This window comes from Drosophila innubila (assembly GCF_004354385.1).
Source record: "Drosophila innubila isolate TH190305 chromosome 3L unlocalized genomic scaffold, UK_Dinn_1.0 0_D_3L, whole genome shotgun sequence".
NCBI classification, from domain to species: domain Eukaryota; kingdom Metazoa; phylum Arthropoda; class Insecta; order Diptera; family Drosophilidae; genus Drosophila; species Drosophila innubila.
This window is the reverse complement of record NW_022995376.1, coordinates 12,455,659-12,599,837: the sequence shown is the minus strand read 5'-3', so window position 1 is coordinate 12,599,837 and position 144,179 is coordinate 12,455,659. Positions and strand designations below refer to the sequence as shown.

General features: G+C 38.6%; 3 protein-coding genes, 1 long non-coding RNA gene and 7 other non-coding genes across 12 annotated transcripts; 9 read left to right on the top strand and 2 right to left on the bottom strand.

The window, feature by feature from the left end:
• The first annotated feature begins 21,764 nt into the window (after positions 1–21,764).
• Positions 21,765–23,971, top strand: LOC117787730 (protein sneaky). The gene is made up of 2 exons (XM_034626331.1): positions 21,765–23,206; positions 23,264–23,971. Exons 1-2 carry the CDS (start codon positions 21,791–21,793, stop codon positions 23,906–23,908), a joined length of 2,061 nt encoding a protein of 686 aa, XP_034482222.1. The 5' UTR covers positions 21,765–21,790; the 3' UTR covers positions 23,909–23,971.
• Positions 23,972–34,017: 10,046 nt separating this feature from the next.
• Positions 34,018–34,858, bottom strand: LOC117788044. The gene is made up of 2 exons (XR_004617717.1): positions 34,361–34,858; positions 34,018–34,300 (listed from the first exon to the last, which is right to left on the bottom strand). It is a non-coding gene; the product is annotated as an uncharacterized LOC117788044 (long non-coding RNA).
• Positions 34,859–46,121: 11,263 nt separating this feature from the next.
• LOC117788700 lies at positions 46,122–46,726 on the bottom strand. Of its 2 annotated transcripts, none has more exons than XR_004617788.1 (3): positions 46,614–46,726; positions 46,452–46,549; positions 46,122–46,388 (listed from the first exon to the last, which is right to left on the bottom strand). XR_004617788.1 is itself a non-coding variant. In XM_034627538.1 (3 exons), the coding sequence occupies exons 1-3, from the start codon at positions 46,625–46,627 to the stop codon at positions 46,175–46,177; spliced, it is 336 nt and encodes a 111-aa protein (XP_034483429.1). In that variant the 5' UTR covers positions 46,628–46,726; the 3' UTR covers positions 46,122–46,174. The 2 variants fall into 2 exon arrangements, 1 of the variants encoding a protein (XP_034483429.1); XM_034627538.1 differs by having other exon boundaries at positions 46,122–46,398.
• A 16,108-nt stretch (positions 46,727–62,834) lies between these two features.
• On the top strand, positions 62,835–62,906 carry Trnap-agg. Its single transcript has one exon. It is a non-coding gene; the product is annotated as a tRNA-Pro (tRNA).
• A 1,925-nt stretch (positions 62,907–64,831) lies between these two features.
• Trnal-caa lies at positions 64,832–64,951 on the top strand. Its single transcript has 2 exons — positions 64,832–64,869; positions 64,907–64,951. It is a non-coding gene; the product is annotated as a tRNA-Leu (tRNA).
• Positions 64,952–65,625: 674 nt separating this feature from the next.
• Trnal-caa lies at positions 65,626–65,752 on the top strand. The gene is made up of 2 exons: positions 65,626–65,663; positions 65,708–65,752. It is a non-coding gene; the product is annotated as a tRNA-Leu (tRNA).
• A 313-nt stretch (positions 65,753–66,065) lies between these two features.
• Positions 66,066–66,192, top strand: Trnal-caa. The gene is made up of 2 exons: positions 66,066–66,103; positions 66,148–66,192. It is a non-coding gene; the product is annotated as a tRNA-Leu (tRNA).
• A 343-nt stretch (positions 66,193–66,535) lies between these two features.
• Trnal-caa lies at positions 66,536–66,662 on the top strand. The gene is made up of 2 exons: positions 66,536–66,573; positions 66,618–66,662. It is a non-coding gene; the product is annotated as a tRNA-Leu (tRNA).
• Positions 66,663–80,680: 14,018 nt separating this feature from the next.
• LOC117788771 (slit homolog 3 protein) lies at positions 80,681–137,027 on the top strand. The gene is given in 4 exon segments (XM_034627635.1): positions 80,681–81,281; positions 93,733–93,793; positions 104,784–104,861; positions 133,872–137,027. A coding segment is annotated over 1 exon segment (2,391 nt). The 5' UTR covers positions 80,681–81,281; positions 93,733–93,793; positions 104,784–104,861; positions 133,872–134,197; the 3' UTR covers positions 136,589–137,027.
• Positions 103,092–103,163, top strand: Trnad-guc. Its single transcript has one exon. It is a non-coding gene; the product is annotated as a tRNA-Asp (tRNA).
• A 1,725-nt stretch (positions 137,028–138,752) lies between the features above and the next one.
• Positions 138,753–138,834, top strand: Trnal-aag. Its single transcript has one exon. It is a non-coding gene; the product is annotated as a tRNA-Leu (tRNA).
• Positions 138,835–144,179: the final 5,345 nt, after the last annotated feature.

Genomic DNA, 144,179 nt, shown 5'->3' with positions numbered 1-144,179 from the left:
CTGAGCGACCTTTTATGTAAATTTTGTCAGCCATATGCATTCGCTTGTAAATCCGCAGCTGTTGTCAGTCGCAGTGGCCATTAGTCAGAGGAATCTGCGCCAGAAGTGCCCACGACTGGTTCCATTCTCGCCACTCTTAAGGCCGTTAAATGCAACAGCAACAGCTCAAAGTTCCCTGATGCTACTTCTTCATCATCTCGTTGGCTTTCTTTCTTTTTCTTTCTCATTTTCATTTTGACTGACTCTGTGTCTGGTCTGAGTCTGAGTGTGGGGGAGGATGCGGAAATGCTTGCACAATGCCGAATGCCAAATGCCGACACGCGCACAGGATTTTCTGTCACTGACACCCTCACCCTCAGTGCCATCCTCACCCTTAGAGGGGAGGAGTCAGGGACTCAGCTGCAGCAATCCCCCTCGAGATGTTCAGCTCGTTGCATAATTATCAATGTGCGCACTAATGAAGCCGACGCCGTAAAATATGACGAAGGACATGTGCCGTGTGTCCAGCTCCCAGGATTTGTGGGCCTAAGCAAACAGGACTCTGTCCTGCCGACAATTGGGCCTGAAGTTCAATTTGCCCGGCGCCTGCCAAAATTTGACGCTTTTACGCAATTTTTCTTGGCCCATTATGTTTATGATTGTCTTAGCTTGACGCATTGTCCATTTCGGGGAGTGTTATATGTAGAAGAATCGTACATTATGCTTATTGCTTGGCCCGACTGAACTCAATCCCCCCTCACAGCTGACTAGCTCTTAAATGTTTGCACACAAGCGCGTTTATAGTCGCAGCTTCCTGCCGTTTGCATTCATAATCCTAATGGAATTGATTTCGGTCCTGATCTCTGCTCTGAATGGATGGATAATATACGAAAATTGCCACTGCTGCGGTTAGTCTGGAAGCTGTCTCCACAGTTAAGGACAGAGATACAAGAAACCCCCCCTAAACAAAAGCTGACGACCATATGCCAAAAAGTTTCTCTGGCTTTAAGGGTCGCGACTTGCTTTCACATTCACATTCAAAGTCTTTCGCAGGGCAATAAATGAGTGCTTATAAATCAAACGAATGCTTATTATATTCATGCAGTTTTAATGAGTTTTTCTTCTGCCTCCTGCTGTCTGTGTGTGTGTGTGTGTATAAGTGTGTATGAGTGTGTGTGAGTGGGTGAGTGGATGTAACCTATCGGTTGAAAGCAGCAGTCGGATAATGCGCCAGTCGACGCATAATTGTTTATCCTTTTAGAGCCATGCGTTGTTCGTTGAGGTCATTGACTGGTCATGTGCCTGTTGGCCAACTCGGTGAGGGTTACTCCTGGTTGGACTTGTTATATTACTCTGGTCGTCAAGGGGTAAGCTTTGGGAGTTATGCAGCGCCTGGGCTTTTAATATAATTATTTAGTAACATTCCCACTCTCAATCGGGTTCAATATACCTATATTTTATAGCTGACACTGCAAAATTCCCTCTTGTTATGAATCTTTGCATCGAAGCTATGATTTATTAATTTTATTTCTTCGTACGAAACACATATATGATTTAATAAAAGAACGACACTTTTAAATCAATTTAGAAATAAATTTAGAAAGATAGAAGCAAGAATTTCAAGTATCCAACAATTACTTATCAAACCATAAAACTTAGTTTCAGCCACAGAGTCAACACATTTAACGTGTATCCATACAATTACCCAATCTGTAAGCTTAGCTAACTAGTTTTAAACTAAACATAGTGTCACTTGCCTCAATCCGCAACAACAACAAAAACAACAACAGCACGAATGACAATCTTCAAGTCTTTACCGCAAACACACTTGTATAAACATTCCCAACTTTGGGCAGCTCCTTAATTAACAACTTTGCCAGTGTTATATGAAAACGAGTAAGGTAAGGTGTAAGCTCCCATCGAGTACAACAATTGCTTTAACAACCCAAAAATCAGCAACAACAACAATGGACTCCATGAAATAGTTACCAAAAAACGACAAAGTAGTAGAAGTTTAAGTAGATAAGCGTTAAGTTCAGGTCAGGACAATGCCAAACACAATAATTTGCTTTTAATTTGACATTTTGTAATTCAAACGAATGTCCGACGGGAATTCGGGACAATGTCGTCGAGCGGGCCAATAATTTCACTTGAAATATATGCAAAAGGCAAATGAAATTTGCAGCGGCGGTTCCGACATATCAGTGAAGGGTTTTCCATGTTACTCTGTTTGGCCAACACACACACAAACAAGAACGAAAACGAGGAAAACAACTCACATTTAGAGCAATCGTCATTAGCAGTAACCGAGGCCACAGGGCTTGGATACCCTCATTCCGAATGAATGAGTGCCAGTATTCAGCATTGTCCTATGTCATCCACTTGCGGTTTAGGGGTCTCCACATGCACCATCCATGCCTGGACAGACCTGTTACGGCTTTGGTTTCGGCTTCAGCTTCAGCCTCAGTTTGGGTTTCGGTTACGACACAGCCAAAAATATTTGCCGCTTTGGGGTTCGAGGTTTGCCTGTGCCTGCCTTGGTGACAATTGAAAATCAAATAAAGGTCGGTCCCTTCCCGTCCAGCATACTCCGTTTTCCCGATTCTCCAGTTCCCCTGGGCTGCTGTGTCACACTCTGGCTGTAGCTATTTTAATTTAAACGAGGTTGCCGCCTAATCACAAAACCGTCGACGTTTTGGAACCCCAAAAACAATGCCCAGACCAATACGCATCCTGTGTGGCCAAAATATTGAAGTAATGAACTTGCTTTATGTTAGCACTGGGCGGACGGTTGCTCTATGGGCTCTATCAAAATACCACTAAAGTTGAACGTAGTTTGAGGCTGTTTTGGACGGAGGTAGTGGACGTCCAGCTCGCACTTTGAGTTAATGGCACATAAATTTTGTGCTCTCTCCCATCATTTTTGATTACTTGGGCGTGGTCAAGAAGGGCGCCCAAGGCAACAGCAACATCATAATAGTTGGAGTCTAGATTTCTATTCCAATGCATGGTCAAGCGGTACAAGGATTTCCTAAGCAAGACGATTATTTTAACCAATTCTTTGGTACTGTTACAGAGTGTAGCCTGTTTAGATAAGTTTTCACCTTGAGCTAAGTGATTTCAAAACAATTTTTCTTTTATTTTTTTTGATACGTTTTTATTAATATTTTGAGCACGCTACATACTTCTTAAAGCATTTGCAGAGCAAATTCAAGAATTAACAGAACAGGTAAGTTACATGACAGGGTTCGAACCCAGTTATATTTCAAACTGTATTTCTTGTTATGTGATAGGTCGGCGACTCTAACAGCTGAGCCCCTTAAAACAATTTAAATTCAAAAATATATTATTGCTATATATGGTATTTGCATGTTGTCAGCTCAAATTCAAGCATTTATCACATTGTTTCTTCGTAGAATCAATTAAGTATCTATCACCATTTATATTTTCATAATAAAGAACGTGAAAATAATTTTAGAGTTAAGAGTTCCAACAAGTTTTAGATCATACTGATTTTGTTATTTTTTCTGAATGTGTGAGACTGCTCAAGGTAGTTTTGAACCCATATTTTAGCAAGTTGTCAGCTCCAAATAACTCTTACAATATAAGTGAAAATCATTTGATATCCGTAATTTCTAATTTTGTCTAGTGTTTGTTTATGCTTGTGCGTAGGCAAGTGGGCAGCCCCAGTCAGAGTGTGTTAACCAAAGACTTGATTGAAATGAGGAACCAGCTGCCATTCAACTCGCTTTGCCACCTGCTCTCTATCCTCGTCCCCATGGCACACATGTCACCAAGTCCTTCAACAGCTTTTTGCTTGGTCGGAGACTCAGATTGGGCAACACTGGTTGGGGACTTGTTGGGGACGAGGAGGCAAGGGTCAGTAACAAGTCTCACGACAGCAACACCTACGTGTACGCACAGGCAGAGGGAATGTCACACAATAGCAACACACCACAAAACAAGTGTCGAGCAGTTAAGTTTTTCCCTCGAAAAGGATGTGTTTGCGTTCGTGTGTATGTGTATATGTATGTGTGTGTGAGGGAGTGTGTACGGCAGTAGTTACTGTTCTAGGACGTAGTGTCAAATGCAAAACCGGATGCGGAAATGCAGGCAAGAAGAGACGAGAAAGGGCGGCAAACAGGAGACCAGCCGGCAGCTAGCCAGGACATCGAAACCAGCCAGTCAAGCGGGCAGACAAATCAGCTTTGCACACGCATGCAACACACATACACACACACACACACAAACACACAAACAGGACATGGAGACAGACGCACAGTTGAGTGATTTTTCGATTATCATTTGCACGCCTTGGGTGACAAATCAAATGCTCAGCAAGTGCATTGAAGCTTGGTAGAGGCCCACATCAGGGTCTTCTTGCTTGGCCAATCTATTATTGTTGTTGCTATTGCTGTTGTTGTAATTGTTGTGTATGTTGGCTGGTAAAATTTACAGGTGCTTAAAAGCAATGCGGTACAATGGCAGTGCGTGTGGTTGTGCGAAACAAAGAGTGTGTGAGAGTGTGTGAGAGTGTGTGAGTTTGTGTCTGAATGTTTGCAAAACACTTTTTACTGCAGTTTACAGTCTAATCTGATCATTGCTTAAGTTAATGACGATTCACAGTATATTCATTTTTGCAAAAGACGTTTAATCTTGATTTCTCTCTCACTTGAAATCAGGTAAATTTTCCGGTCTTTTCTTGTGACTAGCTGCTCTCAATCGACTTATTGAATTGTAGACTAAGCTTTTTTTATCAACGATTAGTTGACAAGTTATTGTGGCTTTTAGTTTTTTAAATTAATTTTTAGCTTGTGCAAATCAGAGTCTTTTAAGAATTAATATTGTTGCTATTGTGTTAAATAATGTTAATAATTGCTGGTCATTTTAATTTACTTATTCAAATAATATATAAGTCAATTTACAAACGCAAAGAGCCTTACTTTGGCGAAGCAGCATTGACAGTTGGTTACCATGTTTGTACATAGTTTAAGCTCGCTTGTACAACATGACGTATGCGCGTTATTAATGCCCATGCAATTTATATGCGCATTTTGTGTGTGTAACTATGTTTATTTTAATTACCAGCTCGGCATTGGTTCGTTGCCTTATGAAGGTCCTGCTGCTGCCAGGGCCAAGTCCTTCGACTGCAAGGGACAATTTTAATTGTACGATGAAGGCAAGCCAACGACAACATAGCTAGTTGATGGATTTTGTTGATTGTAGACCGAGAGTCGATTGACAAATTAAATTGCTTATTGATGAGCGGGAAACAATCTCACTTCTCTCTCTCTCTCTCTCTCGCTCTCTCGCTCTCTTTCTCTCTCTGTCTCTCTGTGTGGTGTAGAGTGGAAATTGCATACGTCGGCTGCTTTTAGGCGTCGTCATCCTCTATGAAAATGAAATAAGTGCATAATGGAAATTTGCGAAAGCCAATTTGGTAATAATTTAAATTGAATATTTATGTTGTGCTTGCCTGTGTTTGTATATACATGTGTGTGTGTGTGAGTATAAGTCGGTGGTTGGGTATTTAGAAGAGGTAGGCGGGCGGCACTTCATTTACAATCAACTGCAGGCATTGTGAAGAGCCATCGGAGTAAGCGAGATGAAGCGATTGCTATGCATAGTACATTAGTTTTGAGTGAGCTGCCTATTTGCCTATTTGCATATGTGTATTTGTCTTTTGCCAATGAATATCTAAAATATATATACACTCACTCACATATACATACATCCATTGGCAGACAGACTCCAACCCCGTCCTCTTTTGTGCCCTGTCAAAACTTCAACTGTCATAACACTGATGAGAGAGCCATTTAAATTAGAGTTTTGTTTGTATTGCATTAAGCCTAGACAAATTTGCTGAGTCTCTTCTTTGTTTGTGTATGCAATCCGAGGACATTTATTGGTTAGCCATAAAACACATAAATTTGCCTATGTCAACTGCAAAAATGCCTCAACAGATTGGTGGCACATTACTTCAAAAGCTGGAATACTTGCATAAAGTCTGACAATATAATATTGAGTATACGACACGTTGCACACAAGCGAAAGAAATAAGTTGAAAATATCTAAGAATGCATTCTCAAAGAATATTGTATCTAAATGATTTTCCATGTAGTAGTCTGGCTCATCAGTTTTTTGTTAAACTCAATAAAATTGCAATGAAATTGTACACAAAAATATATGAACGAAAGGACAAATACATTATGCTTTTCAATTGCACTACATTTATTATCTTTATATTTAAACTTAACTTTCTTCTTAGCTTTTAAGCTCTAGTTTAGTTTCTTATTTCAATGGTATTAATTATAAATGAGAATTTGTCACAGAAATGTTTCAAATCAAGCTTAGCAATTCTTTTCTATTCAATTTTTATCAGGAATATCATTAATTTTAAAACTAAAGAAAGTGTATCTAAGCTAATGAACTTTACACTAATCTTACCCAACTTTTAAAAGCTTCATCCATTACCAAAATCCATTAATCCTGTGCTGGTTTATTGAATTTCATTTGAAAAGCACAACAAGCATAAAGAGCTTACTCTATGCATTCAACTCACTCAGAAAGTAAGACTCCATTGTGCCTCAAGTGCCCATTAGGATGCTCAGTAGGGCCAAAATCAATGGCTAATCAATTGAAATATGCAAGACAGCTTACACGTGCCAAGTCTCCCCTCCCGCTAAATTGTCAACTTATTTCAATAAAAACACCTGACTCTGACCCCAGTCAATCCAGGCGAATAGAAATCTCCATCAGCAGCTTAACACCTCTGAACCAAAAGAATCTGCCATAATAACTTCTGGTCCATTTACCATTTGCCCATTAAGAATTCTAAGCAATTTCCTTATCAGCTTAGATGAAATCCTGGCCGCCAGTGATGTGCTGCGAATCTGAATCCGAGTCTCCTGTCATGCAATAATAATTAGCATAGGGACGAGCCAACCACTCGAAACTCATTGCAAAACTCGGAGCCAGAGCACGGAGTACTCGGATATTTATCGTTTCGACAATTCGCCAAAGCCGGGAACGTATTGCTTCACTCAGTTGTTCATTATCATCATCATCATCAGCATCATTGTTGCTATTGTGGTTGTGGACAGGCGAATTCATAACTTTTGTGCATATTATTAAAATATGTACGTCTGCCCACTGTCAATGACTCCATCTGTATCCTGCCCAGTCCTGTTCTGTTCTGTTCTGTCTGCGGCAATTGTTCAGCTGAAAGCAATCAAAAATGTTGATAAAATAATTTCAAATTCCATTTATATCCTTAAGGACAATTTGGCATTCACCGGTACTAATAATATTATCAACGACAACCTCATCAGCATCATCATCACCATCGCCATCGAAATCGTCGTCATCTTTGTCGTGTTGGTATTCATCGATGTTGGATCGTCCTGCCCGCTTTGGAATCTGTCCTGAGGCGGGCTTCCTTTCGCTTCCTGGCATCGCTGGCGCTTTTACAATTTGTCAGCAATTGAAATTCAGCAAACATTTTTGAATTTGTTTGCCTGGCTACACTTTGGCCGCGCTTTCAGCCAGCTTGAGTTTGAGTTTGAGTTGGAGTTTCGTGTTCGGGTTTCGGTTTCATGGTTGCCCAGCAGGCACATTTTGCATTTCCCTCTTCCATTCATCGATTGCCTTGGTTTGTTCTCTTGTTGCTGTTGCTGCTGTTGTAGCCGTTGTCATTGCATCTAGCCCGCTGCCGTTTGGCTGTAGCTGTGGCATGCCTCCTGTGTCTCTGTGGATGCCACGGCACCCACTGTTTTGATTTTTATCCACAGCGTGAATATGCAAATTGCCAGTGGAGCCAACAACGAGCCTCTAACAAGGCGAGCCACTACACAAGCTCCGATTGCCGTTCTGAATTCTCAGCTCGGTCGCTACTCCAAAACCTTTTTGGCCAGTCAGAGCCAATCAAACTTGCAGCCTCACAATGGACCAAACGATATGATTTTTGGAATGACACCAGACTCCAGCCCATGCCGAGGCATAATGTGGTCTAGGTAAATGCCCTACAGCATATTCGGTGTGCCCAAATTAGTGATGTTACCGAGTTTACCCTGAATTGAACTGAACTGAACTGTTCAATCTAAATGGAAATTTTGAGTTTTACCAGAGTAAACAATGGGATAACTTATTATTTGACAAGCCAAAAGTTTTGATAAAAAGAAGATAAAAAATAGGAATAAAAGTTATCTTTGCCACACCAATGATTTGATACTCTGCATTGAACACCATACCAAATAATTTTTAATAGCTTTTACCAGCGTTATTAAATATTTTGCATTAACAATTATCGAAGTATTTTAAAATCTTATAAATTCAGAAGTTTTTCTAACAGATTTCAATTTTTAACTTATAAAAATTCTTCACAAATACTTAAAATTTGTTTTAAAACAATTGGAACTCTATTAATTTCAGAAAAATTGTATGAAAGTTGAACTAATAAATTGTTTGTGCCACCTATGAAAACACATTTGGCTTTTAACATTTTCCACGTGCTGTCTTAAGCCAGAAAAACTGCTGCGCGCTATCAAACAATTTCCAACAGCGGGAATAAGAAAAACCCAAACTGGAAAAAGTTCATGCAAAAATTCAATTGCATATTCAAGTTTTGCACTTGAAATTTACAGATTTGTATCGGAGCGCTCATATGAATACCCAAAGAGTTTCAGTCCCGGTAGCGAAGTCAGCACGGCTTCAGCCCCAGCTCCAATCTTTGTCCCTCTGCCGGCACGAAACGGAAGCAGACTTGAAACCCGAAAGGAACCACAGGGTGTCTAGCGAACAACCGGCGAGATAAATCTTTAGCCTTTGAACAAATGTTTGTGCATATTTGAACTTGCCAGCCCAGGCAAGCCAATTTAAAATTGGCAAAAGGTTAAGCCGAAAAACTAACAACCAGCTGCTTGTATTGGGAGCGTCAAGGGTATGCGGGGCAAGGGAAATTCTTCAGTTTTTGGAGCTACTACGTTAGTGGCATACATAATTAAGCACTGTAGCATGTTTACTCGTACTGGAGCATTGTCTATGCATTGATTTCCTGAATACTTATTATAATCATCAAAAATGCTTCTCTTTTATATTTAAAAAGGATTAAGCAAACTTTTTAAACTAAAGTAAAATTACAGATATTAATATACATATTCGAAAACATGGTATATTTAATGTTGGTTATTAAGTAAATACAGTGTCCGAAACAGAGTTCTTAAAGTTCTAAGTAAATCGATTTCATAATATTGTCTGAACAAGCTTCTATTAGCCATATTCCCCTTAACTTGGCTTTTTGGTGCTCAACTCAAATGAGCCGTTAATTTGAATCCTTTTCATGGACACATGTGCACTTCTTTTGTTTATTGGTAAATGATATGCATGTGCGTGTGGCTGTGGTTGTGCGAGTGTGTGTATGTGTGTGAGTGTGTGTGTGATTGTGTGCTCGGCCAGCTCGTTAAATTTCATTCAGCTTACTACGAGGCTACACAGAAATTGGCATAAAATGAGCTTTTTGTGTCGCAGAGATGAGAAAAAATAAGAAAAGAAAGATGGGCACGTTTGGTATGCTGACATTGATGTTGTCGTTGTCGTTGTCATTGTCGTCGCTGTCAATATTCACGTCATGGTCATCATCGACTTCGTCATTGTCATCATCATCATCATCAACAGCCAACAAACAGGCAATGCCAATCGAGTGAGCTCTTTCATCCTTTGCTATTGACAGGACCAAAAGAATGAACAACATCGTTGCCATTTTTCTGAATATCTGTCCATTCGACATTGGCCAATAATTTGCAGCTTTTTGGAAAGGCCATGGCGCACATATGCAACTAATTGATATTATATGAATGATATGTTAAATCGAAATGGGTTGCACATGGCATGATAAAAACAATGACAGCACAAACCAATTGCCATTATTTATATGTGCTGAAAATAATAATAAAAAAAGTTTCTTTTTGTCATACCACCTATGGACTTTCAATTTAACAACGCCAGAACGACATTCAAATAAAATAAAACTTCTCAGTGAAAGAACTTGAAGAAATTTTTTAAAATTAAACATTTGTAAAATACTTTAAATTAGGCAGTTTTCATTTTAATACAATTTAATTTTTAGATTTGTTATTTTAATTAAATAATATTAAGCAAATTATACCAATATCGGTGTTTATTCAACACCTGTTAGTACCTGATGACTTCTGATGACTTCTTAAATGTCAAGTCTTCCTGAGTAGAGTTACAGTCTGGCCAATTTGCATATAGGCATCTACGACTGTAAATCTAGGGGAGCAACCTTAAAAGTGCACTTACAATAACTCCTTCACTTCGGCCAACTTAAATGCCAATTAGCTACCATTTAAGAGAGAAGTTGCCACTCGGACTGTGTCGACTCAAATGGCTTCTACTACGTCTCTCCCTCTTGCCGACTGGCTCGAGAAACTCATTAACAATGCCAATTCGCAAAGTCTTGCCAAATCCAAATCCAAATGCAAATGCAAATCCAATCGGGCTACAATGACGCGTCTAATTAGTCAGGTTGAGTTGCGCCCCAGCGGCAAATCCCAGGCACGTTTTTCGTCGTCGTCCAGTCATCCAGTCGCCCAGTCGCTTGTCCATCTTGTCCAGCGCCACGAACTTTCACACCCCACTGTGGGTCTCTAAGTGTCGGCGTCGACGTTATAAAATATTTCCCGTTGTGGCGTCCATGGTGAGTGGGGAATTAAACAAATTTATTTGCAAATCGAGCAGCGACTTGAAGCAACGCGACGACTACGTAACTTAATTTTGGGCAATGCCAAGTTGAGACTCTGTTCATTTCTCACTGACTTGGGCTAAAATTTATTAACACTTTTCTCGCTCGTGTTTCAATCCCCCGACGCGACGACTGCGTGACTGCTTCACTGTACTGTGCTGTGCTGTGGCTGCATTTGACCCTTCGCCTCCAGACATTAGATAACAATTCTCTTCCGTTTGTGTACAGCGAAATCCTTGTCGGCAACCGGCGCGGGGGTCATGTAATTTTGTTGCAATTTTTAGCATGCGAACGCGGCACGAATGCCGAGTTTCAACTAAAGCCAACTCGACTCTACTCGAGTTTGAGTTTCGGTTCAACTTGGTTCAACATTGCGCTCGTTTTTAATTAAAAAGGTCAGAGCGAGTTCAATTTATGCTGATGTTGCAACGGGCCAACGGCTAATCTGCAATTGGAAAGCAAGACGTTTCAGCTTGTGTCAGCAGTAGTTGGTAGCTCCACTTACTTGTTCTTCCAATTATTGCACCAGTTCAAATTGAAGCTGGAGTTAGAGAGTTGTTGTTGCTGCAGCAGTTCCATGACAGTTTATTGTTGTGACACATTGACAAATGCTTTTACACGCCACAAATCGTTAATCTCAAGTGCTGCCCCAAAACACATAATGCCCATGGCAAGTGGCATGCCAATTAAACGGCCTGGTGCGATAAACTCCAAACTAGAGATGGACTAAAGTCAGTCATTTGTAAAGCTGTTGTAACATCTGTTAAAAAGGATAAGAAATCAAAAGAATATCTTGGTTTTAAGCAAGGCTGCAAGCCGGTTCGGGTTTTTAAGCAGCCTGAACCGGATCATGAACCGAACCCTTGAAATTATTTACTTTGCGGACCCGAACCTAAACCGAACCGATTTCTAAAGTAAAAGGTTCGAGTCGAAAAAAAAATTATTACATACATTTTTTAGTTTTCTAATATTACGCAATTATTTGAAACTTCGGATTAAAATAAGTCATATTTAAACCCTTAAATGAATTTAAATTATAATCAAAATTTAATTTCTTAAAAAAAAATGTTATAAGTTCAAAATTTATTAAATTTTTATATAAAATTGAGCCAAGATTCGAACCCGATTCGCCAGCCGAACCGATGTCTTGCTTTATGGCTCGAACCGTCGAACCGAACCTTTTACAAAATTTTGTATGTTTGCAGCCTTGGTTTTAGGTTCGTTTTGTTTTCTATAAATGCATAAGTAAATAATTTAAAAAATAACTGAACAATTTACTTACATATCTGCTTGTCCAAGTTGCATCGTGGCTCAAAAGCTTTCGAGATGCTCTCATCTCTATTCCAAATTTTTGTTAGCTCCTGCAAACGGCATCTCTTTGTTCTGCGGTCGCTTTGCATTTGTTTGGTTGGTTCCGGCCTGTCGCCTGGCAATTGACATGATGATTTTGGGTACAAATTTTTGGTCCGTCGTTGTGGTCAGCAGTTGGAGCAACCGTCGTGGACTCCATTCATGCAGCGTCCGTGTGCATGTTTTGTTCACGTAATTGACAACAACAATTGACAATCGCCCCCAATGTCTATGCTTCAGTGCTTTTGCTGCTGCTCTTCCTCTGGTTGCTGTCATTGTTTGTGTAGGTGTTGTTGTTGCTGTTGTTGTTGGCCTGTCATTATCCTGCAGCACACGGTCCAAAAAAGAATTGCCGTGTGGTGTGTGCCTTTTGGCCGCCGTCTGTTGACCACCTGCGGCGCTAAAACTAAACATTTTCAGTATTCACATTTTCAGTTGTTGTTGTATTCTGCTGTGCTGTGCTGTGTTGTGTTGTGTTGTCTGCAGAATATGTTGCAGCATGTTGACTGCCGCATGCAACACACCAATTGCCAGCAATTCAATTGCATTATTTATTAATCGAATGCTGTTGACATTAGACAACACATTGCAGCGAATAAAAAACATTTGCATCATGGAAGTCTGATTTTAAAAACGTCATTAACGACAACTTAACATTGATAATTTTATAAAATCTGCGTTAACCTTCAAGCTGTCGCTCTATTTTACGAACACTTTTTAAATAAATCACTCCTAGTTTAATATTGTTTTAAATCGAATGACTTAAATTTAAAAATTATTTGTAATTCATAAATTGTATATTCAATAGTATTCATTAGGTTTGAAAAACCCTTAAGAAATTTGAATAAAAAATAAAAGTTTTCAGAGATATGTATTTGAGTAGATACACCAATTTTATTCATGGTCAAATGTATTTATTATGCGATATTTTAACTTGTCTGACACTAATTGATTGCAAATGCATTTATTAACAGAACTTTTTCATTGATATACATATGCAAAATGAACACAGAAATAATATTCTGATTGCATTCATTTAATATTTTACAAGTTATTCCATAAAACACGCCTCGACACACTACATAAAAATTGAAATAAAACGAACAACAGAATTTACAAAAAAAAAAGGGGTATCATTGTAATGAACCTGAATGGGTCATAAAAAGAAGTATCGCTTCCTGCCCTACACCCTGCTCAAAATCCCTTAGCCGTATCTGCAAAAATATGAATAACCATTCAATCAAGCAGCAGAAGCAAGAACAATATCTGACAAAAAATATGACCAATCATTAATATCGATGGATTACATGCCCTGAACATTTACGGATATGACCGCTGCTCCAAAGTCGCATCAAATAATGCGCTTTTGCAAAAAAAAACAAACCGAAATAAAAAATGGTCGGCGATTTTAAAGCCAAAAACTCTCGTTTGAACACTTTACAAATGGGCACCACGTGTAACGGGGGTGTTTGTATCTGCGACAAAAATCACCTCAATTAATTTAATTAGTCTGCGGTTGTTGCGCATTTGGCAGCCGTCGCACAACTCCAATGATTCCAAATCCCGTTCTGGCTGTTCTTTTTTTTTTTTTTTTTGGCGGTTCTGGACTCCAAAAGCTTCAATACACCGTTCAACGAGGAGTGTCGATGAGGAGGAAAGATGAGGAGACCATCCACTGCTCAGCATGACGAACCGTGGTTCTGAAAATGGCCGCTGGGAATGATTTATGCTTGTGTCGCGTTGTGCTCTCTCTATCCCCATATCGCTCTCTCTCTCTCACTCTATCGAAGTTTATGAAAATCAGCGATAAAACGTTTGATAAACGATATTGAACAGCGAGCGACATTTGACAGCTGGATATTTGAATTGAAATGCCCCCCTGAGCAGAGTTCATTTCCTCTTTAGCATCATTTTCCACACGCGCATAATTAATGCTACTCAATGGTTGAAAGCACTTTACTCAGTTTTATGGCATTTATGGTTTCCAATATTTCAGCTTAGCTTTGAATTTTTAAAGTGTTGAAATTGTATTCCAGCTGAGATTTTATGCCTTCGCTGGGCCAAACTTTAACTTTGTTTAACACATAAAAATGTAAACAAGTCCATTGATTCTCCCTGCACCGCTGAGCTTCTCTCAGTTGGCGGCTGTTGACGTTCCCCACACCCCTTGGAGCTTACAGTTACTGCATTATGTTTTCTATGGTCGATATTGAATTTCAATTTGGTATGCAGCTTCCAAAGTATTGTGATGTTGATATAGATAATGATATTATGTGGAATCGGTTTCAATAAGAATTTCTGATCAATTTAATTTCTTACTTTTTGAAAGTCTTAAGTTGTTTAAGAATGAGTAATCCTTTTAGTTTAAAATTATTTTGTTTGGGTAATTATACATTTTATGTAGCTTCGTCATTTGTGTGTTTTATATTTACTCACATTTATGACAGTCTAAGAAATGCATCCACACACATAAATCCCCCAGTCTGCAACCTGATGGTTGAAGCATCTCCCAAACCAGAGCGAATAAATCGCAGCGGCAGCGGCGCGAATAAACCGCGTGATGTTTTCCGCGCCAAAATCGCAAGTGTGTTCACACCGCGGCGAGTTTATTCGCAAAAATGTCTTCGTCAAATGACAGCCATGAAAAAAGACATTGCGCATAAACAGCTAAACGCATAAACGTCACATGTGATGATTTTTAATAAATATTTTTCAATAAAAGTGAATGATTATAAGTTAAAAACTGCTTCTCGTATTATATTACAATAAATATATTGTATTAAAAGCCAAAATATAGTAATTTAACATGTAAACAAGGCAAAAATTCAACACATGCATCACATGTGACGTCATCAGCGCATAACATGAGCAAATTTCGTTCTTGGCGGCAAGCGGAAAAAACGCTGCATGCGCGGCTCTGGAAAAAACGCTGCAAATTCGCCGTCGAAACGAATTCGCTCCGCTTTGGTGTGCATACGTTCATAAGACGTAATGTAATTATATATTCGCGCCGCTGCCGCTGCGATTTATTCGCTCTGGTTTGGGAGATGCTTGAAGCGGTTAATTCTAAAAGCTGTAATAAAGTTATTCGTGCGACTTCATCGAGATGCATCAGTAAATCGTTTTGATTTTTTCAAGATTTGATTTAAGTGGTGTGCGTGTTTAGGGCTTTGTTTTCGAGATGGCTCTTTTTATATTTGAATGGTTGGTATTTAAAGCATTTATTCCATTTAATATTATGATTGAAATACAATCGAATTGAAAACTCCAACTTGATGCCACTTCAGTTTGAAGTTGAAGCTTTCAAAAATTGAGTGAAATATTTTAATTTACATTTTAAATTTAAATTGATATAATTTAATTTGTTGTGTTTTCTCTTCCGGCACAAATGTATATACAACATAAATATATTTATTTGATATCAGCTTTCAACTTTGACAAATCATTTCCAACTACAATTTCCTCTCGAGTGGCGGATAAAAAAATTAACATTTATCATTTTTATGTTATGCGTTGCACTCAAAATGCAAATGTTATTTATCTCAAACGTACGCACATAGAGACATTATGTGATTCCGTTAATTCCAACAAATTTACAAATTTATAGAAGTGGATTTCACTTCCAGTTGGTAATCTGTAATGCGTTCTACCTAGCCATAATAAATTTGATTAAAGTGTATCATACAATTCCTAGTGTTTTGAGTGTGTATTTTGTATGGAACTGTAGTATTACTTTTTTATAAATTTATTTTTTATACATTTGATGATTCTTTTTTGCTTTTTGCTATTTCGGTTTGATTTATTTTAATTTGTAATAAATAACAACTTTCAGATGTGGTAAACAATATTTATGCCTGTGGCCCAGCATCATATGCTCCACCTATTCGACCTTAACATATTCGAGGCGGGCTTAATGGTTTTTCAATGTTAATGTGCGAAAGGGGAAAAAAGTGAGAGTCTATCGAAAATGAAATATGAAATGTGAGTCAAAAGTTGAGAGTTATTACTGAAATACGAGCACATCGAATCTGAATTGGAATTTAAATTCCCTGTTCATCTCTGAGATCACAGTCTAAATATTGATTGTCATTGAGATGCAGTATGTGAAAGCTTACATCAATGATGTGATATACGATCAGGTTATAAACTTAACTGATAATATTGTGAAGGTGTCGTGCACAGTAGCCGGATCGATTACTATTTAACTTTACCTTTGTAGTTTATCTAACGGGGTTAATGATCTGAGACTGAGGTAAATGAAATTATTATAAAGTTCATGAAAAGTCTTAAATGAGTGGTAGTTAACGCAATTAAATATAAATAGGATTGACCACACAGAATGTCTTTTGTATAATAAAGAGTATGTATGAACAATCATAAAAATCTCCATCTATTAAAATACATATAAATTTCAAACAAAATAAACAGCATTGTCAATTCCAGCGGAATCTCGCAATATTATTTTAAATTAGATATAAACTTTAAAATTTATGCTTTATAGTTTAAAACTTGTTTTCAATGTTTTATGAAAATAACTTTTGTATATTTAACATTTACAAACCATTGGCAATTCGAGTATTTTATTGATAGAGCAAGCTGGCTTCTAAATCAAAATTAGTCAATTTGAGTGTCACAATATCAAAATTTATGATTGCGTTACCAAACATAAACCATATTTTATAATGTCGCTGTCCATAGAATTTAATTTCGAATGTCAAAATGGCAAAAATCTGATTGTTGCCATTTTGTTTGGACAGCTGCATCATTAGAAATGCAAATAGAAGTGCGCAATATTTTTGAAAATTTTGAAACATTTCATAGCAAAACATTCAGAAAAGTCCAAAAGCAAAGGCACACAGACAACATTGTTTGCCACTGCCATTCACACAATTTTGTGGTTTAACTGTCTAAATTCATCAAAGGCCATCAAATGCAAGCTCAAACTCCGGTTCGGACCCACCCACAAAGACTCAACTGACATGCCAACCCAGACCAACTTGCCCCAGGCGGGTGTCAAGCGTGAATTATGACAATGCGCCCAAAAATATTTTAACAAACAAAATTTGGGAGAAAGAGTGAAAGCTAGCGATAAGGCTGTGATATGGACCCAGCTGGGGGCTCTGCATGTTAATAATTGCTGCAAAAGCACAAAAAACAAAAATTATATTAAAAATGTGTCTGCATAAATTTAGAAGGCAAGCAGCTAGAAAGCATTTTTGGGCAGCAGAACACAAATAAAATACCAAACTAAATTAGTTAATTAATGCAGCACAAACACAAAGCCGAGCAGAACTGGACGCGGGTCGTCATCAATCATGGGACGAACCTCGGTCGGTCTCGGTTCGCTCAGGTTCCGGCTCAATTGTTGTGCGTGTGTCAAAAATTATTTTGTAGGAACAGCCATGAGAAGTGTGTGTGTGTGTGCGATGCTTTCGCTTTCACTCACATTTCGATTGACGTTTTGAATTGCCCAAGGGGAAGAAATATTCACCAATTAGATGCCCACATATGCACATACGTGTGCGACAGGTTAAGTGATTAAGCGGATGGCTCTAACCCAATATTATCTATAAATACCAAAGAGGCCAAATAAATTATGCACAGGCCAAGACGACAACGTCGACAACCGCAATGTATCACATTTCGCGCTTTGTGGTTTTTTGTTTGTTTTTTTTTTTTTATAAATATATTTTTTAATACGTTCCTAAGCCGTATGCAAACAGCAATCATCCATTAGTCGGCGAGAGGTATACGCAATAGGAAGAATATCGGTCATAAAAAAAAAATTAAACTGTCGCAAATGCTATAACGAAATTGGAATGCTCTTTACACAAATTCTAGATAGCAAAAACAATACGCATCTAGTTTACAAAACACTATTCAAAATTGATAATTAAAAATTTTTATTTTCCACACACTTGTAGAAATCATTTTGAATTTTACTTTACAATCGGTAACTTTTTCTACTTTTCCACAACCAAACTTGCTGAGAATGTGGAAATGCTTATTGTACATTAGAGTAGCAACATTCTCATCTTTGATTGACATATTTAACGTCTCTTGTTCCTCGCGGGCATCGTTTCGCAACACATTCGGAAAAGCCCTTTGGGGTCCACTCATTTGTCTGGTTGACATGATGGGGGAGGGCTTTTTGTATTGGGCAAGTGTATCATGGCTTTTTCGAGCGCATTTGCATAAAACCATCAAAAATAAAACAAATGAGGGAAAAACTCGCTCTGCATTTTTAATTAATTAATTAAGGCGAGTCTTGCGTCTGTGTCGAGCTGTAACTGGTGCCAATAACGAGGCTATCAACGACGGTATTACCAGCTATTATCATTCATCCCCAATTCTAATCAACGTCATCATCATGAAGCAAAAGCAAAACGCAAATATTTGTACTTGGATTGTTTTGCTTCTGTTTTGGATTTAGTTTGCATATGCATGAACTTCATTTTAATTAATATTTTATTATCTTAATTATGCATCGCACCTTGTCCGTCCGTTAGCTGCGCCCTTTTGTCGCCAGTTTAGTTTTCGACCTTTTGCTTAACAAATTATGGCCATAAATAAAGTAAACGAGTTAAAAGTGGTTTTGCGTGTAGATGGCCAACACGGACACGGACACAGACACAGACATAGAGGCCTTCTGCTCCAGCCTTTAGACCGTTTCCTGTTTGTTGTCTCTGCGTTGTTTTCTGTCCGCAGTGTCTGCTCTCGGTCTAGCCACAGTCTGGCGCTTGGCTAATGTCATTTTCATATTGGCTGCGTTTTTTCTTACCTTCTGCCAAAAGGGTTAATTTTTTGACAAATGTGCAGAGTGCACTGCGCAACATTATTTGTACACTTTGCTTGCCTGTGGTTAATTTTGGCTGATTTATTGGTTTTTATTAGTGCCACTAATTGGCTTAAAGTTGAGCAAGCTAAAACGCGATAATTTATGCGCTAAGCAGGTGGTGAGATAGTTCTTTAAAAGGGTTAAAGGAAATACTTTACTCGAAGATAGCTTTAAATAATGTTCATTAGGAAATACTCGAAGTTATAAAAGTGTTATTCCGTTTTATTGAGGATAAATTTGTGACAAACATAAAAAGAAAAATTTTATAAATGAAGTATTGGTTAGGTCTAATGATAAGCTATACTTTTAGACACTTTGTTTTACCGACAATTCCTTTATTATTTTCATAGCTAGATTCAGATACTTTGTTCTTCATGTAAAACATTAAAGAAAATACTTATTTAAGCATTAAGGAGTTGTTTTAGCTTCTTATGGACATGTTATAAGTATGTGGTCAGCTTGTACATCACATTCCTTTTGATTTCCTGAACATTCTCGACCAAAATTCCTGTTTACAAAATACTTTTTGTTCCAATATTTTTGGCAAGAATATTTCATAATTCTGTGCCGTTGCCGCCCAATTAAATTTTGGAGTTGTGTCCAAAACACAAATACGAATATTTTGACAGAGTCAAAGGGACGACAACGGGCGATGGTTGACAATGCTGTTGCCGCCTTTTAAAAGCGAATTCCTTGGAAGCAGTCAGCATGTCAACGTGGAGCAACTGAAGTTCCCGGCCTGTTTTTGACCAGGTCCTTTGCAGTCGGCTTAGAAAAACATGAACAATTTAAACAAGGCGACAGCGCATACAACGAAGACGAGCTGTGTTTTGTCTGCTACAAAAATTGCAAGTGACAGGCAATTCATCATTCATTCGGTTTTCGAGCTGACGGACTGACTGACTGACTGGACTGGACTGGAATGGAATGGACTGGGTGACTGCACTGGACTGAGCTGGCGGGCTGACTGACCAACGAGGAGGCGGAGATGGTTGGCAACAACGACTCCTTTTTCGTCTGAGCCAATGCAATTTTATGGCCGGCAACTTTAAGCACAGCGAACGATTTGACAATTTAATGCATTTAAAGCTTACACGCGATAGTGCACACAGTGGTATGCAGCACAGTGCTCAGCAGATAAATCATTTAAAATTGTTTATAACTTTTTTATAAAATGATGACAACAATTACTTGTACTTGTACTGTTAAGTTATAAATAAAATCTTTGGTCCTTCAATAATTTTAATAATTAGTTAATCTTTCTGTCAAAATTGAATGATATGATTATACTTATTTTTACAATAAAAGATATTTAATTGCACTCTTAAACCACTGTTCAATGCCTAGTGTTGGTCTTTTGGAATTTTAAATTGTTTTAATGCATACATTGAGCAGCAGATAACCACGCCCCGCTCCACAGCCCACTGGAGATGATGTCGTCAAAGTCCCAGCTCGCCTCCCAGTCGCTGCATCAGGTTCCCCATTCGCTTGCACTTCAAGGATCAATCAATTTTTTAGCACGACTCGGACTGATGAAGTGCCGCCGTTGGGAGATGGCAGCACAGTGCCTGTTTGTGCCTGTTTAATATTCAGTGAGTGGCATTGGCAAGCGCGACGAGCAACTGCACCAATTTGGAGCTGGATAGCTGGACAAACTATCTGCCTGCCTGGCTGGCTGGCTGGCTGCATGTAACGTATTTCATCGCTCATCGGTGCAGTTCATAAATTTTTAAACGATCGCCTGCAAAACAAACAAGTTGCCAGCGTGAGGGCCACCGAAAATTTATTCATTGCGACCAAGACACACGCATGTAATCAATTTTTATTTTAGAATCTCTCAGCGAGGTGCCGTCAGAAGCATTGCAAGGCAGGTGCAAAAGTTGCTTAGTTGCTTCACTATTATAATTGGATTACACACATTTCGGTTCAGTTCGGTTCGTTGGACTTGGACTGGAATCGTCAAGGACCTTGCACACATTTCGTGCATTAAACTGAATGTACGCGCATCGTCTTCAAGTTGTTGTGTCTGCTCCGGTCTGGGAATGTGTGTGGACTTGTCTGGCCTGTTGGTCTGCTCTGGTCTGCTCCTGTCTGGCCTGCTCTGGCATTTTTAACGAGCGCATCGTCTGAGCTGCAGTCATTTACAGTCTCTACTGGGGCGGCTTCTCTTAAATGACAATGGGCGGGGCCCAAAAGGCTGAGGCAGTCTGGGGAATTGCCGCTCCTGCGTGTGGCAGTTGAACTGCGAGTGCCCCATAAAACGGTTAAAAGTGAGCCAGTTTACAAGCTTAAAACGCAGCTGCGTAAAGTGGTTCCTTTTCCTCCTTCTGCTGTCCTGCTACCCATCGTCCATTGCCTATTGTGTGTTAATCCTCACTTAACCTTGAGCTTTAACTATTTGAGTTTTCAAGTGCAATTCACTCGAGATAGTTAAGAGCGACTTATTATTATAAGCAAACAATTAAAAGTGGAAAGTGAAACCATATAATAACTTAATATGATAGAACAGTTTTAAAAGCAAATGAAAGTCTAATAAAAAATAAAGACATTTAACAAATCATAGAAAAATTGGACAACTGTTAACAACACTGTAATAAAATTGAAAAACAACAGACTTGATTTGCTTTCGTAATCATTAATTGCCTGATGGTTGAATCTATATTTTAAGCTCAGTCTTGATTTAAATTTCGTTAGTTGTAAGTTGAAAATAGTTTCGAATCGAAACAACTTTGCATTAACTGCCTTGGGTCATAATGTTTGTCTTGGCCATCAAGTATATTGAGAAATTAATCGCATGGTCATTTAAGCCGCTTTATTGTGTGCTCTATGGACGCGATAAGGATGAATCCAAATGGATTAAATCGATGCGTTATCTGTGCAGTTTCCTGCTGGGTGTCCTGTTAGCCTATTTGATGTGGCTGCTTGTGTCAAACAACTGCAATTTGAGCTTCCTTTATGGAAATGCTATGGTGGAAGTGCCGGTCCTCACGATATTCCTGCTGCTCAACGGACTCGCCTTTGTCCTCAGTCGCAATGTGCGTGCGGTGACATTGCTGATATTTGTCTCGTTGGCGGACAAGGCTGGCAGGAGATATCTGCGGGCAGTCGCCTTTGGGTTTGTGATTTCTGGCCCCATTGACAATCTGGTCACGAATGCCGGCGAGGTGGCTCGTGTGTTTGCCTGCACCACAATGCTCACCTACAATCTGACCAAGACGCGACTCGATCTGATGGCAAAGCCTTTCACCAACACGTTGCAGCACATGAAGGGTGACATCGACGAGATCCAAGACACCTTTAAGGAACTTCAAACTATTCTAAATGATCTCAAGTATGGCCTGGAGCATGCGGACAGCGAAGACCAGAGTTTCGACCTCAGCAAATACCGTCGAGCTGGCAATACAACTGTCCAACCTTATGGCAACATTACCTTTAATCCCAAGCTACCCAATGCTGCAGAAGTTCAGGAGCAGTTTGTGCGCAAAATCGGAAATCGATGTAAGCATCAGCTGAACAGTGGTCATCAAGTCTGTCAGGAGGTGTTTAGCCAAGGCTTTCGCAAGTGTGCTACCAATTTTCCCAACTGGCTGGCCAACGCGATATGTTGGCCATATCGCATCGATATTATATGCAAGGTCAACATGTTCGGCAATCCGGACAAGGTGTGCGATGCCTCCAAGGTGGTGCAATCAGACTTTGGTAAGACGTATGTCGATTTGCTGAAGACAGAACAGGAACTATATGGTAATAGCTCCAATATCGAGATTAGCTATAAGCTGCAGAACACATCGACAGCAGCGCAGTTGCGCAGTGCCCAAAGGACCTCAGAGGAGTTTATGAAGGACTTTGAGCGCAGGAAATTAATGTTTAAAACTTTAATGACAATTATCGACAAATTAATGTGCCTGTTCATCTTTTATGTGATATGGTCAGCCATGAAATACCATTGGAAATATCGCAGTGAAGTGGACTTTGATAACTTCTATATTACTGAGTACTTTAAGCACTTGGATGAACGTCGCAAGAAATCGAACCAGCGATCAGTTCTGCCTTTGCGAAAGCTGGACAAATCCAGGACTGTGGATGAGGATGAACTGTGTAGTCTTACTGTCGCCGAGTCGACCATTGAGATCTACCATATTGTGCAATTGTCGCTTGAGATAATTACAACGGGAATCTTCATAATCCTGGATCATATGGTTGTGAATCTGTTGCGCATCATCAATCATCGTTCTTTGATCTCCTACCACCAGGAGGGTGAGCACGAGGTGCGCTTTCGAGTAAGTGCCGATTGAAGTTCACTATAATATCTATGAATCATATATTCCCCCCCCTAGATCAATGGCACCGGTTTGATGGCCCGTCTCTTGCGCACAACTATGAAGAATTTCAATATACACGAACGCGTCTCCACCTCTCTAAGCAATGAGGAGTGTCTTCCTGTGGCTCACTCTCTGCCCCGCAGTTTCTATCTAAAACTGATACTGATTTATTTGATCATCATATTGCTGATCTATCAGACCACTTCCATATCGCGTCTGCGTCGTGTCATCTGTAGCTACTTCTACTACAAGCGAGAGAAGACACGTATTTGCTTTCTCTATGGCTCAATGCTGAGGAATCACGCCTCCTACCTCAATGACATTCGCCAAACTGCCGAAGACAACATGGCCATCAGACATATGCAGGGTAACCTCAATATATTCCTGATCCTGCGTCTGTCCTACCCCAAGCACTTTGGCTGGCTGCAAAAGTTTAAGTGCGGAAAACGCAGTTGTCTTGTCTGCAGTGCTCTGGAGGACTCAAAGTTTATCATTTGTCCAAACTGCGCCTATCCCTTTTGTCACGACTGCTGTGGAGAAATGAACTGGATCTGTATTTTCTGTGAACAACATATGCCTCATCATATGCATCATGTGGCTGCAGAAGAAAGCGAAGTTACTAGTGTGGATCTATATGCAAATGGCAAGAAAAAATCCTAATAATAGATATTAAAAATGCAATTGTATTTATTGTGTTAAGAATAAACGACAACTTAAGTTTAATCGAATTTCTATAAGAACTATAATACTGTTCCTAATTTAAATGACATATGTTACTAGATCATTATGTTATTTAAATCAACGATAGCCTTACATATTTTCCATAAGATATTTTAATATGGACAAGCTCGTTTCAATTAGTTAACAAATATACTTATTCCTTCAAGTTGTAATGGGATCTGAGCGGTAATTGTCTATTTTTGAGTCTGCAGAACTTAAGTTTAATCGAATTTCTATAAGAACTTTTCATCAATTGAGTCAAGCACAAATTCTATAATACTGCTCTTAATTTAAAAGACATATGTTACTTGATCATTATGTTATTTAAATCAACGATAGCTTTACATATTTTCCATAAGATATTTTAATATGGACAAGCTCGTTTCAATTAGTTAACAAATATACTTATTCCTTCAAGTTGTAATGGGATCTGCGCGGTAATTGTCCATTTTCCAGTCTGCAGAACTTAATTCTCAGTAGTTTTTGAGTTTTCTTCATTCTATTCTTTCGTTTTAAGTGTCTTCAAGTTGCCCAACGGCGTTGTCTGGCATTTTGTCTACAGTTTTAGCAACATTTCTTCATCCTTCCTTCAACCATTTGAGGGCAACCTTTTTGTCTGCCTTCGCTTTATGCTGAGGTCCTGTGCCTAATATAATTATGCACATGTCTAGGGTTCCAGGCAGAAGTTGCTGCTGTTGTTGTTGCTTGTTGTTGTTCTTAGACAAACTTTAGCCAGGCATTAAGCAGCCCCTTTGCTGATTCGATTATGTCTGCTGAAATTTCAGCACTACTTCTACACTGTGCAACAGGATTAAGTTGCAAAATTGTTAATTAAAAATAATAAAAACGCTAATTGAAGAAATGCCTACAGCGAGAGAGCGAGTGAAACAAGAAAGAGCAAGAAAGTTTTTCGGGTCCCAGGAAAATTGTCTAGCATTTTGTTGAAGCTGGAGTGAAATGTTGAGATGCTTTCGGGGCACTTGGTAAAACAGTTGCAACTTGCGACAACAACGGGCAAAAGAGGCAACTTGAAAACGTCTTTGTTTTAATATTCATGCGGGCCGCACTCTTGCATGTAGTTTTGTGGGCGTGGTCGCCTCAGTTGGCAGCCGCCCTCCTGCTTACAATAAAATAATTATGCAAACAAAAGCAGCAAGTGAAAGAGTCGCAGACAGAGGCAAAGGTGGAGATCGGGATAGAGTTGGAGACAGAGGCAAAGGCAAAGGCGAAGACGAAGATGAAGACGGAGGCAAAACCACAGCCACAGACATTTGCTGCGTCTTCCCATTGAAATTTCACACATTTCGCCAACGCCTCCGACCACCAAAAAATGGAAAATGATGGGAAAAGCAACACAAAAAAGCATGGGCAAAATATTCTTACGAAAAACAAATACCAAGACGACAACGTCAGCATCGGAGACATGAAAACCCAGAGCTGCCGCCCTCCAATCGACTTCCGTCTCCCAGTCGCCGCCTTTTTTTGTGGGCATGCCGTGTACGAAGGTGATTATTTGACGTTCACACCTTGTCCGCCAGTCTGGAGGACTGAGAGTTTCATCTCTGTCTCCATTGTTGGCGGTTGTTGTGATCAGCCACAATAGTGACAGGTGTGACAGTGCCCTGACAGAGGGAGGAGGCTCCCAGTTTAGTGGAGCAACGAGGCGGCTATGAAGATGTAAACTAGACGAGACGACTGACGACTGACGATGAAAACTGAAAAGTAAAAAAAGAAAATTATTTCCTAGAAGACCGTCGAGCAGCTGAAGAAATTTGCGGCCAACGCAACAGGGCAGCCAAAGGCGAATGGACATCAACGACCTTAAGGTACCCTATATACAAATAACAAATATACAAAATAAACTGTTTGGTTTGTATGATTAAATATCATAATAAAGTACGATCTCGTAATTATAAACAACAGCTTTGTATATTTATTCTTTGTGGTAAATCTGCCTGTATAAGACTTTTATGTAGACATAGATCTTTCAGAAATAAATATAAACCAATCTTGAACTGTATCTTATCTATATATCGTTTATACATTTCAAGGACAATATTATTACAGGGCATACAACAAAGAAAGAATAGATGTATTTTTTTTTTTGCCAAGAATAGAAAAATGCCAAAGTGATGAAAAAAATAATAATGGCATTGAGTCTCTGAAGCGTTTTTTATCATGCGCTCAACTTGGCGTTGATAATGACGATGATGGTCGAGGTGCTGAGGTCGGTCGGTTGAGCAGTTTGCAGTTTGCAGTTTTGCAGTTTACAGGTTGATGATGATGGTCAGTGCATTGCATTGTTCTTGCGGTTTGGTTTTGCAATTTACGTGAACGAGAACGCAAACAGGCAGTGAACTATTTAGCAAAAGCTGTTATTGCATGTTGCAGTCCGGCTAGGAAGGGCATTGGGCAATGGACAGGGCAAACTAGGGATCTGAGAGCTGGTAACTGGCGGCTTCTCTGTGCTCTCTGCCACAAGCAGCAGGTGGTAATGCGCAGAAATATGGCGCAGAACATTTCAATTAGAAAACAGCGAGCCAGAAAAAGAACTTTGAAATGATGACAGGCTGTCGTCGCCCCCATCAGACTCAGACTCAGATTCAGAGTCAGACTGAGAGCAAACCATACCTATGCCCATACCCAAACCCGTTCACTCCATGCCAGACGAATGTTCCGCCTTTGATGTGCTCTGACGAACTGTGCCTCGTTCTGGGTAGCTCCCTCTGGGTGTCTCAGTCTCTCTCTATGTCTGGCTGTCTGTCTGTCTGTCTGTCTGGCTGTCGGACTGTTCCGAGTATATTCACGTCTGTGCTCTCTACCTGCATCGCTGTTATTATTTCAATAAAAATTCTTGAATATTATTTCAAGTTTGTTATGGCAGGTTAGTTAGTCGCACATTTTTGCTTTACCTCTGCCCAATGCCCATGCCCATACCCGTATTTAATTTTTATAATTAAAATTTTAACAAAAAAGTGATGAGAAAAAGGCCGTCGGATGAACAAAGTAAAGAAGGCGCCTTCTCTTGGTTGCAAAGACGCGAACGTGTTAAAAATTGATTAAAGTAATTGATTTGTAAGAGGTGGTCAGCCAGTTGAGGGGAGAAGACCTGAATAAAGCGTAGAAGCAACTGGAATTCTCAATAGATTAATGTTCTTGGAGCAGGTAGTTTGTTAGCGGGAATGGAAGAATGTTGTCGTCTCGCGATGGTTTTGCATATTTCGCTTAACTTTATTTTTATGAACTTTGCACACTAACCATGAAGGATGACTTTATTACTGCTGGGAAAGTGCTGCGTTTATTAATGTGTTGATTTTCTGTTATCTTTGCAGGGTAAAAAAGCACGAGAATAAAGCTGTATAAGTTTGAATAATGGGTCAGCTCAACGAACCCAAATAGGTATTATCCTTCAATATATTTTATGTTGCAATTTTCTTTTGTTTTACAACAATATTTATATCTTAATCTAAACCAGAATATTAGACTTATTTTATGATTTTATTTGTTCATTATTATAAACTGTGAATTATTCAACTGACAATTAACTTACTGCAGTTCTCTCGTAAAAAACAGTTTTTAGCACTCACATTCCACAAAACTGTGCAACTTGCATGGCTTTGAAGTCAAGTATTTCTTTATATTCAAATCATATTCAAGCCACATTGAAATCTCAGCTTTGTTTTGCAATTTCAAGTCAAACATCAAACGGCAAACAGCAGCAGCAACATCACAGATCCAATTTCACACAGACCCAAAAGCCACTGCACCACAAATCTTTCACTGCAGCCACACCAACATTTTTATTTCTGCTTCTGTAGCCCAGTTTAAATACACATACATGCATATTTATTTGTACCCTTACAGAGTACTATAATTTGGTAATGCCTGTGTAACAGAGTTGAATCTATTAAGAAATTATTTCCAGTATTTATTCGGTAATTCAAAGTTAAACGTGTATAATATTATTGAAAGCGTTAATGATGGATTGATAATATCTGTCAATTCCCTAATTAAATATAGTAATCCATTACACATGATCGGTTCTTTTTCAGTTCAGGCATTCAGTAGGTCACATCACATCCAAGCTTAAGTGACTCTACTAATTAGTGGACGACTGAATAATTGCAACGCATTGATCATGAATGATACATAATTTTTTAAAAATTTATTTGTATATATCTGCAAGAGTATTTAGCTGTCGACACTTTGAATACAGCTTTTATATATTTTTTCCCTGAGTGAAAACCTCAAACCGAAACTCCAACAGCGTAGAGGTCTCTGTCTCTATGCGTGTGCTGTGCTGCCAGTTGAACTCAAAGTTTTGTGCCAACTGCTTTTGAACCTCGCCAGCTCCAACACGCGAGTTCTACGAGCTGAAGCTGCCGACGCCTCTTGGTCTTTCACACAAGGCAGCAACAACAAGCAAAGCGCGAAAGAGTTAAAAGGCACATAGAAAAACGTCCGAGGAGCTTGAGAGGAAGGCAGCCGAAGCATTTTCACCCTATTATTTCGAGCAATTTCATCAAAACTAGACTGGTCCGGCCTCAGCTCCAAATTGTAACCACAACCGAGCAACTACCCAACTATTCAGTGCCAGTTTCAGAGACCATCCAGCACAAGCGACCGCTGCTTTTTTCTGCGAGGTTCGTTTTTTCTTTTTCACTGCATTTTTTGTTGTACTCGTATTTGAACTGCTCTCAATAGCAGCAGGCAGAAAGAAGGCAGCAGGCAGCAGGTTTCTTTCTTTTCAATGCCCAGCTCTGACTGTCGACTGTTTTTCTTATTTGGTTTCCACTTTTATGTAGATTTGTATTTATTTTCCACGCGAAAACTGCAAGAAACAAAAAGATAGAAGAAAAGAAAAGAGTGGCAGCGTTTCTCACACTATGCGATTTTGTTGTTCTTCCTGCTAGCAGTTCCTTAACTCTCCTCATCGCTCTTATTATCGCGTCAAGCTTCAGCTCCAACTCCAACTCCAACTGCAGCAACTTCAGCTCTAGCTAAAAAAATAACACAAACTAAAACGCTGCTAGCTGCAAATCCGCTGTGCAACTATTTTGCGGTCCGCTGCCTGACAAATGGCAGCAACGCCATCGTCGCCAGCCGTCCGAGCATTTAGCCAAAGTCCAGGGAGCCGTCGCATCGGACATTCGTTGGCGGTGCTAGAGCAGCCACTGACCGCCTCCGGCTGTAGGCCCTGGTGTCCACTTTTCTTTTACGTGTATACTCTACTCACTAAAGGCTATTACAACTTAAAGTTTGAAATGCATTTCTTTAACTCTTTTCCAATTATTCAAAAAATTACCGTATGATCAAATGAATTTTTGCTTTAATTTTTGTAAAATATTATAGGTTTTCTTTTAGTACTATCCAATTATTCTGAGAGTTCGCTCTCCATTGGTTGATACTAATTATATTAATTGCGTATGTTTAAGTTTCTCAGTGACACTTATAGTAAACATTGTGTATATTTTATTCGTTTGCTTACTATAATCATAATTCCATCAAAATCAATTAGTCTCAGTAGTATTCTTAAATTTCACTTAATATTGGTATAGAGCATTTCTGTTTCGTCATTCTTCAGGAATTTCTTTTCCATTTTCGTTATTTTGCTTTGGCAGTCAAGCTCGTTGGTAATTAGATTTAGTTTAGCGCACAGATTTTGATACGTTAATTGTAAATTGTGCAAATACATATAATTGTGTGCTGCCTGAAGATAGCTGCCTCCGATTTGCCTGGTTGACTTTGAATCCACAGTCCAAGTCGCAGTTGTTTTCTGACTCTGACTCTGCCTCTGATTTCTGATTTCTGCTTTAGTTTTGCTAAATTAGCGACCACTTCTGACTTCTCTAGTTGCCTCGTTTCCCCGTTCTCTTGTGGCGTGAAGAAGACAAATGCTTGGCATTCTTTTCTCAAGCCTTTTGGCTACGCTTTTGATATGTGACCGAGCCAAGAACTGGGCATGACCATTGCAGCTGTGCTACAATTAATAGACACGACAATTGCTTCAGTTGCCTGCGTTTCCCACGTGGAGTCCATAGACCTTCTTCTCATACTTTCGCATGAGTCAACAAACAAATGCAGTCTTAATAACAATCATTAAAGGTTAATCGTAGTCTAATTGGCGCTCGATTCATTTTGGATTATATCGCACATAAATACATACGAATATCTGGCATATCCTACGAGTATATGAGCCATAATTGTTTATGGCTACGCTCTGGGCGAAGCATAATGGATATCATTATCCTTTTGTGGTAGCCAGAGCATCTCAACATAATGATTGCAAATTAAATTGACGTCGGCTGGGAATGCGAATCATATTAGCCCAAAGCTCAAACGATGTTAAAACATGTTGCCCAAAATTAAGTTGAAAATCATATTATGCGAGGGCCGTTTGACCGAAAACCAGACGCAAAAGATACTGCGTTCTAGAAAAATTTAAAAATAATTCATTAAGTAAACAGGTTTAATCGACTTTCTCTGTAAAACTCACATTGAACTGTATTTTTTTAAGATACGCTTTTTTCCTATAGGAAATAAACAAAATTTTTTTTAAATACATCCAAAATATTTACTTAAAATCACATTGAACTCAAATCTAAATATTTATAATAATATTGTTGAATTCAAGTTTCTATACATTTTTGTGATCATTTTTTCTTTATTCAATCATAATCTTTCACTTTCACAAACTTATCGTCCTTCCCGATTTGGTTTGATGACAAATCGAATTATTAGCTCTTTAATAAAGCATAAAAGAAGACAAAGAGCCAATTTGATGAAGATGGAACAAACGTATTTGGGAAACAACCTCTTTTACTCGTCGTAGTCCAGACCTTCGATATCATATTCAGCCGATGCACTAAACCATATAATGGTTCCGAAAATTCCTGGAACTCAACCTTTGCTACCTTTTGCTCAAATTATTCGCTTCAATTTAAAGCATCCAACTCGCATCGTAGTACACGGATTCGCAAACGGTCGAAAACTCCACTTGCTTTGCGCTTGGCCAAAAGAAATTCATCGGAATACAATAACAAAATTATCATTGTCTCCTACATCATCCGCTTAATGTGCATCCATCAATCTGTGTCCATGCTCGCGACTGTCAAACACCGACGACTCTGACTCCGACTCCGACTCTGACTCCGACAGACGACAGTCGACAGACGACGACGGACCATCAATCGCATTAAAACCATAAAAGGATTGCTCATACTCGTATGTAGGCACACGGCTGAGAACTGCCGATTCATTGTTGTTCTTGTTGTTATTTCGGACTGTTTTCTTATTTTATTTTTTTTCTTCACTTTTTGCATGCAACAACGGCGGCTGTTTAGTCAACTGATGAAAAAGAATTTTTAAGTCCATTGTGTGTAGTACCGAAAGTGCCCGAAATGTGAAAGAGTGTGTGTGTGTGTGTGTGTGTGTGTTTGTGACTTGAGTGGTAAAAGGACAAAATGTGACAAAAGCGTGACGATGTGTCGTAAAGTATCCAACACTAACCCAAAAGGGCTGCGACAGCCACTGTCAAGGGGCAAGGGGCAAGGGGCGAGTGTGGAGTGTGGAGTTGTGGAGTTGTGGGGATTTGAGAATGGGTTGTGCGGCGTCTGGGACTTGGCTTTTTACTACTTTGTGCTTGCTTCGTTGCGCTTTTTATGATTTCCATGTGCCACACTCGACTGTCAGCAGTCAGTCAGCCAAGAGATCCCAGCACACAGCATACAGCACACAGACTTTAACCCAAACCCAATCTCAGAGTGAGACTGAGACTGAGACCCATATCCAAAACTCTCTCTGAGTCCGCGCTCCACTGCCGGCTTAATCAGTTCATTTCGAAAGGTTGCCCTGTACAAAGACACTTTGGCATTGGCCTGGCTTTTGGCCCGGGTCCTTTGTTATTGGACGCATTCATGTGCGACATACCAAGCAGACAGTCCCCATATATTTACATATATATCTCTAAAATATATAGTATAAGTATTTTATAATGGGCTCTCCTTTTGGGTTTTACAGCCACATCTTGGACGTCTCTGTATTTCTTTATATCTCGGTTTTCGACTGCGGCTCTTTAAGCGTTTGTTTGTTGATTTTTCAGCTGTCCAAATAGTCATTTTCATCGGCTTAAAAACTTTATTGGTAGCCATGAAATGCGATTTTAACAGCTCGCCCGCAAAAGATATTCCAGCTGCTTTTTTTTTGTTTTCATTTTTGCTATTTTATTTGCGCTTGGGTAGTCGGCAATTAAAACTATAAATGTCCAGAAAAACTCACGATGTGCCAGTCTTTATGGCCAATATACTTAAATAAAAATATTTCTGGCAGTTGTTGTTGTTGTTATTGGCCCACTTTTACTACTGCCCCAGACAAGCGTCTAGACAAATTTTGCAGAGGTTTTAATTGCATGTTTAGTGCCACTTGAGGAAAAGTGGGCGGAATGTTGATTTCTAACAGTGAGCTATTGGATATATTGGGAGTCTATTGCAATAAATTTCCTGCACTAAATGTGTAATGGAGATCTGCCTTGTCATGGCTTTAATTAAAATTTAGTTAAATTTAATTTTATTTTTTACCGTAAGCGGCACACGAATAAACACTAAAGCACTGAGCGCCGAAAGGATAATAATTATTAACTTTATTATTGTAATAATGTAATATTGAGCATTATTAAAAATAAATGTATTCTTTATAAGCGAAAAAAACGTCATTGTTATTTCGTTTATTCTAAGTTATCCTTTTATAGATTTGCAGGAGCAAATGGCATTACTCAAATTATTAATTTGAAGTATTCATATTTCCAGTAGTTTACATTGACGTAAATAAGAGTGTCTCTTTTTAACCTCTACTCTGCATTCTACAGTAGACTGAGCACCCTCAAAGCTTTGTGATACCCTATGTTGTAAAGTATCTGCTGCAGTCGCAGTTGCCTTTGCTGTACTCCTCTTTTGTTGTTGTCTCTGTGCGTGAAATTCACAAGAAATTAACACAATTAACACTTTAATTGCGAACTTCCGTTTGCGCTACTTTTTCTTTAGCAAGTTCCGTCACTGGGACAAAGACGCTCCCAGACTCCCAGGCTCATTTGCACTATCTCTCTTGGCGGCAGCTTCAGCACCGTCTCCGGCTGCGTCTCCGGCGCCGTGGCATCCTTTTTGCTTCACATTTGAGTTGCTTCAACACACATATGTATGCATGTGTATTGCAAATACACATAAAAAGACTATGGTCTCGATGTAGACTGTGCCTCAAATGAAAGCAATTAACACTTTAAGGACACTTGGAAATTCTGTGGCAATGCCGGCAAAGTTTGCCACACAAAGGAAACCAAAAACTGTTGCAGGCTATTACCCATATTTTCTCATTCCCAACTAACTCATTGCCAACAACTTATTTTCATACAAGGGTTAAGACTCAGGAAATACAGGAAATCTCGCATATTTTGCCATTGCCCAATGATCTCAACTCGGCTGATTAGAAAAGAGGAAAACTGTGTATGAAGATACCGAAAATAACCACTGTTACAGACTACGTCATAGTTTTGTGTTTCGCCAGTCCGTTCATTAAAATCGAAACTGGGCCAACTACAAATTGAGTCTCTTTTAACTGCTTCTATTTGCCTCTGGCCAAACAAATTCATTGTATTCAGCTCGGCAAAGGAGTTATTATGCGTTTTTCTAATTAGAGCATTAACAACAAGACAAATTAGATCTACAAGAGTGAGAGAGGAAAATGTGAAAATTTATCCATGGTCCGGCCTGCAGTTGTTGTCTTTCACATATGTGCAGGAAATTGGCAACGGGCCTTGTTCTCATTCTGGTTCCATGCTGCTTCATAATAGGCTAACTTAATGTACTGAGCAGGCCAGAAGTTGATTGCTTTAAAGTTTGACACTTTTCCCATGGTCATCCGTAGGATATTGAGAACAGGTTTTTTAAAGTGAGCTGCAAAAAATGTTGATAAGCGGGAAAATGTGTCGAAGTTTACAAGGGGAAAAAAAATAAATCAGGTAAATTACGTTTTCAAATTAATATCATGAATGTTGTCTATTGGCTAAAAATTGGTATTCCATTATAATAACAGCTTGTCTTGTCTGCTTGCTCTTTTTTTTTTGAACATTGTGCTCTATTTCATTATTTACTAAACAATTAAGCTACAACCTTCTTTGCTAGCTACAACTTGTCTCAATTAATTCAAGATTTTGTCCCGTTCTTCTACGAACTACCTTCATAAATTCTGCATTTATGCAGTCCCCTTAGTATAGTTCAAGCCAACTTTGCACAAATGATTTTGACCCATTCCGTGCTATCCATTGCAGCTTCCTTTGGTTTGCTGTTTGAGGAGTAAACATCAAAACCGTTGGAGCTTCCTTTCAACATTAAACTCTCTCACCCGCCGTGAACAAAACATCTTTCAACTTGTAGTCCAGCTCAGTTCGCTTGCTGCCGCCTTTTGTTGAGCTCCAGCTCCAGCTCCAGCTCCAGCTCCGGTTTTGCTCCTGGGTGCCACCCGGAGGCAACTGGCAACTGGCCTGTCAATGCAATAAACGCAACTGCCAAAGGAGCAACAGCATCCAAAGCTTCCTAGCCCAGCTCAGAATTGTTATTATTATTGTTGTTGTTGTTGTTTGCTTGCCTTTTTCATGTTTATTGCAAGTATTTCAATTCGGCGTTTCTCATTTTGGCCAGAGTCGGCGAGCTATCCAGTTGCCTGGCTTGTTTGCAAAAATATATTTTTTCTTTGTATTTTGCCAAGCCCTCGTACCTCAACAAAGAAGACCAGTTGGAGCTGAAACCGGAGACGGAGCCGCAGCCGGAGCCGGAGCTGGCATATTCTTATTTGCCTGCTGGAGCAGCCGGTGGAGTCGACTCTCTGTGCATATGGTAAATGGCTTGGCCGGACACGGTTGCTGCTATCCTGCTGGTTTCCCTTCTTTGCATACGTTGGGCATCATTTTTTTTTTTTTTTTCCTTTTAGGGTATTTGTGGGGGGAGGGGGAGTCATATGTTTTGGAACCAGCCACGCCCACTAGACGGCCCGCTGCGCTGTAAGTAATTTGTGGTTTCAGGCAAATACTCTGATGATGTTTTTCTTAAATGCTTTTCTCATTCCCATGGCTCCCTCTTGTCTCCTTGGCGCTCTCTCTCTCTCTCTATCTCTTTCTCGTTTCGGGTCTGCTTTTCTTTCTTCAGCTTTGCGAAACATTTCGCTGCAGCTTTTCTATGCTGCCTTTTTTTGCGAGCTGTATCGTTAAAAATGCCTTTAAGGCATTTAATTTCTTTTGTTCATTGAGCGAGGGCTTTCTAATGGGGGGAGCATCTGCGAAAAAAAAGCAACCACACACACCCGAAGACCTCAAACCTCGGACTCAAGAGCCCACAACAGACCCAAACCGACAAGAAACGAAGCAAACAAATAGCCATTGCATATCCTGTGATGTAGTCCTCTGTCCTGCTTTTAACAATTTCAATAGAAAATTAAAACGCAGCGGAATTTACTTCTCTTTTCACCATTCTCTCGCCTTCTTTTCACTCGTCTTTGGGCGTCAGCCCAAGAAAAATTGTTGTTCCCTGTTCTCTGTGTGTGAGTTGGCACTTTTTGTAACTCTGTTACACTGAGCCTCAGCTGTATCGCCTTGGAGTGGGCTCTATTTAAATGTTTTTGCATAATGTTTTTTTAGGGAATGAAGAACAACTCCCATTCTCAACTGGCCGGATGGGAGAAGAGAGAAGTGTTTGTAAGATTTTTGTTTGCAGTTTTCTGAACTCAAATAGTGGCCTGATTTAGAGTCTTCATATTTTTTTTGCATTACACTTCCACATAATCTTGGTTTTTATACAGATTTAGATAATATGTAAATGAAAAATGTTACTCATTTTGTATTTGCTGAGTTTTGACATCTTTTGTCAGGGTTTATAAATATATATATATTATAAAAGTACCCCCACTCTTTCCAGCGCATTTCATCATGGTCAATCATGGTCGCCATTTTCATTTGACACGCTACCCCTCGTAAATGCTTTACTCAAGTGAGCCCCGCAGACATTTTGTCCTAACACTGCGCAGCCACAGCATTAAACCCAAAGACCATATTTCGATTTAACACACTCCGGGGGGGAAAGTTCCCCGGTAGCACATAACTCTCGTAACTCTCTTCAGCTTAGCGCTTAGGGGCAAGTGTACAATTTCTAAAACTCGCTATATACAAAAAGAAAATCGAACTCAAACCGAAACCAAGCTGAAATTTTACGCAATCAGCTAGACAAGAAAAAAGCGTTCTAACTTTTGACTGACTGACTGACTGACTGACTGAACGAATGAATGAATGAGTGCGTGAGTGGTGTGGAGTGGAGTGATGTGAATGGAGTTTGAGTACGGGGCGAATGCAATTTTTTCATTTCGACAATTTAGGGGCAACGCTTTAACGCCCTGGGGGGGAAACGCGAAATCAAAACGCGAAACATTTGCACAATGCAACATTCGTTGTCGGTTTGGTACGGTACGGTTCGGTTCAGTTTGGATTTGGTTTGCTTTGGTTAAATGGGTTTGGTTGGGGGGGTTCCATGGCATAGTTAGTGTTGCCAGAAGCGAGCATTTTAATCGGCTATAAATTGCAACCCTTTGTGACGCAGAGTTTGCGAAATAAAAGCGGAAATGGCAGCGAGAACACACGCACCCGGTAGAAAATTACTGTTATTAATGCATGGGGTGCAAAATACTTTACCGTTTGTTGCCGTTCACCGTGCGACGCCCCATTGATTTCCCCTTTTCTATTTTTTAGCAGTGCGACAATATAATTTACTTTGGTGCTTTGAGCAGTTACTCTTTTCCCGCAAATGTATCGCACTTTTTTTGGTGTGACATGTCAAAATAATCCGACAACTTAATTATACACGCGGAAATTTATATTCGTTCTCGCTGTCCGAATGTGAAACCGAACCCGTAACCGTAACCCCCTACAGCCATTTCCTAGAACATTTCTTTGCCGTCGGTCCTAACGTATCGTTTAGCAATTCGTGGTTAAATCAATTTTGCACACTTCGACCTCTACTCCTTCTTACTCTTTACTGGTTCCTTTCGCCTTTCATTTGACAGTTTTAGGTCAATTTCCCGTTTTTTTCTATACCGTTTATTTTCTCTACTTTTTTGCGCTTTGGGTTCGGAGTGACATCCGGGCATGTGATTACGTCAAAGAACTTTTTTGGCATTTTGGAATTCTGACTGCAGAAATAACTACAGAGTCATGAATTACAAACATTCGTTTGATTACATTGAGAGCATTCAGCAGGTAGCTATAATCAATAATCTGAGTACATTTATATAAAAATCTAGCGAATTAACCTATTAAAAGTACACAAAATATCTATATCTATATCTATATCTATATCTATATCTATATCTATATCTATATCAATATCTATATCTATATCTATATCTATATCTATATCTATATCTATATCTATATCTATATCTATATCTATATCTATATCTATATCTATATCTATATCTATATCTATATCTATATCTATATCTATATCTATATCTATATTTATATCTATATCTACATCTATATCTATATCTATATCTATATCTATATCGATATCTATATCTATATCTATATCTAAAATAGTTATTAGCATTGAAACTTACAATCAAAATAAAAAAATTTATAAGTAACCTTTTGAGCCATTTTTCAGTTCAATACCAATGTAAGTATAAGTAAAACAGTTAATTTCTCTTGTTGTTTCAAATATTTCTTTTGCATCCAAAGTAAAAAAATTATTATTGACACTATGCATTCACTTATTGTGTAATCTTAAGTCCTTAGAAATCTGGTCGTGTAACATGACAGTTGTGCCCTCTTTGCACTTTGTATCTAATCTTGCAAGGGCCGTGGTCCGTTTAAAAGCTTTACGCTGTTGTTCCGGCACTTGCTGAGAGCGGAGAGTTGTTTCTCATATGGGTCCAGATGCCCGAACATCCGGACCAAATTTGATACAACAACTGCTGCTGTTGCTCAAAAATTCGATACATCATTCATCAGAACGCGTGGCTTGGCCGTCTGACAAAAGAGCCATCCCATTAGTGGCATATATAGTTACGAGACGAAAGGCGAGGGAGAGTGAGGAGGGTAGAGGAGCTCTTGTGTTGGAAGTTTTTTGTTCGTAATCCCTTTCTAATCGAATTACGGCAAATCCCTTGAGCACTTTTTGTGCATTAAGGCAAATTCAAGCGTAAGAAACTAATTTGAGGCGCCGCCAACTTCACGATACTCATGCATATGCGCACTTTCAGCATCCCAATGCCAATGCCAATCGCAATCCGAATCCCACTATCCCACCAGCCATCTAATTTCATTCTCTCACTCTCTGACTCGTCAGTGGAAAGTCATAAAAATGTTGCGGCCAGCAGATATTTAAGAATTGATAAAAAGCGTCGAATCAGTACAAAACCCACGAGAGCCAGATTAGCCAGCCAAACGGGGCGAGCTGTCGTCTGGCTATGAGCAACTTACCCCTAAATGAGAGTTTTTGGTGTTTCCCACAGGGCTGGGCCCTAGATAGGAAATAAGCAGCCACCCCTTCAGACTCTGATCACATTGTTTTCCCAAATCGGATTTTAGTTTTACACTAATTTCTTTGGTTTAAGACTCGCTCGGGTTCGGTTGGTCCTTGGTCCTTGGTCCTCGGTCCTCTTGTGCTCGTTCGCTGTTGTCTGGTGGTATTATAAACGCTTCGCTGGACATTGCTGGTCCTATACTGATGAATCCTCTTTGATTGCACTAAACTGCAATCGAGACGAATGCGCAAAACGTGCAATGTCATGAGGCAGGCTGCTCTATGCTATGGATTGTATGAATTTCGCCTGCGACTCCAGGGTTCCAGTTCCCCCCGCCGACTGTGGTGTGTGTGATAAAATTCCGTTCACTTGATGGCAGACTAGCCAGGCTTTTTATCACACTGCTCAGATCGTGCTGCGTATATTGGGATCTGGACTTTAGTTTTATGCCCTTGCCTGCTGCACATTTTTATGGCCGGAACAATTTAATTGGCTGCCACGACAATTTTTATTTTTACTTAGTTTTTCATTTTGTTGAGGGTCGCCCCCAAAAGCTTACATTGTGCCAGATTTTGTCTAAAAGTTTCTACAAGTTTGATGGCGTTTCGATTCCGGCTGAGTCATCTTGGCTTAGATTGATTACAAATTGCATTGAGCAGCGGGAGAGCAATAAAATTGCAGAAAACTTCTTAAATTTGGGAGTGAACATCAAAATAAAACTAAAAAGCTGCCTGACTTATAGCAATAGTGACGGAAGAAATAGAAAAAGTTGTTCTTAAATTAAATTAAATGGCGGAAAATCCGTATAAAAAAAAAATGTGATTAAAGAGGTAAAGAAATAAATCGAATTAATAATTAATATAGCTATAATATTAATTATATCAATCGAGAAATAGAAAAGAAATAAATATTTTCAATTAAAAATAAATTGCATTAATAATTATTATAACTACTATATTAATTATATCAATCGAGAAATAGAAAATAAATAATTATTTTCAATTAATTTGAGCATTAAGTTTGACCACTAAATCATTACAGACTCACTTATGAACTGGTTCAATTAGTTGTCAAAAATAATCAACACAAACTAAGAGCACAGAATAGTTTCAATTCCATTTGGTATAACAACCTGACTGACTCATCTCAAGTTTCTCCCTATGTCGAAGCATCAACTGGAGTTGGTTAAGCAGCCAGCTGCTTGCCACGATGAGGCAACATCTTGACGTGATCGTTGTCGCTCCAATGGCACTTAAAATGCCAGAACTTATTTCCATTTCGCTGGGCAATTATAATATTTTGTGTGCTCCCCTGCACATCGCTCTCAGCCTCATAAACTCTCGCCAGCTTCGTGAAGAGACACAAAGAGATGCAAAAAATGCGTTTGCCTTTTACCTTTTTGTGATTTGTGTGTTTTACTTCATGAATTTGTCGTAACGGGTTGCCAGACGACAACGACAACGACAACGAGAACGATGAAAGACGTCTTAAATATAATATTGACATTTCTTTGCAAACCATTTTACATTTTAGCCCAGACTAAGGTTGAGGCTCAGGTTTCCACAGGGTCCACAAACTTGCAAACTTTGACTTGCTGAGTACAAATAATTATAGACATTTCAGGCTTGCTTGTGGGAGACCCGAGCAACCAAAAAAAAAAGGGAATCAAGAAAAAAAGGGTTAAGTGCTTTGCTTTGAGTGGCGTTTACATTTTTTGCGGGAACTGTCGCATAATTTGCTTTGAATTATTTAAGAGCAGCTTGGCTTTTTTTTACAGAGTCCGAGTAGAGCCATTCTAGCAGTGTTAATTGAAATGCGAGGCAGCATTTTGGTCTTCTGGTTTTGGCACTCACATTACTCATAAAACGCTGCAATCCATCAATTAGCAGCTTCCCTTTTACTTTGCAAACCGCAGTCCAATTCACATAATAAAATGAATGACTCATTGTGCTTTCATCAGTCAAAACTGCTGTCAATAACTCAGTCAAAAAAAAAAAAAATATCTGCCATATTATGCACAATTGTTGTGGTGCCAGTTTCAACACATCGAAGTCGACCTCCTTCGACAGCTCCGATAAGCGTGAACACAATTCATGGACCTCTCCCTACTGGAAACTCTTTGTTATACTTTATTCAATCGATAATTAGCGTGCAGCTCATCAAATTTATGCTTTAAATTCAAAATGATGTTAGTGTTTCGGCAGAAAAGTGTCTCCCACCTTGTGAATAAGCCATAAAAAGAGATGGCCCAACAGCTCAGTTCTTGCCTCGTAATTTCGTGCTCAGATCTTGAAATATTGTTATGATAATTGTTTTTTTTTAACTCTAGACAGTGAAGTCCGGCTCTGTGGGCTGCTGTTAATTTAATAAACACATTCAGTTGGTTTATTTATTTAATATTTTTACTCCGGAAATACCATACAAACCATACATAGATGAGTTGGAGCCTGTGACTCAGATGGGTTTCAATTACGATCACAAAAAAAACTGCAAGTTAAGTATAAAGCAAAAGAATGAAGACTTATGTTTAATCAAAACTATTAAAATGGCCAAAATTCAACACATATTAAATGTTTTGTCGAATTCCAAAGTAAATTGTGTACCCTTAAGTGGATTTATTACGTAACTATGGAAAGAGAAACACAGTATAAATTTCATTTAAATATATACATGAAAGTTTTAAAGGTTTTCAGCTTGAATCCATTTGAAAGAACTCTTTCGCCCAATTAAATTGAGTGACTTTCAGTGTCATGGGTAGATAGTTCCATCTCTTATTTATTCACAGCTATTTGGCCGTTGGTCCAGCAAAAGCTTGTCTCATCTGTGCCCCAGCCTGCTTGTTATCCCTGTCGTCTGCGACTTGGTTGTGATTTTGACAAGCCTCTGTCCTCCACCTAACCCACTTCGCCCACCTCATCCACCTCCCCCCCTCACCCACCTAACACAGCCCGTCGAACCCACATGCGTTAGTTGTTGTTGCTGTTGTTATTTGTAGAGCTCCCATGTCTGGTTGTTAGTTTGTTGGAGCAGGATTTGACTCTACTCTGTTCTGTCCTTGTCCCTGTTCCTGCCATTCACTCGATGGACAGGCAAAGCCAATTGTCAGCATGACAAACGGGGCAACTACAGACATTTTGTTGTTTGTTTGTTTGTTTGTTGGAGATGTTTGCTGTTGCTAATCCTCGGACACAACATAGCACCCCATCACCACTACCCTCTGTGTTGGGGTGTTTACCAAAGTGTAGCCCTGAAATTATTGATAAATATTTATAAAAATTCTTTGTTGAATTATGCGCGAGTTCTTTTGGGGGGCAGCAGAATCTACTCACAGCGCTTACATTGAACTGAACTCAACTGTTGTCAATGCTTGCGTGCTATGACTAAATATGATTGATTTATGGCTGGGCTGTCACCCAATCCACCCATCCCAGACCTCATTCGAGTCCAAAAATGCAACGCAAACAGCCAAAGCAGTGCAGTCATGTGGCCCTTTGGCTGATTTGCCTGGTTTTGGGGGCTATGAAACGAAACTATGAATGCGAATTGGACTTGCAGTGAATGAGTGTGAATGCAAAATGTTCCATTGCTGCTCTCAAATCGAGCATATGAGCGACTGTGCACAGGACATCAGCTAGGACGACGACTCGAACTGACAATGTTGACAGCAATCGTATGTTTAAAAAGCATAATCCCAGACGAATGATGATGAATGGTCCAAAAGTGCCCCCCCCCTTTCTATCCAAATGGAAAAACCACCCACAGACGCTCGCTGTCGTTTAACTAAATCCTTGATGAATGATGTTGCCTCTGTTCGTCTGAGTCTGGGCATCTTGGCATCCTGAATACTGGATTTCTGCTGGCTGCTGCGCTTTCATATTTGCAGGAGAAATACGAAATGCCAACGACATTAGCAACATGCCACCAACACAACACCAAACGAATCTTTTGAGGCAGCCGCCAAGCGCAATTTTCATTTACGCGTCATTTTAATGATGTTAAGTGATTGTGCAGAAAACGAAAATGAAACCAAAACGATGCCCGAACAAACTGAGAGAGTAGAAGAGGGCTGAGCGTAAAAGGGCGTACAGTTTTTGCATTTACCATCCAAAGTTCTAGTTCTCGTAAATAGATTTTTGTTCTGGTACTCGGCATGTTTGGGTCTCACGATGAAAGCAGCTTGTAATCTATTTCAAATCATTTTTCACTTTTGTATTTGCTATGGTTTTAGCTGGGTCGGTCTTCTAGGATTCAGCTTCGTTTTGATTTGTTTGGTTTGTTTAGTTTGGTTGATAAATGATGTCTGCACCGCAACGCAGACAGGTCTGCTTTCGGCGAGAGCATTTGATGGCATGGAATAATCCTTAGCAGAGGTGCTGAACTCTTGTCATCGAAATAAGGTCTCAAAATGTTTGCAGTCATATAAAATTGCAGGGTTAAAATGTTAAGCTCAATTTGCATTAAACTAGTTCGAAGATAGCTGATAAAGTTTAGTTAGATAACGTAGCCTAATGTCAATTTGATCATGTTTTGGTCTCTTAATTTTGTATTCAAATGCTTTCCCATGTTACTTGTTCAACAAATTGAACTTAACACTTTAGTTCAGGTTGTATGCACAACAGTTATGCTGATAATTTGTATATAAATGTAAATAAATATGTAAATATAGGCAATTAAAAAAAAAAAAAAAAAAAAAAAAAAATGAAAATAACCAAAGGTAATGCTGCTAAGGCATCAGAATATCCCAAGAAGTCCCAGCGGAACTAGCCGAGACATGCGTTCCTGTTTCACCCAATAAATATTTCAATTTCCTGCCATTTTTGGTTGACTTGACACCGTTTTGTGTGAAATTACTTATCGAGTTAATGTGATTTTTGGTTTTAATGAATTTGCTGAAATTAATTTCCAAACCAGCCGGCGCTCTGATCGCTTACTTGCGATTAAATGAGACAGAGAGTATAACCTGATATCAGACAGTTGGATGGCTCTCAGTTGGTGTTGGTATCGCTATCGTTTCGGGCATTATCGGACGGCGTGCGACGTCGTTATAGAGCATGTGCCGATAAAAGTAATATCCTGTGAACGGCACGTGGCGATTCAGTCATGCGCATTGGTTTTAGTAGAAAAACCCAAGAACCTTACCTCAAACTCATCTTAGCAAGTTGGCAGCTCTGTTGCGAAAACTGTGAGTCATGAAAAACACCTTGACAGCCTCTGCAGTAATTGCACTTTACCCAAAAGAAACTTGTTGCCAATTAAAACTGGTTACGTTGCACCAAATGCAATCGCTACTGAATTTCCTCCTGAAAGGGGGGTTAACTTGTCGCTCTTTATCCCGGCTTGTTGTTTGTACAGCGTTGCTAATGTTCTCACTTCAATAAACAAAGTCCTATTTTTTTTTTGACGACCCAAAAAGGAGCAATCCAGCCTGCACCCTGAAATGCAATTGCATTTGCTGCGACAATGTCCTTAAGCCTGCCTCTGTTCTGTTCTGTTTTGTTTCTGTTACTGTTTCCCTCCCCACTTACCCTCCTCTGTATTCGAGGGTGGTTAAGCAATTGAGTTCGACTACGTAAATTTATGAAGCATAGCGAAAAGTGCAATGGTCGGTGCAGCACAACAAACGGACAACGATTCGTTTTGGGATTGTGGTGCAGTGGTTTCTATAGCGTACTCCCTCGACTTTGACATGTGCCAGGACAACCCTGTGCTCTGGACATGTTTACTCTGTTGTCGCTAATTGTTTGATATATGGGTGTTTTTATAGTGCTGTTGTTATGGTGAACAATTTTCCGTAAGTCATCAGGACTACACTTGTCAGGGTTACTCCAATCGTACCAACTTGTCCAAGTGTCTCTTAAGAGTTGTAACTCACTTGTTAAATGAGCCAAACTGCAGGTGAAATCAAACTAAGTACTTGTTATAATGTTATAATTGAATAAAATGAGACTTAGAGTAGACTATTTCTGCATGTAAATGCAAATACATTAAATGCATTACTTGAAAGGATTCATTAATAAATAAGAACATTAATTTAACAGATAAATTTAACATTTGGATCAGTTTCAAGTTACATTTCTGAATTCTAGATATATTAATTATAATTTTGCATTATTAGCTGCATTTCAGAATTCTAGATACATTAATTATTAGCTCAATTTTGACACTTAAAGATAGATATATAGACATTAAGTTGGATTGAATTGTTTCTGATCTTGCCTTATTTCCATATTAAGTCAATAAATAGAAGAAAACGAAAATATTAGAGAATTCCAGTACAAGTTTAAATTATAATAAGCCAGATATTAAAATAAATTCTTCAAGCTGCTAATATCCATTAAAAAACCTTTAAATCTACCACTTATAGTCAATATTTATGCATTTCTTGTGCTTAATATTGTGTGCTAATCTTAATTTTGTTATCCCAATCAGTAAACTTACCACAAAAGACTCAAAAATCACTATTTATGCAGTTGGCCAGTGTTGAATAATGTGTGAATAAACTTAACTTTTGCTGTCACCTGTCGTCAAACTGGACAACTGACCTAAAAGCAAAGGTACTATTAGTGTTCTAAAGTTTAGCTAAAGTCAACTTCATTAGTGTCCAGCACCTTCTAGTTTACTTTACACTAGTTGGATCCTTGTAATGGCATAGTCTATTCATAAACATTATTACAAAGTTGCCTCCTCCCCAGCGATTAAGGCGACTCCAAAGTTTTCCTTAGCTCATATAACTTGGCTCATATCACCGTTTGGTCCCCCCTGCCACCATTCGGTCTTGCCTTATCCACAATCTTGGCCCAGGCCAGCCCAACAGTGCCAATCAAATTAACTACTTATAAAGTAATTTGAAGGAACTTTGACTGCAAGCCGAACAATGCCAATGCGTCGCCGGAGCTCATAAAAAATTCTATTAACGGCCACATAAAAGACTAGGAAGAAGAGAAGGAGGTGGAGTAGTTGAAGGAGGCAGTTGCCCCTCAGCCCTTTTGCCCTGCAGCAGCCTGTCATATGACGGAGACGGAGTGTATGCATTTTTAAGCCAATCAAGTTATGGGGCTGTTTACTTAAGCAACCCTCCCCACTGACCCTGATTACCCCCTTTTTGTAGCAGTCGCCACAATTTACAGCTGGCTGCAAAGTTTACATTTGACACACCTGCTTTCATTTGAAACTTGCCACAGGGCAATAATTGCAACAACGAGCTGCCGCTGCCATCGCAGTTTACATTTGGCCAACACCCGCCGCAACAACATCAACAGCAACAACATCAACAGCAACAACAGCAACAATAAACAACAAATGAGTGGCAACATTGCAAGCCAGCCGTATGCCGCCTGTGCCTTGGCATTGTGCAAAACTTGTGGCAAAGAAAGCCGTCAGAAATGTTGCATGGCCGCCTCTCTTGCCTCTTGCCTGCCGCCCTATCCATGTCATGTCTGCGCTTGATTGAACGCCAGGCTGGCTGCCAAAATGCCTGCAAGCTGTTTGTGCTGCTGGACAGGGGACGGGGGAAGGGTGAAGGGAGGGAGAGTTGAGAGTCGGCAGTCGGGGGCGGGAATAGAGCGTGCGCCTTAAATAAACAATTCACATTTAATTACGTCTAAATTTGGTTTTGAGAACAAACAGCGACGACAGCCGCGAGTGCAGTCAGTCAGTTCTGGGAGCAGTCGCAGGAGCAGGGAACAGGAACTGGAACAGAAACAGAAACAGGAGCTGGAACACAGAACGCACACGTCGTCCGTCCATGGGCGTCGTCAATGAATGTCGAACAAATTGGCAACACACGCGATGAGAAATGTAACAGGAAGCGGGAGTATTGCTGAATGCTGAATGGCGTCCAGGAATAATAAACGTACCCACACTATGCATTCCTAGGGGATAGAATTATGGGTTCTTTAAATTACTTTATGCTGTCTTTCTCTACCTCTTGCTCCGTTCCAAGTTCTTGATCTCGTACGTTGTAGTCCTTTCTTCTCTCTCTCTCCCTCTCTCTGTCTTTGGCACTTTGGAGGCGAGCCAGTGCTGATTGCATGCAATTCAATGAAAACTTTTTGCCAAGACACCCCCCACCCCCATCCCCACTCACCCCCCTCGTGTCATGCCAGTCGAAGACTGGTCCAGTAGGTAGTGCACCCTCAAATCGATAGTAATGGCGGTTTGGGGACGTCAGCAGGGGGTAAAAGTATGTGTGCGAGTGTGTGAAACGAATTCCCAGTCTCGGTTGTGCCAAAGCACTAAATAATTGCCCATATGTGGCCCAAGGAGCAGAGACTGTACCGAACCACCCTTTTCAACACCCAGAGGGTTGCACTACCCGCTTGTTGTTTCGTCGATATTTCTTTTTTCAATTTATGCTCATTTATTCTATCAATTTAACGAAACACACTCTGAAAATCTATAGCTGACAGCAGAGAAAAGCAGATAAATACAGAGAGAAAAAGAACGCTTTGCAAATGGAAGAACAGATTGCAACTCGTGCGTAAAGACGGTCCCTGTGGAAGGAGGGTTGTCCGACCCATCGCGTTGTGTTTTGAAAGCAAATATTTTCTGACAAGTGGAAGTCAGATGTCATATACGGTGAATACGCACACCCAAATGCCGTTCGTCTCAATTGCTACTTGACATGCACACAATCAGAGAGAGGGTCGCCTCCCAAATTCCCAAACTCCTCACTCCAGACAAGTGAAGTTGTCAAAAATAAAAATATACAACAAAAAATGGGAAGCAAATCGTGAAACCCAAGCGAAATGTGAAGAGAGTACAGGAAGTTTATGAAGGCAAAAAAAAGAGAACGCACAGCAAAAGTTCGGCATTAGAGCGACATCACAACTGACAATTATTGCTTGACAGCTGACAGGTTTATGGCGGTAGCGATTTCATGAATTCGCGATACGTGATTGCAATGAGCAAAGATTATGATATCTAAGAAGTTGAAATACAATACGAATGTCTGTCATTGGATTTTAGATTGTAAGGCTTAAAGCGATTGGATTTGGTCATGATGCCAACTTGTCCTTGAATCGAAAGTAGTTTCATTAGTAAAATATACAACCTTATATTCATTAAATTGAGATTCTCACAGCTTACATCTGAAATTACTTTTAAAGTAAAGCTTTAGGTACAGCTGCATATTAAGTTGCTGCAGATATGCTTTTTTAATACTGTCAACTAACCTTATTTTTAGAATAGTGAAAAAGTACACTTGTAGTTTCTTATGGGCTATTTTCACGATCACTCACATTTGCTCACATTTGAATGTGGCTCATTTTTGGCTTTCCACGACCAAATGTGAAATTGTTAAGACAGGTGATAAATGCTTTTATTTCTTGATAAAAATCGGGCAAAAAATCTTAACATTCATTATGAATGAGCCAAAATGATCATTCGCAATTTGTACTGAAATGAAGTCCACATTCGGTCCGAATGATGAAAATGGCGTCGAATGTGCCAAATGTGCTGTCGTGGAAATAGGCTATCAAACTGATCATCAAATGATATCGTACTTTTCATCGAGTTCATGTAAACCCGTCATTGCATAAACCCACCGAGAAGCCTAATTAGCAACAAGATTCAGTCTACGGAGAGACGTGCACCACAACGTCCCTTATTATAAGACGTTTAATAATTTATGTATTTCCGATTTATGCTCGCGCATTTTTGCGTACGCTTCTCTTGCCTTCCAAAACAACACCCCCCGACCCCAGGGCTAGCGACTAAGGACCAAGGACCCTGCACCCTGCACTCTGCACCCTCCCAGGCATTTTGGCCTCCTCGCTCATTTGTATGCGTGCAGCGTTGCGCAGCGCACTTATTGTGAGACGGGGACACTTGGGTATTAAAAAATGCCAAAGTACTGAGCTGTCGAAGCGCCCAGAATGAAGATCCCAGCCCAGAACCACAGCTTCAGTTCCAGTTCCAGCCAGTCAACGAACCATTACTATTTTATTCTCAGTCTTAAGTCTGTCAAAAATTGTATTATGCACAAGTTGTTGTAGGTTATTTGGTTGCTGTTTGGTCTGTTTTGGTCCGTGCTTATGTTTACTACCCCATTCCCAATGCGATTCCCATTCCTGAGTCGGGAAGCGGCTTTTTATTAAGAAATCATCGTTGATTGTGTGGAAGGAAATAATGTTGATTTTACATTTTACAAGACGGCCAAGTGCGACATGCAGAGTGGGTAGATATAATGGGGTTGGGAAATAACTGGGGGTTGCTCCTTGTGGTAAGTTTATTATCATAATAGACGGCACACTTCTTTTTTAGGCGGGTTGCTGTTACTTTGGGGAGTTGGGAGTTCTTCTTCCAGTGTTATGGGGAGTTTCTGAGCTCAGTCTATTAAGTTTATGACTAATGCACGATGCTCTCTATTTGAACAGGTTTAATGGACTATCAATAAGCAGATGGAGATGTACCTGTCTGGCATAACTCTGCAGTTTATGGGTACTACAATGTTTATGTCAATAGTCATCAATATTTGCATATATAATGAATGAAAACACAATAAGTTTACGTTGGCAATTGCTGGGACTCAAAAATAATAAAAATTTGGAACCTCATTGTATTTTATCTATTTTATGTATCAAATAAAAATATTATTCTAATATTAATATTGCAAGAAATCTTAGTAATGTTTTTTCAAGGACAATTTTTCATTGTTGATTGATTGGTTTGAATATAAATCTTTATATTATAACGCTTAAAATACTATATATCAATGTTCACAACATTTTTTTTTTCATCTATTGCAGTCGGATATTTAAAGCTTTTGAAATGAAATTCCACATTCCATGATGAAAACTGAGTTTAGCTCAACTTAAAGTCAGTCATTTGTGATTATTCCGCTTTGACTTTAAGAAACTATGTTTCGTCATGGCTTCCTTTCGCTAACTTCTTGATGGCACTTAAGGCTTTGGCTCTTAAGCCGCCTTTTACCCTTTTGAACCCTGGCATTAGACATGCCAGCCGAAAATAGTTGGTGCTCAAGTCAAAAAGAGCAATAACTCGGCTACAAAACTACACAGACTTGCCACAGACTCTATGTGCATGTGTGTGTGGATTCGAGTGTGTGTGTGTGTAAAGGTTTAGTCAACTGCTCAACTCACTCTCTATGCATATGAGTACATACGGTATGTACTACGTATGAGCGATGACTCGTTGCAAAAATCTATAAATCTTGTCAAGCACAAGCAACCTCCTGCTCCTCCTCCTCCTCCGCCTCCTTCTCCTACTCCATCTTGTATAAAGGTCGCTTGGAAAAAGTTGGGGTCTCCAGGCATTTTCCTTTCATAAGTATGTATTTTGCTTTGGGTCAACGTCGACGCTTTTGCAACCAAATTAACAGAAAATATGAAGTCAAATTTTCACACTAATCGCAGGAGGCAAGGTTCTCGGTAGCGTTGTGTCGTCTGTCGTCTGTCGTGTTTCGTGTGTCGACCGATTCCGTCTAATGTTTTTGGGTGTCGTGCATAATCGTTAATGAATTATGGCTGCACATATGAGCAGAGGGTGATGGGGAAGGGATGCGAAAGGGAGTTAATTCTTAATATGCGTGTAGCACATGTTTTTGGGTGTTGTATCGTTCATTGGCCTACTTTGGGTGTGTTTGTAGTCGCAGTAAAGTCGACTGCGACTTTAATGAAATTTTCATGTGGTCTTTTGTTTTAATGCATTCCACACACATACACACACATTAAGAGGAAACCCTTAGCGAATTTTTGTAATTGCCTGCATTCAGTTTTGTCGCTTTGCTGTAAATATTTCCACCCTCGACCATTGGTTTCCATTAGTCACGGGTTTATCAAGGTGCTGCCATCTTCCACGTTTCGTGCTTCAAACTGTTTTGCCAAATGGCGCCTCAAGCTGACCACACCCTCAACTGCCTCACACTCGCAATAATATTTATTTGTTTGGATAAATTTTCTAATGACTTTGACATGTTCGAGTGGAAATCGTGAAAATCGTGAGCAAATCGAGTGCCCGACAGCATTTTTGACTTTATTCAAGCGCATCATTCACACTTTGTTTGCTTTGCTACCTTCCCTTTCCTCCTTCCTCCTTGCCCCTTTTCTCCATCTGTGCATACCTCTGCCTTTTGCTGCATGCATAAAACATTTGCCTTCTTTTTCATTCATTTGAATTGAAAAGCTTTTCGCAACGATTTGTTATGCAAGCTTAGAAAACAAACAGCAAAAAAAAAAAAAGAGAAAAAAGACGAAGAAAAAACCATAACGAAACCTGATGCTCAAAATTTGTTGAATGCCTTCCTTGCAACTCATCTCTTTACTTTGCATTCGTTTTTCCTTTTCTTCATTTTTTTTTTGGGTTTTTGAGCATTTTTGTCTGTTATCAACTTTGTTGCTGCTGTTGTAAAATGTAATTGCATATGCAGCCACGCTTCAGAGCCCCCATAAAAGGAGCCACAGCATCTGGCAAAGCCGAGAGGCGCCATTTGCCACTTCCCAGTTACCAGTTACCAGTTGTCAGTTGTCAGTCGGAATAGTCGGAGCCCAGAGCAGCGGCTAGCAAACATTTTTAGCCCACTTTTGTATGAATTGTTTGATATACAACTCCTTGTCCAGTTGATTCCATGTGGTTGTTCCCTGCATGTTCTACTCCTATATATATTTTTTTTGTCTAAGTTTCTTGCTTAGAAAAATCTCTTTGCGAAATGAATGCAGCAAACGCATGTAAGGGAATTGCCAACTGAAATGCTCCTTTGAAATAGAAATCCGTATGTTTGATAACAGTTTTGCTGTTTCTCAGTTATTTCATAGAGAATAATCATCCACCTACACAAAACTCAAGCAAGAAAGTTTAAAAAACGATAGAACGGTTTGTAGTGAAAAAAATTCTTTTTTTGCTGAAAAGATTTTTATGTTTTATACGGCTTTTTCTTGCCATGTTTATACCTCTGATATTTGAATATTGCTAAGCAATATATTAGCTCTTCAGCTTCCGTACTAATATAATATTCAAAAAATCCATCTAATTCATTCCCTATAAAACAAGCTTCCTTCCACATAGTTTATCCCATTGCAATGTTTACTGTTCGATGAGCGCGTACCAATTAAAACGGAGAATCCCCATTATCACCCTTAACTTCCAATTTGAATGTGGAATAGCCAAAAACTATTTTCAAAATGTTTTAAGCGGTTCTACCAAAGTATTTAATCCTTTGAATGTTTTATTGCTTAGATAGTATTTATTCAGTTGGGTTGTTGCCAACCCTCTAGAGTTCTGCACCAGCATCCACAAAGGGGGAAGAAGGGACGGTATCATGTATATATAAATGTTTATATGAAATGTACGCGAGTTTCACTAATACCCTCTCACATAGTTTCAACTGAAAATATTTGTTGAACAGAAAAAAAAAAGAGGGAAAGCAACAAACGAGGAATCTCTAAATAATAAATTTGCTTCCATAGAAAAACAATTTTAGCGCTACATTTAAAAACTTGTACATTGTCATGTTGTTTGCATGGCATTGCTCTAGGTTTGAATAGCTTTGAGGACTTTTATTTTATTACTCGATTTTGAATTTGAAATACAGATTTTATTAAATTATTATTGTTATTTATTATTAGAAACGTTGAGCACGTGTCATGCCATATAGTTTTCTTAAATGTAAATATGTAAACATTACAATTAGTGCAGACAGCACCCCAAAAAATATTATCTATAAATACATCCATAACATGTTCCAATTGTAATTCCCTGCAAAGTGCAATTGGAATTTCGTTAATCTATCTGATGTATTTATGGTTCCAACTGTTTCGTACATAAATCCTGGATTCATCCATCGCATCCAGGTTTTATGGGTCTGTCCATAATTGAGCTGAGTTGAAAATATACTCGTCTTTGGGATTACATTTTAATATTTTATGTCATTCAATGCGCTCACTTCTGATCAAGCTCGGAATGCATGAATTTAAACCAAACTGTTGTTTTGTTTACCCTTAAATTATATTTATTTACATACATATATCTGAATTCGCTTCATATTGATTTATTTAAATGCTCTTTACCACGCACGAATTTCTCCACGTGTCAAAACATTAAAATAATATACACATCTGAAAAAAAATACCCATAATATGGAAGTTTTTAATGAATTGCATTTATTCAATGGAGCATTTCCAATTGCCATCAGCTTAATGCATGCCGCTCTGTGGATATTTTTATGTAATCCATCGATGCATCTACAAGTGATGGCATTCAGAGAGTTTAAATGGGGTATTTACTGAACTGACACTGACAGACGAGTTGAAATATGATTTCACCCTTTTTTTGGGTTAGATACTCTTGTTAAACTTTGTGAGCTGTCTTAGCCATGTACACTCCTAATCCCGTCACCACTCAAACTTTGTTGCCTACCCAACTCATCAACATAATTTATCCCTCCACAGCAAAAGAAACAAGAACAAAAACAAAAAAAAAAAACAAAACTCGCTGCTAATTAAATTCCTGAAAACACACAGCAAAAACCAAACCGACTTTGAAGTTAAGGTCAACCCGTCGAATTCCCACTCAAAACTCAGTCAATATTCCGTTGATGACAATGTTGCCAGCCATTTCGCATTCCTTCTAATTGTATCTCTTGAAAATATGTATATAAATATTTGAAAAATTCTCTTTTAATTGCACAAAGCCGAAAAGTTTGTCTTCAATCCTTTTTGTCATAATTACCGTGGAACAAGCGATGCTCATTGACGAGCTTTCAGTTGCTGCACCATCGAGTGGTTGCCACTGTTGCGACTTCCTGCTTTTGACAAGCTGCCACTGCGTTGGGGTTGGGGGAAACTCGGGCTCGTTGGCTGTTGCATATTCAGCAGCTCCGTCGAGCAAAAATATTACATAATTATACAAAGTATAAGGCAAAATACACAACAACATCAAGTCAGGCGACTCCAGGACTCTGTCGGCTGAGTGACTGACTGGCGTTTTGGTGTTTGATGACCCTGTTTATGAATACGTTAGCATTAATTAACTTTGATTTAATTAAACGCGCAGAGGCCAGCAACACAACCACAACTACAACTACGATCTGGCCAGAACCCGGTCACTTTCAAGGCGTCAGTCGACGCCTTAACACAACTTTACTTGACTTGACTTGACTGGAGACTGCTCCTCCTGTTGCTCCTGTTGCTTCTCTGACTGCTGCTCCTTGTTAATCTCTTAACCAGTCGCTGGCGCGTTGCGCCTTTTGCGGTTTGGCGCCACAGTTGGCAGCCAAAAAGCAGCCAACTGGAAGAACAGCAACAACAGAGTTAGAATCAGAGCCAGAGCCAGAGCCAAAGCTAGCGCCTCAAATAAGACCTGAGAGCTTGCTTCTTTCTTTCCTTCTTTTGGCACTCTTCAAGTGGAAAATCCTTTTTGCCTATTTACGTGTTCTTAACAAGAGTCAACACCGAAGGCGTTGTAGACATCACCGCCACACTCCGTTGTCTTTTGACTAAGCTTTAGTGTGCTTTGGATAAGATGACTTGTTTCAGCGACTGAAAATTGGGTCCAAAAGCTAAGAAATTCAGTCAAGCTATTTCTACGACTATTTAAATCTTTACTTTAATATATAAAAATGATCGCGAATAAAACCTGTCCTATACACACACTGCTCACAGACACAAAAGCTTTAAAAGCATCTTAAGTGTCTTGATCAGGAAGGTATTTATAATATAATATAACAATAAAAAATATACATTTTTATGACATTACCAAAGATTTAATTTTACAATTATTTACATCTGATTTAGCATGATAAAGGGATAAGTTATTTATTGAAAGGTAGTCTTATTATATCCAGAAAATGCTCTTAGTATTGTAATCTACAAAATAGAGGGCATTTAATAGTCATGTATTTCTTTTATGAAAATTAATTTAATTTAAAACATGCTTGTTTTCTTGTATGGTTTTAATCGATACTGAGCATGTACGAGTTTCTCACTTTCCTATGATTGCCATTGGCTTGTGGTTGCTTTTTATTTTTATATCCACATTTATTTTTTTTTCTTTGCATATCTGCTTTAGATCTCATTTCCTATGCACTTTGATTGTGCTACTTTCACTCTTGCTCTCTCCCTCTTACTCGCTCTGTTTCTCTTCTACTTTTGTGTATATTTTGCTGACTGCTTTCATAAATTAATTAATTGGCCTGCGGCTGGTCAACAACGACAACAGGCAAATAAATAAGCAAAAATATTTGCTTTAATTTATGTGGCAAGTGGCACAGAGTACTGAGTACTGAGTACTAAGTACCTCGCCCCAATTGAGAGACAGAGACTGAGGTTTAGCTTGAGAGACTGATACTGGCACTGACCCTACAAAATGGGAAGCCCTTTGCCCTAGTTATACACGCAGTCGTATCCAACAACCTGACTATGCCTCTGTCCTCTGTTTTCAGTTCGCCTGATGCCATTTACAAATTGCATTAGATTAAAGCGCGATAAAACTTGGGACGCGTTCACTTGGCATGATTTCGACTTATTTGCACTTACAAAAAGGCCAACCAAATAGGGTAGAAGGGCAGACACTCAGAGAGAGAGAGACAAAGAGAGAGAGAGAGAGAGAGAAGAGATGGAAAAGAGGGCAAATATACAGCCTGGCAATATTTTCCACGCCTTGCACATTTTATAAAACTCAACGCTCTCTCTTTCCTCCTTGGTCCGGGGCATGTAGAACATGGTTAATTAGCAATTAATGAAGCGATAATGAAGCCAAGATAAACGACAACGCCGACAACAACGTCGATGATGACGACGACGACGACGACGACGACGACGACGAGGATGACAACGAGGCTGTTGATGTGGCACCGGGGACACCAGGGGAATCAGCTGGAGCAGGGAGCCGCACTTTGATGCTGTCGAAGTCTTTGGCAGGCCGTAGTCGAGGTCGAGCTTGTGGTTGCTGCCTCCGTGGTGTGTGGTGCCTCCGAACGGCCTTGACGAGGATGCCGCACCGAGAAGGATGCGGATAAGCGGCAGCTGCCTGTTGGTTTAGCTTTGCTTTATTCTTTTTCGCTTTTTAGGCTGCTGGGCATAAGCAGCTTCATTTGCCGCCGCTGCTGCTATTTTTTCGTTTTTTTTTTTCTTGTTTTCTGCTAGCCAACCTTAAAATAAAATGTGTTTTTTAAGGGTCTTATTCTCTAAAAGTGTATCTGTGTGTGTTGGACGCGCGAAATTGTATCATTTCCTTGGAAAAACATCTTGTTTTTTTTTTTGGTTTTCAGGTTAATTAGTTTGCCGGCGCTGGGCATGAAAGTTTGCTGTCACTTGCAGTGGCAGAAGGCGTTGCCAATTAGCTTGTTGCGAAGGTTAGAGCCTGGAACTCAAGCTGAAACTGAATCTGATACGCGTCCGAATACCCAGTGGACGAATAGAATGGCCTTGGTCAGCAACTTTGGGCAAAAGCGATTTAAACTAGATACAAACTAAATTTGTAAGCGTGTCGAGTGTGTTAGCGAATAACAAATGCTTAAATTTTAGAATTCAATGTGTGATTACTATAAATAAAAAAATTAAAACAGTTGAAAGAGGGTTTTTTTTTAAAGTACTTCACTTATACAGGTTTAAGATGGATTGATTTTTATTTAACTTTATAAGCGTTAGTATAAATAATAGTACTTTAGTTTGTGTAATAGCTCAAGCTTCCTCAAGATTATGCAGTAAAGTCTTCTTCTGGAATGTACTTCTTATCACTACTGTCTATCGGCCTGCAACCGAGTCTTGCTCAAAAATCTGTACTACTATCTATTTGCCTCATTCAAAGACACGAGACAACTGTGGCCAATCTGCTGGTTTTCCCTTCCTTATGACAGCAACAGCACTGGCAACAGCAATCCCAAAATGCGATCTAATTTTCATGTTATTTGATAGAAAACTCTTGTTGTAGTTAGCTCGTATCCATCGTAGCTGTGTTGCACTGTGCAGTCATGCCAAGAATTTATCACACAGCCGCAACTTTTGGTTGCATCATTTGGATTTAGACGGGGCCCGGTGTGAGAGCTTGACTTGGATAACATGAACTATGGGATGCTGTGTACAAGCACCAACACCGCCACCACCACCGCCACCGACATTGCCACTGCCACTGCAGCACCTCAAGCACCACCATCTCCATCTCGTCGCCTGTTTCAATATTATCAAAAATGGTGTATCTGTAGCTGAAGCTTCCTGAATCTCGTCTCGGGCATTGCAAACATGCTCATAGTTGTTGTGTTACCCATGGATGCATCACCGGCGATCGTAACAACAGCAACTGTTGCTGTTGTTGCAGTTGTTGCAGTTGCAGTTGTTGCAGTTGCAGTTGCAGTTGTTGTCTTGGTTGCTGGCGCTGTACGAGATTAAACAATGATTGCATTTTCATTTGCATTTTAAGTCACGGTGCAAGCAAAACCAAAGCATAAGAAGTCGAGGGTCGGGATCTCACTTACCAAGTGCTCTTGCACCCCTCGTTATTTGTTGTTGTTGTTGTGGTTGCTAGAGATGAGCATAATCTTAAATGATTTGAGATTCTTCCTTAAAGCTCCTTTCAGACATATTAAAAGTCGCAACAAGTTTTAACAGTCGTGCGTGCTCGTGTCACGCTCCCATCTCTAGATCATAGTGCAGCTGCCTTTTTTGTTGTCTGACTTCATCTTGGGAAAGAAGAAGCGAGAAACAGGTTTGCCAAATCTAAACACATGCCGCCAGCATCGCCTGGCAAAGATTGAAATGCAAATCAGTTAATGGTGTTCCTGATGCTGTTGCTCTTTCTGTTGCACTGTTGCACAGTTGCAATGTTGCAAGGGCAAACACCATTCATTGAAGCTGATGTACGTGTTTGCTAGTCGGCTGCTGTTGTTATATATAATTGCCTAGGCCCAGTTCAACTGGAATTGTTTCCCCTACCCGCTTTCGGTCGTCCAGTTTCTGTTTGACCCATAACTCAAATGGCCAAAATGCTTGGTTTTAATGTTGGCTTCACGCTCATAAAAATGAAAATTTGTGCGACAGATTTTCGGAAAACACAAACAACAGAATCCCAACCCAACCCTCATTTAGAGCATTCGCTAATCTTTGGCATGTAACAGCTGCTCGGCTCTGCTTGGCATTTTCTTTCATTCCTTGTTTTTTTTTTTTTTATTCGTTTCTTTTGGCCCTTTGCTGTTGGTCTGTTAGCCTGTTAGCCTGTTGGACAGTTGGTCCGCTGGTCCTCTGGTCTGCTGTACCCACTCATCTCGATTACAAGGTGTAAATTTACTGAAGCACATAAAGCCATTTGGCGAAAGCGTCGCCTCTCTAATCCCAAGCCCATGTCCAGCTCAAAAGCCAATTCATATATTTACCGTTTTGCCACTAGACTTTAGGGGCGCATTATGCCCTAAGCTTTTTGGCCATTCGATGCCAGAGACGAACCAACAACACCATCATTTGAGCGGGGGTAAAGCTTTATAAATTTTGATGATATGCGGATTGCTGGTGTGGTGCTCATTTGTGGGGTTCACTTAAATAGCAGCTCAACGTGTTGCGCTGCTATCGGGCTTTCGCATTCGATAAGTGATGTTGATGCCACATGTGTCTTGCCAAAGTCGCAGCTACAGTTGATTACACATTTCGCAATAGTGGCATGAACGTTTTTGTTCCTTCAAATAAATCACAAGTCCGCCAATAAGCTCAGAATTGAAAAAATAGTTATTATTTTTTTATTTATTATATTTTTCTTTTTTTTTAGAAGAAGCCTAAAGCCATAAACTGTTACAACAACTTAAATTTTAAGCAATGAATAGAGGTAAAAATAGTAATATTGGCGTTCGATTAACATCACTATTAATAATTGTAAGTAAACTCTTAGAGAATATCGATGATTTCGAATTTCAATTCTAAGGGTCCCCCCTTGGAAATATTGAAAATTCAAAAGATAAATTTCGAAGTTTTCACTTTTAATCAACGTCTTATATCGTAATTAGTATAAAACAACACTTTAAATTTGAGTTGAGACCTTTGATATTACCTCTGTAAAAAATCATGAAAAATTGGAAAAAATTCGGACTTGTAAAGTTACCAAATTCAAGGTTCGACCAACTTCAAACTTCAAACTTCAAACGGAATGTCATTTTGATCATGTTTTGGCCTCTTAATTCATTCTGCATTCAAATTTTATTAATTTCTTAATAAAAATTATTTCTTGCTAGAATTCGATTTTGCTGGTAAGGGTACCCCCTTTGAAATTTCGAAAATTAAAAATTTTAAATCTTAAGTTTTCTCTTTAAATCGACTCCTTATATCGTTATTAGTATAAAACAACACTTTTAATTTGATTTTGCGACGTTTCATTTTTCTGTAAAAAATCATGTCAAATTTGAGTAAAATTTTCACTTGTAAAGTTGCTGAGTCCAATGCTCGACCAACTTCAAACTTGTATAACTTTGTCAAAACTGAACCGATTTTCAAGCAGAATGTCAGTTTAAACATGGTTTGGCCTCTAAATTTGCTCTGCATTCAAATTTTATAAATTAAAAAAAAAAATATATTTTTTGCTAGAATTCGATTTTTATGGTAAGGGTACCCCCTTTGAAATTTCGAAAATTAAAAATTTTTAATCTCAAGTTTCCACTTTTATCGACTCCTAATATTCTAAATAGTATAAAACAACACTTTAAATATGATTCTGAGACGTTTCATTTTTCTGTAAAAAATCATTTAAAATTGAAGAAAAATTCTGACTTGTAAAGACTTGTAAAGTTGCTAAGTCTAAGGTTCAACCAACTTTAAACTTTCATAACTTTGTCAAAACTGAACCGATTTTCGAGCGAAATGCCATTTTAAACATGGTTTGGCCTCTTAATTCGATCTGCATTTTTATTAATTTCTTAAAAAAAAATATTTTTTGCTAGATATTTTTTGTGGCTGTAAGGGTACCACCTTTGAAATTTCGAATCAACTCCTTATATCGCAATTAGTATAAAAAAAAGCTTTAAATTTGATTCTGAGACGTTTCATTTTTCTGAATGCAATGGGTATATGTTTTAGTATGATTCCTTGATTTTAGCAATTTCTAAAAATCTGCTATAATCTGAAAGTTATATAATTTTCAATTTGAATTATTTTAGAGACTTTTCAGCACTTGCCATCTTAGTCAATTTTTAGACCACACTTGGGTTTCCCGGTAACCTTTAGATGTCAGTCCACAAGCCTTTCATGCCACAACCACATCCAGAAATGCTGCCGTCTCCCTGGCAAAGTAAACACGTTGCCCTGCATCAATAATAACAACAACTTCAAGTCAAAGCTAAACAATCTATAAAATACAATCACTTTCAACAGGAAAATCAACAAAAACAACAAACACAGGGCCTCGCTGTCCTCGGTCTGCCCTTTAAATCATGTTCAGATCGTTCGAAGAGGAAGAAAAAACGTGCCTTGATCCCGCACTCTCCTTGGTTCTATTTGCTATGAGCCATTTTTCTATGTTGTATATTTTATACAAAGAGCGTAATTATGGGTTCGAAATATCTTTGGCAGCATCTCTTGATGATCGACATCAGCAGTCGCGAAATATATGGCTAAAACCTGATGAAAGGGCATCTTTCTGGGTCTGCTTGGAGCTGCATATGGGAGTGCTTTATATGGTCGTGCATTAAATTTAACACAGTGTTTTTTTGTTGCTGTTGTTGTTGTTGTTGCTGTTGATGATGGTCACGCCCACTAAAGTGGCATGCCGCCATGGTTATGTAAACAGCCAGGAGGAGTCGAGGAGATGCAGTGGGAGAGGAGCGGAGGACGTTGTTAAAGGCCACTAAAGTCGCTCGGGCTTTGATGATGATGATGATGATGATGATGATGAAGACAACCGACAACTGAATGACTTTGACTAAGACGTTGGAGGAGGTGGCGCATTGTAATGTGTGGTGGCCGGAGGGCAAAGGTTGCACCAGCTTCCCTCGTTTCCCCTTCAACCATCATCTTGCCACCCAGCGAAGACAGAAGACGTGTGCAGTAAGTGTTAATGTTGCATAAGTTGACTTCACTTCTAGTAAGCGCCAAGTTGAGCAGCATTTTGGGTGGCTCAGGGAATTCATCGCAAGAGCTGCACAGCAGCATCTTAGTTGGATCCATTTTAATGGATATCAATCAAAAAATTTAAATACCTAACACTAAGTAATAGTAAAACAATTATAATAATAAAATAACATTAAAATTATTACGTGTAAATTAATAAACATATTTTTTACCATCTTATGCCTGCCATTACTTTCAAAATTTGGTGAAAAAAGTCTGTATATTGATAACATATATAGTCTTAATGTCAACAACTTTCTTTATAAAATATTCTAGAAAAGACTTTCCATCGAATTATATATAATTCTTGCATTGTTATGCTCCATCAAACTCAGACTTTTAAACCTCGATGTGGGGTCAAATCCCCAGTGCCATTAGCGAAGCAACTGTGCTGTCAACTACAGTGCTGCACATGAAACTAAAGCCACCCTTACCCTATACAAAATGAAAGAAATAACCCAATGCGCAATTTAAATGAATAATTGAAAGAAAAGTTCCCAAAAAAATGTTAAATGGAAATCCATTGAGGAGTAAAATGACGCACTATGTGAAGCTTTGAGTCGTGAGCTCCTTTGAGCTAATGAATTTAAATGAGCCACCAAGTTAATGTAACCTTTCGCTTAGATTGAGTGGCTACATATTAATTACAACAACACTTACAAGCCGCCAACGAGTCTCGTTGGAAACAAGGCTAAATGTCCTGCTCAAAGAAATCATAACAGCTGTGACGTAACAAATGAGGCCAGCGGGGAGTTGCCCGCAGTTCTTTGCCCAAAAGCAACCACTTCAAATTGCCATGCAACTTTTTAGCTGAATTAAGACATAAAACATAAAAAACATTTTCAGCAGGGGGTACGGGCAGAGGGTTGTGGAGGGTGCTGCAACCCCTAAACACTAATGAAGCTATCAGCTCGCACGTACCTTAACTGTTTCAAAGAAATTTTAAGTGTGTTTACTGAGGACATAAATTGAAAAACTGACCATATGAGTTCCAACAGTGGTAACAGGGTTAGCTTTGATGTGTCAGTGCCTTCTCCTAAGCATTTCATCAAATATTTGCAATACCCTGAGAACAAAAGACAAGAGAAAAGAAAAGTAAACAAGAGGGGAGAGAGTGGCATAAAAAAAGAGATTGAAGTCAACGCACAGTGGAAAACATTGTATATTAATCGGGTAAATAAATTTATAGTTTTTAACAATATTCAATATTGATTATTGTTTTTTATAATTAATTAATTGCATTTAAGATAAAATGTACACTTTAATTTATTAAGGAAAATACAAATTATTTCGAGTTGTGAATATGCAAATACATTAAATATTTGATTTAAGCGAACTAATACTCTTGAAGGGATACATTTTTAATTCAAATTAATTTTGAATTAATGAATTATATTTTTCAAAGAATTTAATTTTATTTAACATTTGACCACTGTGCATCGATAAAGAATTGGCAGCGAAAAGACGCAGAGTAACCACAGCGAATCACGTGAGTTTATGCGGGTCACCCTCTTCTGGCCATATGATTTGTTACAATACAAAAAGCAACAGCTAGCCAAAAAAAAAATAAAATAAAAGCAGGCAATGGAAAAAAGACCAATGCATTATCGAGCAGCCGCACAATAATGTTAACGAGCAGCGCATCCAGAGATTACAATCAGTGACATAAGGCGCAGCAGAGTCCAAAGGATGTGAGGAAGAACTTTTCAATATGGGTACGGGCTGGATTCGACCCGTTCAATACTTTGCCAAAGTGGCAAATGGACTGTGGCGCATAATTTGGACTCTGTGCCACAGCTGCCGCTGCTGCTGTAGCCAAATTCAGATTTATCGATTCGAGCATATGGGCGGAGACCCAATCAATGCAATTTGGCGGATGTGGCATATGTTGGGTCAAGTGCTGCCTGATTAGTTCAGAGTGCCATGCATGGGAACGAGCTGTTGTAAGCCCAAAACAGCTATTAAACAGCTAATTGCAGTCAATAACAACCAAAGCATTTGACTTGGCCAACACCAAACAATGTGACAAAGCGATCTGTAGATATCAGGTTGATAAACTAAAGATCTTAACCCGTTAAAGGCCACTTAAGTAGCTACCAAATGTTTAATGTAATTATGTTGCTTTCGAAAGTATTCCAGCAAACTGGTTTTTTTTTCGCTGACCAAACATTTACATACGAATTCAACAAACTCAACATCGGCAACAACAAATAATAGCTTGAAAGCTAGCGTCGCTGCATTTATCAGCCAAACATTTTAAGCACTGTTCAACTGGCTCGTTGGTCTAGGGGTATGATTTCCGCTTAGGGTGCGGGAGGTCCCGGGTTCAAATCCCGGACGAGCCCAAGTTGTAAATTACTTTTTTTAAATATAATAATTTTATATAATTAAATTTTTATTTTCGTAGAGCGCTCTTTAAGATTTAAATAACTATTTCACTTTCATTTAAAAGAAAATGTATCTTATTAAATAAATTTAAACACCCATAAGTAGACTTATTGCTCACTCCCACCCAATAATCACTGAAGGAGTCTGTGTATCATAATCCAATCATGCACAATTAGTCGAACGATATATGGCCTTTTAAATACGAACAATTAAAGGTATACAATTACTTAGAGCGGACAGTGTCACATTTTGCAATGAGGTAAGCCCAGAAGGGCGGACAAAAGGGCAGGATTCGATTACCAGACAACGTTGACAGGCTGAGCGACAGGCAAAGGCCGGGAATGGAGACTGCACTTCTCTCTATGTCTGGCCTGGCTCTGACCTGGGATGGCCTGGTCTGGTGTGTTGCCCTGGTGTGTTGCCCTGGTGTGTTGCCCTGGTGTGGCGCTCGGGTGTGGCTTTGTGGCTATTGAAAACCGAAGCCACACAACGCACTCGAGACGACACAGATGCAGTGATCCCTCGTCTGGAGCATCCAATGAATTTATATGCATTGAAAATTAACACAACAAACTTTTTGGCTTGGCTGACCAAAAATCCAGAATGGGAAAGGGAGCGGAAAGGGGGAATTTGAACTGGTTGCTGTCCAAAAGGAGGCTTATGTCTGTCATTACCGTTTAAAATGCAGAGACCAAAATCCATTTGCCAGCCACTGGCTGACTGGCTGTAAGATCCGGTGCACATGTATCCCATTTAGGCTGATGTATCCGATTGCAGCCATAACAGCTGGAAGCACGTAAATCCCATTGTTTCATGCGTTTTGCATGAGAAGCGTCTGAACTGACTGCGCGCTGTCGATTTCAATGCCATTGCCACATTCACAATCACATCCACAACCACATCCATAGTGAGAGCCGCAGGCAACAGTTCAACTGCTGGAGCTGCATTTGATAGCTTAACATGTGCGAGAATTGAATACTCTTTTCACAACTGACAAACGCTGCCAGGAGAGGGTTGAATGGTGGATCAGTATTACCAGCTTGTGGTTAACAACTCATCTTGGCTCGAAGCACGCGTCGCCTGCGGACTCTGCAATTGACTTGAACCCGTGGCGCATCAATTGTTGACTGCGGCTTGTGTGATTTTTATGATGAGGCCCCAGGGCGGCAATAGCCGCAGACACAGTCACTGCCACACCAGAGCTCGTTTTGATTACCCCGCCGGAAGCGACGCTCAGGTTACATTTTAGCAACGTTTATCCAACCATAAAATGACCAAAGAAGCTTAATAGCGAACTTGCTTACAGTAGAGTCTCGTTAATTGCACACAAGCTACAAAATATCAAAGTTTTTTTTAATACATTTCATAAATTATTGTATTAAACTTGTCGTTTAGCAAAACTTTATTAGATGTTGTTACTATTAAAAAATATTTTATTGTTACTGGCCCAAAACAACATCAAATGAAATTATAAAGTTATAGCAATACCTTAAGAATATACTTAAGTATATTCGTAAATGGTTAGGAGAAACGTAGTAAAAAAATTTAGAACGTGAATTGTCCAAGAAAATGAAGACTGACTACTTTGGTGAATTTTCTACTGTTCACATACTGCTGGGAGTTACTGTGCAAGCGCGCATTTGTATCCGACATAGCAACAAACGCCAAGAGACCATTACTCGATCGTGAGCTTTTTTAGCAATCGCCCACACACATAAGCGACACACACCATTAACATAAATACACACACATGGGCACACATTATTATAAAACATTTTTCCGTTTGTTATCTAACATTTTCTCTGTTCGGTTGTTGCTCGTGTTCTATAAATAACTCAGTCTCACAGCAACAGCTCGTCAGATAGCTCACTCATTTCAACATGTCAGGATGGCCGAGCGGTCTAAGGCGCCAGACTCAAGAGCATTAATCTTGCCCTTCATAGAAGGGTGGTGAGCGTTCTGGTCCTCTCTGAGGGCGTGGGTTCGAATCCCACTTCTGACAAATACTTCTTTTTAACTTTTACTTTTTTAAATAAAAAACATATTTATGAGCATGATATACTATTTATATATATGTACATATATATTATTATATTAGTTCTTTACAATAAGAGCAAGTTCAAAGGAATTGCGCAGCAAGCAGAGATTTGCAAAGCATCGGTGTCGTATGCTCGATATGAAACTATCGAAACGATATCGCACTATCGACAACGTTAACAATTGCATTTGGGGTATTCCAGAATGTATTGCCAACTTTTTAGGCAAAAAATATATGTTTCAATCGAACTTTGAAAATATCCGTAACTATTTATAAAATAGCTTATTTTACAAAATTATTCCAGAAGAAAATGAGGGAAAGCTAGTCAATTCTTATTAATTTAAACTTTAATTATGTAAGTAAATCATAAATTTAATTACGCCAATCTCCATATGTTAGTTTCTATTACGTAGGAATTTATCTACCAATATGATACATAAATGCTATTGATGAAGTGATCGTCTTGAATGCAGTTAACGTCTGAGCACCCTAATTGAGAAATATTTTAATTAAACATATGTGTTAAGTTTTAAATTATCTGTCAGTTTATATATATTTTGTCTATGAGAAACTGTCCCAAATTAAAATAAATTATATTGGAATTGTAGTTTTAGTTTTATTTTGTCGTTTGTCAACGTGTCAGGATGGCCGAGCGGTCTAAGGCGCCAGACTCAAGAGCTATAAACTCTTACCTTTCATAGAAGGGTGTTTGTATGAGCGTTCTGGTCCTCTCTGAGGGCGTGGGTTCGAATCCCACTTCTGACAAGATTATTTTCTTTTATAAATTAAAGTTTTAATTTTAGAGTTTTCTTAACGGAATTTTTAAAAATGCAATTTTTAAGGTTTCCACTAATACAACAATATGCATTGTTTTAAAAAAAAATCTTTTTATCAAACAATTTTTAAATAATAAAATAGCCCCAGATTTTTAAAATCATAAAAAATTAATTAAACATTTTATTCTAATAATATCAATTAGATTGCAGTAATCAAATTGAAAAATCTATTTCTATAAGCCTTTCGATCTATTTCAAGCATGCCATTTATATAGTAGATTTTCGGCGGGCCGCTCGCAGATGTCAGGATGGCCGAGCGGTCTAAGGCGCCAGACTCAAGAGCTATAAACTCTTACCTTTCATAGAAGGGTGTTTGTATGAGCGTTCTGGTCCTCTTTGAGGGCGTGGGTTCGAATCCCACTTCTGACAAGATTTTTTTCTTTTAAATTAAGGTTCTGATTTTAGAAGTGTTTTAATTGAATTTTTAGAAATGCAATATATATGTTTTCCACGAATACAATACGCACTAATTTTGGAAGAAAACTTAAAAAAAAAATTATTTTTAATAAAAGTTAAATAAAAATTTATGTATAAGTCGCTGATATTTAAACCAATTAAGACAAATGTTCTTCTAATAATACAAATTCGAATAGTACATTGTATTAATTAAATCTCTCCTGTCAATTCGAATTCTAATATATTTTAATAAACCTTTCGATCTATATCAATCCTGACATTTATGTGGTAATTTTTTGGCGGGCCTCTCACAGATGTCAGGATGGCCGAGCGGTCTAAGGCGCCAGACTCAAGAGCTATAAACTCTTACCTTTCATAGAAAGGTGTTTGTATGAGCGTTCTGGTCCTCTCTGAGGGCGTGGGTTCGAATCCCACTTCTGACAAAGTTTTTTTTTAATTTTTATTTACTAGCAGCAGCTACATTTAATAATTTTGAATTTTATTACGTTTTTTATATTTTTAGAATGACTGAATCTCAAAGTTGTACTTATATGCAGCTGCCTTTGCTTTTCAAAACTACCCAGTCAAAAATCCTGCTAATAATAAAAAGAAATTACACGCTGCGTCTCCTTAAAACCCAGCACGTCAGTATCTAATTAGTTGGATTTTTTTTTTAGAATATCCCAACACGTGAGTGTCGCCATCTCTATCTTTATTTCCATTTTCATCATCGTCAATTGCGGAACTTTTCATTCTCTTGACTGCACTTGAATGCACTTGTTGAAGTCCTGAGCTGCCACCTACGTTCGGTTAGCCACAACAGCAACGGCAGCAGCAAAAACAGATGCCAAAGACACGCGTGGTACAATGGGCACGCAATCATTCCCCGTTCCCTGCAGCACCGCCATCACCGTACAGCGCATGGGGCAACTCCAAACTCAATTTAAATCCAGTGCATATGCAAAGTGTCACGTAATTTCAATTACACAGCATGGAAAGTAGAGAAAACTGAAAACTCGGAGAAAAAAAGAGCTCTGGCTCAGTTTATAAACTAAGCCAAGAGCGACGATGGTGCGTTGCATGCCCCCAATGTGGGCGCCACAGCGCGTGTTGCATGTCAATCATGACTGCACTTGTTGCCCCCAACCACTAGAAGTGTAAAGGAATAGATGAAAAGAGTGTGATAGTGTGTGTGTGAGTGTGAGCTGAGAAGTCTATTGACTTTGGACAACAATGGAGACGCGACTTAGTGACCCATAATGCGTTTGTCGAGATTCTCGTTCTTCTCTTTCTTCTCCCATTCTCTTTCTTCGGATGGCTTGTAATCTACATCTCAACTGTCTCGCCTACACCTCACGTCCGGATTCCAGAGCAAAGTCAATGTGCAATGTCGTTAGATATATTAATTTATATACCCTGGACGAAAGTAAGTAAAGGCTATATTTGTTTTCAACAAGCTTTGCATTTTCAAATGAACTTATACACAAAATATACATTTTATTCTTAGTTGGTTAGATTAGAATGGGTTTTGGTTTGGACTCAAATATTAATTTATATTATTTAAATATTATTTAAGGAAGAAAAGAAAAGAGTTCTTCCCCAGGTATTTCCGTACTTTGAATGAAAAATCTGTAAAGTAGCTGGAGATGCAGTTGTCCGGTTAGTTGTGGTCTAGGAACTTGTGGATGTTGACGGGGTTACGTGGGTCGTGCGACTGCGCAGCTGCATTTTGGCGTAACTAATTTGTTGGCGTTACAAATCCGTTTTAAATGCTGCTTGTTGCTGTTGCACTAAAATTGATTTTACCTTGTCGTCGTTGCTGTTGTTGTTAACTCGCCCGACATATGGACTTTCTGGCGGCGGACAATAATAACAGGTAGTGATGGCCACGGTGGCTAACCACAAGTCTTTTGTTCCACGCTGCACATCAGCAAAATGTTTCATTGACGGGCGTCAACGTCATCCACGTGTGCCACATCCACATCCACTGTGCAACATACATCGTCCGTTTCGGGCGCAACACCTGCCACATATCTACATCGAAAACATTGCCCCTGTTGCATTTCGGGGGTATTTAGCGGTTTTCATTGCATCATTAATTTTGATGCCCTGACAGAGCTGACCGTGCTACAAGCGCCCTGGTTTGACTCTCAGCATAATAGATACGGTGAGCTTAGGGTTGCGAATTAAGTGCGACAGGTTGGTGAACTTAATGCTAGATTGTTAAAGTGAAAAGCCATATTAAGGGTTTATTATGATCAATATATGCTTGTCAAAGAACAGGTTATTCATCTATCTATTTACATATTTACTTTGCAATAGTGTTCTTTTATTTGTTTATTCTAGTATACAGCTTAACGACCTTTATATTTATCACCTGTACTTTACTCCTAACTTTTCATCATAGGTTTTGTTTTTTATTTAAGACACAATTCACTTTGTGTTCTGAATTGAAATTGATGAAGGATTTGTTACAAATAAATAATATTTTAGATTTGAATTGTAATTAAGATCATTTTTATTTGTAAGATGACTCTAATTAAACTTTGAACTTCGTTTGAATGGTAATATTTGATTTGGAATTTCGGATGTTGTAAAGTTTTACCAAGGAAGTCTATCAAAAACAAGTTTATCGATCAGTTGAGGTTTCTCGTTGACCTTTGTATCTTACTTTGTCCGTCATTCGATATTTGCAACGCTTTTCCAATAGCCATAACCTACAAATATGCATGCAAATATTTCTCAACTGTTTATGCCACTTTGTGTGTGCCACATGCTCTCAAATAGAGCAAACAAAAAAAAAAAAGAAACCAACGAAAAATCGTATACTGACACTGACAAGTCGTGTGAAGCACACCTGCAAGAGTCAAGCAGAGACCGCAAACAGAAACCGAAGTGGAACGGGGATTGTAGATTGGGGTATTGGCAACCTGGTGGACTGGGGATTGGGGAATGGGGATTGGGGAGTGCGATACTGAAACATGTTGCAAAATGCAGTCAGAGGTTTGTCTGTCCGTCTGTCCGTCCGTCTATCCGCTTGTCAGCTGCGTTGTGGCCTTAAAATGAGTGCAACATTGGCTGTCTGACTTGTATGCCACAGGCTGGCGTTGCGCCAAACTAGCAAACTTGAAGTAGCGCAAAAACGAGAAGAAAGAAAAACAAATGCCACAGCTTGTTGCAAGACCCCCTCCCATCCACGTGCAGCACCAAGTAAGCCTAAGGCCTTTCGCTACTTGAGCACACACACACACGCCTAAGTGGCAAGGTAGAGAGTGGCAAGCCAGGCAAGAGGGGGAGAGGGTGGTGGGGAGCACAGGCTCAGGCTCAGGCCAAGGCATTGTCCTTTGCCACACCGCAGGCGCTGCGCGTGCACAACAACCACAAGCCGAGTGGCAACGTTGCAACGTCGGCGGCTATCCGTAACAATGTTGCACACTCAAGACGCGCCCGGTATTCGGCTAAGGCGATAATGTGACAAGGATAACGAGGCAGCCAACCAGAAGGCTTGTTATCATGCCCAAGTCCGCGACAATTTCAGTCTACAGACTCTTTATTTTTTTACTCCTCTTCTTCCCTCTCTCTCTCTCAGCTTACTCGATGTCGATGTGCGTAATGCGCTCATTACGTGACGGCATCGCCATCTCCATCGACTGGCAAGTGGCTTACTGTCTGAAGTAATAGCTGCTGCATCTGGCACAGTGGAGCAAACGATCCATCAATCGATAGGCATTTAAATATCATCAATAATATGTGTAATAAGTAATATCAATTTATGATTTATTTTCTTGATTTGCTTATTTTATATTAACTCAGCTAATTGACAGCTTTGACCCACTGTGCACTATCGCTATTTCTCTTATTTTTCGGCTTGGATTTTAGGTTCAACACCGAACACGACATTTTCATGCCAATTGCATGCCTCTTCTATTGGTTTCCCATCGCCTCAAATTGTTGCTGTTGTCGTTGTCGTTGCAGTTGCAGTTGCGGCAGCTAATTAGACAATTGCCAGGGTATATTGTCTTGGTCGATAAGGCAAATGGATCTACGCAATGGATATTCTGGGCTATGGTTGTCATTGGAATTGGAATGTCTTGTAAATTGATGAAATTGTTTTGAATGCAAGTGATAGAGCTAAAGTATTCAAACGATTCAAAAGAGATAGGGAAGTGGTTGTTTTGGGATGATTAGGAAAGGTAGATACAGTTTTCAATATGAAAAGAAGGAACTTCTAAAAATAATAGAGAAAAAGTAAAAGTAAGAGATACTTTTTATAAAAAAAGAAAAGAAATGAAAAGCCACTTGTATGAGCAGGGAATAGATGAAAACAAATTGAATTTAAATAATATTGAAAAATGCTTAAAGAATAAAGAATTGTTGGCAAATCATTTGAAATGAGGACTGCATATTTGTTTTAAAACCATATCACTTGAATATTGTATAAGCTCAATTGAAGTCTTACCCAACTCTATAATTTCTATATAATATGTCTCGAGTTTAACCCTGATCCAAGTGTAAGTGCATTGACCGTCACTTTGACGGCTTGTCAGACATGACGTGAGGTCGGCAGCCCCTGTTAGGCTCGATTTACATATGACTAAGGGAAAGAGTCTGCCAATTAACTAAACTGCGCCTAATTAAAAATTAATCGAGCTTGAAATGCAAGTAGACTGTAGTGTTAAGCAAGACAAGGCAGCTGCACTAATTAGCTTGGCTCTCACAAACCAAAACCGAATCCGAAACAGAAGACAGGAGATTGCAGACTGGAGTCGTTGAAAGAAAGAGAGTCGCTGTCACATGCAATAAATTTTCATAATTTGACAAAAATTGCACATGATTTCTAATGATCGGTAGGAAGGCTTTACAGCGATAAACATCGCCTCGTTGCACAATCCACCGAATCAAAGGAACGAACGGCACTCTCTTCCTGAGTGATTGTGAGAGTTGCGGTCTATTAATTTGAAATGTCTTGAGATAAATTACTAAATGACTACCGCTTACGTGTGATCCATCCATCAATGCCATCATTAAGCCAAACATTTGACAGCAAACGAAACGACAACGACGAAGCTGAAAAGCGATGCGATTGCAAACGGAAGGGACAACAGGTATGGGAATAGGAAGAGGGAACCTAACCAAACCCAAACTAAAACTTAAACAAGAGTTTGCTCATTTCAAAGCGGGAAACGGGGACCCCACAGTGTGTCTGTGTGACATGACGACGTCGTCATCCACATCCACATTGCTGCTGAGCTTCGGACGTGGGCTCCTTGGGGTCCAACGTCGTAGGGTGCTGTCGATAGGCATAGGTTGAGGAGCTCTAGTCTCAGCCTAGTCACAAAGGGAGCCGCCACTGTTGATGGCTCGTTGCAAAAATATTTGTGTGCCTTGTCCCAGGCGGCAGTTGCAATTGCAGTTGCAGTTGCACTCAGGCGTGTCCAGGTATTTGTTGTTGATTATGTTGATAAGTGGCCGCCACATATTTTTCAACTGCACTTGTAATAATTTGTTTGCCACTCATGTTCGGTTTTTTCTTCGCCGACGTAATCAATGCCAATGTGAAGTGAGGCAGATTCTTGTTGCTCCAAGTAGCTCTCGCGTCGCATTCCAAGCATAGCCACTTTTGCTGTGGGAGCCTCAATGGCAAATCGTCACCCCGATTTCCAGGAACTTCTCCTCCACTCAAAGCTTTCGATTGCGTGCGGTTTATTCTGGGCTCTGCGTCGAGCCGGCTTATCTTTTGATTTTTCTCTCTTTTTTTCATAAATATTTTCGTTTTCTTTCTTTCTTTTTTTTTTTTTTAGGTATTTTAATGAGTTTGTGAAACATTTCAGCAGAAAAAGGTCTTTTTTTTTCATGTACGGTCTTTGGTAAAAGTTTGGTTGTTATTAGCAGCATTTTAGATGAACTTCAATCGAAACTTTGATGTCGCCATGGGATTTGTGTATGTGATTACGTGATTTATATTTCACCATTCTATAAACGAATGCATGTCCCTGAGTTGTACTAAATATGAGGGTTCTTCGATATAAAACAAAATTATTTATACTTTTAGTTGTTGGCACAATTAGTTCGACAGCTTTCAATATATTACCAATTTTCTGCAATAAAGAACAATTAAAATGTATTTATAAGAACAGAAAGTGGTTTTCTGTTACTCTAATATTTTATTTTTTTTTTTTTTGACAATAACAAAGCAAATTGAATACTTGTTGAAAATTTTAAAACTTAATTCAGTTGATAAAGTTGAAGATTTGTTATAATCTTATTTGCCTGCAGTGAACTAATTAATTGTTACCTTAGCCTGATTCATCTCAAAATGTAATCTTTCCTCTCAATTTGCAGGCCTTGCTAACATACAATCTAAAATGCATACATACACATAAACACACAACGGAACTGGCTTGTTAAACATGCCACCCGCTCACCTTACCACATGCAACAATTTACCTGAAGTTTCGAATTTTTGTTGTTGTCCAAGTGCAACGTTGCTGGCATCCTCCGTTGCTGCAACATTCTATATCCTGCATATGCACACACACACACACATACACATGAAGAGGACTCGCCTGATGGTAAGTAAATTTTATGTTTTATTATATTTAGGTCAAAGTTTTTAATAGTTTTGCATGCAGTGCAACTTTTTGTTGGGCCACAACAAAGTAGCTTTTATGGATTGCTCCTTGTTGCAAGGAGTACTCCTTGCCTCTGCAGATGTATGTACCTATGTGCTTCACATATATAAAGATATGTATATATGCTGGAAATAGAAAAGATTTCTTTATGGCAAATTTAAGTAAATGTTGGCCCAGTCAGTTGGTTAGATGGCCAGTGCTGAGTAATGCTCAAAGTTAATTCAATTTTGACCAGCTCTTACTCTGTTCTATATGTTACCTTGCCACATGCCTGGCGAATCAATTACAATGCCTGCCCCACTTTGGCTGCATTTAACGGCTTTTAATTGCAACGGACCGCACGAAATGTCAACGGCAATGGCTTCGACTTCAGATTCAGCTTGGCATATTTTTCGGCCTTTTTCTTGGACTGCTCCGGTCTCTCTGGGACCCGACTGCAGGTGCCTGTGGCTTTAGCTCAACCTTACTTTTTGCATTCAAACTCTGCTCTGCGGCTAACCTAGAAAAAAGAAAAAAACGTCTTTTTAGATTTGTTTTTTTTTTTTTTTTTGTTCAGCTTAGGTTTTCATGTACTCGTTCAGGTTTTTCTATATATTTTTTTCGTTGCCCGCATTTTGTGAAAGGCACAAAAACCACGTTGATGTCGCCGCTTTGAGATTAGTTACACTTGTGCTCCATTTAAATGGTCCGGCAACTAAATTATGCGAAGTTCTCTACATCACGTCTCTCTCTCTCTCTATCGCTTTGTGGCAAACAGTCGTTGCAGCAGTTAACTGAAAAGTTTTTCCAGCGAGTTGAAAGAAAAATAGAAAGTGAAAGACACGGACAGATCAAAAAAACTTTATAAAAATTGCAATCAAAGTGTTTTTCCAGCTGATGTCGACGCCGCCCTTTCCCTAGGTGAATGTCGCTCCATCTAGGCTCTTGCCTTTCTTAACTTTCGCCAGAAATTCTGGGCGTTTCAATTGATTTAATACTTGAAGTAGTTGGGAGTCTCCAGTATAAAAATTTTGCATTTCTATATACTCATTTGTCTATCAATAAAAATTAAAAAGTTGTTTCCATTTAATTTGCAAAGTATACAAGTATTTTGCATTTTTAAAAATTGTATGTTTAGCATTAACTTTTTTCTTCAAAATATACAATATATATACTTTATATTAATATATTAAAGCATGTGTCATAATAAATAGTCAATACGTAACCCAACTGTAAAGACTTCGACCTTATAAGCCAGCCACTTTTTAAATCCTTCATTGTCGAGCACTTATCTGTTAATGGACAACTATCATCCAACGCAGTAACTCCCAACAATCCATATGGAGGAGAGTAGTCTGTCTGCTGGTCTGCTGAAAGTAGGGCAAAAATAAAAGTTATGATTTAGAAATTAAAGTTTGAATTGTGAACCTTAGTGTCTAGGCGTGAACATGAAAATGGGCGTGGCTGTTTGCAAGCATACTGCGAAACGTATGCATGTGAGTACTATGTATATGAAAATATGTTGGGTAGAGTTTCAGCACGAATATACCATAAAAAATATGTGGCTAATGACAAAAATATAAGATGTCTGCTTTTTGAAATACATAGTTCCATATGGAAAGTCGTATAAAAAAGTTGAGGATATGTTAGAAACTTTGCCAGTCAGCAGGTGACACTCTAAAGAACACTAAAAAAACTTTTTTTTTTAAGTATTTGAAGGAACGTAATGCAAGTAATAAAGATTTAGTCAAGAGTGATCCTAAAATTCTCTTATTCACACATTAAGATCCTTTCGTTCATGCGTATGCATTCGGACAGACGAAAGGAAATAGACAAACGACTTCTATATAACAAATTAAAATTCATTCCAACTCCAATTAAATGATGCTAAAGGTACTTCATTTATTCTAAGTAATATGATAACGATAATTACAAACACGCGTTAATAACTAGTATTGTAAAGCGTTCTATATATTGAGACTAACTAAATTTCCATATTAAAATACTATCTTTACTAGTGCTTAGGCTAAACTATGCCAAACGATTTATTTACTTGAGTTGCAGTATGTTTAAAGCTAAACCAGACATTGATAACAAGTAAGGTGGCACATTCACCTGAGCAGCAAGTGTTGGTAAATGCCGCAAAGCAGCCACATACTTCCATAAAACAATTGCAAATGCATTTTAACTCCATTTCAATGCCAAAATTAATATGCTACCATAAATATACGGCAAACGGGCAGTGCACTATATATTTAGACTCCTTCCTGGGGTTGGCATGGGCCATGTCCGAAAGCTAACCAAACTAGACCAAGCCAGGCAAGAAGCAAGAACAAGAACTACGAGTAGTACAAGAGAAACGGCAACCACAACTATGCACATGGACAGGAATATTCCCTAGGTGAAAGTATGTGAAAGCATGCCATAAATCGTTTGCCTGCTGTTCTCATGTTGTGGGTGGCTCTACAGCACAGATAAACCTCTCTCTCTCTCTCTCTCTCTCTCTCTCTTTCTATGTGTGTGTGTATGGATGTATCTGTGTGTATCTGTGTGTTGATGTTGGCTACAGCTACAGGCGATTAGAATTGATGTGGGTTACTAAGCAAACATGAAAGGCTATTACGTTAAGCGTTACGTTATGTTGCGTTGCGTTGCGGCATTTTACGAGCTGCCTGCAACTTTTATTGAAAGTGAAATAGTTTTGGCTCTCGGTATGTCAGTGAATTTCTCCGCCCGAATCCCTCTCTGTCTGTCAGTCATGTCAGTCTGTTTAATTATAAATTTAGCAAGTTTTCGCAGTTGTTTTCATTCTGTTTTATTGACTAAGTAGTTTTTGCCACAGATTTGTTAATTAGATCATAAGCTTTGATTTTGATTTGAAAATGACAAAAAGATGGATGACAACATGAAATGGAAGCTGTAACGGAAGCAGAACAAGTATTTAAATATTAACGAAACTAATTTAAATGTGGCTAACGGCAAAGAATTGACCATAGACTTTTAAACAATATTAATTGTTATATTGTTATAGTTATACACGCTGCTTAAAAGTACATGGTTATTATAAATTTTTTTTTTATTATAAATTTTATTCTAAATAATTTCTGGCCCTACTATTTTACACAGTTTGCTTGTTACCAATTTCTTAATTTTCAATACAAGTCTGTGAACTGTGTTGAAAATCAAAGTAATTTCTCACAGACTAAATTCTTTAGATTGAAGTATTAAGTGCCAGGCATTAATGTCATGTGTCATTAAAAGAGCCCGCATTGTTCGACAGTGTTGTGTAATGACTAAAACGCAATGAAACGAACACCTGTTGGAAATCCAGCTCACAGTCAAGTGAGTCTAATAGGAAAAAAAACGTACATTTTATTGGTACAATGCCAATTTGTCGTACAAGAATTTGGTAAATGCCAAACGACATAAAAAACAGACTTCTATGAAAATTCATATTTCTATGCACATAAAAAATAAAACTACAACAAAAACACTGCTGTCAGTTAGCAGCAACAACAATAACAACTGAACTTACAAGTGTTAGAGGTTTATGTTTTGTTTGTATTTTTCTCTATACATTTTTTTTTGGGCCCCCTATGACAGGTCTTTGACATCCCACTGTGATTTTTGGACAGCCCCAGCGAGGCAGCAACAAAAAGCTTTCCTTGTTATTGTTGTTGCTGTTGATTTGGCTGTGTTGCATATGTAAGTGTGTATGTTAATTTGATTTCGGTGTCAAATTTTTTGTTACTTCGTCGTTGTTTTTTATCAATATTTTTTTATGGGCTGCACTTTGCTTGCGCTTTTATAGCGACCGCAGTTTGTGCGTCAAGTGTTTCCCGCTTTCCCCTCGCATCCTCTGTGCCTCTTTCCTCCTGGCACTCTGTCTCACTTACTCTTTGTCTCTGTCAATCTGTTTGATTTGCTTTTGATTGTGCGCACTTGTGTCTTTATTGACAACAACGTAATAATATAAATTATTTATAACATACAAACATTGAGCAATTTGTAATTGAACACATTTACACGTACTCTTGTGTATATATATATATACATTTATATTTGCAAATAGGATACAAGAGAACATTTGTGTTTTTCTATCAAGTGCAATTCAAGAATTGAGGTAAACAATAGTCAAGAGCCATAGTTATGCACTTGTAATATCCAATGAATGTATTTTTAAATGCGTCTTGCAATAAAACAACACACAACAGAAATTGCATTTCAATTTGACAAATAACTAAACTGACCTACAAATAACAATAAGACCCACTCAATTATTTATACAAAACGTACATATGTATTTCAATTAGATTTGAGGTACTATCGATTTATTAAATCTTCTAACTTCATATAATATATTATATTTAAATTTTTTTCTATAAAATGCACTAGAAATATTCTTGTGCTCCCATCATAAATTAAAGTATGGCTATTCAACGGAAAACTTTTCGTCACATTTCGCATTTGTTCATTCTTTTAATTTGTTGTTAGCCTCATGCAATCAATTATTTTCGCTACAGTTAACAAAACAAAGTCATTTATTATGCCTCAAATTATTTGTCACTATTTTATGCACTTGTTATATTTTTGGTTGTTTTTCTGTTTTCGTTTTCGTTTTTGTTTTTGTTTTGGCACATTTTTCTGTTTATCGGCCCGAAACGCGGCACACATCTGAGATCTGGGCCCATAATTAATTTGGCCACAAAGGCATCCAGCTACCGTTGGGCCCCAAACAATGGCAAACAAATTGATTAATGACAGCGTATTAAACAATAATCGAGATAGGCCACAACTGAGGCCCTTACCGGGTGGCGCTTTGCCACGAGAGGGGCGAAATGGGCGTGCCTACCTACCAAAAAATGTTGTTCGCCCACGCGCAAATTTTTTCGCACACACATACAAAAAGTTTTTATCAACTGCCAAAAATGTTTGTTATAGTTGTTGTTGCTATTGTTGTTGTTGGTGTTGTTGTTGTCCGTTCAAAACAATTCATTTAAATAATAGCCGGGCCACTTCCCAGGCCAAAATGGAGGAAGCACATCATTTTTCATATTCTTGTGCGTTTGGAAATTAATAATGTGTAATTAATATTTGCTTAAACGGAATCGTGATACTCGTATGCATATAGACAATTTGAACTACAGTGAGGCCTGCTTAAAGGTTAAGAAAATTTATTATTATTATTTTTAAACAGTCGACGGAGAAAAAACGTATGATTTTAAATATCATAAAATAAGAATTCAGTATTACGAATTGAATTATATTATAGAAACTGAAAAGATACAAATTAAATTATAATTTAAGTTCTTAGCTTAGCTTTTAAACTAAATTTCTCTGTACTCGTATTATTAAATTGATTTATATTTCAATAAAAAAAATGAATATCTAACTCTTTTACATTTCAATTAATCTTTTAAAAAGTATATCACTCACAGACTCCATTCAGTGGCACTCGAACTGTAATTAGAGTTCAGGTTTGGCAGGCACTTTAAATTTTCATGTTCAGCTGCTTCAGAGAAGGATCTCTAATTTCTGCTTCAAAGCATATTCTGGGCATAATTTTTGGTCCACATGCATGTGGATAATACAAGGAAATATGTCGCAGACACTTGAGGCGTATATTTTCCCCAGAGGGGTACATCATTTATGCTGTGGCACACACACGCACCCATTAACAAAGATATGCACAATGCAACAACCCCCAAGAAGCAACCCAGTGGTAACCCCAAAGGCAAATGTTGAGCCTCCGAGGCCCATGCTCGATGTCCTCCTGAACATGCACTTCAACGTGCCACGGCTTGCACTCTCAATTATGACTTAATTCGTATCTAATGGATATTTTCTGTGAAAATTTCATGATTAATCGCTGCCTTGAGGGCAGCCCGCCAGAAAGATGCCAAATTGGGGGTTGCTTGACTGAGACAGAGACTGTGACTGAGACAGAGACTGCGACTGCGACTGCTACTGCAGTTGTTCACACATGTTCACAAAAAAAAGTGTTACCAACTGTGGTTTGGGGAAAACAGTCGAACAATGCTCGAACCACCCCCAACCACCTCAACCTATCGCACCACCCGAGCAATAACTCAGCTCACAACTTTCAAGCACTTTTTCCTTTTTGAAAATTTGCGATTAATACTCCCGCACATGTTTTTAGAATGTGTTCATGTTGAGATTGTGGTGGGAGGGGGCTGTTTAAAGGAGTTGGGGGTGCAATTGTTGGGGTGTGTCAGGCGACAACGACAACGACAACGCTCTACTTAGGCAGCATATGCGTTAGTCTACGGCGACGTGTTGCAACTTCCGGCAGCCGGAGTCGTTGAGCAAAAAAATGATTACGCGGCATTTGTGCCAACAACCGGCGACGCTTTTTGCAAATACACTTTCCAAGAATGCGACTTCGATTCCCCGCGATTTTCCTCACTCCTCTCTCTTAGATTTACCACGCTTCTCAACTTGGTTTGCCGGTTTTTTGTAAACAAAAATAGAAAAAACCAAATCGGAAAGCAGCAATAACAACTGCAGTCAGTGTCGGCTTTTTTATCTACGACACACCAGCGCCATCTGTGTCCGTTTAGCTGAACTAATAAATGCGAGCAGGGGTTGAGACAAATGCATTTTTATCTACAACTAAGCAGTTGAGAGAGGCCAAGAGATTGAGAGCGAGAGAGCGCAAAAGTGCCGGCAAAATAGAGCACTCGCTCTCTTATTCTCACTCGCTCCCTCTTTTTGTCTCGCTGTCAGCTTTCCGGCTCTCTGTTTATCTTTGGCCGTGCATTCTTTTGCTATTGTTGTTGTTGCTAATATATTTGCTGTTGTTACCATGACCGCTCCCAAAAATCTGATTTACATTTTGAATGCACTTTTAGCCGCACTGAAAATTTATTGATATCAAGTGGTTTACTGATAAGCATGTTAGAATTATTTTTTAAGTATAAATTCAGAGTTGAATTAAATTATTTCAAATAGAGTAAATTAAGATAAAAATATAAAACAAAGTCAAGGCATAAATATTTAAAGTTATTATGGTAAATAAGTCCATAAAATAATTAGATTATAGTCAGAGTTAAATAAATATCTGATCTATTTATCTGTAAATTATATCTTTTTGTTATTTATTATATTTTATTTTTATTTATTAATTATGAAAATAAATTTTTAATTGAAAATAAGTTGATTGACTATTTACCAATTAAGTTAAATAAATATTATTTAATATTTATCTTGATATCATAGAGGTGTATTTCAACCAATATTTATATTTTACACTATTTTATCATTGTCATTCCTGTCAGGTATTTTTCCCTATTTTGGATCCTTAACATTTATTCCTTCGCCATGTAGGCCTTGTTGGAATTTGATTGTCTGACAACTTCTTGGAATCAGTTGGAGCACTTTGTCTCACATGGTAATTCCGCACACCTGTGCCCACTACCCACACACAAACACACACACATTCCATACCAATTGACAATCGCGCGTGTGGCAAAATCTTTGGCTGCAGCCGCAGAAAATAATAAGAACAACAAGAGAGACGAGTATTTTTAGTCAAGTTTCAAACCACAAATTTATCTGCCAATGAGAATCCAATTTGAGTTTGACTCAGTCTCATTTGTTCGCTCTCTTTCTCACTCTCTCTGAGTGCTCAATGCTTATCAATGATTGACTCTGAGATAATTTTTGCATTTCCCATTTCGTTGGACTGTTTCGTGTTTTGGTTTTCGTGTGTTCGGCTCGCTGTCGTGTTGAATGGCTCGTGTATGGCAGATACTTCAACTGAATGCGAGAGCGAGAGAGAGTAGAGAGCTGAGAGCTCTCAGATACATTTGGCAGTCGCAGTCAGTCAACAAACAAGTTTCGTCGCGTGCGGTGCTCGCCTCGCTCTCAGATACTTTTTGCCAGTTGAGCCGAGTACGTGAACGTGTCTGGACGTTTTTATGGACATCCGACCACTTTGAGATACAAAATACCCCCCAACCAAAACATCAACCGAAACCGAAGCCAAAACTCAAACTGAACCGTTAGCCAACTAATACAAGCTACCACAATTTTTAGTTGTTCAAGCCGAGTAGATATAGTCGCAAGTGTTTCATAGTTTTTTTTCGCGCCCGTGCAAATTTCCGGTTACCCCCCGACAATCCACAACCCCGCAGTCCGCAACCCACAGTCCGTGCTCTCTTGCGTGTCTAGTGATCAGCAGCTTGCTGGTAACTCGTTTACGGGAAGGCGTGTGTGCAAAAAAAAAATAGAAGAATAAAATTAATGAAATGTTTGCGCGCTTATGAATGGTCTATTGCTGTACGCGTATCTCACAGATACATTTTGCCATCAATTAATAGCCAGCGTGCAAATTTCGCGAGTTCTTCTATTGTTTTGCCAACTCTTACTTTCTTTCTGATGTGCCGGAAAAATTGAAGTCAAGTGTTATCATCTCTTTCATTTTCCAGCGTAAGTTTTAATTAAGTTCACTTTAAGCTTTATTAATGTCCAACATCTTGGGTTCTAGCTTATTTGTTGTTGTTCTTGTTGTTCTTGTTGCTGTTGTTGTCGCTGTTGTTGTTGGCTGTCAGTTGGAAGCTTGCATGTAATTTATATCTTCAGCTTTGCGCTTTCAACTTAAGTAACAAGTCATGAAAATGCCTCAATGACGAAGTGACAGTTGTTTATGTTCATCTTACAGCAGTTGTTTTTGTTTTTGTTGTTGTCAAGTTGTTCGATCGATAAGTTTTTATGAGTTTTCGGTTTGTGAAAATTTCAAATCATTAATTATGTGTCCATTTCATATTGCTCTGTTTTGTTTTTTTTTTGTTTTTTTTTTGTCTCCTCAATTTTCAATGCTGAGGAAACAGGTTTCCTCTGTTTCATTAGAAGGTTCTAAAGCTTGGCCAATTCCAGGAACTTGTTAGGTGTTGTCGACGTCGCGTCGTCCTCACTTTGTTTGTGTGTTTGTTCTCGCACTCAGATGTGAATCGGAATCTGAATCTGAATCCGAATCTCAATCTTTATGAATGAAGCTTGATCTGAGGTTCGTCTTGGAATCCCTTGTCTGGGGCGGTTGGGCGTCGTTAGAAATGTTTGTGTTGTAGGTTTTTATGTGGAAATGCTTGACACTTCTGCAGAACAGTTACCATTCTTGCCTCGTTCTTTGACTGATGGAAGCTGCTGATGTTTCCTGGGCGTGGTGTGTTGGCTTAGAACAGTTGCTTAATGGCCTAAACGTGATCTGGCATAAGATTGGGTTAGACTTGTGTTTGTTGAATGTTGTGTTACATTAAGAGAATTCAATTCCGGACAAGTTACCTGTCATGAAGTCTCAGGGAAAGAAAGCTGTCTTACATTTGCCAGTGGAAAAGTTGCTTCTAGAATTACGCGAACTTCAAAGAGTTCCAACAGCTTAAGAAACTCTTATTAAAATACCAAATAAAGACAATAAAAGATGAATTTAATAATAAAAAAATCACTCTACTGTTCTAAGAAATCTGAGTTCAATCTGATATTTCGATATATTACGAAATAGTTAAAACTTTGAGTGTTCTATTAACATATTTCACGGATATCTTCTTTAAAACTAAAAGAACTGACTGTTTTGAGTTTCTGCATATTTATATACTTTATAACTCACTTAACATCACTTTATAAGACGTGATTGCAATTAAGAGATGAATAATACTTTGATTCTTTTAAAAGTTGAATCATTCTGAAGTATTTTAAAAGTTTTCCCTTATCTTTTAGTCCAAGTTTTTCCATTTTATTTGACAATTTAGTCATACTTGTCCAAACTAAAATCTTGCTCACTCGGATATGTTCCCCAATATTCACTTACAATTATGTGAATCGATTACAAAAGCTTTGCCATTACATTAAGCATTATCCAACACTTGCACAACTTCTAACAGATTCACACTATTTATTCACACACACGCTGACAACTTTTCGTAATCGCATTAACAAATTTGCGCTGAGCTGGGAAAACCTTCGCAGTTTTCCCATCAGCCGCTTGCAACATATGAAAAATTAATAGTAATTGGGGGGGAAATTGATGTTTTCTATAAACACACCGAAAATATCAGAGATAAATAAACAGAAGCAGCATTCTAGCTAATTATGTTCCCGTTGAATGGGCATATCATCATCAGCATGATCAAAGAATATCTCTATATGGGAATGTATGTATATATATTTATATTTTGGTTTCATTCTCAACGCTTGCCACTTGAACATGTTGCATAAGCATCCAACGCCAGGCAGCTTCAATTTGCCTCATGCCACATGCCACATTTTAACCTTGATTAAGTTGACGTTCTAATGATGCTGCTAATGCTGCTGCCAGATGACGATAATGATAATCTTGAAAAGAAACGAGGAGGGGGTAACACCAACAACAACAACAACAACAACAACATCATCATCATTAACAGCTTCTTCTTTCACATTTGCCACGACTTTAACACCGGAACGCGGTTCTCGGTTCTCGGGTCTCGGATCTCAGATCTCGGGCCTCGGGTTCGAAGCCCCGTATTTTTAATTGCTGCCTGGCACTTAGCTAATGTAATTTATATTACATCTTATGCTCTAAAAGCTTTAAGTAGCCAAAAAACAACAACAACAGCCCGACAAAAAAACCAGCAGCAAAGTGCAACAGCATCCGAGTTTCGGTTCTCAAAAGTGCCCCAAAGAATGAACCGAAAATGTGAAAGACGAAGAAGCAGAAGATGGAGGAGAAAAAAAAACTTTTGTTTATATTTACCTAACATTGTACTTGAAAGATATTTTCGTTACTTTTTGTGGCACTTCCCCCAACTCTGTCCCCCCTTTCACCACAGCCCGTTTACAGCTCTGCGTGTTTGTTTATCCAATGGCTAAAATATATTTAAGCTGTAAAAGTTGCCTCGTGTTGAATTCTGTTTTTAGTATTTACACCAGTCATAAATACTTTTTTGAGAAGAGAGTATAAAAAAGGTTAAGGTAGACAGGCTCTAAAGTCCAGCTTGGACTTCTCTCGTCACTGATAAAGTCGCACATAAAACTTGAATAATACACAATATTCCTCTTGCTATATTTGAAATTTATGTAAATTTTTCGCTGCCGCCTGTCGCTGTCGCTGCCTCTGTCTCTATCCCCCTACCCCTCACCTGTCTCCCCTGTCTCTGCTGTTATCTTGAATGTTTTTCCTGTTGGTAATTAAAAAGTTTTTGCTTTTCTCATTTGCGTCTCGTCTGCTTAGATTAGCTAATGCAGGTTGAAATTTCAAATTTGTGTGTCTGTGTGTGTGTGTGTGTGTGTGTTGAAATGGCCTTGGAATTGGGCTATAAAGCCTATTAGTGTTAGTTTTTTGGGCGGATTTATGGCGCGAGGCCAACTGATAAACGGGAAAACTAAACGCCTTGAGTTATGTTAAAGATGTCTTTAAGTAGCGCTACTTTGTGTGGTAGTAAGTGGCTTTTAATTTAAGAAGTTAACTCAAGCTTTTATTAGGGGTTGCTCCATGGAAATGTTGCCTTATCAAATTCTCTTACAGGGTAATTACATTTCTTTTATGAATTTAATTCATTACTCAAAGTGATTCATCATTATTATTATGAGTCAATTTAAGTCACCTTTGTTTAGCTATAGAATAAGCAACTTCAACTTGGCTAACAAGTTAGGCGAAACTGATACTCACATGTGTTAACTTGGCTCTGTAAGTGTTTTGCCTTGTTTAGCATACATTTATATTTGCCCTCAATCCACATTTGGCAACACGTCTAATACTTTAGCTAACACATGCCAGAACCATATCATTTGGTCAGTCAATTATGAATACTGAAATTCCTGCGAGTTGAGCTTGAAACTTGTACTTGGATGCTAATCAGTTGTTGTCGCTGCAGCAGAGCGATTAATAAAGCCACAAAACATATTGACGGGGCCTAGAGGGGCTTAAGCTTAAGAGTTTCAGTTCAAGCTTTGACCTTGCCGTAGAATCTGACTGAATAGTTAAAAACAAAAGATCATTAGTTGGAGCGTCTAATAAAAACGTTTGATTGCCCATAATTATGGTTAAGTTGAAATGACAGAGGAGACGCCGCCGGGTCTACAAGTTGTTAGCCCTTGTGCCAAAATTAGTTTAAACGTCTTGAGACAGAAGACAGTCAGCAAACTTGTTGGCAAACTGTCGTGTTGCATGCATTTTATGGCTTCATTAGTCTACAGTGAGAGAAGGAGAGGATAGAGGGGCATAAGGAGAGTGAGAATATGTGGTGACAGTGTGATGTAAGCACAGACAATACTGATGAGGAAGAGACATACAGAGACAGACGTACAAGTCTAATTATGTGAATGTTGTGTACAATGCGTCGTATGCATAATATAATTAATAGCCATAAATGTTAATTGCGCATACGCCACGTTATCCAACTATTTGCTGGGCCCTGAAAAACTTTTATGTTTGTTTTATTGCCATGCCTGTCTGTATTTATATTTTGCCAGCTTTGAGCTTGTCAATAAGCTCTTGCCTGCGTCCCTCTTTATAGAGACACGTGTCCTTAGCTCACCCTAATAATATATATATTTGTTTGTATTTGTCTAGGTGAAAAGTGTGCGTTATGAAAACATTTTCACGGTGCTTTTCCTATTGCCTTTTGGCATCCTTTGTGTCGTCGTCAGCTTTGTGCCGAAAGTTTTTGCCAGTTAATTAAGCAAATATTTTTTGTTTACCAAGTTAATTTGCTTTGTAGACCCCAACAGCCCAACAGCCCAACAGCCCATAACCCGTCCTTGCCAGCAAACAACGTTGACATGTGCGGGTAGCTTAGGTTAGTTGCCTGTTGTTGTTTTGGAAATTAACTTGGCTTAATTCGTAGGTGGCTTTTGGGCAAAAGTTGTCGCTAAGATAGTTTTAGGGCCATTTAATCGCTTGGTTGGCTTAACGTTCAAGTTGAATTTAGTCTAGCAACAAGTTCAACTTCAATTCAGTTTAAAGCTCTTAATTTTCACTTTGAGCTTATGCTGCTAATTACTTTATCATAACTTTTACGGAAAACTTGAGAAAACGAGTGAAATTGAAGGAAGTTAATCGAGCATTAATATTAGAGTGATATTATTTGTAACCAATGCAATTAAAAAAGTTGAACTTATTTAAATATATTAAAGCTGCTTAAACGTTTTCAATTACCATTTCATTATATTTCTAATATTTTTTTTTTAGCTATTACCTTTAACTGTTCTTTATTTTACTTTAATCCATAATATGCAACATTATTTAAATACAAAAAGAGTCATACTAGCCTGTCATTACAAAGTACTCTCATATTTTAAGAGCTTGCTTTATATTTGTTCTTCTTTATTTTGGAAAAATTTGTTGCTGATAAAGCAAATTTTATATTGCTACAAGTATCAATAAACCCATAAATTTTAAAACATAGAACTTGTGTTCAAAAAATATAAATACGAAAGAAATTGTTGTCATTGTCGTTTTCGTTTTTCTTGTTGTGGTTTTATTGTTGGGTATTTGTTGTCAATTTTGTTGCTGTTGTTGTTGTCAGCCTATATTTCCACAATTCACGCTAGAATATATTTTCATCATTTTGTTGTTGTCGTTGTTGTATTATGTTTTATTTGTCTTGGTCTTATTTATGGTCTGCTCGTATTCTGGGGGCGTCAACTATGTGGTCACAGAGCATCAGCCTCTACATCAGTCGGGTTCCCTTTTTACTTATCTATTTTGTCAAGTTCGAGTGTAACAAATTTTTGCATATTTTGTCATAAATTTGTACTCGGCTGTCCCAGTCCGTGTGCCATTTTATTATCGTGTTTTCGCCCATGTTTGCTATTTTCTGGTCTTTACTTGGTTTTTATTTTTGGACAGGCAACGACAATGTTGTGCTATTAAATGCCTCAACAAATTTTAAATGGATTTTCATTGTTTTAATGGTCAGAAGTAAATTTAGAAATGTTTATTTTTTGAAACACAAAATCTGAATGAACGAAAAAATCATACATATATTTTAAGTTACGCCAAACAATATTTTATATGGTAGCAAACAGATGGCCGTAGAACTTGACATGTGCTCATGAAATGGGCGGGCCTTGTTTGGGGCTAAATATTTATAAAACATTTGCTACAACTCTTAACATTTTTAAATAAATCGATCGAAGCGAAAAAGCGACTGTTAATGAGCCATATAAACATTTAATTTACATGAAACTTAATGGGAACTGTTGACAGCATAAAACATATAAATGTTGAATAGAATAATAGATATAGACATTGGTATAGAAATAGGAACAGATCTAGATAGACATATACATATACTTTTACAGATATACTTATTAAATATATCTTTTTATTTATTAATTCGACTTTCCTAATAGTATTCTGTATGTATCAATAGACCTTTTCCATTCGAAACTTTTATACTATTTATCAATTATTTCTACATTATATTCTGGTTTACTCAATCCAAAGTAAGAATTCCTACATTTATAGATAAGAAAATATTTGTATAACGGTCGAACCTTATTTAGTATTTATATATATTAGTCTATTTTATATTTATTAAGCTCTATTTTCCTATCTCATTCCTATCTCAATTGCATTTCCCCTAGTTGCTGGGTTAGCAATCGATTGTTTACCCATCCCGATACTATCTATAAATTATTTCAACATTATATTCTGGTTTACTCAATTCTAAGCCAGCTTACGCGCCATACTTTTTACAGTCTTTGTCGCCTTCTGCGCTTCTGCGCTAACTACTTCGAGTCGAAGTATACAAATATTGACCAAGAAGAGTCAGAACCATAAATAAGTGAACAGAGTCCATTAGCCGCAGCTCCAGTATCGATGCCATCTATTTCTACAGTCACAACAAAGCGCTTGCACAACAATTGCAGACACAGTTTATAGAAATCAAAACCTGAACTGGAAACTGAAACATTAACTGATGGGAAAGGCGATCCGGGGAACTAAGTGGAAGTCATGCCTTGGGGGCTAGTCAGCTAGTCAGATAAACAGCTACTCATGGGCCGAGTTTATCTTATCGTTGCCCTTATCAGCAAAACTGGGAAAGGTAAACAGTTGATAAGGCCAAGCACTCACACACATAGAAGCTTTGAATGCATAGCGAGTCATTTGCCTGACTAAATATATTTTCCTCTATTGGAATAATGACGCATCGAATCGTGCTGTCTAAAAACCAAAACATTAGAAATTCTATAAATTCGCTTAAGGCACTCGCAAAATTAATCAAAATGCCATCAAAATTAAAAGAAAATAAGAATACAAACTCAAAAACTGAAATCAAATTTTTTATTAACCAATTTCTGTCTTTAATTTGACTATATAAATTATATACAATATTGTATGGTAGAGTCTCTCCAGCTCTTAAATAAACAATTTCAGTCTATAGCTATCTATATACATTGTATGCATATTATTATTGTAGAATCTCTCTCAACTCTTGAGCTGGCAATTAAACAAAAATCTCTCGCCTACAATTCCCTCGTCGGTGTGAATGGCACGTTTCAAGTATTTGTTGCCAAGAATCTACTTATAAATACAATATCTGTTCGAATATGCCCCTACGTAGTATCGTTCTCAATTGTCTCTCTCTCTCTCTGGGGCTTTAAATTTTTAAATATTTTCCATTTTAATTGGGACAACGTGAGTGCAATATTTAAACAGAATCGCATCCGTTTGCCCAGTAGTAAATTATGTTAATTAAATTTATTATTGTTTGTACTTCATTTTTGCTATTGTTGTTGTTCCATTCCAACCATTGAGCAGCACTAACCAAAATATAATGGCCCAAATAATGGGTAATTATTATCGCATGTCGCTCAGTTTTCAGTTGTTGTTGTCGGTTCATTTACAACTGGCGACGTGTTTTGGGTTCTCCGTTTCTGTTTCTGTTTCAGTTGCTGATTTCATTTTTTTCGATTGGGTTGTAAAAATTAATTGCAAAATATGTATTTTTAATAGACTTTGGCTCTGTGCAAGCCTTGTTATTAAACCGATTAGTCTAGCAAAAATTAAAAATGAAAAAAAAAATTGCTTTGACTTTGACTTGATTTTTTCGTTGTTATTGCATGTTCAGAATTTTCAAATAAGTTGAGGGTTTTCAACTCTAAAAGTTGACTTCAACTAACCGAGTTAAGTGCCAATGGATGTTGTTGAAGTGTGCAACCAATAATTAAGCCCAGATATTTGTAGAAAATGTCAAGGCTCAAATAATTTAGAATAAAATCAGTTCAAAATTGATATAACAAAAATTATATGATTTCTTAACATAATTAATCAGAATTCTAAATAGGAAACAATTTTCTAAAGTCATTTAATCATTTAAAAATTTTGTATCTAGCATTCTGGCTTTTAAAATTATAATTGTTGTGGTTTTTTTTACATAAATGTACATAAATCTTAATATTTATTCACAAATACTTTGCTCAGGATCGGGTTTACACTTAAGTATTTTTCTGACGACCTGTTTAGGTGCTTAGTTGCTTACATCATTCAAATTCGATTTGAATAACCTTCGAGTATGAGCAACCGTGCAAAATGAATGACATTTTCTCGACTGTATTGTGAACACTTAGTATAATCGTATATCGCTAATTTGCATGAAACTTTCGGATTGTTTTTGATTCGTTTCGTCTCGCTTAACTCTTGGTTATATTTATATATTTTTCGTGTATTTCTCATGAATGCGAAACGTGTTTTGCAATGCCAAAAAAATGACATTATAAGATGTTTGACACAGTACCAAAAGTTTTTCAAGTGTATACCCAGCTGTGGGGCTTCTAAGTTAGCACTATATAAATAAATGACTTCATTTTGTTGTTGTTGCTGTTGTTGTTGTTGTTGTTGCGCTAAGTGACTCGGACTTGGCTGTCAAGGTGAGTCAAGTCGTTTGTATTTAAATTTCGAAACATTCGAAATATAAATGTTCAGCAAGCTGAGAGCAAATCAGAGATACAACAAGACAACAAGAGAACTTTACATAATTAATTAATAATTAGTTGCTTCAATGTTGGACAGGTGGCGTCTGTGTTCGACAACACGCCCATGCTTATCGAGGGAAAACTTTTTGCCCCTCACTTGCTCATCATTAAATATTTAAATGAACTACATTTCCATACTCTTTCCGTTTATACCGCAGCGCCCTCTATCGATCATTTATTTGCCTTTGTCTATGCGGTACACATGGGATTGACCCAATAATTAGTTGCACTTAAGTACACATTAGATAAGTATGCGGTTTCACCTCCATCTCAAACCCTGAGAAATGTGTTGACATTTCCTCTGGTGAAATTGATTAAAAGTAAATATTTTGAATAAAAACTCTTTCTCTCGTTCTCTCCTCCTGCTGCATCGGTTAGTGTTGTAAAGGGTTCGTTGTCTAGCCACAAATTACATACTAAGCTAACCAATGCCGTAGGGCAATTCAAAATTTCTGTTTAGTTCGAATTTTTTGATTGAGGGGAGGCATCCGAAATTATTGATTTTTTCTATGCGGGTTTGCTGATTTGTTGTTTGTCTGCCGAGCGCTGGGAGCGCCTTGTTTGTTTGGTTGTTTGTTTATTTGTTTATTTAATGTTTGCTTGACTCGAAAATAATTTGGGTTAAATCAACACAAATGTAATCAATGAATAGACGAAAGCACAGTACAACACCAATTGAAAGTTAAATTGTGAAAATTGAAAACGAAAACCGATAGTGAAAAATATTTTATTTTTGTTGGCTGTATAATTGCTTCCTGGTTAGCTTTAGCATTATTGTTGGTGCCACAATTTGTTTAACAATTCTGGTACTTGAATTATGGTTCTTATATGTTGTGCCTTCACTTGAAGTGGGCGGCATTTCATCAAAGTTTGTTTAGCATAAGTTTTCGGAACTCAGAACTTCATATAAGTAGAAGGGGACATTATGAGAGCATTCAACTGGAAGCTTCTTTAAAAGTATTCAAGTTGAGTATTTATTTAAAGAAAAGTTTAGTAAATTGTTGTTTTATTTATTTTCTAGTTGCTTAATAAGGTTTACAAAGTTTCCCCTTTTTATAAAGTATTCGCAATGCACTTAAGAGCATTCTCTCTCTCCGTAAATTAACTAAAATTGCCAGCATTTTCAACATTTAAATTGCTTAAGCTCTCTCAGGCACGTGTCTTATCTTTTTCATTGGCCTCTAAGTACACAGACTATACCAGAGTTGAGTTGTCACAGCTGAACTGACGACCCCTCAGACACTTATCAACAGCAATGCGTTTGTGAATCGTACACACACACATACGAGTACGAGTACGAGTACATACGAGTACATTCGAGTATGCCAATTAAAGTCGACCTGAGCTTTTGAGCAGGGGCTGAGCCATTGCAGTTGCAGAGCTTAAAGCGTTGCCCAAGTCAAACTAATAACGGGCTCAAGCGAAAAGCAAAGGCAAATGTGCTAAAAGGTTTGCAGGGCGTGGAACAGTGTTGACAAAAAGCCATAAAATGCCAGACGTTGAAACAGTAGAAGCTGCCTCCCTCTCTCCTCCCTCTCCTCCCTCTCTTCCACCCCCATGCCACATCCCTCTGCCAAGTTAAGGAAGTAAGAGAGGGATAAAGAGCAAGACGAAGCACGTAGACAAGGGAAGCACATTGTGCTCTGGCGAAATAAAATGCTAAAATTATTCATTTTGCAAATAAGCAGCGTAAATATTTAATTAACAACTCAGCGCACACACAACAAGCAAAGTGTAATTGTGTGTGTGAGTGTGTGTGTGTGAGTGTGTGTGTGTGTGTGTGTCTCGCTCGCCTAAGGTCTCCTCTCTCTCTCTCTTTCTCTCGCACTCACTCAGTCACATATGACGGTAATATAATATTTATTTATACTGTGTCGCAGGCAACAGTCGGGAGCTGTGACAGTTCAAGTCACCTACGAGTAGCTGCCGACGATGACGTCACGACAGTCGAGTAACGGTATCACTGACTGTTGCTTCCTCGACATTTTCGGCTTCGGCTAAAAGGGTCTTCGGGTCATTGAAGTGAATGACATACGAGTAAGCTCAAATTCTTATCAGTTCAGTCTGTAAACCGATGCAATCGTTGATTCAATTTATAGATAAGCAATTACTCGTAATATCACAACGATTCAAATCAGTTATTATACAAATCAAATTGAGTTTCTTTCATCTTATATTTCTCTTAATTTAGTTGTTGGGAAATCTTCCTTTTACACCATTTAACTATAACTTTATTTCAAGACACTTGCTTCATTTGGAATATGCTTTAATTAAATTAGATTTTTCTTATCTTACACCTCTTCTGCATAGCAATATTAAGATTGTCTCGCTCCACATTTGATTTCATTTGCAGAAACTGTTCCAGGGTGAAGCTGGTCCTAGAACTAACCGCTTGAGTTGTCTGGAAGGCCCTGGTCCTATTCGGACCGTTATATTCGACCCGGGCTCTGTGGGCCTTGACTAATTAAATTAGTGAAGTCTGCAGTCGAGACTGGACGTTGTTGTTGTAGTAATTTTAGTTTTTTTCCGTAATTGTTGTTTTCGTTTGGCTTTTATTGCCTCAGTGTGTTGTTGTTCTGCAGCTAGTATGACTTAATGGCTTTAATACCAGGCCAATTCAGTTACGAAAATTCCATTTTTCTGTCTGTCTTAAAGCGGCTTAGCGAAAATCGATGGAATCGCTAACTAAGAAATACCCTGGCAAATAAAGCAATTAATAACAAATATGTTTATGTATTTTATAAGCCATCAAAAACGGCTCAGCACGTACCAAAAAGAGGCAAACTTTAGCTCTGGACTCGGATTTTATGTGCAGGTGCTTAAATATTCCATTAAAAGAGCGTTAGAAAAGAGCCCACAACGTTGCCCAGGAAGTTGTTGAGGTGGGGCAGAGTATAGTCAAGTTAGGAGTTCGGGACTCTGGACGTTAAAAAACTGAACAGGAAAAGTGTTGGATTTCGTCATTGTTTCAATGTGTTTGTGTGTGCGGAGCACAAACAACTCGTAAAAGTCAGCAAATATTATTGCCAGACTTTGGGGTCGAGCTATTAAAATGTCATCATTCTGGCAAGGGGTAAACAAAGGGGGTGCCCAGTCAACTGTTACGATAAGTCAAAACACGCAACTTCAATACATGCGCCTGTTTTTATTGGCAGTCCAATTCCCCAGATCTCCCAGTTGACGTATTTATTATTTAACACCTTGAATCAGTCAGTGGTAACAGTAACTGTATCAGTAGGAGAAAGAGAACGAGAAATATAAACGAAAACCTAAGCGGAAAATAGCTATAAAATGTTGACCTTTTTTTTTTTGCACGCACCCTAAGTCAAGACATCAACCCATCAAGTCATCAAGCTAGGCGACTTGTGGGTGGTCCGCTTTTATTGGGTACTCTAGTTTTTACGAGTCGGCACACCATAAGTTAAAATATTTAAAAGTGTGCTTAATTATGCTGTGAAAAAAAAACGCGTACTATAAACAAACTCTCTAGGCACGACAACGATGACAGCCTATAAAGTGTTTTGTAGAGTACTTTTCTATTCTTCAGGCCAACAAAGTAATTTCGAAAGCTTTTCTTAGCAAGTAAAAAAAATAAATAAATTATATAAGTATATAGTTTCTACAAAGAATTGTCTTTTAATATCATACAAAAATAAATAAATAGAGTAACAATATAGTATTTACAAAGAATTGTCTATCAATATCAGTGAGCAAATTATAAAATGTGCATGTATTAGTGAGCTTTTGGTTCTGTTCTCACTATCTTCATAGGCTGAGCTTTAAGCTTTCGTCTCCTTAGCATCCGTGTGTCGTGTACATGAGCTAAGCGCAATAACGCTGCTCTAATATCTCATAAAATTGAGGAATTCCTGTATATAATTATTATTCTTATGCTAACCGTTCTTTCAACTATATCTATTTACAGTTAAAAACCACAACGCACCAGTTGCAATTCAATAATCCTCAGCTGCGAACTTTTTTTTCGGGTAAGTTTCAACTGTATATCGATTTAAACGCTCAACTGTCCGAGTGTCCAACTGTCCAAGTTGCTCTGTTCACATGTTGTTTAACACGCTCTGGCGGCTGCCTGTTACCAATTCCCCACCCCTCCCTCTATAATCCACAGCCAGCGTCTAACCTGAACCCATATCCAAACCGACACCCAAACCAAGACCCAAAACTCGATGCCATCGCTGCTGCTGTCGCTTGCTATTCATGTACGCTATCATAGACATTCAAATTGAATTACAACAAACACTGAGAACTGACAGCCGAATGGCTTTGGATGTTGCCAGCGTTACGAGTCCGAGTCCGAGATGGTCGCATAAAATATGCAATTGCAAGTGCAGACATTGCAAGATACTATGCGGAGTTGGAGACGTAGACGGTCACAACTCAGGTGATATATCGCAAAACTAGTTTACGCAACATGTGGCATGTGCATTTTGCATGCCACACACACACAACGCACAACACACAACACAACACAAACAGACGTGCCACAAAAAAAATTGACATTTTGACATGTGGCGGTACCTCAAGATTTGCCACAGATAAACTACAAATGGTCAGCGTTGCCTGTGACCGGTTCTTGTGGTTTTCGTGGATGTCGGAATGGGATGGGATGGGAGGGGAGGGGTGCAAGCGTAAAGTGTCTTTTAAATACAAATGTTATCTCGAACATGCAACAGAACAAATATCAAAATGTGTATACTCACTCTATGCACTACGTGCCACGTTTTGTGGCTGCTACAATTTTTAATGGATTGACGGCAGACAACGAATGGACATTAGAAACTGGGATCCTCAATCCCAAAGTCATGCACACACATGAGCATCATTCGAACCGTATGGACCTCAGATGCACTCTTCTCAGACTCTTCACTCTACACACTCTACACAATCTACACACTCTCCACTCCACACTCTCCACTCCTTTCTGAATGTGTTGCATGCCAAATTTCGCTTGGCTTCTGCAGTTTTCTTTCAATAACTGGCCTCCTGTTAGCAGGTAACCAGTTACCACTTTTGTTAGGCACGTACTCACTTAAAGTATCTGTTAGATACTCAAACTCGATATCATTTACACAGCTAAACTCTCTTTCGGGGTGTCAATGGGCGTTGCAGTGCGACTATTGATATTGCATATATTTATTTTAATTGCATTCGTTGTTCGCATTGAGTGTCTTTGCTGATAAACAATGTCCAACTGTCCGTCCAACTTCGAGCCATGGCTTTGAATGTTGTTTGGGACCTTGTTTTCGCTTAGCTAATTGGCAATTGAACGGTAGTTTGCCGTGATCATCAAGTAAATTTGTAAACGTTAACGATTTCCATTATGAGTTTGCCAAGTGCAAGTCATCGATAAAATGTTATCAAGTCACTTGAAATGCAATTTTAAAGATAATTTTCTAATGATACGAATAATTTATATGTATTTATTTGTATAATTAATTTACATTTATTTTTATTTATTCATTAAACATGGGAAATCATTACTAAGCTACACTGCGATTAACAATATAATAGATTGCTCACTTATACTTTTCATTTTAATACAGTTTTTAATAATTACACTTTATAATGATAATGGTATGTTTTATAAACAAAAAGTGTCTAACAGCTGTCCAAAGTTGAATTGTCCAAAAAGTTGTTAAACTTTTACTCATGCATTTATGCAAATATGTATCTCTAAACAGTTTTTGGCTAAAAGCATTCTTATGACCAAACGAAACGGCGTCTAGACGTCTGTCTGTTTTTTAGCAGTCAACACTTAATTTCAGCCCTGTCCCTGCTAATGATATCATTTTGGACTGGCTTAGAGAGAGAGAGAGAGTGTGTGATAGAAAGAGAGAAAGAAGGAGTATCATAATTGATATTCATATGCAGGTTTGCGGTTGCATCTCATTAGCATCGCATCGTATATCCTTATATGATATTATGAGTATGTGTCGACTGTTACCTGTGCGTATAAATAAGCACATAATCAGGCGGCAAAATTGCGTTGGCAGCAGCCTGCCGCATGCATAAATAAACAAATAATTTGCAACAATTACCATAAGTTGCGTTGACATCTCCACTCGCTGCAAAAGTGTTTGGATATTCAAGTTATGACTAACTTAGCATCGACCTTCCTGCCAGGCCAAGTCAAGCCAAGCCAAGATGATGATGTTGTTGCTGATGCTGATGATGATGATGATGTCAGCGAGAGCTACCAGTCGATAAACATAAATAGACTCCCCTCTTCATATCTCGCCCCCTCATAGTCATATCGTTAAGTGTTTGGCTTTATGGCCAATGGGCGACAGACGCATCTCAATTCCGACTTTGAGTCGTTTCTTGTATAACGTGGAGTCGGCTTTAATTAGCGGCTGACAATTAAATAATATTTTTGCCAGCTCTCTATCTCACTTCCACTCCTGTTTCCCCCCCTCTTTCTGTGTGATGCTGCCGACTTGTTAACTCGCTGCCCGACAGTCTGCCAACAAGTTTTAATTACCAGACGGATGAAAAAAATGTCTCCCGGGCAGTTAGTTTTTGATAGTCGCTGCTTTTTAATGACTCTCCATTCAGTTGCTGTCTTTTTTCATTATTCTTGTTGTATATATGTATATATATGCAAATAGTAGTATTTTTTAACACATTTTATGGTCTGTGATTGTTATCCGCTTGTCGGTTTTTAAAGCTATCATTTGGCTGTTACGGGCCCAGTTTTCCAGTTTCCCAGGGCCCGTCACTCTTCATCTAGGCTTTGGTTTAAAATATATTGACACTGTGACAATTTTTTTTTTTTGATTTGTTGCTAATTTTAACAGCAGCCCATTTTGTTTTTTTCGTTTTTTTTTTTTTATAGCGCCTATCAGTAGAAATACGAGTTCTGCGCAGATTTACGAGCTTTGATTATGACAGGCCGAAGCTTTGCTTCTGGGTGTTGATTGTCTGTCTGACATATTGACATGCATTTTGTCAATAAAAACCAGCAGCAGTTTGTCATTTGATTTGATTTTGATGAAGGTCGTTTCTATTAGCCGCTGTAAAGTTACGGCAATTTTGTGGCGACCTTCCCCAAATTTGGCCTCCACAACAGACAAAGGCTGAAAGTATCGCATGACTGACATGGGGAGACCAATAAAAGACCTTTCGACATTTAAATGATACAAATTTATGACTGCTCTAGATCTAACAAAAGAATGCCAAAGGAATTTACATATTCTTTTATTGATTGCTCTGCTTGTAAATGTGTGTAATATGTATAAGTAGTAGTGCGAAAAGCTCTGTTTGCCATATTGCTTGTGCTGCAAGCTTTGAGCTTTAAAAGCGTCTGTGTACGTGTGCCGTGTACGTGTGCCGTGTACGTGTGTCTGATAAAATGTCGACTTTACTTTAAGCATTTTGGCATTTGTTTAATTCTTTAAAGCTAGTGGTATCACAGAGAACTTAATTGAATTGACTTTTCATGTTGTTCTCCTTAGACGATCTAACCTATTTCGCGGCAAGTGCTGTGACTGCCACTTTAACCCATCATCACAGCGTCAAGCTCTAGTTGTATGATAACGTTCTTTGCTATGGGAAACGCCCTTTAATACGAGAATTGCTTTTGCGTTCTCCGGCTTATTTACAACTTGACATTTCATTTGCGTGAATCGCGGGCGGCACTTCAATGCGCTCCAATTGCATTTTATGACAGACCAAACTGACATACTTTGAGTCATTTCCCAGCACAAATACACTTACTTGTATACGCAGAGACACGCACACACTTCTAGGGTTGTCACGCCTTCGCAATGTTGGCGACTTCGTCGTCCTTTTCAATCGCATTATAAATTTAATGTGTTGACCTTTTTGGTTCGGCCTCAGCTCGACCGCAATTTCAATAGATTGGCTGCAGAAATCAGCGCTAAAGCGAAGCGAAAAGGGCTCTTAAAACAGTCGTTAAATTTAAGTAAAATAACCATAAGTAGCTAGGGGTCATAACTGCAAAATGAAAGAGACAGACAGACAGACAGAGAGAGAGAGAGAGAAAGATAGAGAGAGCTACAAGTGAGTACAAGTTGCCATTGCGAACTGCGATTTTAATGCCGTTTTGTATCTTTCAGAACCTTGCTCTTTAAACTTGTTTCTAGGGTTGTCGCATTTCACGCTCACTGCACGCACGTCCGCCCCTGCGTGTCCGCCAATATCCTTAGCCATTTCCTGCTTTGTTTCTTTGTCTTTTTGTCTTTTTGTGTTATTCTCCTTTTGTTAGAAGGTCGCCACTTTTTCTTGGCACTTGCTCAAGTCATGGGTAAAAATTTTTGTGACAAAAGCTGCGTACCAGGCTTCAGCATCAAAATATACAAAAATACAGCAAAAAAACCTAACTTTCTAAAGAGTTCTTCGGTTTTTCCGTTTTTGTTGCTTGGCATTGAATAAAACGTCTTCAACTAGAAGCAAAACATTCTAAATTGTTTTTCTTTGGCACACAAAACACAACCCAAAAAACCACCCAACCTGCTCCTCCTTTTCTGTTTCTCATCTACACATGTTCTCTGTTATTTTTGTTAAATTTTTCAGGGGCTGTCCTCTTCTTTCTCGTTTTCTTGGCTCAACCGGCCTGGCCATGTGTACTTCAAAAGCAGCTTGGCTAAGAAAAGTTTTCTTGTTTCAATGTTCTTTCATTGCCTGGCCACACTTTTTTTGAAGGACTTCCACGGGTCCATACCCCTTCTTTTCGTTACGATCCATTCAATGTGTATATCTATCTATCTTGTATTGATACAAAAGTCCTGTGTCCTTTCCTCTGAGTCCTGTACTACGCTTGAATAATTTTTGCTTGTGCAAATATTTTATTGACTATTATTTTGCCCTTGCCGTTTTTTCAATGCCACGTTTTGTTCCTTTGTAGCGGATTTTATTTAAGAGTTTATGTTGCTTTAAACTTGTAGATGTATAAATTTGCTTTATATTAAAAAATTACTAACAATTTCAGTTTGGCTTATCTCGACATGTTAGTAAGTACATATCTGCTAATAACTGAAAAACCATGCCAAATTGGAAAAAAATTTGGACTTATAAAGTAGTAACTATAAATGTTAATAATGTCATTCAAAAAATTGGTTAACCTTTAGATCTTAATTGTGATGTTGATACTTAGCTATATTATTAAGCTTGAATAATAAAATGAAAACGAACTTTTTATATATTTAGTGCCAAAAGGCATTCGATTAAAATTTTCTAGATAATCTATCAAAGCGTTCATTATAATTAATTGTATAAATTGCCGCTAATTTTGAGCGTTTCAAATTTTTGCACATCACATTGGATCGTGAATTGCGGCAATTAAAGCATTTAACACGCATTTTATTCACACACAAACGAGCAGACTCAAAATGTACAATTTATCATCACGACTGCGATTATAATATTTAAATAGAATAAAAAATATTTTATTCAATGAATTCCACTCGGTCTGCTGTGTTCATGCAACTTATTAACTGGTAGAGAGTTTTGTATCGCAGATAATTGCTGCGAGTCTCTTTCAAACTGCGCGAAGCTAATGAAAAAATCATCATCAATGATCGAAAGAACGGGGAAATACGTATAGTTATATAGTTAAAGGCAGATGGTTTTGGTGGCTTGAGGGAAGCGTGGGAGAAGGCAAGGAAAACAATGCGTTTAAAAGTCATTGCCACTAATTTTATTAGACTTTTCATTTCGTTACTTGTTCTTGACTCAAATGATTATGGCAAGCCATAAAAAAAAGACAGAAAACAAGAAGAGATACAAGTTGGGCAGATGCCAGGGTGGAATCGGGATCACAGCTGGCTGGATACCGTAAAAAAACAGAAATGAAACCATCCTTGAAATCTATTGTCTGTCCTTGGGGTCCTTAAAGTCCAGAGTCCAGACAATTGCAATGAAGCGGGCAAATAAGAAAATGGGAAAAAAAAGAACGAAGAACAACTGATGCCGCCCTTACATAATTGAATAACATCAAAACAAATGCACAGACATTAAAATGAAAATGAAAATCAAAATATCTGTTAGATATAAGATAAATGCAATTTCCAGCTGAAATTTAGGACTCGTTTCCCGACGCTAAATTGCCATCTTGAAATTTCAATGTTATTGTTCTATGTCCATTTTCTGGGAGCAGGACTTGATGTTTTCCCTATACACATCTATGCATGAAAATTTCTGCAACTAGTCCGTTATATTTAAGTACAATTTGTTGTTGTTTTGTAATTATGCTGCAAATTAAATGAAAACACGAAAAACAATTAAAATTAAACAACAATAGAGGGAGAGGGTGCAAAGGATACTTTAACATTGTTTGTACATGATCAAAAATAACAAAAACTTTTAGATAAATAATAAATATTCCTGCCAATGCAACTTCACATTTTCCATTGTCTGTTTGAAGTGTCAAGGTCAAAAGTCATTGCAGCTGTTTGTATCGTATCGAAAAACAACAATACGAGCTGTATATTGCAATTTTGATGCTCTTTTGTTGCAGCACGAGTATCTAGATACTATTTTGTAATATTTTAAAAATACTAATCTCTTCTGAGCCGTAAAGCGATTAATTCAAATTTTCTTTTATTTTATTTATTGCCCGAATAAGATATTACACAATATCATTATCATGTTATCAATTTAGTTTCTTGACAAATGAAAATTAACAACAAAATTTATATTTAATAACATTTTTAATTTGATCAGATTTGAGCATGATTATCATATTTATTAGTAGTATTACATTTATAAACAGTAACATATTTATTAAAAAATGTCTATGAAATCAAATCATTTAATGCTAAACACATTAACGCTGTAGCCCATTAGCAACTAATATACCCCATTTAACGAATGTGAGGATGGCATGCAAATTGTCGAATATAATCATTAAATTGCCTCACAAATGTTGCTGGTCGCCAATTCAGTAGTCACACTGTCATTACCGTTACATTAAAATAATGAAAAGCTTTCACTTTAATGCAAAATCCGCAGCTAGTCAAATGCCATCAACAAATGCTGTGTAAACAGCATGCAACAACAACAACAACAACAGCAAAAGTAAAAAGTAAATGCCGAAACTGTGAAATTGTTGTTTGCCCACATGGAGGCAGTAGTGTACTCGTAATGAGTGGGTTACTCACACACACACACACACATACACAGAGTGAGAGAGAGGGAGAAACACACACTCATGGACACACTTATAGACACACTTGAGCTGCAGACTGGACGACTGTTACTGCTGCTGCAACTGCTCCAGTTAATGTTGCAGTGTGGCTGCTGCTGTTGCACGTAGGTTTCGCAGTGGCCATAAACAAGGACACGTACGCAATTAATTGCAGAATTATTACAAATTTCATTACATGCTAAAATATGCAAATTGTTTGACGTTGCCACTGGAAATCCCCAGCTCCAACTCCCCTTCCCCTGCCCCCTTTCCTAACCCATTCGCACATCGCCCTGTCCACGCAATTAAATGCATTTGCATACATAATAAATAAATAATGCAGCAGTGGTAAATGCGGCAACATTTTGCGCCAACGTTGATGCAACACCAACAGAAAGAAAAAAACAAAATATGTGAAATGCCTTTTAATTATAATTTTAATGCGTTTATGAAAACTAGAAATGCATGTGAAAATTGCTCGCTAAATGTGGAAAATAAAGAGTGGGGAGATTAATGCAAGAAAGAAACACACGAAAACAACAAAATTGAGCTCACAGCTGCCCTAGCGAGGGGCCACCTAGTGATTCGGCAGGGGTTGATTTGTCAGTTGCAGTATTTATTTTATTCCTACAAAATACATATCAGCCCATTTGCAAAGAAGCAAAAGTCCATTACATCAAAAGTGTTGTTTTGTATTGTTAGCAATATTGTTGTTGTTGCCTGTCTGCTGACTACTATTGCCATTGTTGTAATTGCGCCTGTTTGCCATTTTATTCTTGTTGTTGTTGTTGCTGTGTTGTTGGTGGTGTAGCATAAATATTGCATGTCTACAAAATATTTGGGTTAAAATTTTGCACGCACACACACAACTACATCCATACATACACATATAAAAAATGTTTTATTTGCATGATTGCACACATAAAGTGAGTGCTGTGGAGAGAACCCTGGGGGGAGAGTAAAGTGAAGCATAGGCTGCTGCCAGTTGAGTGTCAGTTGAGTGGCGTGTGTGCTGCCAGCGGCGACAGCAGCGTCGACTGCTATCGAATTGTTTGTGTAATTGTTTCTGTTGTTATTTTTATGCATTTTTTTTTTTTTGTGTTTCCTTTTGCTGATTGTTTGGCAGCAACAATAACACAAATAATAACAGCAAACAGCAGAAACGCACCTTGCGGTTTCTGTGGTCGCAGCGTGCCGCGTCTGCGCTGCGTCGCTGCGACGCATTGCTCACTGAGTGAGTGAATTGGACTGTGAGAGAGCGAATATGGAGGAGTCGACGTCACATGTGGAGCAAGGCGCGCTTTTCGTTTCGTTTTGTTTTTGCTGTTGCTTTTGCTTTATACTTTATGCATTATGACTGAATGGTTTTGAAATCGTTTTGGGACTGCGGCACTTTGTTGCCAGTTGTTTGATAGTAGTTTTTGTAATAGGTCTCCAAAGAGATGTTATCAACAAAGTTGAAGTGTTGACAGCTTTTAAGTGCTGCAAAACTAGAACAAAGGAGAATGTTCATACATAAATGAGCACATTTTTTTACAAACGTTAAAATAAATACAATTTTTTTTTTGCTATATCAAAAGATATTTAGATATCTGCACACGCAAAGCCAAAACACAGTAAAATATACAAACCATTTTTTTTGGATTTAAAAAATCTATCCTTGTGCGACCAATCATTAAATAATTTTCCTCTTAACTTGGCAATATTTTTGCAAACTGCAGCTCTAATTATGTGACAGATGGTGTTGCTTTTTCGGCTAGACTAATTGGCTGCTCTGCTTAGTGAGCTTAAAAGTAAAGGCATTTGAAATCGAAAGAGAAACGCCAAAATTTAAAGCACACATAAAAATAACAACAAGTGAGTAATCATAAATGAGCTTCTGCTGTACACACACATTCACTCCTGTCAAAAGCAAATTCACACTACGCTTGAAGAAAAGAGAGAGTGAGAGTCTAATTCGGCTAGCTCTTATTATACTATTCTTTTTGCTCTCTTTTTTTTAAACATATGTTTCTATTGCTCTCATTTTCTGCTGCCAGCAGTTGATATGATTTGATTAATAGGCGCTTGTCAAGTGGCTTCACATTATATCATCAAATTTGGTCAGATTTGTGACAACGTCCTCGATAGTATAGTGGTCAGTATCCCCGCCTGTCACGCGGGAGACCGGGGTTCAATTCCCCGTCGGGGAGAGACGTATTACGTTCTTTTTTTAATTTTTTTTTTACATATTTTTATGAAATTAAAATTATTGTATTTTTCACTAAATTCTTAATAGAAAATGCTAATACAATCTAAAGTCAAACTTAAACGTTTTCGAATGTCAACACATCTCTGTAAGGCACAACTCGTTGCAAAGCTATGCACACACAAGGTCGAACAAATGCCACACCCACCCACACATAACGACCCCCAAAGTGAGAGAAAAGTGCGTTTCGATTCATTCAAGCCTAAAAAAGTAAAAAAAAAAATGTAAACGAAACGAAACCAAAATCTGCGCTAAACCGCAAAACAATAGTCGAAATAGTTCGGAAAAATCTATGCCAGAGCTATTTTGGCCTGTCCGTCGCCCCTCCACCCTTCCGGTACTGCCCGCCTGAGGCCTGTGACCAATGGACCACAAAAATCACGTTATTTCAATTTAAATGCCAAACAGTCGCCGCTCTATCAATGGGGTCCATCTCTTTGGCCAGTTATGTGTGCTATGTGTGTGCTTTTTGTTCGCATTCTTGAAAGTCTCGCAATGGGCGTAGGGCGGGACTTTCGGTAACGCCCACATGCGAAAATTGAAATAATCCACAATCCAAGCTGAATGCGTAATATCGCCAATTTATCACTAGGCGTTAGGTTCCACACAATAACAACAACTTGCAGTAGCTTGTGTGGGTAGTTTTTTTTAGTGGAGAGTCTTTTTCTTTTTGGGAGATTCGGGGGAGTCTTTCACTTTCGTTTCATTGGGTTTTGGACGCCTCTTCAGTTCCATTATCGGATGCGTGGTCTAATGAAGAATTATGTTCATAATTTCCAAATTTATCGTCGCGACCCTCTGACAACTTGTACTATGATCATGAAGATGATGATGCAGGCTGTCGAAGCTCTGTCGGGTCTGGACTGGTGTCTAACACTTAAGTGTGTCAAAATGTTGTCGCTGTGGAGTAGCTGCCACACACAAATTGCTGTGGCATGCAGGCGTCGGTGTCCCCCTTCTACTGAACATGCCCCTGCCCCTCATCGTGTCAGTTACAAAGATAGAGAGAAAGAGAGAGAGAGAGAGAGAGAGATAGACACTTCGAAATATATGTTTTTATATTTATGATGCGTCGAGTCAGTCCAACATAGCTCAACTCAACTCATCTCATACTCGCAGCATCTCTTTCAGTTCACAGTTCAAAAAGTCATTTCAAGTTTCTTGTTTCAACAAATTTCCAGTGAAAGTTTTTCGTATTTCTTTTCTTCTCTCTTCCTTTTTTTTTTTCAATCTTTCTTGAAGTGTGTCCATGTGGTGCGTACCCTATTAATTTTCACTTAGTTTAAGTTCCGACTTCGTATTAAATTTCCGTGTCAATCCTTTTCTCAGTTTAAATCGAAACAGATGACAAAACATTTTCAGTTTTCCACTTTTTCCACTTCAACAGTAGCAACTTTTTTAGTGCTCTTGATTCCAGTTCGACAGACTGGATTTAATTGAAAATATTTTTAGCTGCTTTTAATTTACTGTTTGGCTTCAACAATTCTGTCTCTCTCTCTGTTCTTAAGTGCTGGAAAATTTATGTGGCAGCATATTAAATTTATACGTTTGCTCTTCATTACAGATTATTATGCAGCCCAAATTGTGTGTGGATTAGTTCCCGAGTGGTTGCACATGTGTGAAGTGTTCCAGAACCTATTGGGTAAGTGTTCGACATTAGCCATGGATTTTTTTTAGATTGACCTCAAACTAAAGCTCTATTAAACAGAGCGGTGTAATTAAATGCTTTAATAAGCGAAGAAAAAATAGATATATATTTTTAAGATATTCGGATACATATCTTAAGAATATTAAATTTTTTAATCAAAATCCAATATTTTTACCTTATGAGATTAGAATTTATTAGTGTCTAATAGTATAGTATGTCATACTATCCCTGAGGAAGATAATTGTATAATTAAAACAAACTAAATCCTCCTTAAAGACATTATCTAAAATTACAAAATTTAACTGTGAATAATCTCACAATTCAGTCATCTCAAGGTTGTTGGTACAAAAAGTATAATTTTATTATTTCGAGAACAAAACTGGTTCCAAATGTCAATTTTTTTGTTGCTAAAATCTAAATACAAATTTAATTTATGGTCGTGAAAAAAGTAAAATTGTTTTAAGCTTAGCTCAGACACTTAAATGCTTTACTCATAATTCAAATAAATAAGAAAACAAACCAGATAATAAATTTGTTAAAATAATATAAAAACAATTTGCATAACACGCAAATGTTGCGGCTAATTAAGCACAATTCGAAAGGAAAGTCGCCAAAAAGCAGCTGGAAAGTATTACGGAATAATGCTGAACACAGCTGCGTACAATTTGGGCAAACGGAAATGCATTTAAAATTTTTACGACTGCTCGGCGGCTCTCTGAGATACTTTCGCTGCAATCGCTGAGATACTTTTTGCATTCTGTCAATGCCGCAGGACTCTCGTCGGAGTGCCGGAGTTCAGCTTGTGCGTCCTCTAAAAAAATGTGACTTCTTTTTTTGCAGACATCGTTTGTAGGAGGCACTGCGCCTACATCCACCCTCTCTACACACTACCACCCACCCTCCGACCCTCTCGCAGTGGCTGTGGAGCGTTGAGCGCTCCGAGTCGACGCCTGTTTGTTATTTACCGACAACTTTATGGCCACATGTCGACGTCGTCAACGACAAAAAAAAAATTGTCATCATAAACAACAAGGCACAAAAAATTGTTGCTTAAATTTCTGCCTTGTTTTTTTCGCTTATTTTCATTTGCTTGTTGTTGTTTGTGGTTGCTGTTGTTGTTGTTGTTGTTGGCGAGCATGTGTGAAAAATAAGCAGCCGCTTGACTGTTGGCTTGCCCTAGTGGGTAATGCGGTGGGCGTGGCTGTTTCGGGAAAGCGCCGCGGCGTCTATTTAATGAAGTGCCATCCCAGGCCAAACCCAGTCCCAGTCTCAGTCCCAATCCCAATTCCATTTTCTCTCCCATTCCCTGGCCTGACTTGGCCTAAGGCCTCTTGTCTATAGTATTTGTTGTTGTTTGCCACATGATGGCAGTGTGAATTTTCACATGCCTTTGGTGCAGTTGGAATTGTTTTGACTTGACGTTTTGGATTGCATAAAGTGCCGTCATTGAGTTGTTTATCTTCGTATTTGCTCAAGGTGCTAACCAAGTCAACTTAAGATTTGTGGAAGGCTCAAAAATGGCCAAAAATGAGGTTGAGGCAAATTAGTAAGTTACTTATAAGAAACATAAACAAACTAACTTAATATTCTAGACTGTTTTCGAATTAAGTTACAGGACATAAGTACATTTAATTGGACCCTGTACTCATAATGCTTACACACATTCTATTAATAATAAATAATTATTCTACAAACTGAAATGTAACTTCTATGGAACTTTTACCTATGTTTATTATTTGATTACAAATTTTACTAACATTTGTATATATAAGTTTGTTAAATAAATTATTTTTTCATTCTGTTTAATTTTATTTTAAATTTTTGTGTATACTATATGTATTTACAAAATACAAGTCAAGCTGAATCAATATTAATTTTATTTATTTTATTTTGAGTGTAACAAATACGCATATTTACATCCATACATCAACTTGTAGCTTAAGCAAAACCTCGACAGACAATTTGTTTAGCGGGCAAATATTTATTTTAATAATTTTTGTTGAAATTCTCAACATGTAATTGTCATTTTGTCAGACAAACAATAGGCTCAAGTCTCTGAGCTCGGCAGCTAAGACCACAGGCCCCAGTCCCCAGTCCCCAGTCCCAGTCGCAGACTCTAGACCTCAAGACCCCACCCATCTGAGACAGCAGCAACGAGTGTTAAGCTCTCCATTGTTTCTTGGGGAAAAATGCGCAACGGGCGCATAAATAACATGAAATTAGCAGACAAATATGTCAAGTCAAAGTATAAAGTCGGCAAAAATAAGACTGAGAATAAATCTAGAAAACTTGTATCTGTTTCTATGTTTCTTTTTTTTTCCGAGACTTGACTACAACTTCGAAATTGAAACACCTGCACAAGTTGTTGTTGTGTTATATTTTGGCTCAAGTACTAAATCACCTGCTTGGTAAAAGTTTATTTTTATCTAATTTGAATTTATGCGCATAGATCTTTTGCGCAAGATCAGAGAAACATCTGAAACAACTGAAACTAGAAAACTGGTTTCGGTTGTCTCGACCAGTGATTTATGCCACACAGAGTGAGAGAGAGAGAGAGAGAACTTGCCGTCAGAAGATTGTCACTATAGATATGGTTTATTTAAAATGATTTATACCTAGATACTCTGCCATTTGATGTCGATTCTATGTAAATTGTGTCATTGTGTGATAACCCTGAAGCAGTTTAACTAAACCTCAACTCCAACTCATTAGCCCAATCAGCAGCCAAAATGGTAGTAACAGGTGAGACTTGGGCTTATGTTGAGTGGCACTTGTTGAGGGGTTTTGTTGTGTTGTTTTTTATGGACTCGATTGGTTTTCTCGGCTTACAAATGTGTTGAAAGATGAAGGTTTGAGGAAAGCAGAGTAAGATACAATCTGATGCACTTCTTATGACAGGGGGATTAACCTGAGGTTAAGTTCATATGAAGAGTTGTTAGGAAATGTATTACAAATGTTAAAAATAGCTTAAAATAGAAAATATTTTAAGAAAGATACGGATTAAGCTTTGAATAAATGTTGATGACCGAAATTTGAGTAAAGTAGTAGGAATATTTGGAAAGCTTGATGGCGATGATGAGAAAGTATTAGATACGAGATAAAAAGGTACGATAAATATTACTCCAATTTACCAAAGTGATTTTATTATAAATTGTTTTTTGGATTATTTCCCGAATAGAACAGCAGGATACCTCGTAGACATTCCATCTATTGCTATTGCTTTCTTTTGCAAACAAAAGACTCTCATTTCCACACCCTGTATTCAAAAGCAAAACTCACATTCAACCAAGCGTTTCATTGATTTTGCGGAATCTCAGTCACAACAACAAAAATAATAGCAACAACTCATAAAACTACAACATACAACATAATAATCAACAGTGAGTGAAGTAATTGGAGCTCCAGCAGCGCAGAGCCTGTAAAGTTAAAAAAAAATATATATAAACCCAGACCGGTTGGAGTGTGTAGCAGATGGAATGGGAATGGAGGAGGTATGAGTATAAATCTCGAATAAAAAAGAAATTCATCTTCATAAAACGAAAAACCGGCAGCGGCTGTCGATAAGAGAGAACGAGACCGAGACCAAGACCGAGACCCGAAACCCGGACCAACTGAGAGATAGTTTACTTGCGATAATCACACCAATCCAAAAAGCCACACAGTTGCCAGAGTTGCCTCAATTTCCACCAGATGCCTTCGTCGGATCCGTCGGCTCACCACCAAACGTCATAAACACTTGAAAAACTGTTCAAATTTGATGTACCACTTACAAGTCGAGCGGCGGTTGGGGCCAAGTTCGATTTGTGTCTTTTTTTTTCCTTATTTTCTTCTTATTCGCGGCTTCTTTTGCTTTGGAGATCTCGCCTCCCCCCTTTCGTCCAGCAATTACTTGCCCGAAAATTACATTTAATGTGTTGTTGTTGCACAGATTTTATTTGATTTTTTGTGTTCTTTTCTGAATTTGTCGATAGAGGCGTGAACCTGTTGAAATACATACGTACCCAGAGACTATTTTTATATGTTAAAGTATGGTCCGACATCCGTTTGGACCTGTGGGCTATTTGTCTGTGTGTGTTGTCCGCTCGAACCGACTTGGCCAACGCATTTTGATTGTTTTCTTAGCCCACATCAATAGAACAACATAATTATTTGTTATTGCGCTTAGAACTTGTGGATTTTTTATTTTTATTTTTTTTTTTGGTTGATCTATCAACTCGTCGACCTTAATCACATTTGAAAGTTATGAGTCGTATCTCTGGTATTGTTAATTGTCGGGCAGTCGGCTTTCTTTATTTTCTCTTCAGCACTTGGTGTTTTTGTCCCACTGTGCTTGTTGGCTAATTGCCATATTAACCTATGGCCCCCCTTGCTGATGATGATAATAATTATGAAGATAACTCCGTGCTCGATTTGTAAGTGCCTTTTCCGACTGTTGTTGCTTATTTGCAACATTGAACTCTGCTCGAGTTTCCCATTCTTCTTTTTTTCCTACTGACCAAGTGAAAGTAATTAGTTAGTGTTGCCTTCGGGTGAAAGCTGAACCTTTAATTGTATTTTCTTTGGCTGCCGTATAATCAATCAACGCACAGCATTCGCATGCCTTATGTCGGGATCGGGAAGGGGTAGACAGAGTGGCCTCCCTGTGGTTCAAGTTTGGGTGTGCCTTGGGTGTTTTCGATTTTGACTTGGGTTTGAATTTCTTTGCTTCAGAGCTACTTGACTTATCAATAAAAAAGATGACTAGTGGAAATTCTAAGCAGCTGAGAAAGTGATTATTGATCAATTTTCCTTATCTCAATAAAAGACAAATGTTATCGAAATATTTTTATTTATTTATTTTATTTGTTTATTTATGCACGACTACAAGCAGTCGGCAAAGAAAAAATAACCAAGTATAAAAATTAAGTTAAAGATTACAAATACAAATACAATTAAATATAAATTATGAACTGTAAAGAAAAAAAATTAAAGTTAGATCTGGGGTAAGCAAAAATTATAAATGATTCAACGTTTGTTGCTAGGATTGGGAAAAACCCAATCAGATCAATAATGATATATATAATCTATTTTTACGCACAACAACTCACAGCAAATGCTCTGCTTCGATTCGAGGCGCTGAACACAAAAAAGTTTGACGTTTGTTATTGTCAAGCTTACCTGCAAAATTGATCTGAAAGTTTTGTTGTAAGCTTTAAGCTTCGCTCAAATTGCTCAACTGTCTCCTGGGCATTTTTCGGAGATGCCACCCAATCATTTTTTTTTTGGAGTAAATTGTCTCCCACCGGTCGGGCTCTCACGCTATGGAGTTTTGGATATAAGAATATAAGATAACGATCCTTGTTCACCTCAATTTTTGTCTTCAACGAGAATCAACCCCCAGCACACACATTCCAAAGCGTTTCACGGTAAACTGTGCCAGATCGATCCGAAGAGACGAGACAAGCTAACCAGGCTGAACCGGGCACATGATCACTGATCAAGTGATGGCCCCGTACCCAACATTGCAACCGATCTGGATCAACAGCGCATATCCCGAAAAGAAAGACGGGCCATGGAATGAACATCAAGCAGCGCTGATTGTCATAATTAAGGATGTTGTATGTTGGCATGCCAGACTCTCAGACATCTGAGACAGTGCTCCACTCGAGGCACTTGTAAAACCAACAGATAACCGTAAGAACAAGTTTCAGAGCTGAAAAAAGCTGAAATAAGCTGAGAAGGCTGAAAAAGAGACGAAGACAAAGCTTCCGGTGCCGGCTGTGCAGGTTTCTGCCTCAGCAGTTTCAAGATCAGCCGCAACATCTCATAATTGCAGCTAAGCAAAATTATATACTACGACCAGGCCGCAGATCTTCACAGATCTCTCTCGCTCTTCGCACATACACATATAACGCATGTGTCATCCTCGAAGGGGGAACCAAGAGGCAACTCTTCCACCACTCGACTTGAGTCTCTTTCGCTGTCTGTGTAAATATGCCAGCGGTGCAGATCTTCACTCAGCTGCGAACCACGACAATTACTCGACTTTGTTCATGTGCGAATGTGTGTGTATCTGAGTGTGTGAGTTGGAGTGTGCTTGTTTGTGTGCTTGTGTATGTGGACTGTAACTATTGCAATCTGTGGGCAACCGCTTGCCGGCCCGCACTCGAGACAAATGTATATCATTCATCAAATTAAAAGTTCAACAGCGCTGCAGTTGCCTGCCAGTTGCCGTGAGGCAACATTAAAGCGAGGGTAGCTCAAAGAGTTAGGATATTATTAAAGTGCGGGGATTGCATGATCATTATCCACAGGCCGTAACATGGCTGCCTTTGTATTAAATTTAAAGAAAATTTTAAGATTTGAAAAACATCTTTTTTTACTCCATAAGACTGAGAAATTCTTAAAAATATATAAACTCTTATTTGTATTATTAAATTAAAGTTGTTGCTTTTCAATAAAATATTTTATATATTTGATATAAAAATTAAGAATAAACTTAAGTTTCAACATAGGACAGAGTTAAAATTATAAATAACTGTCAAGATAATTTAGCCTAGATTTCGGCAAATTGTTAAGCAACCCTCGGCAATGGCAGCTCAGCTACTCGACCGCAAGTCAGAGTAACTGACAGTGCAACTGTTGCTCATGTTGTGGATGTTGCTGTGGCTGTTGTTGTTGTAGTTTTAGTTGCTGTTGCTCTATTTTACAGCCGGTCTTTAGTTCGGGGTCTGGGACTACCAATCATTGCCTTGGTCTGACGTCTGCTGCTCATCTTTGGACTCCATTCACTCAAACATCAGTTGAAGAGGCTTTGCTTGCTCCTCTCAATCCCTCAATCCCATCTCCCCCTTAACTGTAGTGCCCTGACACTGGCCACTTGTTGGCATTGCAAGTAAAAAGAGACCCTGGGCCAATGCTTATTAAGAGGGGCTTTTCAACTTGAATGGTTTCCTGGGCCACTTTAATATTTATAAGGTAAAGTAATACACACACACACACACACACACACATTCGAGAACTGCACAAGTGACCCCAGTGGGAACATTTACCCTTTGGCACCGCTGTCTGTTGGTCGCAGTGATCCTACTTCAATTTGTTGCTATATATATTTTAAAATAGCATTTATGAGCTTAGACGGCTTATGAAATTTTATTGGTTATTAGTTTGTTTGCCAGAATTTGTGTCTCTTGACTAGTTATTTGTGGGTGGGCTTAAAGATTCGCCCATTCGCCCATTTGCCCGATTACCCGGTTGAGAGTTGAGAAATCAAAGCATCTAATGAGCTTAGCACGTGTTGACCTCCCATTTCCCCCTCCGCTTCTTATTCATCTTGCAGTTTAAGTTTGTGTCCTGCTTTGTTGTTTCTAGTATCCAATTGCTGTTGGATGACTTTAATCTTTAATTGCTTTTCGGGCTCTGTCTGTATGTCTTTTGCAGTTTACAAGCATGCAAGAGTTTCTCTCTCTGTTGGCATTTGTATTTATGGTTCAAATGCGGACTACGAGAATATATAAATGAAGGCCCAAAGGAAAGGCTTTTATGGCTCAGCTTGCAGTTGTAGCACTTTCTAAATTAAATTATATGCGAAAGCGCTTTCAAATTTAAACTAGGGAAACTAATAAACATAACCAATCTACAATTTCCTATTACACATTAATAGTAATAAACGGTTCAAAACTAGTATGATTGCTTGAAAAGTGTGCAGGAAAGAATTAATCCAATGCTTAAGTGCCTTCTATTTAAATTTTAAAGTTACTAAGCAAACAATTAAAATTGATTGTTGGATCTGTGCTTAGTTGGCGAACAAAATAAAACAAATTTCGCATGCCTTTCTGTCAGTTGAGTTTCCAGAACGTACAACTCGTATAACATACCAACAAAAAATATTCAACAAAACTTTTGCGAGCTCAAAACAATTTCCATTAGCAAACGCAACCGAATTGACCACAAAAGGCTGTTCAGAGCTCTATGTTTGGAATGTATTTTTCTTTTATTTTTCTCTGTTCTCTGTGCTTTTTGGCTCGCTCTACTAATTTTCGTCCAATAATTTGCACTTAACCGTTAGCTACAGGTCCAGGTTTCAGTTACTTTCATAGAAAATTCCCTTTCATAAACAAATTTTCGACTAGAGCCGCAAATGCTGAGTTCTCTGGCAAATGCGCCTGACAACGAAAGTTTTTTCGGAAATCTATAGTGAAGTGGATCACTGCCAGGGAGAAGGGGGAAAGTGGAAGAGTGGGGGGAGGGGGGGAACTGGTTTAAATTACGTGCACTCCACAATGGTTCAATAGCAACGGATACCGCAAAAACCCAGAGACAGGCATCCAACAGATACGCGCCGGCATGCTGAAATTTTGCAAAAATACTGAGATACATCGTTGGAGCTGGATATAGAGGAAACCAAGTAAAGGCAACACAAAAAGGCAACGAAACAACAATGCCAACAACTACAACAATAGATAGACTTTTTATTTACATTGGTTCGAAATACAGAATACTGGAGTAAGTACGAGTAAGGCAGGAAAAGCACACATTGCAAATATTTCCCGTAGCGCTTACGGCTTTTTGGCCTGACACTACACATAAGTTATTATTTGCACTGGCAATAAGTTGAAGGTGCAATTGATAGATCAGAGAGGGGCAGGGGCAGTGGCAGGGGTAGTGAGTATAGTTCTGGGGGCAGTTCCTGCCAGTGTCCGTCCAGGATGTACAGCTCCAGTTTGCCAGTCAATTGCGTTGCCCCCCTCCCCTCGCCAAGTTTTTTTTGTCGTTGTCGTTGTCTCGACTGTCTTGACTGTCTCTCTGACTCTGTATATCTGTCGTTGTAGCTCTGTTTCTGTCGCCCGCCTTTCAATACAACTTTCATGGACCACCGCTTGAACTTAGCACCGGTTGTTCGATTAGTTGCGCAATTGAGCAAGGGAAGTCATTTAACAAGCTCATGCCAAAGTATTTGCAATAAAGTTTGGCATATTGTTTAATGTTGATTTTCATTTTGACTGTCAAAACTGCTTTAAAAGTATTTAAAACTATCTGAACGTCATCTTAAGTCTGTTATAGTTTTTAAAATGTGAGAGTTGAAAAGAGTTGTGTTCAGTTATTTAATATTGCATTTTACTCTGCAGAGATTAGTAAATTTTTATTAAACTGAGCTGATGGCTTTTTTATACTAATTTTCTTCACAAAATTTATAAACTGTTTTATACTTTAGTTTTGTTTATATTTGCATAAGTTTTCATTATTTTAAATCATTTATCCTTTAACTCAAATTCACAACAACGTTTTAAACTCATTTCGTATTTGTGTTAGTTTCTATTTTTGCAGTTTCGGCCTGACTTTTGTTTGGGCGCTCCTCTGCTGATAAATAATGGTTAGTTTTTGATTTCAAACAATAATTCAATGGCAATGGCAATGGCAACTTAGCCAACTTAGCTGAACTGAGCCTGAGCCTGAGCTGAGGATAGACGAAAGTATCTACGAGTTAGTCGCATCCATTGTGGGACTAGCAGTCAATTTGGTGGCGCTTTGCTGACCATTTTTGGGTGGCCCCAGGTTCGATTCGATTCGATCCGATGCGATGCGATGCGACGCCTCCTCTTGTGGCAAAAGCCGCACGCGTTGAAGTTGATGTTGCTGTTGTTGTAGCTGCTGCTTTTGGCCATAAAAAGTAAGACAAGTTCCAGAGCGACGCGTTGCCATGCTGTCGCCTCAGTCGACTCGGTCGGCTCTTGGCCAGGCCTGTCAGTTGTAGCTGTAGCTGTTAGATACAATTACAGTTAGCTGCTGAGATACAGAGATGTGGTACTCGTACTGTAACTTCAGCTATTCGTAGTGTCGACTTTGGCGGCACTTCTCAGTGATGTCTTTTGATGTCTAGTTTCCCCTCTGGCAACTCCGTAGCTTACCAAAGTCTTCTTCATTCAGTCTCCATCTGCAATTTCTCTATGTGTGTTTGTGTGAGTATGTTATCTGATACAAACGCCTGTAAGACATAGAGACATAGAGCAAGCCAAGCCAATATATTTTCAGCTTTTATTGTTTTAAACGTAAACTTTTTGCCTTGATTTACTTATCGTGCATTCAGTCCGAACCTGTATCTGCATATTATGTTTGTCCAGCTGCATATACATACATATATACACACATGCTGATATGTATGTATGTTGACTCAGCAGTCGTTGCCTTTGGCCATCGCACAATTTGCTACATATCTTAATGCCTGAATACCTGAATACTGTGAATACTGTGTGAATCATCAGATACGGCGTTCGGTAACTGCACATTAAACTGCGACAAGTGTTTTTGACCTGTAGAGAATTGCATAATTGCCATACTCCATGTTTAGACACAGACTCAGCCGCAATCTCAGTTCATATAATTGCTCAATGATTCATCAGTGCTGTGGCTAAGACAATTTCAACTGATGCGACCACAGAGATATGCGAAAAGTGTTTCAACTTGAACTCCATTCAAAGTAATGTTTTAACTAACGAATGTTCATTTTCTGAAATCAAATTGGGTTATTGATTGCATCGGTCAAAGGTTTTGTATCTGATTTTACGTAAGTTAGTTGCATAGTAATCGAGAGCAGATCTGGCAACACATTAAGTTAAGTTCTCTTCTAAAATAATACTCTTTAAGTGTGAGGCAACTATTTCAATCCCTCAAAGTACATAATTGAGTTTGTAAATAAAATGTAACTTTATTTTTAAGCTTTACTCAAGTTTTCAACAAACATTTGAGACTTTTACATTATGAGAACGCAATTGCATATGAATATAAGCAAACTCGCAATCAAAGATGATTACAATGTCATCAAATAAATTATAAGTATACAAAAGTATAAGCAAGAATTTTTTTGCATTTTTCCCAGCTGCATATGCAGAATATTTGCAAAAAATGAAAGGAATCAAACAAAAACAGAAAAAGATGGAGAAACCATAACCAAGCGCAACAAAAATAAACATTACTTAAAAGCAAAAGATACGAGAAAGAGCCAAAGAAATACGAAATATGAGAGCGCAATTGAAACCATACGAGAAACTTTTTTTTTTATTTTGATATTTGTTTTCTTATTTCTTAAATAAAAATCAGAGAGTTGCTGTTTTTCACAGGCAACTGAAATAATATTTATGTCATTTTGTTGTTGATCCAGGGAGCGACTGAATGTGCTTCAATTTCGTTTAAAATGACGATATTTACATGAGAGATTGTAGCTGAAATGGAATCGTTGTTAATCGCCTTAAGGTCTGTAAGTAATGCCAAAGGCAACTGTTCTTAACTTACGCCTGCACAAAATCAATTGATATCTTATTTATAAAGTGAATTGGACTGAGCTCTAGCACTGGGCTGGGGACTCTTAGCTGGAACAGAAGTCAGTCTCCCTAAGAGAGCTTTGGAAAGCCAAAAACCAGCACCTTCTAAGCACTAGGCAAACAAGATAGTCGTCGTACATAGACCAGAGATGAGCAAAGGGAGCAAAGAAGTAAACAAACAAGACCATAAATAAATTATTTACATTGGCCCAACGTTGGAGTAGTCAAACACTAGGAAACTAGGCAGCCTGGGGAGGTGGCAAATATTTTGTTTCTCTTATTCTTTTTTCTTATTTTTTGCAAAATCAACAGAACTGAAATGACAAAAAGGCAGTCGGCCAGCAAAAGCTGACAATGGTAAAAGACTAGGGAGAGTCTGAAGTCTCCCAACGTGAAACATTATCAAGGCAAACAGAGGCATAATGGACGCGCATAATGGAGGGTCCAGGACAGAAATTGAACAACTAATAGTGGCAGGAAAAAAACGAAGAAAAATCCCAGATAGCAGGCGATGTGTGTGGTCTACCAGCGAAATTAAATGAGGCGAGGAAATGACCGGAGGAGCTTTTGAAAATAGGAATAGGAAAAGAGGAATGGCAGTAGGCCGGATAGAGCTGGCTCATTGTGATAATAAATAAATAAATAGCCACAACAACGGTTCTGGCCTCACATCGATTTGACTTACGGGCTTACGGGAATATGCAAAAAAAACAAAAAAAAAAGAAAAAGCATTACAACCGCTATAAATACATCAAAAGGCGTGGCTAGGCTTAAATGCTCAAAGTGCCAGGCTTAAAGTTATCACAGCCGAGCATTTAAGAACCTTAATGCAACCGAGATGATTTGCATGAATGCAGATTATAGAAATTAATTAGTATAGGAAATGAACAATTTTCAAAACAATCAGCAATTAATTTTAAACGAAATTAAACACAAAAAAAGTCTGCATTTTAAATGTCTTTGTTTATCTCACAATATTTATTACTTCAGATACTTTTAATTAAAATAAATTTGAGCGAACAATTTAAGCAATATTTATTACATTTAACATCGTTAATTCCAATTGTTTTAGAAAATTAGAAACAATTTTTTGTTTTTAAATCGCGAACATTTATCAACATCAATAACATCGAAAGACAGCAAAGTCACCGTCTAACTGAAAATTATATTATTTTTTTCGAGCATCGTACTGTCATGAAATTAAGAGCTCCCAACTAATTAATACCCTGTAAACAAACCTCATAAGTTTCAACAATCTTAAAACTTTTTTATAATCGACCCCATTAATTAAATGTTATTTTCATTAATTAAAACATATTGAATGTAATCTTAAATAATATAAAGCACTATTGTTTATTATGTTATTCCTTTGCAAACTTAAGTATATCGTTATTTTTCTTTACAGGGTGTTTTCGTGCTCTGTAAACAATATATAACTATTCGAGTATTTAATTTCTATATATATGTATATGTATGTATTTCTATTTGATAATTACGCTAAACGAAATGCGCATTTATTTAACGAAGGTTTTGCATATTATATTTGATATTATTTAATTTAAAATCAAAATCGAATGCATATAATTTATTTGGTCAAAGTCAACAGTTTTCCTCCTTGTATTTTATTTTGTTTTTTTTATTGTTATTTCTTTGATTTTGTTGTAGATTTTGAATTTGCTCATTAAATATGCAAATAGCTGGGTGTTTAAAATGTTGTACAACTTAAATATGCAGCTTACAAATCGAGCAGATCGAACTAGTTAGGCAGCAAATATTTTATAAAATTTACCAAAATTTTGCATAATGCGCCAAAAGCTATTTGAAATTATTTCAACCGACCGATCGACAGATAGACGGACTGATTGACTTTTTTGGCCCGTCAGCTAGATTATATGGCCATAATAAATGAGACCGGAGAGAGTTCCGGGGCTTTGACCCTAATGAGTTGCAGCTGCCGGGGAAGGCAGTGGAGAGAGGGTTGGGGTCACTTCGTCCCCCGCAAAAAGCGTGTCGAATCAAATTTGAATACGAATATTGCAGTTGCAAGTTGGCAACAGACGTTGACAATTTGAAATTCGACTCGGATGATGTCATTAGATTGAAACCAGCCCGACTCCCCGCTATTGGAATGCATTGACCTAATTTGTTTATTTATTGAAATTGCTTTTAGTTCAATAATAAAGAGAAGAAAGATAGCAAGAGCAAGCGAGAGACAGAAAAAGAGAGGTAGAGAGAGGAAGCGAGAGGCTGTTATAGATTTTTGTCTGCAATCAAATGCTGCCATCGTGAATTTTGCCTCAATTATTATTTAATTTCACTTGCAATTTATGGTCAGCTCAATTTGTCACAGTATTTTGTTATTGTTGTTGGCACTGATTGGGGAATTGCTTGTGTAATCTAGTTGTATAGGTCACAGCCTTGCCAGTTTAGCATGTGGCATTGATTTTCAGTTGTCCATTTTAATGTACAATGCTCACAATGTGCAAATTTTAGATTTAAATTTATCCCAGTCATTTAAGTTATTTAACAAGCAAATGTTAAACATATCCATAAGAACATATACGCACTTACTTCTATTATATAAGAAAATATTTAACAAAGTGTCTCTGAATTAAAAACTTATTAATTTATTCACAAAATATTTTTCTATAATTGCAATTGAAAGTATGTAAGACAATTCATACAATTTTATAAGGTAGAAGCATATTTTAAGCTCGAATTAAATATACAGATCTACAATTCATCTAAAAAACACCAGAAAATCATGGCTATATATATATAAATATAACTAGCAATCTAACGATTTTTTTTAGCACTTAGAACTTCAGCTAGCCTCGGTCCAAAGAGCAAGTACAAGGTTAACCTCAATTTCTTGTAGTCCCCAAATCAGCTCATATTTGCGGACCCAACACAAATCAGTATAAATTACCTAAGGCCTTACAAATTTATGCACGCACTTTGTGAACTTCAAAACGTTTTGTGTGCTGTTTTTCGATGCGGTATAGCCCCCCCTCCCCCCATCTACCCCTTGTCTGCCTCTTGTAGAGTAATGTCGCCTCTGGGCAACGCCTATGCGCAAGTTGTGTGCGTATTCCCCAAGTTTGTTTACATTTTGGATGGTTTGTTGTAATTGCTCAGTGTAATTTATGCGACCGGCGAGGCAAAGTCAATGTCGTGCCAACAACAATATGAAAATGAGACGCAACAAAAGCAACAAAAAAAAAAAATAAGGCGAGAAGCAAGAAAAACTTACCGAATCCAAGTGCAAACACACTGGCGACAGACACGAAAAACCGTTTATCTGAGCAAATGTATCTCAAGGCAGTAATTACAATTTATTGTTGGTAATTATGTAATTTCGTGTGGGGCGACAGATACAAATAGTTTGATAAAGGGCGAGACGGGCATAGAAATAGAGAGAGAGAGAGAGGAGAATAGTTGTGACAATCCAAGTGCGTGTACAGACCAATTGCTCCAGAAGTTGTTTACGAGACATTCGTGTCTAGGTCAGTGTTGGCTTTCAACTAACCCTCTGATATTTCCATGCTTTTGCATTTAAATGACTGCAAAGTTGAAAACTGAAGACTGCCAGGAAAAAGAGTCTGTGTCCAGTCACGAAGGGGGAAAAGGGAGAAAAGCAGCTGCTGCCACATTTATTGATGGCCTGTTAGCTTTGGCTATAGGAGGAGGTTGAGCAGGAGAACCGTTTGTTGCATGTTGCATGCAAGCAGCTATGATTGGTATGACTACTCAAAGTCAGTTGGGCTTTTCTCTCTCGCTTTGTGAGCAGCTGTTTGATCTTCCACTCTCGACCAAGTTAAGTTGTTACTGGCTAGCTGGCTTAATATTTCCCATGCAACTTTAAGCTGTCTGATTGCCTGCACTCTGGCTTGTTTGTTAGTCAACAATGCTGTCATTTCCTGTCCACGCACTTGTGACTTATTTTTATGTCAACTTCATCGCGTAATACACGCATTTCCGGTGGCTTAGCTACAGATTGAGAGATTCCTAATGGGTGCTTACAGATAAGTTCTTGAAGCAACGATTCAATCGATATAGTATGATTTAAAAATCCATCAGCATATTTAAATTTTTTACAATATCCACTAATTTCGATGAGAATACCCAATTAAATTCGCTTGTTATTTAAATCACATTAGTTGTAAGCCAACCAACCATTCACTCTTCGAAGTACTTCCGCTAAAAACTGGAAAATTGAAATTTAAGTCGCACAATAAAGACAAAAAAAAGAAGCGCAGCTTCATCATCAACATTAGTTTGCACATATTCAAATCATCTAAATTTTTTTATACTCTTTTGATGGGCAGAAAAAAAAAATATCATTAAAATAAAAACAGCTCGCAATGTGGTTGGATCAGTGAAGAAAGACAGGAAATACGTTTGGCTAACTTAACAAAAGCAGAGAAGAAGAAGCACAAGGAGGATGTTGGAAGAAAGGGGGTGGGGGCTGGTTAGAAAAACTGGAAATCATCGCTGGCATTGTTGGAAGCTGGTACATCATTAACATACATTTGAAAACGCAAATTTTCTATGCTGCAATGACGCTGTGCCTTGTGTCTGACGGTCCCTGTCGCTCCCCCCCGTTCCCTCCGTCCCTCCCCTCTTTGCTCCCTGCCTGCTGCCACCTTCCCTCTGAAGGGTGATAATGTGGTCTCGGCTCTGTGGCCGCCACATGAAAATTTGTAAGTATGTTAGACTTGTCACTTGCACACTTCATGCCCATATTTGTCACATTTGCGCCATGTTCGCCATGGGCTCGAGCTCTGGCTCTGGCTTGGGCTCGGTCTGGGCCATGGTCTGAGTTAGGATTCGGGCCCAGACGCCAGAGTGGCCCGCGGCGCAGCGTCCGGCGATGGTCCTACATGGGTTTCTAGTCCTTGCCCGTTGTCAGCGTCGTTGTCGTGGTTGTTGCTCGTTAGTTGCGCATCTGATTTGCCCAACTACCGACGACAACGACAACGACAGCGACATGGAAATTCGTTTGCTCTACGTTTTTTGCCTATACCCTGTACATAAAATGGTGTATATTCCGGCAAGCTTGTGACTTGATAATAAATAACAATTTTATTATTATTATAAAATAATAAGATGTAAATATTATACAAAGTAAATGTTAACATTTAAATTTAGTTGAAAATATCAACACAAATACTGAGATTTTGTCTTTCTAGTAGGGTATATTACAGTCAATCAGCATGACTATAGAAAGCTGACTTGTTTTATTGTTTTGCCTGCTGCTGTTGCGGTTGCTGCTGCTGCTGCTGTTGCCGTTGGCCATATTTGTATGAATAAATGCGTATTTAAGCACATACTTACAACACTTGCCATGTACATATGAAGCAGACCCAACGCCAGTCCCCCTCTCCGGTCTCCTACCCCCTTTTACAGTTCCATCCGCAGTCTCTTGGCGAACGTTTTGCATTTCCCTTTGCGCTTTTCCATTTCCACTTCTTTTACTGTTGCGGTTTTTGTCTTTGTCACACATTTGCTTTATGCTCTTTATGCTTTCTGGCTGGAAGCTGCTTCATTTTTTTTTCATAGGCAAAAAGTGTAAATAATAGTTTACCAGAATAAAAAAAATTTAAAATTGTGCAAATTGTTTATTAATTATGCTTAACTTTTAATTGCACTTGGAGCAGTTAATTGAATAATAAAAAATTATTATTCATATTTGTTCAAGTGGAAATCAGGCCAGAATTATGCATAAATTAAAAACATTGAATTTACCTGACAAGTAAAGTAATATTTTAGCTTCACTACAATTTCAGATATATTTAAAAAAAAGCTTGATTACATTAAATATTACTAAAGATTAACTATTGTTGATTGCAAGTGACTTAAAGCAGTCAGATATGTCTTAAAGCACACCTAATTAAAATTGGGTTTTAAGTCGTTTTGTTTAATAGAATACAATAAAATAATTTTTATAATAGCCTACAAACCTTTCAACAGAATAGTTATACCCTTATTTGGCCACTAAGACAATATGTTTTAATGGATTTTACATGTATTCAATTGAACCATTAAAACATTAACATAAATAATTGAAAAATGTTGAACAAGCGAGAAAAAAATTCAAATACGAATGAAATGGGTTTTTAAAAAATTGTTTAATGCATATTTTAAGCTCATCATAAATTGTTGTTGCCGCCATCAAACTGTGACATTATTAACAATTTACTGCTGCCGCAGCTGCAATTTGTAGTTGTTTTAATAATTTATATGCCTTTTTACACATTCCTCTCTTTGCAGTGACAACAACAACAAGAACTGCAAGGAATAATATATAATTGCAATATGTTTGACAACAAAGTTCCGGCGTTGAATTGAAATTAACAAAATAAATGTTTTAAATTATAATCAACAATAAAAAACAAGGAATTGTTAATGAGCGACATAAAGTGTTAAATGTTGATGACGTCGCCGTCGCCGTCGCAGTCAACGTCGCAGTCGCTGCCGCCGTCGTTGTCAGCATCGATTACTCAACAGTGCTGAAAAGTCAATTAAAGGTAATCAAATCGAAACTGATTGCATTACAACACCAAATACAATTGCAATTATATTTAATGCGTATTTATATATGTATCTGTCATTTAATTTGCTAAATACAACAATTAATTTGGCTTGCAAATGTCGCACTGCGTTTTTTAACGCCTTGAAATGACAGTCTGTTAGCGATTTTTATCGCATTGATTGTGACTGCATTTCAAGGCTTTTAAAAAATTAGTTTAGATTGTAGGCGGGACATTTGTGTATGCTAATATCTATAGATGTTAGTTCAGTTCGCATTTTGTATGAAGTTCGAGGAATTTGCATTGATTTGCCATTGAGTCGTATTTCTTATTCGATTTCTGTTTCCCAGAAACATTAATTTTAGTTTATTTATATGTTTGAAAAAAGTCAGGCTATCATTTTTCTATGGATTCATGCAAATTTGTTGAAACCGATCGCTTATTTAATGCGTCGTTCGCATTTCTGCTAAATTCAAAACGCGTTCTTGTGGCGTTTTTTTACACTCTCATACAAGGGCGTGTCATGTTCAACACTTGACAGAGCTACGAGGGGTGACATATTGAATTCTATACAAAAGATATGCAAAAGTGTAAAATTGCAATGAGCTTTGAGCAATTTCAATTGATTGGGTTTCATTTATTGCCTTCTTGTGTTTTAAATGCCTCAAAATCTGTGAGTTATCAATTCTACTGTGTCTCGCTCTTTGGAAGATTAACTTGAGCATTCTAAGGATACATTTTTCTGCTATTTGAGATCTCTATCAACTAAGGTGCGTAAGTTCAGTTCAATATCTTCCGCATTGATACCATACAATAAGTTTATGAACTCCGAGGGCCATTGGCCCCACTTGGTCTGCGGCTGTAAATTGCGTGACAATTATAAAAGAGCCTCTCACGCCTCTCTACGCGCTTCTCAGAATGTAACTGATGACTTTCACATGCCGCGATGTCTACGCTTCAGTTGGTCTGTTACTGCGTAACTTAATTAAAGCCAGAGCATAAACTATAATAAATTCTACAGTTTGTCAACTTTCTTTATTTATTTAATTACTCGATGTGTTCAATTGTTGCACAGACCAAGTGCATAAATCAATTGATTTGGGTCAACCCCCTCGCTGCACCGATTACCGATGATGCCGATTAACGATTTTCAACTCCCCATGCACCCTTGCAAATGCAAACAGTTAAACTTCAAAGCACTCAACTGGCAACTGGCAACTGGCAACTGACAGCTTGCAACTTGCAACTTGCAACACGCAACTGGCAGGCATATTTCAAATGCAGAACCACATCATTCATTCATTCACTTAAACACTTGTACATCTGTTCGTTTATCAATTATTGTTTGGTATGCGCCACTTGAGAGTTGCTCGGGGATCTCAAAAGTCTCAGCGACGTTTTCCACTGCACAGTTGACCGACTTTGAGTTATTGTTATTGTTATTGTTGTTGTTGTCGTTGTTATATGTATGTTTGATTTTCATTAAGTCGCTCCCTTGTGCCATTCAGTTGTTGTTTTCTATGCTTCAAGCTGCCCACAATCCCCAGCTGGCAACTGTGCAACTGGCAACTCTCAACTTGGAGCTTGCAACTCGCTGTTGCAGTTACAATTACTTGCGTCATTAAACAAGCGACCATTGCCGGCATTGGGTTACTTTCTGAACCTTTTGTGTGATTTATATTACTTCCAGTCTTAAAGTCACTAAAGATTTTCAATTGAGTCGACGTCGCCGTCGCCGTTGTTGTCGTTGTCGTTGTCGTTGTCGTTGTGCAGCTGCAACATTAACAACTCGCAATTAGTGTACGGATGGGTTCGCCTTTTGTTGCTCCTCTTTGACCCCAAAACAAACGGCACGTAGCCAAAAACCCAAGACAAAGTCATGATAAACGAACTTAAGAATATATTTGCTGGTTTGGCACAACATGTAAGTATGTTGCTGGCAACTCAATTGAAAAGAAAATGCAATAAATGGCATTGGGAGAAAAAAAGTTGCAGGAAAAAGTTTTTGAAACAATGGTAAAATAATCAAAGAATAAATAAAAGATAACAAATTTTATTATGGAATTAAAATAAAAGTTTAAATGGATTCTTTGGATAGTACTATATCAAATGATTTTAATACTGTTTCAATAATTTCGTAAATGTTGTCAAATTTTCAACAGTTCCAATAAATAATAGTGAAATATTCGCATAAATATAAGAAAATGTGATTTAAAATTGCGCGTTTGTAATTGAATTTATTCCCCAATCAAGTTTTCAACCAGAGAATTTTCCACATGCCATGCAAAGAACAATATGTAGTCGTACATCATCATATTAGTCTGATACTCACTTTCTTTTGGTCTCGTAATGCGCGCATAATTAAATTAATTAAATTCTTGCGCTTCAATTAAAATTTTATTAAGTTTTCGCCGGCCTAACCGAGGCGTCGAACACACTCGGAACAATGAATAAGACACAATGAGGAATGGACAACGGGAGTTGGGAAAAGTATCTTACAAAGCTTGCTTATTCACACATTGAGCATCCGTTGCAGGCAAAGCAGTCGGACAGACGGGCAGACGGGCAGACGAGGGGATGACGAGCTGGCAAATGCCTTTCCTGTCTTCGCTGCATTCCCTGTATTCCGGTGTATCCACAAACCTTATTCAAGCTATACTCCTGTACAAAAAAGTCCTGTGAAAGCCAGCGCCAGCGTCGGCTTTGTTGGTCCTTTTTGTATGCTATACAAAGTGCGCCATGTGGTTGGGTTGCTTCGGCTTTTAGCTCCCTTGGAGTTCGAGTTGTTCTTGTTGTTGTTGTTAATGTTGTTATTGTTGTTTTCGCTGCTGTTGCACATATTGCTGCTGCATTCTTCGCATAAATTTTGCCATCGCACTTAACTCATGTCGCGTTCTCGACGGCGCACAGTCTTTAAATGAGTCTGGTTTGCTTTCTCTGTCTTTCGCTCTCGCCATCTCAGTTTCACTCGGTAGTGTTTCTTCCTCTTGCCGCCCCTCACCCCTTAAAGATGTTTAAAGCAAAATACTCAACTATACCCGATCTCTCCCGGGTTCGCCGAATTCCCGACGCACATGTGACGTTGCTGCTGCTGTTTTTCTTCATGTTCAATTCTGCTGCAGGGGGTGAACTGGGAGGGGAAATATGCTGGAGGGGGCGGAAATTAGAGGTCGACTGTAGGCAAAAGTTTTACACAATGTTGAGCGGTGGAAATTAAAAAGCAATGCAAACAATATGGAGCATTTGAATGCACAGTGGTTTGAGTTAATGCATTGCACTAATGAAAATTCAAGTCAAAGTTACTTTGAAAAACATTCAGAACTTTCTCAACATACCATTTATTTAAATTTTTTATGCTTGCCTAAGGTACAAAATCTTTTACTCTTATGAGTCTAAGTTTAAGTTTTAATTTTGTTAAATACTAATTCAATAATCAATAACAATAATAATAATCAACATACCATTTATTTAAATTTTTTGTGATTGCTTTAAGGTATAAAATCTTTCACTCTTATGAGTCTCAATTTAAGTTTTAATTTTGTTAGATACTAATTCAATAATCAATAACATATCAACATACCATTTATTTAAATTTTTTGTGCTTGCTTAAGGTATAAAATCTTTCACTCTTATGAGTCTAAGTTTAAGTTTTAATTTTGTTAAATACTAATTCAATAATCAATAACATATCAACATACCATTTATTTAAATTTTTTGTGCTTGCTTAAGGTATAAAATCTTTCACTCTTATGAGTCTAAATTTAAGTTATAATCCTAATTCAATAATCAATAACATATCAAATGTTGTCTCAGTGTTAAGCTGCCTTTTATTCCTTTAAGCATTCGTCGCAAATTTAAGTTTATTGTTTAGTCGTCTGACCTCCATTGTTGGCCACAACTCATTTTGGCCACTGTTCGGTTCAGCTCGAGAGCGACGGCCAACTAAATCACCGCAACTGTGCAACTGCATTTCAAGCGCACTAAATTTTCCACACGCCAACTGCAACTAAACCGACTGCGAGCATGTGCCGAGGCTTTCTTGCCATGGCCAATGTTAGCTGCCACGGTTAGATGCTTGTCTACCTGCAGCCAGTGTGTCTCCATGGTCTGGCTGGGTCTCTGAGTCTGTGCCTCTCCGGTTCCGGCTGCCTTGGTCCCCGGGTTTCGGTTCTGGCGCTTTTGTTACTTCCTTGCTGTGCAATTTTCGCCATTTTGTGGCGCACTTTGCACCCGCCGCGATTTCCAAAGATTTATGGCGCTCGACATAGCCGCGGTCAACGGTTGGCAGGCGCTACTTAGTCTAGGTATTCTCTTCACTCTACCAGCACCATTTTCTTCTATCCGCCTTTTCTCCCAATCCTCCTTTTCTCCGTTGCCCCGGTAAACATGTTGCAGCTTTTGCGTGTCGAGTCAGCAACAAATTCAGCTCCTCCTTGTCTGCTGCCTTCTAATGCCTGTCAGAGCATTGTCGCAAAGGCAACCCTAAATCCTACTCCAACTAGCGTTAAATCCTTTACGCGCTTTTAAGCTTGCCTCATTCTCGTTTTCATTACAGTGCTTTTGCATTTTCCCTATTTAATTCTTAATTTAAACACAAATCCGATCTGCTGGCTGACTTTTGTCGATAAGCAGCCAAAGTAATGCTGGAAAAGTTGGAAAACTTTCCAAAAGACGAAAGTAGAAAAAAGTTACCTACAAATGAAAGTTTAATTTGCAAGGCTTATGCAGCAATTTTTCCACTTAAATTAAGGATTTCTCTTTCAGCTTCAACTGTCTTTAGGGAGGACAATTATGATTACGAGAACTTTCAGTTTCCTTGAGACGTAACTTATACAAATATATACGTACTGTAGGGCTTTAACTAAATAAATTTTGACTGAATAGATTTCTTTTCTTCATTATTTAACTGTGGATTCTTAGTGCTTATCTTATATGTCTATTGTAGCTTTGACTATACCTTTAATATTTAATTTTGCTGCTTTATAATTTTTCTCTGTGCTTTACTTTTCTTATGAGCAGACTTTCTTTAAACTCAGTGTCGTACTTAGTTAGCCCATATCGAAATTCCACTGTCCAACATTATCTTAACTATATTTTATCTGCTTAGAGCTGCAAACTATCCTCCCCTCTGTTGGTTGGACTGAAAATTTATAGTTTCACTTTAAGCTGCTCTTAGAATAAACATTGTAATAAAAATTTCGTTGTGAGTCGCCTTAATTTTCAAGTCCGCTGCACTAAACGCTGCTCCGAATCCATGGCAAATCTCCAGCCGTGCAAGGTTTATGTTCGACATGCTCTTACGATGCCATATGCGCGTTTATCAAATGCCAGCCAGGGATGGAACGCTGTTAAAATGTGGAGCATGGCAGTATATTGGACTGGAGTGGAGTGGAGCTAGCTCTAGTTTTCCGCTTGCCATATAAATTTGTTGAAGACATATAGCAGGGATCAATAGCATGGATTTATTGTCTGCCACACATAACTTTGCCTTGGCTTTAAACTTCCAGACGGCGGAGGAACACTAAGAAATGCGTGTGGCAAGGTCGCCGGGTAAAGTTTTTTTTTTTTTTTTACCTACTTTGCCTGTCGCCGTTTTATGGGCACGATTCCAAAAAAAAAAAATAGAAAGAGGAAAAGAAAAAAGTTATGACAAAAATGGCGACGACGTCTAGCCCACACCTCTCTGGATTCTCAGTATTCTCCAAAGTGCCTCGACTGTGACGTCTGCTTGCGGTCGTTTATATGTAAAATATTTGGTTTACTTTATGACTGCTTTGGGTATTACTCTTTACTTTCTTGCGATGCCAATTCGCAGCCGTCTTTGCACACTCTTCACACTCGTCTCTGCTCTCCCTCTCACTCTTTTTTGAAGCGCCTTGGCAGTCAAAGTTTTTGGCAAGGCAGTAACAAAAACAAAAAGACGGCGCTAGGAATTATGCTATAAAAGCGTCGTCGTAGAGCCAACGTCACCGAAATTCCAAATTCTTGGCTAGCAACACTTGTCCGACAACTTCCCGTCGTCGCTCAGTTAGTCTCAATGTTCAAGGGACACATAAAATACATTTTGCTGCTAAAGCGCTGTTCCATCTACCCCGTCTTATGGAGTGAGAGATTACAGCTTTCAGAAAAATTACGAAACTAAGAAAAAACATACCAACAAATGAGCTAACTGTGTTAAGCACTCCCTTAAAGCACATTTTCGGCTACCCGAAGAGCAAATTTAAGCACAAAAGTTGAACTTAATTGACATTGTTGGTACATTAATTTAATACTACACGAATTAGTTGACGTTTTTCTGAACTAAATTCAACTGAATCAATTGCATGCAACTCTGATTTAAAATATATACATATTTGAAAATATGATCTTACGATCTTGTCAAATTACACAAATATCTTATTTAAAGCACATTTTCGGCTACCCGAATAGCAAATTTAAGCACGAAAGTTGAACTTAATTGACATTGTTGGTACATTAATTTAATACTACACGAATTAGTTGACGTTTTTCTGAACTAAATTCAACTGAAACAATTGCATGCAACTCTGATTTAAAATATCTATACATATTTGAAAATATGATCTTACGATATCTTATTTGTAATATTTTACATCGTTAGCTTTCTTTATGAAAATGCTAGGAATTTTCGTTTGCTGTTAAATCTGATTTAAATTTTTATGTAGCTTTGTGGTTTCTTGAGCAAATCACCAGCTGCTTGAGTTATTCCAAAAAGAAAACCAGTTCGCTTTCCAAGTTTAGCTGCAAATCCCAATCAATTGCTAGGCAAACTCGCGCAATTCGCATCATGCAACTTGCAACTTGCAACTTGCAGCTCTCGCAACTCGAATGCCGATTACTATTACCGAAAATTGAAGTAACATGTGTGACGACGGCGAGCATTGTTGCAATTGTAAAACGCCCCCCTGGCGGCATAAAGAGCTCAGCATCGGAGACTCCTCGTTACAGCCTCCGCATCCCAGGGTAGACATTGTTTCGTTTTCTATTTCACAGACGACTGGCTGCCTCCATTCACCAGCGACTTTCACTGGCATACAGCCTTCAGCTGGAGAACTGGATGGTGGAGCAGGGGGAGGGGTGGAGTTGTTCTGGATACTGTTCCAAATACTGCGCCCAACTTTGCAGCGTGCGTGAGCTTCAAGTCATTTTTTCTTCTCCTTTTTGTTTCTTTCTCAATCTATTGTTGACTATTGTTGTTCTTATTATTATTGTTGTATTTTCTGGGGCATTGCAAATATTTGACTGTGCTTGTTTAGCAACAAAAAGTATCTTACAGATGCACACGCGAAAACTGCTGAAACTGTAAGCTGTGCAAATACGAGTAGTGTGAGAGCGGGTGGAGCGGGGGGAACACAGTCGACGGGTTCTTCAGCGAAAACTGTGCCAAAAGACGTATGGCACAAAGCAGGATAAATTTGCCAAGTTTATCATAGCAGAATGTGGGCGAGGGCGGGGCAGAAGGGGGTTTTGATACGTTGGCAAAACATGAGGCAAAGCATGAGCATAAAATATTGTCAGCGATATTTTAACGCGCGCTCAAGCGAAATTGTCATATAAATAACACCAGGAATAGGGAGACAGTCAATGGGAGAGTAGGAGAGAGACGTTAAGAGGCAGAGAGCGAGAGGGAAACAGGGAGTGGGAGTGAAAAATACCCCCATACTCGCTCAGCAGACAACGGATATGGAAAGTGGGTTTTACTCTGCTATTGGCTGGCGTTACTTTGAAATATTAAACATTTGGCAAACAACAACAAGCCGCTTGAAGTTTATTGCTGACTTTGATGGAGGCGGCAGAGAAGGGTGCAGTTACAGTTAGTGGAAATTGGAGCAGCTCAAAGATGGCTGTGAAATTAATAAAACTGGCAAAGAGTTGCGGGCGGTCGTTTGGATCCGTTTAAAACTGAAAGGAAACTTTTGCCAAGTCTTAAATAAATAGAAAAACTAGATAAAGTGATTGCCGCTTCTCACTCTCTTACTATCACGTTCTTTACATGTTCTACCCTTTCCTATATTAAATCAGAAACATGCATTTATTTAGCAATTTCCCGGCTTTAGAGAATAAAAAGAAAAACTGTTGCAAAACTACGTTTTTATTTTTTTTTTTTTTGGCAAATTTTCAAAAACTCGCCCGGCTAAACAATAAGCACCAGCAAAGTGTGAAGGCAGGCGGAGAATTGGGCCAAAAGCGGAAGTCATAGCAAAGGCAAGGCCTGGCCAACAGCCGGCGGAGCAACAAACCAACTATTTGGAAAGAGAACAGAGATGGGGAGGGGAACGGGGATGGGGATGGGGACAGACAGACACAAACAATAAAAGAGTTATTTTTCCCATTTTTTTGTTTGGGTTCTATGCCTTTTTTGTGGGGCATGGCCGCAAGGCTACACAGCCACAGTTGAACTGACAGCCAAACATTTATAACAATGGCCAGCTGCCGGGGAATCCAGACTCAAAGTCGGACTCGGTCTCGCAGCCGGACACGGGCAGAACTAATAAATGAGTTCAGAAGCAGGGAAACAGTCGAAAAAGGTTTGCCCAATGCCCGTAAACCAAATAAGAACGTCTAACAAAAAATCACAGCGGCTAGCTATAAAATATTTAGAGCATACTTTTGAGCGCTGGACACGTCAGAGACTGCGGGTGGCAAGGGTGGCACTTGGTCTGGGTGACAATTTAAATGGTGTCGTCTAAAGAGTAAGGTTAGATCTGAAAACTAAAGTAGTCATTGTTGCTATACCATTTAATGAAAAAAGCATAGATTAGAAATATTAATACTATCAAGATAATAATAACAAGTTTATGAAATGCAACCAGTAAATATATATTAATAAAAATATATACATATACAGATTTAATTTTCAGTTTCTGTCTAAAAAATGCTCAGAACATTGAATGATATCATTCTATGATTGAGCTTGAAAAATATGCCTATAAGAATTAAAATAAGTGTTATAAAAAGGAATCTACTGAGTTCGTTACTATTAAGGAATCACTTTGAGCTGACCTTATATTTATAATTTGTCTACACATGTTGACTTTACGCCAAAAGCTTTTCTGGGTTCTATCTTTGTTGGTTTGCTCCAAGTGAAGTGTAAGTGTCTTCCAAAAGAAAACTGACTGTTAACTGCCTTTATTAGGGCAGACTAAGACAACAGCTTAGAGCAAGTGAGAGTGTCATGTCCTGAAGCCATTTGAAAGCAACCTGGCCTGCGGATTGTTTTGGCCATTTAGCGAAAATTCACATTACAGCATTTGAAATTTGATTTTCTAAGCATATGCTTCATCTTAGCCTCTCTAAACTGTCTGTTGACTGACTGCCTTAGCAGCTGTTACCCGCACGAAACTCAAATAAACAGAGCATTCGCTGACAGGACCAGGAAAAGACTATTGCTTGTATTTCACGAAACTGCTGGCAGCTTTTTGTGTGTGTGTTTTTTATATATTTCTTAACTGGATTCGCCTTTTTGGCTCACATTTTAAGCTGCCAAAAATATGTGAGAGGCCCAAGCGAGTCTCAGTCTCAACAAGTCGCTTTATGGCATATGCATGATAATGATGGGAAGACTGCAGGACCAAGGACCAAAAAAAAAGAGGAGTAAGCTGCTCCATTTTTGTGGCGTTGTTTCATATGATTGCGCCCGAGTTGCTCCCGGGTGTTTATGTGATATTTACATAATAAAAACGAGAGTCAAGCAGTTGGTACATTTTAAAGTTGAGTCTCGTCTCGTTTCGTCTCGCCTCGTCTCGAGAGTTGCTGCCCGCAGTTATCCTCTTTGGTGGAACACAAACAGCAAAAAGGCATAAGCAGTCAACTCCTCCTGCTCCTTCTTCCTCCTTGCCACCCTTTGCTGCCACACCCTTCGTTGTGAAGTATGACCCACATCTATGATTATTTTCATGACGCCTTTGGGGCCGAACCATTTCCCATTTCCAAACAATGCGTAAAGTTGAAAAATATGAAAAGGCAGAGCCAAAAATGTATGAAGGGGCACGGCTTTGTTTATTCTCGCAAATGTGCGTGATCTGTGTGTGTGTGTGTGTGTGTGTGGGTGTGTATGTGCGGGCTGGCCAAACAAAATATATGTATTCACTTTTTTGTTTTATTTATTTTATAGACCGTTTGGGGTTGCGCCTTGTGCCGATATCCTTTCTGGCATCCTTGAACTTTGCACAGTTGTGCGCTAAATTAAGTTTTCTTTTGCCATTTTCGTTGTGTTCCTAAACTGATAAATGTCCCCAAAGCAAACAAAGTGCAAGTTGTTTTTTAAGTTTCGGCCAAACTATGTGGCATATCTTTGGCCTCGTCAGTCCATTTGGGAGCTGCTTTCCCCGCCTGGAATGGAATTGAATGGGGTTTGTCTTTAGGGACTTTGAAGTTGGCTCAACAGGGTTGCTGAAACCTCGATAAAAGGAAGAGAATTTCAGTAAACTGAGAGTTAAAAGAGACCCTATTTTGTTCTATATTACAATTTAAAATGGATTTCCAATTACAATTACTTTCATTCGGACAGACAGAAGTTAAAACTTAAAAAATAATAAGAATTTAAATTAAAAATGTACAATATTCTTAAATTTTTTTAAGCCAACAACCACTAGATATAAGATTAAAGATACTAGAAACTTTGGTTGGATGATGAACAAAGCTTAGAGAACTGAAATATACTTCGTACAACAGACTTTGGCTTCATTTAGCTTCCATTAAAGTGGATTGTGTCCAGGGCCAGTTAAAGTCAATTCGAACTATTACCAGCTTCCATTTGCCTGGACTACTAATGTGAATGTCGTTGGTAATGCTGCTGGCTGTGGCCATTTAAATTGTCTTCATTTGTTTACTGCCCGTACGAAGAATACGAAATAGAGATACAGATATAGATACGGATAGAGTTGGGATACGAGAAAAAAGAGAGCAAAAAGGGAAAGGTAGTGGAAAATAATCCACAAAACTACCGATTAACTTACCCGGCAACCCGGGGAAACCAACGAGATGGCGACTGCAGCTGCCAAATCCAATGAAAATCCAAAAGCCAAGCAATTTTGAACTCTAATGGAAAATCAATTTAAAGCGCACATACTAACCCCCCTTCCACCTCTCCCCCACCACCCTCCACCATGCTATTCACCCTTTCTCACCCCCTCTTCAATTGCTTCTCTTTGCAGGCTAAACAGCAGTCAGAGCGCCACGAATGTCGGACGCCAAATACGAAAGCCATTGGCAAACTTGGCTAAAACGTATTTAACCCAAAATAAAAGCGGACAAACAGACGAAGAGGAGAGAAGCAAGAGGAGGGAGAAGGAAAGGCTATACCGATAGGATAGTCCACGTCTGTTCCCAACAAAAGCAACTAACCAAACGAACTACACCACAGAGTGTAGGCACACACCCGCTCCAAAAGAGGGGTCTTACATACTGAGAGACGGGAAAAGCGACAACGACAGAGAACGAGAGTGAGAGAGAGAGAGGAAGAGTGGGAGAGAGGGACGTAATGAGCAGACGACGGTCGTCGGCAATGGCAATTACCATGTCGCCGTCATCGTCATCGTTGGTTCCACTGTCTGTGCTGCTGGTACTCCTTGTGCTGCTCGTGCCGACAAATGGCCTGGCAAATTGTCCAAATGGCTGTGAATGCGATGACGAAACATTGATGGTGAACTGCGGTGTGGGGACGCTTGATGTGCTGCCCATAGCACTTAATCCATCGATACAGCGTCTGGTCATTAAGAACAACAAACTGAAGACCATCGACTCATCGATGCAGTTCTATTCGCAGCTCACATTCCTTGATTTGTCCTTTAATGACATGGTCACGATACCGGAACGCTCATTTGCCTATCATGCCAAGCTGCAGGAGCTGCATCTCAATCACAACAAGATTGGACAGGTATCGAACAAGACGTTCACTGGTCTAACCACAATAAGCGTGCTCAATCTGCGGGGCAATCTTATTGCCGAGCTCGATTATCGCACATTCTCGCCCATGGTTAAGCTGGAGGAGCTGAATCTCGGCCAGAATCGCATCAGTCACATCGATCCCCATGCATTGGACGGTCTGGTGAACTTGCGTGTTTTGTATCTGGATGACAATACCCTGACAACGGTGCCGTCAGAGCTCACATTCCAAGCCCTGCCCAGCCTGGCGGAACTCTACCTGGGCACGAATTCCTTTATGACCATTCCGGCAGGTGCTTTCCAGGATCTCAAGGGTCTAACGCGTTTGGATCTGCGTGGTGCGGGACTCCACAACATATCGGGCGATGCTCTCAAGGGTCTGGAAGGTGTACGCTATTTGGATCTCTCCGATAATCGTTTGCAGAGCGTTCCCACTGCTGCACTGCAGCATCTGGTTCGACTGGAGCAGCTGTCGCTGGGTCAGAACGACTTTGAGGTGATTGGAGCAGGTGCCTTTGTGGGTCTTCGTGAGCTCCGTCAGCTGGAGATCACTGGAGCTCAGCGTTTGCGTCGTGTGGAAAGCGGCGCCTTCACGGCCAACACGAATCTGGAGCATTTGAATCTCTCGGCCAACAAGCAGCTCAGCGAACTGCATGCCAATGCCTTGGGCGGATTTCCACACCTCAGCACAGTGATCCTGAAGGAGAACCAGCTGAGTTCCCTATCGGAGAGTCTCTTCCCATGGTCGGATCTGCAAAGCCTCGACCTCTCGGAGAATCCCTTTGTCTGCGACTGTCAGCTGATGTGGCTGCGTAATCTTCTCATCAGCAAGAACGCCAGCAATCTGTATGCTCCAGTCATCTGTGCCTATCCGGCCAATTTGAGGGAGCTGCCACTCACGCAGCTTGCGGAGCCGTTGTTGGGTTGCACACACGGAGCGGCCAATAAACAGGCCATCATTGGCATCATGGTTGTGGGTTGTGCCGCATTGATCACGACCTTGGCCCTGGTGATCTACACATGTCGTCGTCGCATCCGGGAGATGCTGAAGGGTCACTCGGCGCTGGGACGGAAGGAGCGCGAGTATCAGAAGACCTTCTCCGATGAGGAGTACATGACGAGACCGCCGCCAGGTTGCGGTGGTGTGCATCCAGCATCGGGTTATCCCTGTCCCAGCAGCTACAATACACAGTATTTGGGCAGCCGGCCGATTCCAGTCACTGAGCTATAGCTAGAAGCTCCACCCCCACCTCAGCTGCGGGGTCGGGGTGGTGCCCCCTCCAGTCACAATGGTCCCTCGCCCTCGACAACCTCACAACCAGCGACGTTACAACAACTGCAAGTGCCCAGTGCCATCGATGCGCATGCTCCTTTTGCCCAACTCAGTCACATTCACTACATGACCAACAATCCACAGACACCACAGACACACCCACAGACACAGATATCGACCACGGCAACGACTCCACGCTCCCATCACTCGCAACAGGACATGCGACTGTTGGCCAATGGAGGTGGAAAGGTGCTTGGGTTGAATGCATCCCTGCCACGTCGACAGTGCGGCGTGCAGGAGAGCACCTTGTCGCACTATAGCCAACCCCTTGCCAATGGTCATGCCGGCATCCGCCTCACCCAGGATCACTTCAATCACAATGGCGGCGGCGCTGTCTATGCCAAGCCTTGTGATGCCATGGCCGATGCTGGCTACATACACAACAACTCTCACTATTCGCTGCCGTTGGATCATGACATGCCACCTAGTCCCACGCCCACACCACCTCCGCCCGCTTTGCCCCTGCGGAATGGGATGGGCATGGCGTTGGTGCATGGAAACACGACTGGCAGGCGATCCTTCAACAGCAACAGCAATAACAACAATGTGGCAACTCTCTCAAACAACAATCACAATGGAGTCGGTGGTGGTGGTGTAGTGTTGGTTAACGGCAGCAACAACAACAACAACGGGAGTCTGCGTCGCTATCACTGATATACACTCAAATCGTGTGGCACTTTGGGTCGCACCAAGACAACAACACAACAACACAGCGCGGACATTGAGTTGTATCACTTCTACAAGGGCTGATGCCGAGACCAGTTCACATTGTGTTATTTCAACTATCCATTAATTAAAACATATTTATAAATTGTATATTTAGTTAACCTTATTCTTATTCAGGCGAAAGCATTTTGTATAAATTAGTCTTTAGTTTCCAAAAACGAAATACAATACAAATACAGAATTAAATGCGTGTAAATAAAGTTTGACATGCTAAATGCAGCTTAAAAGCCTCGACAATAGCCAACACTGTTTTGTCTGGTTAGCTGTATTGCGCAAAGTCCTTTTTCGCATCCAGTGATCTTAACTATTAAGTTTTGCTTAAACGTTTAAATTCCTGTATATAATTAATTTCTATAAACATATAATACAACAAAATAAACGACAATTTAAACACAAAAAAAAAAAAAAAACATTTAATTAAATGAATCTACTAAAATTGTATACAATTAATTTACGCTTTTTTAGCACAAGTCATTAAAAATATATATATACATATATGTATTTAGTATAAAATATTCCAAAACCATCAAAAATTATACAAACAAAAAAAAACACTACGATCCAAATATGAATATGCAAAATATTAAAATTAAAACATTAAAAAAAAACCCAACAAATAATAAATTAAAAAAAGGGCTAAAAATATAAGGAAAATCATAGATAACAAACCATTTTTATAGTTAATAAAATCAAAACAAATAGAAGACAGAATTCAAACTTGAATTACTTATTGAAATAATAAATAATGAAAGTTCATATAAGGTAACAAACATAGCTAAAATTATGCAAAGCCACGCAATATTTATATATATGGTACTACAAATTGACACAATATGAATACAAAAGCAATTTATGAAACATAAATAAATACAAAATATGTGTAAATAAAAATATTATACTTGAACAAATTTAATTTTCTGTTGTTTTTATATGGCCATTTGGTTGATTGGATTTTCCTTTTTTTCCTTATTTTTTCCAGTTTAGTTCACTTTGTTGTGACGAGTTGGCAGCGCCATTGAATAAATGTAACTGTATATAAGTATTTAACAATTTAATGGAACAAAATGCAAAACACATACAAGGGAGTTAAGCGTAACCTAAAACTAAAGAGAACAAATTTGTAATTAAAAAACTTATTCAAACATAAATTCATATTCATATTTCATCAAACCTCTCATATAGTTATACAAGTAAATATATATACACATAACTATATAGATTGAAAACAATTAAATTAAATTCTAATAGTGTGTAAGCAAATTACAAGGGACACGAATATAGTTAAAAGAGCGTTTAAAAAGGCAACAAGGAATAAGCAAAGTATATTATATGAAAATCAACCAAATTTAGATAACGAGTATGTATGATCATATATTATTGAAAGAGTAATTAACATATATAGATAACAAAAATAATATGAAACATACAAGGAAATTTCAAATACACTTACTCGAGTACACACATAATAAATAAATACGTATGTAAATTACATATGTGGTTGGCAAATGAAATATATAATTGCAAACTGTTCAACAACTAGAAGATAAAATCAAATAAACGACAAACTTAACAAACTTATTAAGCAAACTTGTCTTTTTCTTTGCAAATATAATTAATATTGATATCTAACTGGCTTTCTTTTGACCTTAGTAGAAAACCACAAATTCTTTAAAATAATGTATTGGTTGGAAACTTCAAAAACTATAGTTCAGGGTCAGAAGTTTTTAGTGGAAAGTATGAGTGAGATTGTTAATTTGAATATTTTAGTCTGTTTCCGATTAAAAATATCACAGTTAATGGCAAGTGACATAAATGCCTTTGTATCTTTGTATGAAAGCCTCACTTTTCTAGGACTACTCCAGTCTCAGAAAATGCTGAAACCTATAATCTACTCAGACATATTCTCAGCTTTTTATTCTCTATATTTTTAGATTCGAGTATCTTATGTTGGTACGAGTAAATCTTATAGATACGTTTTTATTATTGCAGATTACATTTTATATCAAGGTACCTCAAAGTCACATCTAAATTTAGAAATTCATTTATACTGTGTAAAGATATATCAGCATTTAAATTCAAGCCATATTTATATGGTAGCGTGGCCGAGCGGTCTAAGGCGCTGGTTTAAGGCACCAGTCTCCTCGGAGGCGTGGGTTCGAATCCCACCGCTGCCAAGTGATAAACTTTTTTTTTATTTCTTTAAACAAATATTTTATTTTCTGTACAAATATTTAAAACAATTTTGTGCAGTTATCAGTTAAATGACTGTTTTGTTAACCCATCTGTCAAGCGTTGCCAGCTGTTTGTCAACACCAGCAGCCAACATGCTCGTATCTAAACACTTTTCTATGCAATTTGGTTAATACGGAGCATAAACAAAAGCAGCAGCAGCAACAGCAGCAACAGCAGCGACATGTTGGCACTCATCTGCATAATTTAATTACATTGAACAATAACAAAACATGCACATTCACACACACTCACACACAGACACACACACACATACACAAGGCACATACACGTGGAAGAACGTGCTGCGTTTTGCACTAATAAGCGCGAGTGGAGAGAGACTAGCTTCTCCGCTTCTCTGCAGCTTCCATCTGCCTCAGACGCACTCTCATTCTCCCCTTGCAGTTGCCATGTTGCTTGTCAAGCGACACACGACGGCCAACGCCGACAGCAACAACAACAGGAACAACAGGAACAAAAATCTCAAGTGAACAACGCGAGCGATGCTGGCATAAACAGTTACACATTTCCATGACACGTCTCCTGCGCCCCAAAGCTCCCTGATGTGGAGTTTCATTAGATGCTGTTGTTTTTGTTGTTGTTGTTGTCCTTGTTGTTGTTGTTGTTGTTTGTGCATATGCGACATTAGCGCACGCAAACAACGTACACACAATTAGAAGAATTAACAGTAGTTAAGGCAGCAACAACAACAATGACAAACAAGTTGGCAAGAACTGTTGTGGGTGTCAAGAGAGGGGGAAGACGAAGAGGTGATGTTGCTGTTGTTCCTGCAATGCTTGTAATACAGTTTAGTGAAATGGGATGGTGGAAGAAAGAGGGCAGAAAGAAGAGGGAAGAGAGTACCGCGTTGCACTTTTCGTACTTCGCATAGTTTCTGCTTTTAAGGCCTGTCGCCTGCCAGGACATACACGCAAACACACATATGTATATGTAAGGAGGATAAGGTTGGATGCAAGGACACGGCTAGGCAGAGGGAAAGAGAGCTAGTAGGGAGTAGGGAAGGGGGACTATGCGGCAACTTATTGGCCACAACATGCCAACTTATTAGGCAAAAGCGCAAAAGTTATAAATTGTTTTACGAGGCGCACATTGTTACGGGTATAAATATGAGCATAACATAAGGCAAGGAAGCCAAAAAGTTAGACTGCAAGGATAGACAGAGAGGCCAAATACAAATATACTCGTAGACAGAGAAGCACGTCAAATATCCTTCGCTTTAAAATTGAAAATTTCTCCAGAATTTAATTGCTATTCATACTAATATTTTAATTATAATCAACCATAAGTGTCAAACGAGATAATGGAGAACCAAAACTATTACAACTATAGTTAATTTTTTAATTTTCTTAAAAGTTGGAAAATCATTTTGGAAGAGTTTTAATTGTGTATCGATTTTCTTATTAGAATTTAGTCTGTGATATACAGGGGTGCCACAGAAAAGGAAACAAACCGAAAATCTCCCAAAAATGTATGGAGTTTTGGAAGATTTGTGGTTGGTTTCGATTTCTGTGATAAACTGTTTTCTTAATTTTTCCTATTTAAAAGAATTTTATTTAGTTTAAAAGAAATAAAAATTGTGATAACTAAACAAAAATTTGAATAAATTGAGTTAGAAAGGTCGCCAAACAAATCAATAAATTTACACAAACCCAATTTGGAAATTCTAAAATTCTCAACTAACTTTTTTCCTTTTATCATAACCACAAAATTCAGAAAAAATGTACAAATAAACCAATTTTAAAGTTACAGATTAATCCTTAAGCGCTCGTAACAATAGTTGAACTATAGGTTGAGCTGGGTTTTTTAGTAACCGTTTTTGGGTCTCTAGTTGACCACAACCGACTGACCGGAAATCCGTACAACACGAAGCACAAGCAAAAAATGGTCAACGTCCTTCGTCCCTAGGATCTATTGTGTAATATCCGTTGGCTATTATTCTAATTCGAGCCGAAAATTAAAAAGTTGCCTATGAGCTGACGAACCCTCGACTACGTCCCTCACCCCAACCGTCAGCATCGGTTTGTGGTCTCTTTTCTGGGGCTTTTTGTGTGCGTTCAGCGAAATTTTATGGAAAATAGAACCCAAAATACGGAACGAAACGCCTTTTTGAATGGGGACAACGGTTGGCATCCTTTGCTGTTTTATTCCTGCTATTCAAAATAAAGCTACCGCATCAACAAAAATAGCAAAACAGCACAAAATACTCGTAATATGCATACTATACGAAATAAAGAGAAATATGAAAGAGAGAGAGAAATTAACATATAAATTAGCACAGGAGACAAAGCAGAGACTGTGCGAGAAAAGGGAAAGGGGGACTGCTTTTGTTTTGAAAAACAATTTCTGTTGCATAAATTTGGCAATTAAAAATATTTTTGTGCTATATTCGTGCCCGTAAGTATTTCCTTATTTGACCGAATTTCGTTCACATTTTCCGGCTATGATTTGGGTATGAAAACATTTGCATTGTTTCATTATGAATGCCGCCTATTCTCTCTCTCTATTCATCATCTATGTAAGTAAAGCTCGTCAACAGTCTGAAGCTTGGAAAATAAGACAGAAGAAGCATTTAAAAGCGTCTCACATTTTTGAAGAAACAAACACACATAAAAATTGCTGACACCTTTGAAAAATTTTCACGCCAATAAAACACAAAAACATGTCAGGCAGCGCTGGAAAAGCGTGAAAAGCGCAACCCACACTGGTAGAAAGAGAGAGAAAGAGAAAGGGAGTGATGATGGCGATAAAGTCAGAGCATAAAGCTCCAGCGTTGACAATTCTCAGTCGAGACGAAGCGGGAAAGCGGGAAAAAAGGAACAACCGCAGAGCTGGCAAAGTGAGGTTAGGTGGCGCTGCCAACTTGTTTTGTATTTTTCGCCCCATTTTTGTCACCCAACATCAACAAAGCAGAACAGAACAGAACAGAGCACAACAAAACAAAAATGAACAAAATGATACAGAAATTTGTTTTAATGCGCGCACTTTTTATGCTTTTCTTTATAACTTCTTTTTATATTGTATTCTTTTTTTTTCTGCTTCTTTGCCTTCTTTTCTTTCCCCATATTGTGTTACATTTGTGCAGCGGCAGCAGTAAAAATGTTGGGCTCTTCCCTAAAGCGCACCGCAAGTTGTGCGACATCATTAACCCATTTGCGTTTTTAATTAGCAACAGCGCGTTGCCAGACCGCCAGGACATTGGTCAGGGATATGCGTATGGGAGCTACAATAAGGGAGCGGACTTTCCACAATCTAGATGTCACACAGCACCGCGTCCTCAGTTCCTATACCAGTCATTGCCCCTTTCCCGGTTACTTTGTGTGTGCGAAAAAAGGGAATGACCATGCAAAATTTGTGCTGGAGCGACAAGACTGAAGCGGAGCGAATTGTAAGTGATAAGGAGAGGAGGTCTCAGGGAAGCTCAGCAGAAGAGGACAACACTCGAAATGTGGAGCAAATAAGGTAAAAATTTTTAATTGCCACAGCAAAAGTGAAGCAAACGCAGAAAAATTGTTGCAGCAAAAATTATTAAGTTGCGGTTTTTGTGGTCAGTTGGGGATGCTGCGCGAGAGCTACTCACCCAGTCAGTCTGTCAGTCAGTCCGGCACTTAGTCAGTCAGTCAGTCGGTCCGTCACTCAAACATAACTAGCACGTAGCAGGAACAGCAGCTGATGGGGAAAGCCTTGCTGGGGTGCATTCATTCCCTTTTGGCTCTGAAGTGTCCATGCAACAGCGGCAACAAAGTTGAATAGTTAAAAGCGCAACTTTTTCATTCAAGTGGAACAGTTTTTGGAATTGATGGCCAGCAATTTAGGGCAACGACCGCGGTCAACAGTTGGATGGTCAGATAGGTAGTCTGTAGTAACACCGATGAGTGATGTAATCATGGTAATTGAGGTAGAATGGATTACCAGACCAAACTCCACTCCAATAATCCCCATGCAAATAAGAGAGTGATAAGAAATACTTTTTGACTGCATTCAGAATCTCATTTGAATATATACCTATGGAACTAAAATACTTAAAGTCCACTCTTTACTTGTCAACTGTCGAGAAACCTTGTTCTATATCTTTAAAATACCGAAATAAAAAAATTATTTTGTAAAGGCTTCACATTTGAGTTTGAAAGATCTACTCGAAATTTGAATGCATCTGCTATAAAGAATTTTTCTACCCATTCCAAATACTTTCCATTTTATTTATTGCTTGTACTCAAAACATAAATATAAATAATTGCATTTAATTTATAAAAATTGCTCATTTTTTGGATATGTGTTTGGCAGACATCAAAATAATACTCTATTCGTGAGCTAATCGATTAGCTACGGTCGATTTCATAATTTTATTTTATACTCGTAAACAAATTTGTTCAAGTCGCCTTTCGCGTAGCCTTCGTTCTGGATTCAGTTTTGCCTTTGTTGCTGTTCTTTATGTTGTTGTTGTTGTCTTTTGGCAAAGTATTGAAAAGTAAATAATGCAATTTGCTACGCAAAAAATCACAACCATGGAGAAATCAGAACTTGGAACACCGTACGCAACCGAGGGCATTCTTGTTGTTGTTGTTGCCTTTGTCTGATCTGTTGCATTTAAGCAATTATGTAATTTTTAATAGTCGCCGTTGCTGTTGTTGTTGTTGTTGCTGTTGTCGGGGCAAAACGTTACGCAATTTATGAGAAGAGACATGGCCAGTGGTGAAAGGGCGCTTGTAAAAGTCAAAGCATAATTTATTATTGTCAGTCGGGGCAAAAGTGAAGAATGACGAACGAGGCAGAGCCACCCTCAGAATAAAATGATGAAAAACGATTAAAATGCGTCAAAATGTAATAAAAGCAGAAGCGACAGCAGCTGAAGGCCAACAGAGGGCGCATGTGTGAAGGTGAAGCAAGGAACAAGGCGACTCTGAGACCAAAAAACGCAAGAGTCATCAACCCATCGACCCATCAACCCATCGACCTATTGGCCATCACAGATGGGAAGTGCAGGCGAGTGACTTACTTGACGTTGCTGCTGATGTGACACGTGCAACGCGCTCCACGGATTTTGCAGCGCACTCACGTCCCAGACTCAACTCAACTCAACTCAACTCTGGACTCCATTCCCTGCTCAGTACCGATTCCGGGTATTCCGGCATGTGTTAATTGTGTTGCTGTTCTGCAGGCTGCTGTCAATTGGCCCTTGGTGAGCAGAGCAACAGAAACAGAAAGGGACAAAGGGAGAGAGAGAGAGGAAGAGTGGGCAACTCACCCCAATCCAATTCTCCTCTGTACGTGC

Coding starts and splice junctions, on each gene's coding strand:
- LOC117787730 (XM_034626331.1), top strand. CDS start 21,791: ATGCGTTATCTGTGCAGTTTCCTGCTGGGTGTCCTGTTAGCCTATTTG. Junction 23,207..23,263: donor AGCACGAGGTGCGCTTTCGA/GTAAGTGCCGAT, acceptor TCCCCCCCCTAG/ATCAATGGCACCGGTTTGAT.
- LOC117788700 (XM_034627538.1), bottom strand. Junction 46,399..46,451: donor AACTTGGAACGGAGCAAGAG/GTAGAGAAAGAC, acceptor TCTATCCCCTAG/GAATGCATAGTGTGGGTACG.